Source organism: Acipenser ruthenus, unplaced genomic scaffold (assembly GCF_902713425.1).
Source record: "Acipenser ruthenus unplaced genomic scaffold, fAciRut3.2 maternal haplotype, whole genome shotgun sequence".
NCBI lineage: Eukaryota > Metazoa > Chordata > Actinopteri > Acipenseriformes > Acipenseridae > Acipenser > Acipenser ruthenus.
Genome location: NW_026707271.1, coordinates 373,023 through 495,464, shown reverse-complemented (window position 1 = coordinate 495,464; position 122,442 = coordinate 373,023). Strand labels below are relative to the sequence as shown.

General features: G+C 46.6%; 7 protein-coding genes across 17 annotated transcripts; 3 read left to right on the top strand and 4 right to left on the bottom strand.

Annotated features, from left to right (window-relative positions):
* Positions 1-879: 879 nt before the first annotated feature.
* On the top strand, positions 880-28,032 carry LOC117397678 (inhibitor of nuclear factor kappa-B kinase subunit beta; the record flags this gene model as incomplete). The annotated part of the gene is given in 21 exon segments (XM_059018613.1): positions 880-994; positions 1,797-1,891; positions 8,185-8,302; positions 8,819-8,888; positions 11,097-11,185; positions 12,070-12,159; positions 12,435-12,559; positions 14,022-14,129; positions 14,485-14,614; positions 14,956-15,150; positions 15,464-15,578; positions 16,167-16,290; positions 16,702-16,853; positions 17,282-17,343; positions 18,225-18,334; positions 18,874-18,923; positions 19,367-19,466; positions 25,688-25,835; positions 26,320-26,429; positions 26,726-26,825; positions 27,276-28,032. Coding segments are annotated over 21 exon segments (2,268 nt in total). The 3' UTR covers positions 27,348-28,032.
* A 5-nt stretch (positions 28,033-28,037) lies between these two features.
* Positions 28,038-39,964, bottom strand: LOC117397687 (voltage-dependent anion-selective channel protein 2). The gene is made up of 9 exons (XM_059018614.1): positions 39,848-39,964; positions 36,791-36,862; positions 35,894-35,943; positions 34,181-34,333; positions 33,516-33,568; positions 32,233-32,460; positions 31,796-31,946; positions 29,664-29,721; positions 28,038-28,649 (listed from the first exon to the last, which is right to left on the bottom strand). Exons 2-9 carry the CDS (start codon positions 36,855-36,857, stop codon positions 28,558-28,560), a joined length of 852 nt encoding a protein of 283 aa, XP_058874597.1. The 5' UTR covers positions 36,858-36,862; positions 39,848-39,964; the 3' UTR covers positions 28,038-28,557.
* Positions 39,965-40,669: 705 nt separating this feature from the next.
* Positions 40,670-48,292, top strand: LOC117397682 (enkurin domain-containing protein 1). Of its 4 annotated transcripts, none has more exons than XM_034919422.2 (9): positions 40,670-40,818; positions 41,567-41,666; positions 41,776-41,997; positions 42,758-42,930; positions 43,585-43,617; positions 44,399-44,536; positions 44,952-45,121; positions 45,707-45,843; positions 46,846-48,292. In XM_034919422.2, the coding sequence occupies exons 2-9, from the start codon at positions 41,582-41,584 to the stop codon at positions 47,004-47,006; spliced, it is 1,119 nt and encodes a 372-aa protein (XP_034775313.2). In that variant the 5' UTR covers positions 40,670-40,818; positions 41,567-41,581; the 3' UTR covers positions 47,007-48,292. The 4 variants fall into 4 exon arrangements, with proteins under 4 accessions (XP_034775313.2, XP_058874600.1, XP_058874598.1 ...); XM_059018617.1 differs by having other exon boundaries at positions 41,564-41,666; positions 43,588-43,617; XM_059018615.1 differs by having other exon boundaries at positions 41,564-41,666.
* A 168-nt stretch (positions 48,293-48,460) lies between these two features.
* LOC131725093 (DNA polymerase beta) lies at positions 48,461-67,554 on the top strand. 2 transcript variants are annotated; one of them, XM_059018619.1, is made up of 14 exons: positions 48,465-48,719; positions 49,639-49,696; positions 49,817-49,883; positions 50,500-50,574; positions 50,725-50,783; positions 51,498-51,547; positions 52,177-52,228; positions 53,085-53,139; positions 53,759-53,831; positions 54,120-54,190; positions 56,332-56,418; positions 66,028-66,092; positions 66,279-66,418; positions 67,387-67,554. In XM_059018619.1, exons 1-14 carry the CDS (start codon positions 48,659-48,661, stop codon positions 67,479-67,481), a joined length of 1,008 nt encoding a protein of 335 aa, XP_058874602.1. In that variant the 5' UTR covers positions 48,465-48,658; the 3' UTR covers positions 67,482-67,554. The 2 variants fall into 2 exon arrangements, with proteins under 2 accessions (XP_058874603.1, XP_058874602.1); XM_059018620.1 differs by lacking the exons at positions 66,028-66,092; positions 66,279-66,418; positions 67,387-67,554 and adding an exon at positions 58,260-59,293 and having other exon boundaries at positions 48,461-48,719.
* Positions 67,555-69,518: 1,964 nt separating this feature from the next.
* LOC117397689 (dickkopf-related protein 4-like) lies at positions 69,519-76,530 on the bottom strand. Of its 2 annotated transcripts, none has more exons than XM_033996475.3 (4): positions 76,125-76,530; positions 74,077-74,230; positions 72,913-73,032; positions 69,519-70,000 (listed from the first exon to the last, which is right to left on the bottom strand). In XM_033996475.3, the coding sequence occupies exons 1-4, from the start codon at positions 76,236-76,238 to the stop codon at positions 69,684-69,686; spliced, it is 705 nt and encodes a 234-aa protein (XP_033852366.3). In that variant the 5' UTR covers positions 76,239-76,530; the 3' UTR covers positions 69,519-69,683. The 2 variants fall into 2 exon arrangements, with proteins under 2 accessions (XP_033852366.3, XP_033852367.3); XM_033996476.3 differs by having other exon boundaries at positions 74,077-74,227.
* A 4,071-nt stretch (positions 76,531-80,601) lies between these two features.
* LOC117397679 (long-chain-fatty-acid--CoA ligase 1) lies at positions 80,602-95,980 on the bottom strand. Its single transcript, XM_033996451.3, has 21 exons — positions 95,873-95,980; positions 90,155-90,375; positions 89,666-89,780; positions 89,244-89,308; positions 88,874-88,975; positions 88,572-88,671; positions 87,867-88,045; positions 87,668-87,700; positions 87,327-87,378; positions 87,125-87,198; positions 86,955-87,032; positions 86,632-86,766; positions 86,415-86,549; positions 86,140-86,235; positions 85,849-85,921; positions 85,295-85,383; positions 84,392-84,508; positions 84,059-84,202; positions 83,620-83,721; positions 83,342-83,413; positions 80,602-83,211 (listed from the first exon to the last, which is right to left on the bottom strand). The coding sequence occupies exons 2-21, from the start codon at positions 90,365-90,367 to the stop codon at positions 83,071-83,073; spliced, it is 2,115 nt and encodes a 704-aa protein (XP_033852342.3). The 5' UTR covers positions 90,368-90,375; positions 95,873-95,980; the 3' UTR covers positions 80,602-83,070.
* Positions 95,981-96,589: 609 nt separating this feature from the next.
* Positions 96,590-117,523, bottom strand: LOC131725097 (cGMP-dependent protein kinase 1-like). 6 transcript variants are annotated; one of them, XM_059018622.1, is made up of 20 exons: positions 117,328-117,523; positions 115,788-116,043; positions 114,955-115,318; positions 114,421-114,587; positions 111,302-111,415; positions 107,074-107,179; positions 105,405-105,468; positions 105,198-105,275; positions 104,328-104,422; positions 104,068-104,133; positions 103,641-103,715; positions 102,255-102,351; positions 101,018-101,157; positions 100,664-100,753; positions 100,286-100,427; positions 100,006-100,169; positions 99,504-99,626; positions 98,791-98,853; positions 98,532-98,598; positions 96,590-98,329 (listed from the first exon to the last, which is right to left on the bottom strand). In XM_059018622.1, exons 3-20 carry the CDS (start codon positions 115,254-115,256, stop codon positions 98,231-98,233), a joined length of 2,052 nt encoding a protein of 683 aa, XP_058874605.1. In that variant the 5' UTR covers positions 115,257-115,318; positions 115,788-116,043; positions 117,328-117,523; the 3' UTR covers positions 96,590-98,230. The 6 variants fall into 6 exon arrangements, with proteins under 6 accessions (XP_058874605.1, XP_058874604.1, XP_058874606.1 ...); XM_059018621.1 differs by lacking the exon at positions 117,328-117,523 and having other exon boundaries at positions 115,788-116,094; XM_059018623.1 differs by lacking the exon at positions 117,328-117,523 and having other exon boundaries at positions 114,955-115,262; positions 115,788-116,094.
* Between the last annotated feature and the right edge of the window lie 4,919 nt (positions 117,524-122,442).

Genomic DNA, 122,442 nt, shown 5'->3' with positions numbered 1-122,442 from the left:
GTTATTAAGGTATTATTAATGTTCTAGGGGCACTTGGCCTGTTTCTTATTCAGGCTTGGATCTGCTCCAAACGGAATGATTGGCTTTGTATTTAAGGGGTGCAGTCTTTTGAATTTGTATCCCCCCCCCAGCCCCCCCCAGCTGCACTTGTAAACGTTGACCACAGCATACATGCCAACAGTCCCGATTTCCTAGCAAATATCCCGCGTCCCGATGCAAAGGAAGTCCCGATATTTACCCATAGCAAAAAAATAATTTATTCTGCACAGTAGAGTCAGTGAAAACCACCCGCTGTGCTCTTGTGCGGCTGACATCGGCTCATCACTAACTTACACAAAGGCAATTATGTCTATTTTTACTGTCATGGCGGTCGTGTCGTGTTGAGTTGGGGTGGGGGATACGTCTATTATATGGTAATGAGTGTTTTTTGCGTATGACTGTGAGCTTGATCACCCCGAGTGTGTCTAGGTAACAAGCTCAGGTGTGTCTTATTAAACTCCTAGTAAAACCAGGAATGGATCAAACCGCTGTGCGACGGGAGCCTTATTTCCATCCCTGTCTTGCATTATGAACAGCAGGTTTGTTTGTTTATTTAGCAGACGCCTTTATCCAAGGCTTACAGAGACTAGGGTGTGTGAACTATGCATCAGCTGCAGAGTCACTTACAACTACGTCTCACCCAAAAGACGGAGCACAAGGAGGTTAAGTGACTTGCTCAGGGTCACACAATGAGTGGCTGAGCTGAACCGGGGATCTCCTGGTTACAAGCCCTTTTCTTTAACCACTGGACCACACAGCCTCCTCCACAGGTATTGCAGACTGTGTGCGTGCTGTTTCTGTGTCCTCCCTGACTCCTCTCCCTGACCCCTGTGGTTTCAGCTCTGCCAGGATGAGCCGCCCTCCCTCCCAGCACATTCAGACCTGCGGCCCCTGGGAGATGAAGGAGCGCCTGGGGACCGGAGGCTTTGGGAACGTCATGCGGTGGCAGAACAAGGTAGGACGGGCCACCCAGGAATCGCACAGCAATCCCATTGCAGAACTAGAAGAACCTGAGACTATGCGTTTTGCATCACCCTCTATATAGAGTGAATTGATTGTGCTTCATAAAGTGGAATAAAGCCTGCTGAATAATGTGACGTTAAAGTATTGAATTGCACACCGCCTTGGAGTTTTCCACAGACTTAATGAAAAACTGACAACAATTGAAAAATGTGATATTTCCAAAATCTAACATGAAATGCTACTGTTCTTCTATTCTGGCTTCCGGTGGACTTTTTTGCGATATCAGATTTGTAGTTTATTTTGATTGCGTGATGTTAAATAAAATATCTCAATTATGTTCATATAGTTTTTAAAAAAAAACAACTATATGATATACAGTAAAAGAATTATATACATTTTTTTACTGTATATCATGTATGATGCATTTCTCTGTATTTACAGTATTATGGATTTTCTTGTTGTTACTGCATCTTGTAAAGCGCTTTGTAATGGTGGTCCACTATGAAAGGCGCTATATAAAATAAAGATTAATTGATATATATATAAAATTGTAGGTGATGCAAAACTTTTGGCCAGAATTTGATAATTCCCGAATCAGGTTAATTAGGCCAAGTTAAATTGTCCAGGTACAATATTCTGCATGCCTTTCAATCACAGGTTTTGTAGCCAGATAGTGAAATAAAGCAGTGTACAGAGGGAGCTCAGTATATGAGCTGCTGGATACTGCATCACCCCCATAGCGTGGCCACGGCCAGGTCTGATAAACTAACGGCCGCTGTTCCCATCGTTCCCAGGACACAGAGGAGCAGATCGCTATCAAGCAGTGTCGGCAGGAGCTGAGCCTTCGGAACCGCGAGAGGTGGTGCCTGGAGATCCAGATCATGAAGAAGTGAGTGAGCTCTAATTAAAGTGAAAGCATAGCACAGGGAGAGCATGGGAAAGCATGGGTAACACTGTGAAGCACAGGGAGAGCATGGGAAAGCATAGGCAAGCATTATAAAGCACAGAGAGGTGTGGTAAAGCATAGGGAAGCATTGTAAAGCACAGAGAGGTCTGGTAAAGCATAGGGAAGCATTGTAAAGCACAGAGAGGTCTGGTAAAGCATAGGGGAGCATTGTAAAGCACAGAGAGGTCTGGTAAAGCATAGGGAAGCATTGTAAAGCACAGAGAGGTATGGTAAAGCATAGGGGAGCATTGTAAAGCACAGAGAGGTCTGCATAGGGAAGCACAGAGAGGTATGGGAAAGCATATTAAAAAACATGGTAAACTAACAGCTATAAAAGTGTCTCATAGTAGAAGCTCTGTTTTTTTCATTGGTGTTATTAATATTATTGTTTTTGGTATGGCTTTATAAGAGCTCCCTGGTATTGAGTTTGGCTCTTCCAGCCAAAAAGCATCGAGCAGTAATTTCCACAGCTGGGAGGCGTGTGGGCGGCAGCGTGTGGGTGCAGGGTTATGGTTTGGGGGTTTGGGGTTTTGGAGACATGCTTTCTGGGGTCCTGCTGGGGCTGGGCTCCCCTGTGGTTCAGACAGCGTCTGAAAAGAGAATCGAATCAGAGAAAAAAAAACAACTAAAAGTAGAATTGCAGCGCTTTGAAGTTTCTATCCGGAGATCCAGCGCTGGGAGGGGTGTTCCCCAGCCAGGGATTACTTTTCCTTCTTTTATTTTTAGCATTTTATTTTCAAGGGTTGCCTTTCTTTTAAAGTATGATTTACAATCACATCAAAATACAGTTATTATTATTATTTATTTCTTTAGCAGGAGCCCTTATCCAGGACGACTTACAATTGTTACAAGATATCACATTATTTTTCACATACCATTATCCATTTATACAGTTGGGTTTTTACTAGAGCAATCTAGGTAAAGTACCTTGCCCAAGAGTACAGCAGCAGTGTCCCCCACCTGGGATTGAACCCATGACCCTCCGGTCAGGAGTCCAGAGCTCTGACCACTACTCCACACCGCAGCCAGGTCGACTGCTCCGAGCTCTTGGTCTGGAGTGTATTTTTGCACTAGAATTTCACTTGCTTTGTTGTGTTTTGATTGACTGGTTGTAAATCTGTTCTTAACGCCTGAAGCTGCGCAAGGAATCAAGCGCTTTGTTCTTCAAACGGTTTCTTCATAAAAATCCATTCGAGAGCAACTCGAGTATCACGAGGAGGGAACTGACAATTCGGACGAGCAGATCCACCCTGTCAGTACATTTTAAACCCCATTGTTTCATGCAAAACCTCATTGCAAAAATGAAGAAAGTTAGCATCATTTTATTTAGTGGGACACACATCTTCCTTGTATCTTAAGAACATAAGAAAGTTTCCAAACGAGAGGAGGCCATTCGGCCCATCTTGCTTGTTTGGTTGTTAGTAGCTTATTAATCCCAGAATCTCATCAAGCAGCTTCTTGAAGGATCCCAGGGTGTCAGCTTCAACAACATTACTGGGGAGTTGGTTCCAGACCCTCACAATTCTCTGTGTAAAAAAAGTGCCTCCTATTTTCTGTTCTGAATGCCCCTTTATCTAATCTCCATTTGTGACCCCTGGTCCTTGTTTCTTTTTTCAGGTCAAAAAAGTCCCCTGGGTCGACATTGTCTATGCCTTTTAGGATTTTGAATGCTTGAATCAGATCACCGTCTTCTTTGTTCAAGACTGAATAGATTCAATTCTTTTAGCCTGTCTGCATACGGCATGCCTTTTAAACCCGGGATAATTCTGGTCGCTCTTCTTTGCAGTCTTTCTAGAGCAGCAATATCCTTTTTGTAACGAGGTGACCAGAACTGAACACAATATTCTAGGTGAGGTCTTACTAATGCATTGTAAAGTTTTAACATTACTTCCCTTGATTTTAAAGGGTTATCCCTGTGAACACTGGAATGTCGTCACATTGAGATGCAGTGAAGAGCTGAACTTTGCAAAGTGTGTTCATACAATTGGACTGAGATTTGAAAGGACCGAAGTCTGCTTCTTAACCTTGATGAATGTTGACTTGTTGAATTTTCGCACTGCTGTTTACAGATGTCTGCCGCTGTAGAGCTGCACCTCCCCTTTTATCTGAGAATCGGGCAAGGCCACGCGCGTCAACTACCCCGTTCCTCGCCCTGCGCTGTGCTTGAAGGGTTTGTTCGTTGCGTTCTTGTTCTGCACAGTTGTTTTGGGACGTCGCTATCAATGTACACGGTGTTACAGTCCGTTCAAACAACGCAGTAGACAAAAGAAAAGAACAAAATAGAAAAGATTCAGAAACTACGTTCAGAGTGCGTGGGGCTTCAACCTAAAATCTTTCAAGTGACGTCCATAAATCTGTATCGTTTGTAAAGCTCTGGACAAAAGCAATGCATCCCTTTATAGAATGAACTCCTTGTGCTTCATGAAGTGGAACCTGCTGAATAATGTTTCATTAACATATTGAATCGCACACTGCTTTGTAGTTTTCCCATATTTATTTTATTTATTTATTTTCTTAGCAGACGCCCTTATCCAGGGCGACTTACAATTGTTACTGTGAATTATCAACAGCCCTGTCTGATTCGTATACTGTGAATTATCAACAGCCCTGTCTGATTCGTATACTGTGAATTATCAACAGCCCTGTCTGATTCGTATACTGTGAATTATCAACAGCCCTGTCTGATTCGTATACTGTGAATTATCAACAGCCCTGTCTGATTCGTATACTGTGAATTATCAACAGCCCTGTCTGATTCGTATAGGGTGTGTTGATTTGTTGTTTCTGTAAGTTAACGTAGACTCTGGTCATTCTTTTGGCACAGAGAAGATGATATACCCGAGTCAGTAACCGTACAGCAGTTATGAAACTGTATAATTAAACACACACACACGCACGCACGCACACGCACACACACGCACACGCACACGCACACGCACACATAAACAAACATACGTTTTCTTTTTTACTAGAAGTGTACGAGATGCAGTGAGTAACCTGTATGTTGTAGCATTGCAAAATGTCTTATGCATTGCATTGAGCAGGGGTTTCCAGGCGCGGGTACGCGTACCGCTGCTGGTACTTGTAAGGTCATAGGCGGTAGGCATGTTTTCGGTGTTTGAAATGGATGCATTTCTTACTTGTAAAACAAAAACGAATGAAGAACGCACAGCAAGTGCAAAGCGACAGAAAGTTATATCGAGTCTGCTTGGATAATGTTTGTGCGTGCTTATCATTGTTACTTATCATAGTTTAATCTTGAGGTTAATGTTTTTAGTGCTGTAAACATTTTAAACGGCACACATAAGTGCTGAGGTGGGAAATAAATGATAAGTGATAAACATTTACAGTGCACTATCATTTCTAATGACTTTTCCGAACAGAAAGCAAAGAGATTCTTAAATCCTGTCTTTTAATTCTGTGCATCCAGAGACACGTCATTCACTTTGAAGAACGAAGCCCTGTCTTAGTTAAAGCAGCAGTTTGTCAGTCCCAGACTGTTGTGAAAACGTATATATTAAGTAAACAAGACCAAAAATGTGTTATTCAGATTATTCTATCTTTTATTGTTATTATTATTATTTATTTCTTAGCAGACGCCCTTATCCAATTGTACAATTGTTACAAGATATCACATTATTGTTACATACAATTCCCCATTTATACAGTTGGGTTTTTACTGGAGCAATCTAGGTAAAGTACCTTGCTCAAAGGTACAGCAGCAGTGTCCCCCCACCTGGGATTGAACCCACGACCCTCCGGTCAAGAGTCCAGAGCCCTAACCACTACTCCACACTGCTGTCCATATACAGCACTTAACGAAAAACTGGCAAAAATTAAGAGACATTTCAAAATACTGTACCACTATTATGGCTTCCGATAGACTTTTCTGCGATATCATTTTGTAGTTTCTTTGATTACACAATGTTAAATAAAAGAGCTAAATTATGTATATATGTTTTTTTAATGTTATCTCAATCTTAAAATGATAGGTGATGCTAAACTTTTGTCTTTAGCTGTACTCTGCATTCCAGTGAAATAACTGCTGGTCCTGTGGGGTTACTATGGAGATCGTCATGTATTTTTGTTGCCAGTATTGATTAGCTGTTCTGTACAGGGAATAGTCTTCAGTTTCTGAAAATAAACGACTCCTCAGCTAAAACCACTCTGACGATTTCTTACCACCCTTGTGCAAACCTGCTGGGTGCAGAGTGGAGATGCAGGACGCTTTTCAGATGGGAGGCGTGTCGTTCTTGGCGCGCGATCCTGGGGCAGACAGACTGTGCTGCAAGCGCTTGGATGCTAGAGGGTTAAAACGCCAGCTCAGGCATTTAGACACATTTCCTCGCTCCAAATAAGTGAATTACTCACCGAGGCTTCGTTCTTTAATTATAAAATAATAAACAGTACAGTCATGCAACGTCTTTTAAAAATAAATGCAATTAAAGCAGCGTGTTTTGCATTGTGCCTGGCCCCTGTGTGTAATATTCCTCAGCTCCTGGTAAACAGTGTCATACAGTCTGTGTGGGAGGCTTCCTGAGACCAGAGACCAAACCACAGGCTGTGTGGGGCGGGAGAGACGAGGACAGGCTAGGAGTGTGGTGTGAGAGTCAGCAGAGGTCCGGCCGCAAATCAGAAACAGAAAAGCAATATACGTGCAGGGTGCGTGTGTCTTTCATTTTCCAGCACAGCCATCTTATTATAATGTGGGCTGCACTGCCTCGCGATAAAGAGCCTGGAATGTGTGTTAGTAGTGGGGCAGAGGAAGAAGAATAGCAACAGTTATTATGATTATTAATATGATTATTACAGTGTGCGCCGCTTTATCAGCCTCAGGAGAAGGATAAATATCCTGAATAAGCGGCTGCCCCAATTAAACGAGAGGCATTATTATTATTATTATTATTATTATTATTATTATTATTATTATTATTATTATTATTATTTAGCAGAGGCTATTATCCAAAGCGACTTACAGAGACTAGGGGGGTGAGCTCTGCTTCATCAACAACTGCTGCTGCTGCTGCAGAGTCACTTCCAATAGGACCTCGTTTGTTTTACGTCTCATCCGAAGGACGGAGCACAAGGAGGTTCAGTGACTTGCTCAGGGTCACACACACAGTGAGTCAGTGGCTGAGCCGGGATTTGAACCTCCTGGTATCCAGCCCCTTTCAATAGCCACTGGACCATCAAGTTCAATCATACAGGTACATTGCTGCCCAAGCAGGCTGACAGAGTCCTAGTGAGATCGCAGTAAAACCTGAACCGCTAAACCTGCTCTGCGGCGTGACTTTCCTGGCTGGAAGCTCACAGTTAAAGCTGGAATGCCTCCAGCTGCGCTGCACTGTGAGCGTCTTTACAAGCGTAGTTTCTTTTCATTACACCATGTTAAAGAAAAGATATCAATTATGTTCATGTCGCTTTTTATTTATTTATTTTCCTCAATCCTAGAGTTCTCTGCGATGCAAAGGTTTTGGCCGCAGCTGTAGATGATAGACGTTGTCAGCGCACAAGCAGCGCCGTTGTTTCCTGCAGGTTTGTGGGAAATCAAGGTCTTCCTTTGCCAAGGTCTGTGTGGAGGCTTTGATTGTGTTCTCTGCAGCGGCAGGATGGGTGGGGAGCCGGGGAGGGGGGGTGGGGGCAGGGGCAGGAGCAGGGGGGCGCACCCATCACCGCAGCGACACGTCGTCCCACAAAAACAGCTTTATAGGGACCTGTAAAACTGTTTGCATTCTTGGTATTAAGTCTGTGGCGATTAAAATTATTTTTTCTATTTTTGTTTTTTTGGTTTTAAACAAACTGCAAAATTGCGCAAGGATCAGCTTCATTGTTTTGTTTTTATTGCAGTCCTTGTTATTGTTCAGAGTGTTTTGAAGATATTTGTTCGACACTGAAGTGTAATTTGGAGAAGTGTAGCCACCCCCCCCAATTCAGGGATATTTTTAGAGTCCTGCAATGAACACAGCGATTGGGGGCTGATATTTATTTATCTGTTTATTTATTTGGACACACGATTGAGGATGCGTTACACCTCACACTTGTGTAGTGTGTGTGTGTGTGTGTGTGTGTGTACCAGTCTGTTGAGTTATGCTGTGTGTTTGTGTTGTGTGTGTGAGAGAGTGTGTTGCGTGTGTTTGTGAATGTGTTGTGTGCACAGTTGTTTTGTATTGTGTGTTGTGTTTGTGTGCACTGAGCCCCCCTCTCCTAACCTCCCTCCCCCCCCTCCCCCCCTCCAGGTTGAATCACGTCAACGTGGTGGCAGCGCGGGAGGTTCCCGAGGGGCTGCAGAAACTCAACACCAACGACCTGCCGCTGCTCGCCATGGAGTACTGCCAGGGGGGGGACCTGCGCAAGGTGAGGGGGGGCACTACCGGGGGGGCTTGCAAGGTGAAGGGGGGCACTGCGAGGAGGGGGGGCTGTGCAAGGTGAGGGGGGGCACTAACGGGGGGCTGCGTAAGGTGAGGGGGAGGCACTGCCGGGGGGGGGGCCTGGCAGTGTCCTTGGCCGTGACTCCCAGCCCAGTCCTGTGGAGCTGATCTGAAGAGAGAGATATCGCATTGCCTGTGTTGGGGTACAGTGAGGTCATCACAGCAGCACCGCCCTCCTCGCAGGGCCTGTGTTGGGGTACAGTGAGGTCATCACAGCAGTAATGTGCAAACTGCCCTTGATACTGTTGCAAAATGAGAAAAAAAATATTTTTAAATCAAAGTCTTTGGTATAATAATGAGCGATGGAACATATTTCTTTGTTCTCTCTCTCTCGCTCTCTCTCTCGCTCTCTCTCTCGCTCTCGCTCTCGCTCTCTCTCTCTCGCTCTCTCTCGCTCTCTCTCTCTCTCTCTCTCTCGCTCTCTCTCTCTCTCTCTCTCTAGTACCTGAACACTCTGGATAACTGCTGCGGGATGCGGGAGGGCTCGGTTCTGATCCTGCTCTCAGATATCGGTGAGTCCGTTTTGAGAAGAGGGATGGAGAACCAGGGAGGCAGGTGGAGGTTCTGTCATTAAACAGTATAAACAGAAACACCCGTCCGACAGTCTCCTAGCAGAGCAGTCATCCGGAAATCAGCTGAAGCATTTCCACACGCACGCCCTTTCACTTCCTCACAGAACACAGCAGCGTTGAGTAAAGTCAGAGCAGGAGAAAGGGTGGAGGGCTGGCAGATTACCCCTGAGGGGAAAAGGAGTCCCTGTCACTTCCACGTCCTTCCGCCTGTCCGTCAGAAATAACTCGTCAGGAACTGCTGTGGCGGTCGTGAGTCACCGTGACATCATCGTGACATCAGCGTGACTGCATCAGCAGCGAGGTGACTGCGCTGCTTTCTTCTACAGCAGCGGCCAGACGTTTTGCGTCGTCACTCATAGATTGAAGTGATTTTCCTTCGTAAAGTCGAATGAAACCTGCTGAATAATGTTACTCTAGCATGTTGACTTACACACCGCTTCGTAGTTTGAAAACATAACAAAAACTGACAAATGTGACGTTTCATTATCTAACATGAAATACTGTACTATTGTTATGGCTTCCAGTACACTTCTACAATATTTATTTATTTATTGCATTTTTATAGCGCTTTTTATACAAAAGTATCGCACAGCACTGTACAGTACAGAACAGAAAAAAAGAACAAACCGCAATGCATTTGAATAGCATGTCACGCATGCAGCTGCCACAGTCAGACCAATTCAATCACAGCATACACATCATAATACAAAAGCAGCCTTTTAAAAGTTGCATGAAAACCCACTGAGATAAGAAAGCCGTTTTATAAAAGTGTGTTTTCAGTCTTGAAACTGGACTCTTGACCGGAGGGTCGTGGGTTCAATCCCAGGTGGGGGGACACTGCTGCTGTACCCTTTACCTAGATTGCTCTAGTAAAAACCCAACTGTATAAATGGGCAATTGTATGTAAAAATAATGTGATATCTTGTAACAATTGTAAGTCGCCCTGGATAAGGACGTCTGCTAAGAAATACATAAATTAAGAATAATAATAATAATAATAATAATAATAATAATAATAATAATAATAATAATAATAAGAGTGCAGAATTCCTTAAACCCAGAGAGGGGGATGTGGAGTAAGGGAGTCTGGCCCGTCTAGGGATGGTTTCCTCAGGAAAGCTTGCAACCGTTTCCGTCCCCCCTGGGGGTGGGGATGAGGTCACAGCGAGCGTGCCCACCTGCCAGCTGTGCTAGCCCGGCCGTGTGAGTCACGGGTTCAAGGTCACAGGGAGACAGGCACTCAAACACATGCACACAGCACCAGTCCCATGAATTCTACATACGCACTTAAACACACATAGAGTATCGCACACACTTGATTAACAAGGAGTGGATGCTGCAAGAATTCAGATAGTTAGAGACACTGTTTGACCTGCAAAGTGTCCCATAGCTACAGCTACGACCAAAAGAGTTGAGACACTAAATACATATTGTGTAATCAAAATGATATCGCAAGAAAAGTCTACCAGAAGCCACAATAGCAGTGCAGTAGTATTTTATGTTAGATTTCGAAATGTCACATTTCTATAGGGTAAACTTTTGACCATAGCTGTAGACTCCCACACAGCCGCACAGGGCTGGTCTCTTCCCCAGCCTACCCAGGATTTGTCACGGGCAGCAAGCTTCTAAAAATCAACTCTGCTTGAAAATCTTAAGAGAAGGAAAGAAGGAATGTAACTGTGTGTCTCTCTCTCTCTCTCTCTTCCTCTCTCTTCCTCTCTCTTCCTCTCTTCCTCTCTCTTCCTCCGTTTTTCTCTCTTTTTCTTCCTCCGTCTCTCTCTTTTCCTCCCTCTCTCTTTCTTCCTCTCCCTCTCTATCCCTCTCTCTCTTCCTCCCTCTCTTTCTCTCTCCCTCCCTCCCTCTCTTCCTCCCTCTCTTCCTCTCTCTCTCCCTGCCTCCCTCTCCCTCTTTCTCTCTTCCTCCCTCTCTTCCTCCGTCTCTCTTTTTTCCTCCCTCTTTCTTCCTCCATCGCTCTCTTCTTCTCTCCCTCCCTCTCCCTCTCCCTTTCTTTCTCTCTCTCTCCCTCCCTCTCTCCCTCTCCCTCTCCCTTTCTTTCTCTCTCTCTCCCTCCCTCTCTCCCTCTCCCTCTCCCTTTCTTTCTCTCCCTCTCCCTTCCTCTCTCTCTCTCCCTCTCTCTCTCTCCGCCAGCCTCTGCGCTGCGCTATCTCCATGAGAACAGGATCATCCATCGCGACCTGAAGCCGGAGAACATCGTGCTGCAGCAGGGGGAGCAGCGGGTGAGTGAGCCGGGTTCGAGCTCCCGAGAGAGGCAGCGAACCCGGGAATTTAAGATTTAAAAGCCCCTGCTGTGTTGAAAATGCCCCCTCATTCCAGTCCAGTGCCCCAGTTTAAAGGACATGCGATGTGAACATCAGGGTTATTTAAGATTGAAAGGAATACTTCTGGTACAGAAAGTGTGATTTATAGCAGCGTTGTTTTGCCTTATCGTTACAGCGCAGTGGGAAACAGGGCTCTGCAAAATTATGCAGAAAATGTGAAAAAAAAACACATTGAGACTTGTAAAGCCACGTGACAAAACTTGAACTCCACAACGATCATGGTTTTAAACATGTCTCATGAACCTGCTGTTCAGTTCTGCTCCCTCCTAATGGGATTGTAGCTTTAAGGCTGTATAGTTTGGCCCGGGCAGTGCTGTTTCGAGCCCCTCTGGGACCATGCCTCCCCCCCAGTGCCATTTCAACTTCCCTCCCACCCTGTGCCAACTGTTATCAGGAGGCCCACACGGAATAACAAAACTGCTTCCTGGAAATCCCAGGTCACCGAACGCTCCCACGTAGTTTAAGACGTGTTTGATCGGTCGCCCCATTCCCTGCTGGGACCGGCCACGCCGCGCCGCTCCGTGATGCACCCCTGTTTCCAGCTCTGTGACCCACCCTCCCAAACTTACTCATCGCTGGAATATGTGACAATTTAGACAGTACCGACACGTAGTGATGCGTTTTCACATCTTAAATATTGATATTGCATTGTAACCCTGTACTGCCCTGTAACAGCAGTACTGCAAGTCGCCTTGGATAAAGGCATCTGCCAATAATAATAATGATCAGGCAGACTTTGCTGTAAAGTGCGTCTCTGACTCTGTGTCTCCCCATCATTGCAGCTGATCCACAAGATCATTGATCTGGGCTACGCCAAGGAGCTGGACCAGAGCAGCCTGTGCACCTCCTTTGTGGGAACCCTGCAGTACCTGGTGAGGCTCCAGCGCAGCCCTAACCCAAACCCGAACCCTTCACTGCACAGAGCCATTGGCCCCCTTGTTAAGAAAGGCTCCTGGCATCATTTTGGGTTCTTTTATCGGGCGGGGGTCATTTTTCCTCTCTTAAGTAAATATCTTTTGTAAGAATGAGGCCCCACAGTTGAATGGTAACAGCGATGGCACAGAGAGCGCAGTGATAACGCTAGTGCTCATTTCTTTGATTAATACTCCCGTTCACCCTCTTCCCCGTGGCTGTGTTTGCCCCCCAGGCTCCGGAGCTGCTGGAGCAGCGCAAGTACACGGTGACGGTGGATTACTGGAGCTTCGGCACGCTGGTGTTCGAGTGCATCACCGGCTTCAGACCCTTCCTACCCACCTGGCAGCCTGTGCCCTGGTACGAGCCCCTCGCCCCTCACAGCTCACCCCTCACCCCTCACAGCTCACCCCTCACAGCTCACCCCTCACCGCTCACAGCTCATCCCTCACCCCCCACCCCCCACCCCTCGCCCGTCACAAAACCCCCCTCCCCCCTCACCCCTCACCCCTCACAGCTCCCCTCTCATAAAACTCTGATTGCATAGCAGTTTCACCCTTTCCAGGTTTTACTGTGAGCTTGATTATTATTATTATTATTATTATTATTATTATTATTATTATTATTATTATTATTATTATTATTATTATTATTATTATTATTTATTTCTTAGCAGACACCCTTACTCAGGGCGACTTACAGTTGTATACAATAAATACAGATCAAGAATTACAGTACAATTAAGAGCAAGATACAAAATACAATGACTTCAGTCCTAATAAGAGCAAATACAAAACCCAGTATGATTTGATATCGGGGCAGCTCAAGAGCAGATAACAGTGTTGATAGTTACATCAGGGTTAGATATGAGTGTAAGTGTAATACAAGATACTACAGATTGGGTTCAGTGCAGGATTAAATACAGTACAATAGGGAGCAGATAACTGCAAGTTAAAGTGCATTAGAGGCAGAGTGCTATATTGTTCAGAAGGGGAGAGTTGAGTTTCACAGGTGTTGTCTGAAGAGGTGTGTCTTGAGGAGGCGCTGGAAGGTGGTCAGGGACTGGGCAGTCCTGACATCCATAGGAGAAGGCCACAGTGTGTATAGGTAACAAGCCAGAGAGTATCTTATCAAAACCAGGAATGGATCAAACTGCTATGCAATGGGAGTCTTAATCACAAAATGCAATAAAGGAAACAGCCCTTTCACTTCACCTCATTTAAACAGTGACAGTGAGGCGAGAGTTAAGTTCTCGGAGCCAGTTCCTGGGCACGGTCGGGCTGTGACCTTTTCAGAAGCCTGTGATTTGTTCCTTGCAGTCAGTCCCTCGTGGGCAGTTGTTCTTGGACGTGTCTGGCATGTTGTTGTAGTAAAGTGTGTTTGTGGAAGGACCCCAGGAGGAAAGCACAGCCTTCCAATCCTGGCTGTGTCGAGATTGCAATTCGATTACACTCTCCTTTTTCTATTCCGCTGCCCTCAATTTCATGAAGCTGGAACGCGGGGTCACCGGTTTACATATTGTTTTGAAAAGCTATTAGAAAAGGAAAAAAAAAACAACACTTGCTATCCATCACTATAAACTATCACTATAAACAGCTTTTTCCTGTTCCTTGCAAACCATTGAAAACACACACAATACAATACACTGGCTCTATTCCTGGTCCCATTAGAAGGAGTGTGTACGTGTGCGTGTGTGTGCGTGTGTGTGTGCGTGTGTGTGTGTGTGTGTGTGTGTGATGGTCTTGCCTCCAGTTGAGGTGTGAATGGCTCTAGTTCCAGCGAGGCTCCTAGTCTTTCATTACCGGGCTCCTGTCTTGGGCAGGCACACCAAGCTGAAGCAGAAACAGGAAGATGACATCGTGGTTTATGAAGACCTGAGTGGAGAGGTGAAGTTCTCCAAACACCTGCCCTACCCCAACAACCTCAACAGGTGGGTCCCCTTACCCCAGCATCCTGCCCTCCATACGGCGCAGGCTGTATCTCAGGAGCCTCTCTTCCAGCCGGGATGCAATCCTGGTCCAGGCATTCCTTATCGCAGGTTCTGGAGGGTTTTCCCAGTGTCCAGTCAGCTATATATATATTTTAAACGGCTTTCTGTAAAGTTAGCCTTCCTGTCATTTTATTTTGTTATGTTGAATTAGTTTCAAGTCCGGGATTATTATTATTATTATTATTATTATTATTATTATTATTATTATTATTATTATTATTATTGTGATTATTGTGGCGGTTGCTGTGCTATGTCGGGACCCCCTTGTAAACGAGCCCCCCCTCCCCTCCCCAAGGTTCCTCTTGGAGAAGATGGAGTGCTGGCTGCAGACCATGCTGAAGTGGAACCCCCAGAAGAGGGGCACAGACCCCACGTACGGACCCAACGGCTGCTTCAAAGCGTTGGACGACATCCTGGGACTGAAGGTGAGCTCACAGCCTCTGGGATGGGAATAAAGACTCCCGTTGCATAGCAGTTTGATCCATTCCTGGTTTCACTATGAGTTTAATAAGACACACACTTGAGCTTGTTACCTATATGGGGCTAATCGAGCTGGTACTAAAACCTGGAATGGGTGAAACTGCTCTGCAATAAGAGTCTTATTCCCATCCCTGCTGTCCATCCCAGCATGGAGGCGGGATGGAAGTAAGACTCCTTTTGCAGAGCACTTTCACCCATCCCAGGTTTGAATATGTGTAGATTAGCCCGCTGTGTATAGATAACAAGCTCAGGTTTGTCTTTTTAAACTCGACTTCTCTCCCGCTAGCTGGTTCACGTGCTCAACATGGTGAGCGCTGAGATCCACACCTTCCCCGTCACGGACCGGACCAGCGTGCCGGAGCTGCAGGAGCGAATCACCATCGAGACGCACATCGAACCGGCCAATCAGGAGCTGCTGCTGGAGGCGGGGCTGCCCCTCGACCCCCAGAAAGAGGCTGCGGAGTGCGCCGTCGACTACAAGGTGAGAGAATCCCCCCTGCTGAGCCATCTGTTAGCCAGTCACCCAGGGCTGGGATCAGGGGTCCCTTTGTAGAGCGGTCTGAGACGTTTCACTGTGAGCTTCGTTAGAGACACGTTCAGCCCATCCGAAGTAAAGTCGGGTCTTAAAGGATCCCAGTGATTCAGCATCAACAACTTGGCTTGGTAACCCTTGGTCTCGATGGCCCCTGTGTGGCCCCCCTGTGTCCCCGCTGTGTCTCAGTGGCCCCTGTGTGGCCCCCCTGTGTCTCAGTGACCCCTCTGTGTCTCAGTGGCCCCCGTGTTTCTCCTCACAGCTAATTGATGGCCGCCGGACGGACATGCCGCTGGTCTTCCTGTTCGACAGGAGCAAGAGCAGCTACGAGCCCCAGTTCAGCCAGCGGCCCATGCCGGACAACATCAAGTTCGTGCGTGAGTAAAGACAAAAAGAATGATAACATGAGACAAAATCTAACATGAAATCCTACTGTATTACTGTTATGGTTTCCGGTAGACATTTTTGCGATTTTTATAATTTTGTAGTTTTTTTTTTATTACACGATGTTAAAGAAAAGATCTAAATTATGTTCATAAAGTTTAAAGTTTTTTTTTTTTTTTAAATGAACAGTCAATTCTAAAATTCAAATTGTATCGGGTGATGCTTTTAGTCATAGCTGTGTGTGTGTGTGTGTGTGTGTGTGTGTGTGTGTGTGTGTGTGTGTGTGTCATTATTATTAAGTAGTCATTTAGCAGATGCTTTTAGCCAAAACTATGTGAACTCTGCTTCAACAACTGCTGCTGCTGCTGCAGAGTCACTTCCAATAGGATCTCGTTTGTTTTCTGTCTCATCCGAAGGACGGAGCACAAGGAGGTTCAGTGGCTTGCTCAGGGTCACACGCAGGGTTAGGGTCGGGGTTGGTGCTGGATCTCAGTCCCGGTGGTTCTGGGCGAGTCCAGCTTCCTAACAGCTTGATTGAACATCTCCACTGGGTTGTGCTTGTCTCGTTCTTGGTGCCGCAGAGACAGACCCGGAGAAGGTGCTGCCGTACAGCCCGCTGAGACGCACGTGGAGCCAGGCGTGGCACACCACCCGCACCCTGAAGGAGGACTGGCAGCGCGTCCAGCAGGGGCAGAAAGCAGCGCTGTAAGGGTCCTCACTGAGGCACACTGTACTTCATATACATGCATTACAGGGGTGGGAGGGAGACCCCACTGCAGAGCCCTTTCATCCATTCCTGGTTTCACTAGGAGTTTAATAATCAGACACACCTGAGCTTGTTACCTAGACACACTGGGGCTGATCAAGCTGGTAGTAAAACCTGGACTGGGTGACACTGCTGTGGAACAGGAGTCTTATAGCCATCCCTGCATTATATACAGATATATACATTTATATACATTATATATACTAACCTGCAGAGCCTGCCTCTCATTATTCTCTCCTTTCCTCCTCTCCTCTAACTCCTAACTCCTCTCCTCTAACTCCTCTCCTCTCCTCTCCTCTCCTCCCCTCTCCTCCCCTCCCCTCTCCTCTCCTCTCCTCTCCTCTCCTCAGTATGAGCCTCTTGCGTCACAATGGCACTCTGTCCAAGCAGAAGAACGAGATGATCTCCATGCAGCAGCGACTCAAGGCCAAGCTGGACTTCTTCAAGAGCAGCATCCAGCTGGACATGGAGAAGTACCTGGAGCAGAAGGGCAGCGGCATCGGTGAGTGAGAGGGGAAAGGAGGGGGGGAGGAAGGAAGAGGGGTAGGGGTGGAGGGAGAGGGAAAGATGGGAGAGAGGGAGATGGGGTGGTGATTGAGCTTGCAGAAGGGAGATGGAAACAAAAAAGCACTGTCCCATACTGATGAGACAACCTGCCGCAGCCAGGAAGGGCATTTCAAATACAAGGCAGCCAGGTTTGACTGCGAGCTGAGCTGAGCTGAGCTGCGGTGTTCGTTTCTACGGTTGTTACTTCTTAAGTTCATAGTAAAATGTGGAATGTCTCTGACTGCTATGAAGCGGGAGTCTTGTACCCGATCCGCACTGCCTGCTGGGAACGGCAATCGCGATGATCGTGCTTCAGTTATTTAGATTAGTCGGGCGTCGTTTCCAGTGTAAGGATATAGAAGTGTCTCCTTTCTCTCCCTGCAGCCTCTGAGAAGATGATTTCAGCCTGGAGGGAGATGCAGCAGGCAGCGCTGAGCTGTGGGCAGGTAGGGGCTCAGAACAGAGCACTCAGGATCCCAAACAAAGCACGTGCAACAAACTCCAGCTGCCTGTCCACCAACCAGCAGAGAGACACAAAAATAAAACATCCAAACTTTCAACATTTCACCCATCCTTCAAACACTCTCAAATAAAATCTTCAGAAAGAAATCCCCGGCAGTGAAGACGGTGCATCTGACACTAGTCCTCCAAACGAAACCCCTTCTCTAATGGTTACATGGCAAAGCTTGCAATGTGAAGCAGTTCAGTTCAGCCTCTGCTGTCTGTCCCTGCATCGCCCCTGTGGTGGCCACTGGCTGCAGATGCTTTTATCCAAAGTGAATTTGCAGAGACTAGGGGGGTGAACTCTGCTTCAACAACTGCTGCTGCTGCTGCTGCTGCAGAGTCACTTCCAATAGGAGCTCGTTTGTTTTACGTCTCATCCGAAGGACGGAGCACAAGGAGGTTCAGTGACTTGCTCAGGGTCACACACACACACACAGTGAGCTGGGATTTGAACCTCCTGGTATCAAGCCACTTTCTTTAAGCAGCAGAACCACACTGCATCTCCTGAGTGAAAGATATTCAGATGCAAGCTGCTGGGTGCTTCATGGTGTAGGCTGGATATGAGAGTAGAAGGGATCATATAGAGTCCAGGCTGCTATGTAGCAAGGCTAACAGAAAATACATTGTAACTGTATCTGAAACATCATCAAATACGGAATCAGGTGGCATATTTGAATTCTTTAATAAAATAGTTACATTTCTGCGCTAGTGAACCTCCTGGTAACAAGCCCCTTTAACCGCTGGACCACTCAGCTTTCTTGCACAGCAGTTCTGAATATGGGAGGGGGGTTTGGAGGAAGTCACGGCTGCTTTGTGATTGCAGACGGAGGAGGTGACTAACCTGGATGTCCAGATGATGGCGCTGCAGACCGACATTGTGGATCTGCAGAGGACTCCGCCGGGGTGGAAATACGGAGACGCGCTCGATGGGCTGTGAGTCCCGGGAGGGGAGGGGGAGGGGGGGGGTGAGTCCAGGGGGGGGGGGGAGGGGGGGCGTGGGGCTGCAGGAAACGAAGGGCAAATACGCTAACAGCATGGCTGCAGAAGTCATCCAGGTTTTCTAGGCATCATTAAATGATTAACTGACCAGGAAGGCGATTATATTAATTATTATTAATTAGTCATTTAGCAGACGCTTACAGAGACCAGGGGGGTGAACTCTGCTTCATCAACAACTGCTGCTGCTGCTGCTGCAGAGTCACTTCCAATAGGAGCTCGTTTGTTTTATGTCTTATCCGAAGGACAGAGCACAAGGAGGTTCAGTGACTTGCTCAGGGTCACACGCACACGGGGTCTGTGGCTGAGCTGGGATTTGAACCTCCTGGTATCAAGCCCCTTTCTTTAACCACTGGAGGACCGAGCCTATATGGGTTCAGCTCAGCAATTCAGGGTGAGGGGAGGAGAACTGGGGCTGCAGCCAGCAGGGTCTGGCTTGTTTCAGAAACCTGACTCTCTAACCCGTTCCCCCGCAGAGAGGCGAAATCCATGGAGCTGTACCGCAGACTGAGGGAGAAGCCTCGAGGTAAGAGCAGCACTTCACTGTGAACAGCGTGTCGGAGGAGCCCCTGAAGCAATGCTTACAGCACCTCCTGAAGGGGTAAAGCCAGCCTCTCTGTTCAGTGCTAGTTATTGCTGTGCTGTTTGCAATGCTTACAGCTCCTCCTGAAGGGGTAAAGCCAGCCTCTCTGTTCAGTGCTAGTTAGTGCTGTGCTGTTTGCAATGCTTATAGCGCCTCCTGAAGGGGTAAAGCCAGCCTCTCTGTTCAGTGCTAGTTAGTGCTGTGCTGTTTGCAATGCTTATAGCACCTCCTGAAGGGGTAAAGCCAGCCTCTCTGTTCAGTGCTAGTTAGTGCTGTGCTGTTTGCAATGCTTATAGCGCCTCCTGAAGGGGTAAAGCCAGCCTCTCTGTTCAGTGCTAGTTACTGCTGTGCTGTTTGCAATGCTTACAGCTCCTCTCCCTCCTCAGACCAGCGCAGCTCCGGTGACTGTCAGGACATTGTGCGCCTCGTGGTTCAGGCCGTGCAGATCTACGAGAAGAAGCTCAAGGATTTCTACACACACCTCAGGTAATGTGCGCTGTGCCGGGGCTGCGGTGGGACCAGCATGCACTGCAGGGGAGCTCCATTCAGCTTTGAATTACGGCTTTGCAGTTTTCCCAGGTACAGAAAAAAATGACAACAATGGAAAAATGTGGCATTTCGAAATCTAACATGAAATACTACCGTACTACTACTATGACTTCCTTCCGGTAGACTTTTGCGATCTCATTCTGTAGTTTAATTTGATTACACGATGTTAAATAAAAGATCTAAATTATGTTCATACAGTTTTTGTTAATTATGTCACAATCCTAAAATTCTAGACGATGCAAAACTTTTGGCCAGAGCTGTATTTGTACATCAATTAACTGCATATAGAAAAACAGTGAAGAAATCCTGCATATGAACAGTGACTGGCCAGCAGTGTACATGGCACTACAGTGTAAACCAGTGCTGTCCAATCACAGCCCTGGGGGGCCAATCCACTCCAGGTTTAACAGATGCAAGAGATCATGAACGACTTCAGGGGTTTATTTCAGTTAAACGATTCAGAACAGGGTTGGAACAAAGACCAGGACTGGAAAGGGGCCCATGTGTCCGCTCCCCTGATATAAACTGTAACGCCCACACCTGTGTTTGAGCTGAGTGTCTGTGATGACGGGGGGGTGAGTCCCTGAGCGCTGCTCTGCTGTCTCCCTGGCTGACTCCCCTCCCGCTCCCCTGATATAAACTGTAATGCCCACACCTGTGTTTGAGCTGAGTGTCTGTGATGACGGGGGGGGGGGGGGTGAGTCCCTGAGCGCTGCTCTGCTGTCTCCCTGGCTGACTCCCCTCCCGCTCCCCTGATATAAACTGTAACGCCCACACCTGTGTTTGAGCTGTCTGTGATGACGGGGGGGTGAGTCCCTGAGCGCTGCTCTGCTGTCTCCCTGGCTGACTCCCCTCCCGCTCCCCTGATATAAACTGTAACGCCCACACCTGTGTTTGAGCTGAGTGTCTGTGATGACGGGGGGGTGAGTCCCTGAGCGCTGCTCTGCTGTCTCCCTGGCTGACTCCCCTCCCGTTCCCCTGATATAAACTGTAATGCCCACACCTGTGTTTGAGCTGAGTGTCTGTGATGACGGGGGGGGTGAGTCCCTGAGCGCTGCTCTGCTGTCTCCCTGGCTGACTCCCCTCCCGTTCCCCTGATATAAACTGTAATGCCCACACCTGTGTTTGAACTGAGTGTCTGTGATGACGGGGGGGGTGAGTCCCTGAGCGCTGCTCCCTGCTGTCTCCCTGGCTGACTCCCCTCCCGCTCCCCTGATATAAACTGTAATGCCCACACCTGTGTTTGAGCTGTCTGTGATGACGGGGGGGTGAGTCCCTGAGCGCTGCTCTGCTGTCTCCCTGGCTGACTCCCCTCCCGTTCCCCTGATATAAACTGTAATGCCCTGTGGCGGAGTGTCCCGCCCCTATTTATTATTATTTGTATTTTTGTTTGCGGCGCGGGTAAAAGCGCCGCGTCTTTTGTTATTATATTTAAAAACCCCGTGAGGATGCATGGCTGATCAGCTACTGATTATTTAACTAGCTGACAGTCATGCATCCTTACCAAACGCGTGCAGACTCTGGCCGAGGGATAATAAGATAATTACCAACTAGTTAATCCCTCGGCCAGAGTATATAAACCAGCAGCACTCTGCACTCGGGGTTGAGAGTGTAGAGGAGAGTACGGGAGAACGGAGAGAGAAAATAACATTTAAAAAAACAATTGCTAAAACGTGCTGGATTAGCCAGCACGACACTTACTTGTTTGTTTGTTTATTCGTTTGGCCCTCGCGCCTTTTTGTTTTGTGTTTTTGTTTAATATTTTGTTTTGTTTATTAAATACGCTGAGTGCACTAACACTCAGCTTCAACTGCCCATCCACTGTTTGGTTTGAGTTACTTCCTGGTCCGTGACGTCATCCACATCACCACTGCGAGCCAGCCTGCCACATATGGTGTCCTGCGTGGGACAAACAACGCCTCCAACAGCCGGACCAGGATTGAAAAGTGCGTTTTTTTTTTTGTTTGTTCGTTTTTTTTTTCAAATTAAAAATGGGGAAAAGTAGCCGGAGGAGAAAGCAGCAGCAGCAGCAACAACAGCAGCAGGAGGCGCAGCAACATCAGCCTTACCTTGCCACACTGGATATCTGCCTCACCTGCCTGAAGGGTGAGGAGTGGTGCTTCGCGGTTGGTGAGGTTGGGCACGTGGCACCAGACCAACCCCCTCCATGGCAGGAGAAAGAGGAGCCAGAGCGTCCAGTGAGGGAGGACCTGCATCCTCCAAAGAGGACGAATGCACTCTCCTCTGAGGGAGTCTGGGACTGGCTGGTGGAGCCGGGGAGGGATTATGAGGAAGCCCTCCCTGCAGTGATCAACCTCCTGTGGGCAAGAGATGGGGAGCGCTGGGAGGCCTGGGAACAGCAACACCACCCAGCTTCCCTCCCAGACATCGCAGCCATGGTGTTCAACTACCTGGCTGCGGATATGGGAGAGACCCTGCTGCTGCCGTCTCCAGCGCCAGAGGGAGAGGAGCCATCGCTGCCGTCTCCAGCGCCAGAGGGAGAGGAGCCATCGCTGCCGTCTCCAGCGCCAGAGGGAGAGGAGCCATCGCTGCCGTCTCCAGCGCCAGAGGGAGAGGAGCCATCGCTGCCGTCTCCAGCGCCAGAGGGAGAGGAGCCATCGCTGCCGTCTCCAGCGCCAGAGGGAGAGGAGCCATCGCTGCCGTCTCCAGCGCCAGAGGGAGAGGAGCCATCGCTGCCGTCTCCAGCATCAGAGGGAGAGGAGCCATCGCTGCCGTCTCCAGCGCCAGAGGGAGAGGAGCCATCGCTGCCGTCTCCAGCGCCAGAGGGAGAGGAGCCATCGCTGCCGTCTCCAGCGCCAGAGGGAGAGGAGCCATCGCTGCCGTCTCCAGCGCCAGAGGGAGAGGAGCCATCGCTGCCGTCTCCAGCGCCAGAGGGAGAGGAGCCATCGCTGCCGTCTCCAGCATCAGAGGGAGAGGAGCCATCGCTACCGTCTCCAGCATCAGAGGGAGAGGAGCCATCGCTACCGTCTCCAGCATCAGAGGGAGAGGAGCCATCGCTGCCATCTCCAGCATCAGAGGGAGAGGAGCCATCGCTACCGTCTCCAGCATCAGAGGGAGAGGAGCCATCGCTACTGTCTCCACCAGCAGAGGGAGAATGCCTGCTGGTTTCGCCTCCACAGCCTGGGGAGGAGCCCGAACGTCCTACGCCCGAGTGGGAGGAGCCCGAACGTCCTACGCCCGAGTGGGAGGAGCCCGAACGTCCTACGCCCGAGTGGGAGGAGCCCGAACGTCCTACGCCCGAGTGGGAGGAGCCCGAACGTCCTACGCCCAAGAGGGGGGAGTCGGTGCGTCCACAGCCCAAGAGGGAGGAGTCGGTGCGTCCACAGCCCAAGAGGGAGGAGTCGGTGCGTCCACAGCCCAAAGAGGGGGGAGTCGGTGCGTCCATAGCCCAAGAGGTGGAAGTCTGCGCTTCCACAGCCGTAGGACCCAAGCTGCAGTCCCAAGAGCCAGAAGGGGAGGAGTTACAGGCTCAACCCCCTGAATTTTTCTGGGGGGGAGAAGGGCAGGATGCTGGTGTTCCCCAGCAGCCTCTATTTATGCTGCTGAAGGGAGCACGGCACACACCAGCCCAGCCGCCACAGCAGAGGGAGCCAGCACCGCCACAGCCTCCCTCTGAGTGGCCAGCATCCGCCCCATCGCCTCTGCCTCCACCACCACCAGGAGCAGAGCAGCAGGAGCTGCCTCTGTCTCCACCACCACCAGGAGCAGGGCAGCAGGAGCTGCTTCTGTCTCCACCATCACCAGGAGCAGAGCAGCAAGAGCTGCCTCTGCCTCCGCCACCTCCACCAGCAGAGGGTGAATGCCTGCTGGTTCCACATCCACCGTCGTGGGAGGACTGCTTGCCCCTCCCACCTCCACCAGCAGAGGGTGAATGCCTGCTGGTTCCGCCTCCACCGTCGTGGGAGGACTGCTTGCCCCTCCCACCTCCACCAGCAGAGGATGAATGCCTGCTGGTTCTGCCTCAACCGTCGTGGGAGGACTGCTTGCCCCTCCCACCTCCACCAGCAGAGGATGAATACCTGCTGGTTCCGCCTCAGCCGCCGTGGGAGGACTGCTTGCCACTCCCAGCTCCACCAGCAGAGGGTGAATACCTGCTGGTTCCGTCTCAGCCGCTGTGGGAGGACTGCTTTCCCCTCCCACCTCCACCAGCAGAGGGTGAATACCTGCTGGTTCCACATCCACCGTCATGGGAAGGACTGCTCCTGCCCTGCCTCGCACCACCCAGGGATGCCTGCCTCGCATCGCCTGGGGCTGCCTGTTCCACATCGCCTGGGGTCGCCAGGGATCCTGCTTCGCCTGGGGTCGCCAGGGATCCTGCTTCGCCTGGGGTCGCCAGGGATCCTGCTTCGCCTGGGGTCGCTAGGGATCCTGCTTCGCCTGGGGTCGCCAGGGATCCTGCTTTGCCTGGGGTCGCCAGGGATCCTGCTTCGCCTGGGGTCACTACACTGTGGTCGGAGCCCCACGGAGGGGAGCTGCCGGCCATGAAGAAAGGGGGGGAGGTCAGGAGACCAGCTCCCCCAGCCGCACTTTCGCGGCCGGAGATCATGTGGTCAGAGCCCCACGAAGGGGAGCTGCCAGCCATGGAAAAGGGGGGGGAGGTCAGGAGACCAGCTTCCCCAGCCGCACTTTCGCGGCAGGAAATACTGTGGCTGGAGCCCCGTGAAGGGCAGCTGTCAGCCATGAAGAAGGGGGGGGAGGTCAGGAGACCAGCTTCCCCCGCAGCAATTTCGCTGCAGGAGAAAGGGTGGCCAGAGCCCCACGGAGGGGAGCTGTCGGCCATGAAGAAGGGGGGGCAGGTCTGGAGACCACCCCCAAAAATTTTTTGGCCAGAGGAGCTGGCCGGTGCGCGGGCCATTGGAACACTACGGCTGTTTGGGTGGGAGGAGGACATCCCACCGTGGCCGCCACCTTTGGCCCGTTGCTGCCCCTGTTCCTGCGCCGGGACTGCTGACCGGGACTTTGGGGACTAAGGGGGGAGGTGGCCGAAAAGGCCATGTGTGCTGCGCACAAGGGGGGGCATGTGTGGCGGAGTGTCCCGCCCCTATTTATTATTATTTGTATTTTTGTTTGCGGCGCGGGTAAAAGCGCCGCGTCTTTTGTTATTATATTTAAAAACCCCGTGAGGATGCATGGCTGATCAGCTACTGATTATTTAACTAGCTGACAGTCATGCATCCTTACCAAACGCGTGCAGACTCTGGCCGAGGGATAATAAGATAATTACCAACTAGTTAATCCCTCGGCCAGAGTATATAAACCAGCAGCACTCTGCACTCGGGGTTGAGAGTGTAGAGGAGAGTACGGGAGAACGGAGAGAGAAAATAACATTTAAAAAAACAATTGCTAAAACGTGCTGGATTAGCCAGCACGACACTTACTTGTTTGTTTGTTTATTCGTTTGGCCCTCGCGCCTTTTTGTTTTGTGTTTTTGTTTAATATTTTGTTTTGTTTATTAAATACGCTGAGTGCACTAACACTCAGCTTCAACTGCCCATCCACTGTTTGGTTTGAGTTACTTCCTGGTCCGTGACGTCATCCACATCACCACTGCGAGCCAGCCTGCCACATGCCCACACCTGTGTTTGAGATGAGTGTCTGTGATGACGGGGGGGTGAGTCCCTGAGCGCTGCTCCCTGCTGTCTCCCTGGCTGACTCCCCTCCCGCTCCCCTGATATAAACTGTAATGCCCACACCTGTGTTTGAGCTGAGTGTCTGTGATGACGGGGGGGGGGTGAGTCCCTGAGCGCTGCTGTGCTGTCTCCCTGGCTGACTCCCCTCCCGCTCCCCTGATATAAACTGTAATGCCCACACCTGTGTTTGAGCTGAGTGTCTGTGATGACGGGGGGGTGAGTCCCTGAGCGCTGCTCTGCTGTCTCCCTGGCTGACTCCCCTCCCGCTCCCCTGATATAAACTGTAACGCCCACACCTGTGTTTGAGCTGAGTGTCTGTGATGACGGGGGGGTGAGTCCCTGAGCGCTGCTCTGCTGTCTCCCTGGCTGACTCCCCTCCTGCTCCCCTGATATAATCTGTAATGCCCACACCTGTGTTTGAGCTGAGTGTCTGTGATGACGGGGGGGTGAGTCCCTGAGTGCTGCTCTGCTGTCTCCCTGGCTGACTCCCCTCCTGCTCCCCTGCAGTAAGACGGTGGTGTGTCGGCAGAAGGTGATGGAGCTGCAGCCCCAGGTGGAGGGGCTGCTTCAGCAGATGAGCGTGAGTGAGAGGATGGTCCGGAGCCTGCAGGAGAGGAGGCAGAAGGAGCTCTGGAACCTGCTCAAGGTGGCCTGTGTGAGTCCTGGGGGGTGTGTGGGTGTCCTGGTGCGGTAGGGAGGGGGGAGGGGGGAGGGGGGAGTGTGAGTCCCGAGGGGTTGGAAGGGCCTGTGTCCTGGTGCAGCCCAGCCCAGCTCTGGACAAAAGCATTGCATCCCCCTATACAGTTATCTCATCCTGCTTCATAAAGTCGAATGAAACCTGCTGAATAATGTTACGTTAACATATTGAATTACACGCCGCTTTGTAGATTTCCAGATACTTAACAAAAAAAACTGACAAATTGAAAATTGTCAGAAATCTAACATGAAATACTACTGTGCTACTGTTATGGCTTCCGGTAGACTTTTGCAATATAATTTTGTAGTTTGTTAAATAAAAGATCTAACTTCTGTTCATATAGTGACCCTGCTCCAGGGTTGTAGTGGTTTCCTGTTTCTATTGTCTTGTTGCTGATGAGAATCTCACTCTCCCGATGATGATGATGATGCCTCTCTTTCAGAGTAAGGTGCGCAGCCCGTTGAGTGGCAGCCCTGAGGGGGGCGCTCCGTCCCAGCTCGTCTCTCCCGGGCGATCCCTGTCCAGGACACTGCCGGATGAGACCCGTTGCAGGTGAGCAGAACCGGGCTTCGGGACAACCCAACTGAACCCTTTAAAGTACAAGGGACATGCGTGTCTGTGTGTGTGTGTCCCACAAGTAATAAACAATGCTGACTTTTGTTGTTTTTTGCATGAAACATCAGGGTTTTACTGACAGGTTGTGAGTTGCTCTCACATGTATTTTTTAAGAAGCAACCTGTTTGAACAGCCTCTCGATTCCTTGTGCACCTCACTGGAGAGGAGAGGGAGAGAGGAGGTGGGCTGAGGGTATTAACCAGCCTGTTTGTTCCCTGCTGTGATCTCTGCAGCGACGACTCTCTCCTGGTGATCGAGGAGAGCAAGACCTTCGAGAGCCGGCTGCAGAGCCTGGTTCAGGAGACGCTGGAGGAGCATGAGCGGGACAGCAAGGTAGGTTCGGCTGTCCGGAGGGGGCTTCACAGGCCAGTGCCCTGTGCATTACCACACTACTTACATGCATGTTAAAACTAAACCACGGCAGCCTCCGAGGGACAAACGGAAAGGCGCTTGAACGCGAACGTAGCAGAATCCGTTATTGAGTTTTTTTATATGCTCCTTGCTGCTGTGGGGCAGCAGTGTGGAGTAGTGGTCAGGGCTCTGGACTCTCGACCGGAGGGTCGTGGGTTCAATCCCAGGTGGGAGGACACTGCTGCTGTACCCTTGAGCAAGGTACTTTACCTAGATTGCTCCAGTGAAAACCCAACGCATAAATGGGTAATTGTATGTAAAAATAATGTGATACCTTGTAACAATTGTAAGTCGCCCTGGATAAGGGCATCTGCTAAGAAATAAATAATAATAATAATAATAATAACTGAGTTGGGTGTCTGCGTATCACAGGTCCTGCAGCAATGGGACTGGCTCTACGAAGAGGGAGAGCTGTCCAGGCTCGAGTCACAGGAGAGTCTGTGAAGAACCGGAGCAGCACAGTGTACTGTACGTGGTCCCCTTTGCCTTGACTGATGAAAGCGCAGACCAGAGGTTGTAGGAGCGCAGAACATTTCCTGAGGCATGCAGCAGCACCGCCCTCTTGTGGAGAGAGTCCGGTACTGCAGCTTCCCTGCTTCTGGTTAAGAGGGCTGGTTGAACCCCAGCAATGCAATCATCCCATTGTTCCTACTGGTTAACACAGAGAAGTGGAGATTCCTGACAGATGCAATACAACGCTGTACATGTGCGTACAGTATTGCTCCTTTTATCTTGTAGGTTTTGCTGTGTGTTTGAAATGGGAGTCTGTTTCTGTTACAAGGTATTGCAGTAATTGTATATAAAACGTTTTTTTGCCCTGTAAATTAAAGTTTTGTGTTGAAGATTGTTAAACAGGATTAAATGCTGTCTGGATGTTATTAGGAAACAGCATCTCCTGAAACATTTCCCTGTTCAACCCACTCCGACCTTTGCCTCCCATGTAACCCCAGGATTACTGCTTCCATTCTTAAAAGGTCATGAAAACTTAATGCAACATGCATTCCTACATGAGAGAAGCTTACTGGCTTAGAGCAGGGGGCTGGGGGACCGGGGTGTTGCGCTTCACATACATTCCATTCCTGGTGCCGGGCTTGGCAAGGGAGACCAAAATAAAATATCCAAACACAAACTCGATTTTGTTTTCATTTCTTTAATTTCTTTTTTTAAATTCAAGTTCGGCGCTCCCATCATGACAGGTGTTTAAAAATTGTACAAAAAAAATTAAAATAAAATAAATTGACACACCGAGGTGTTCCGACATGCAGATGCAGAAATGTCAGTAAATAATAAATTTGGAGCGAGTCCTTCCCAATTAGAATGGAACGCCATGTACTGTTCTCTAGAAAACAGCAATAATTTAAAACAGCAACACTGAGCAGGTGGGCTGCAGTCGAGGCACGTCACAAACCCAAGCTTCCCTCCACAAGGCTTTAACACCAAGGAAAAGAAATAATATTTAAGAAAAAAAAGGAAACATTTCCACTTGCAGGATTTTGTTGGAGTAAGTTCCCCCAAAAAAAAAGTTGAAAAAAAATGAGCCTATTAGTGTGTGAGATTGAGGATGTTGCAGATTGAAAAATCGGTTGTGTGGGGGAGGGGGGAGTCAGGTCAGTCCCAACGCTTTCGGAAGGGGTAGACTGGCCCACGCCTCTCTTTATGCTTCAAGTTCGAACCCGAGACCGATCTTGTGACCTCCGGCGTTGAAGTTCTTTCCGTCCACCAGACCAGACAGAGTCAGCTTCACTCCTGTCACGGGTGAGAGGAGAAAAGAAATGATTTACTACACGAGCCGTTATTAAAATTGCCTGTTGTGCCCCACACCCAGACTGCAGTTACAGAAAAGCTGAGAATCAGGGTACTGCTGTAGCTGTGCTGGCTCCCGTCCGCTTCATACCCACTCTCGCTCACAGCACTGCACCAGCAACACCAAGCCAGAGAAGCAGATCCGATTCCCAGAGAGCAGGGACAGAAGAACTGAACCAACATCGTACAGAGCAATGGGAGGCAAGTGTCCCACGCACATGGAGACACACACACACAGTGGCAGCTAAGAAGCTAAAGCCTTTTGTCCAGCTTCACAAACCTTTAAGTATCAAATACATTTATTTTTTTAAAGTCACAACACACGCTGTATTTATTTATGTAAATTGATACATTACATTTGGCCTGAACTTTTGCGGTTAACAGAATTAGAGTAAGTCGTCTTAACAATACAGATAGATAGAGAAAATCCAAATAACAGGTAGATGATGCCAGTTAAAAATGCTTAAATTTACAAAGTCACCCGTCCTGAAATGAGGACAGTGGCATGTTAACGGGTTTTGCACTCTCAAGACCTTGTGTAGGAGCTCTGTGACCCGAGATCCCTTCTAAAGCTCTGGCCAAAAGTTTTGCATCACCTACAACTTTAGGTTTGAGACGCATTCAAATAAAAAAAAGCTAAAAAAGGAACAGAATTGTGATTTTATTTAGCATCATGTAATCAAAAGAAACTACAAAATTATAAAAACAGAAAAAAAAGTCGCCTACCAGAAGCCACAATAGCAGTAGAGTAGTATTTCAGGTTAGATTTTGAAATGTCAGTTTTTAACGCTAAGTATCTGGAGATCTACAAAGCAGTGTGTGATTCAGTATGTTAACATTATTCAGCAGGTTTCATTTGACTTCATGAAGCACATTCAGTTCATTGTGTTGGGGGGGGATGCTAAGCTTCAGGCCAGTGCTGTACATGCAGCGGAAGGCAGAGAGTTGGAAAGGTACCTGGCCGGAGGGTCTGGGTGTATCCTATTCCGATCAGGCTGGCGTTGTTCACTTTGGCCTGCAGGGAACACAGATATAACAAGACATTCAGGATGAGAAGATTCCAGAGGAGCACTTCCTCGTACAGAGAGAGAGACCCGAGTGGGGGAGGGGTACTCGCGGAGATGGCGGTGTCTGTGACCAGGAAGGGGAGGGTTACTCACGGAGATGGCTGTGTCTGTGACCGGGAAGGGGAGGGTTACTCACGGAGATGGCTGTGTCTGTGACCGGGAAGGGGAGGGTTACTCACGGAGATGGCTGTGTCTGTGACCGGGAAGGGGAGGGTTACTCACGGAGATGGCTGTGTCTGTGACCGGGAAGGGGAGGGTTACTCACGGAGATGGCTGTGTCTGTGACCGGGAAGGGGAGGGTTACTCACGGAGATGGCAGTGTCTGTGACCAGGAAGGGGAGGGTTACTCACGGAGATGGCTGTGTCTGTGACCAGGAAGGGGAGGGTTACTCACGGAGATGGCTGTGTCTGTGACCAGGAAGGGGAGGGTTACTCACGGAGATGGCAGTGTCTGTGACCAGGAAGGGGAGGGTTACTCACGGAGATGGCAGTGTCTGTGACCAGGAAGGGGAGGGTTACTCACGGAGATGGCAGTGTCTGTGACCGGGAAGGGGAGGGTTACTCACGGAGATGGCTGTGTCTGTGATCGGGAAGGGGAGGGTTACTCACGGAGATGGCTGTGTCTGTGACCGGGAAGGGGAGGGTTACTCACGGAGATGGCTGTGTCTGTGACCGGGAAGGGGAGGGTTACTCACGGAGATGGCTGTGTCTGTGACCGGGAAGGGGAGGGTTACTCACGGAGATGGCAGTGTCTGTGACCAGGAAGGGGAGGGTTACTCACGGAGATGGCTGTGTCTGTGACCAGGAAGGGGAGGGTTACTCACGGAGATGGCAGTGTCTGTGACCAGGAAGGGGAGGGTTACTCACGGAGATGGCAGTGTCTGTGACCAGGAAGGGGAGGGTTACTCACGGAGATGGCAGTGTCTGTGACCAGGAAGGGGAGGGTTACTCACGGAGATGGCAGTGTCTGTGACCAGGAAGGGGAGGGTTACTCACGGAGATGGCTGTGTCTGTGACCAGGAAGGGGAGGGTTACTCACGGAGATGGCTGTGTCTGTGACCAGGAAGGGGAGGGGTACTCACGGAGATGGCAGTGTCCGGGAGGGGGAGAGGGGTGGGGTACTCACGGAGATGGCTGTGTCTGTGACCGGGAAGGGGAGGGTTACTCACGGAGATGGCTGTGTCCGGGAGGGGGAGAGGGGTGGGGTACTCACGGAGATGGCTGTGTCTGTGACCGGGAAGGGGAGGGTTACTCACGGAGATGGCTGTGTCTGTGACCAGGAAGGGGAGGGTTACTCACGGAGATGGCTGTGTCTGTGACCAGGAAGGGGAGGGGTACTCACGGAGATGGCAGTGTCCGGGAGGGGGAGAGGGGTGGGGTACTCACGGAGATGGCTGTGTCTGTGACCGGGAAGGGGAAGGGTACTCACGGAGATGGCAGTGTCCGGGAGAGGGGTGGGGTACTCACGGAGATGGCTGTGTCTGTGACCAGGAAGGGGAGGGTTACTCACGGAGATGGCAGTGTCTGTGACCAGGAAGGGGAGGGTTACTCACGGAGATGGCTGTGTCTGTGACCAGGAAGGGGAGGGTTACTCACGGAGATGGCTGTGTCTGTGACCGGGAAGGGGAGGGTTACTCACGGAGATGGCAGTGTCTGTGACCAGGAAGGGGAGGGTTACTCACGGAGATGGCTGTGTCTGTGACCAGGAAGGGGAGGGTTACTCACGGAGATGGCAGTGTCTGTGACCAGGAAGGGGAGGGGTACTCACGGAGATGGCAGTGTCCGGGAGGGGGAGAGGGGTGGGGTACTCACGGAGATGGCTGTGTCTGTGACCGGGAAGGGGAGGGGTACTCACGGAGATGGCGGTGTCCGAGAGGGGGAGTGGGGAGGAGGACTCACAGAGATGGCGGTGTCCGGGAGGAGGAGGGGTACTCGCAGAGATGGCAGTGTCCAGGAGTGGGGAAGGAGGACTCATGGAGATGGCGGTGTCCAGGAGGGGGAGGGGAGGGGAGGGGTACTCACGGAGATGGCGGTGTCCGTGTCCAGCTGGTACTTGGCCGCGATGCCGAAGCGGGTGTTGTTGCTGCCCGCGGTCCAGGCCAGGTTCACCGCTGTCTCCAGCTTGTCGTTCACCTTCTGGTAGATGGAGCCGCCGAACTCCGTCCCGTCGTTGCTGTGAAAGCAGAGAGGAGAAAAAGCGTTTTATTATAATTATTGTTTATCCAAGGCGACTTACAGGTGTTGCAGGGCAAAACAAAAACAATACTTAAATACAGTGTAGTTTACAGTGAGTGCAAATACTACTAGAATACAATACGAGATAAGAAGTAACAATTTAGGATTAAGACAATTTGTATCTGCAACGATATGGTAGTAATGCAATGGTGCCAGGATGGTGCTTGGGCCGGGCACCTCTCTCCCGAGTGCCAGCAGGGGGCGGTGCGGCACGCTGTACTCACACGTTGGTGTGCAGCTGGAAGTCCCCTGCCTTGTAGCCCAGGGCGAAGTTGTTCTGGGCCAGCTTGGACTTGGCCGTGTCGAAGGCCACCTGGTAGCCGGCGAGCCAGCCCTCATAGCCGACAACAGCGGCGCCGTGGATCACAGGGCCGGCAAAGTCGAAATCCACATCGCAGCCCAGGTTGATGTAGTCACGCTTGTACCCAGTCTTCAGCTTACCACTCTTCTTACTGAGAGAGAGAGAGAGAGAGAGAGAACAAGACAATCTCTTAGGAATGACAGCAGGGGTGAAGCAAATCATTTTTTTTTTAGTCCTGAATAAAGAAAGTTTCTGTTGTTTAAAAGTACATTGAATAAATCATAAGAAAAAAAAAAAAGTGTATTACTTAGCTCTGATTTTAAACAGGATCTACAGAAGTCTATTGAAACACACACATTAAAAAGGAGACAGACGTGGGGCTCCCGAGTGGCGCATCTGGTAAAGGCACTCAGAGTGCAGTGCAGGATGCGCCCTATAGCCTGGAGGTCGCCGGTTCGAGTCCAGGCTATTCTATTGCAGCAGTGTGGAGTAGTGGTTAGGGCTCTGGACTCTGGACCGGAGGGTTGTGGGTTCAATCCCAGGTGTGGGACACTGCTGCTGTACCCTTGAGCAAGGTACTTTACCTAGATTGCTCCAGTAAAAACCCAACTGTATATATGGGTAATTGTATGTAAAATAATGTGATATCTGTATAATGTGAAATAATGTATAATGTGATATCTTGTAACAATTGTAAGTCGCCCTGGATAAGGGCGTCTGCTAAGAAATAAATAATAATAATAATAATAATAATAATATTGCCAACCGTGGACGGGAGCTCCCAGGGGGTGGCACACAATTGGCCGAGTGTCGCCCAGGGGGAGGGAGGGCTAGGTCGGCCAGGGTGTCCTCAGCTCACCGCGCACCAGCGCCCCCTGTGGACTGGCTGGGTGCCTGCGGGCTTGCCTGTAAGCTGCCCAGAGCTGCGTTGTCCTCCGACGCTGTAGCTCTGAGGCGGCTGCACGGTGAGTCTGCAGTGTGTAAAGAAGCGGGCGGCTGACGCACACGCTTCGGAGGACAGCGTGTGTTCGTCTTCACCCCTCCCGAGTCAGCACGGGGGTGGTAGCGGTGAGCTGAACCCAAAATAAATTGGACAGTCTAAATTGAGAGAAAATAAATTAAAAAAAAATAATTGGCGACCACTAAATTTAAAAAAAAACAAAAAAAAAAACACACGCCACACATTCACGGAGATGTTGTATTTACCCTGTGTTTGGTACAAATGAAGTGTCGAAGGTAAGCTTGAGTCCATTCGCCAACTGTGGAGAGAGAAACATGATTATATTATACACACATATAAATATAAATATATAAATTCAGTTATTCTATTTCATTCAGGGCTTTGCGTTCCCTTTAAATAATCTGTTTGAATTTCAGCTGCTCAGTTAATAAACGAAGCTCTTCATCTGCATCTCACTCGTGGGAATTTCATTCACAAACCTTCTTTGGAAATGTTACAGTTATTAATAAAAATAAAACAGTATTGCAAAACAGAGTCCGGGCTTACGGTTAATATTCTCGCTCTGTGACCACAACCTTCTTAAAGGGCAAGTGTTTTTAGCCCAAGGCTGCCTTGCTAAGCACCTTGGTAATCGTACAGGCTTCTGTTTTCCGCAGTGCTGTTAATTAATCAGGCACGACTTTTCATTTAAAGAAATGCTACAATTACATTTTCTGTAACCACATTTGTTTTGCATTTTCATTTTATTCTTAAATGACATCTGTTTTGAAAACTCTTTATAATATAATATGACTAATGAAGGTGGCATTATTATTATTATTATTATTTTTACACAGCTTCCAATGAGAGCGCTCCCATCACCACCACCTCTTTCTTAAAGGGGAAGCTCTTTGAGCCGCGGGAAGCCTACCTGGTCCTCCAGGGTGACCCCGGTGCTCAGGGTGTTGTCCGTGTTCCACTTCTGGTTGAAGGTCAGGCCCAGCTCCTTCATCTTGTACTTGGTCTCCAGACTCCCCGTCGCCTTGCCGGAGTCTGTGTTTGAGGAGCCAGAGGTGGAGAACTCCTGCAGGCGCACACGCAGAGAGGGTGAGGCACACGCACACGCACACAGGGTCAGGGGGACTCTTCACCCAATCTGCATCACTATCCCTGTTGCTCTGTTTCCTATCTACCGGTTTTTAAGAGTGGATTCTACACAGCGCAGTAAATCCCATGGTAGAGAAAACTGAAGCAAAACTGAGTACTGGCAAGAGACAAAGGGTTTCACTGGTTAAAGCCACGTTGCCAGACAGCTCGCTTGCTCTCACCTTACCCAAACAACCCCGAAGCGTTTCAGGTCTGTTTAGATCTAATCTTGGATTAGCACCGCTATGACTTTTTAATCGATCTCTTAATGTGTGAGGAAGCAGGGCTGAAGAGAGTCAAGGAAGAAGATAAAAAGACAAAACGGGCAAACCGACAGAGGTCCTTAAAGCATTCCAGAACCCACCAGCATTCCAGAACCCACCAGCATTCCAGAACACACCAGCATTCCAGAACCCACCAGCGCGGGGTTCCACCAGCACACGCTTTACTGAAACCATCAAAATAAATTGGTTCTGGGCAGACATTAAATATTGTCCTGATCTGTGAATAAAGAGATTTCGATTTTTTAAAACCTCCAATTTAGAAATACATAGTGTATATTTTGCAGGTCTTTGTACTAATATATCAATATAGTACAGCTGCTTAAAGCATGAAACAGACCCAGGCTAGGCAGCTGCAGAGTCACTGGTTTGTTTCACAGTGAGGGTTCTGCAATGCTTCAAAAGGACAGACTCTCTGCACAGCAGCCGTTACAAACACGTTCTTACCATCTGAAACCCCCCCAGTCCAAGAGAGGCAGAAGGAAAGAGAGGAGAAAGCAAGGGTTAGGAGTGCAGTGTTCAACCACCATTCAAACAGAGGGACTCGTTATCAAACAGAGCAGGGACAACACGGGGTGCAGAGACTCGCTGTGCACAAAGGAGTCAGGAGACCCACCTCACTGCAAAACATCATTCTCCAGTTAAATTCATCATCGCCTGAAACTCAATGCTGTGCAGAGGGACTACCGCTGCGGCCAAACGTTTTGTATCGCCTAGAATTTTAGAATTGAGACGCAATTAAAGAAAAAAAAACTATATTAACATAATTTATCTTCTATTTATCATGTGATCAAAGAAACTAGACAATGATAAAAAAAAGTGTCTTCTGGAAGTCATAATAGTAGTACACAGTAGTATTTCATGTTCGATTTTAAAATGTCACATTTTTCATTTTAAGTATCTGGGAAAACTACAAAGCGGTGTGTAATTCAATATGTTAACATTGTTCAGCAAGTTTCACTGGACTTCGCTGGATTTCATTCTACAGGGTGATGCAAAGCTTTTGGCCAGAGCTGTATGTTGGAAATGACACGCAACCTTCATGCGAGTGACTGCGAGGGTGGGAGCTGGGGTTACCCTGCAGCGATGCTTACAGGGGGGTCCCCAGCCCTACAGGTCACACCCTACGAAGCTTCTGTTCTGGAGAGGGTCAGGAGTCCCCAGCTCCACGCTCTCCGGAGGCATCGCGCTTCACTTTCTCTGACAGCGATACTCACCACTCCGCTCTGAGACTTGGTCTTCAAGTCTAACTTCACGACCCCGAAGCCTGGAAAAAAAAACACACACAAGAGCGACGTGGAAGCATCTCTGTAGACAGCCTTAACGGTGAAGTCACACGCATGTTATTCAGGTAGGAGCCAATTACCCCTCTAAAGATACACAGAGCACACCATGGGGGTGTGGAGGGGGGGGGGGATTTAATATCATGCGTTTTCTTTTCCCATGCCGAGCGCTTTGGGATGCTCTGCAGGAAAGGCTCCATGCAGACCAGGCTCTGCTCGATTCACTGGGAGAATAACATTTCAGGGAGTGTTCTCAGACACAATGTTCCCAGACAGATGATATCCAGCTGTCTGGTTTCAGGGCGCTGCGCGTCACACCAGGCAGGGAGACTTGGGGTTTGATACAGCACCCTCAAACTAGGTCTCCCGGGGTCTCCTGGAAGCAGGTTTCAAGCCGCTGCTCCTGAAAGCTTCATGCTGCCTCACCTTTAGTGCCTCTCAACACACACACTCCCACTCCCCTTGGTGCTTATAACCCTCGTTATGACCTTCAGTAACAGAGGCCCTGTAGATATGGTTGCTGTTGCTACGCTGGGCTAAGCAGAGTCGAGTCTCAATACTGATCTAGAGGGGCTGACCCTGCTCTGGGCTAAGCAGAGTCTCAAGGGACTTTGAAATTGTAATGAGCGAGTTTCCTTACAGCACAAGGTCAGCCGTGACATTCACAGACAGGCAGGTAGGATTCGTCATGAGACTGTTCCTTAAAAACGACCAACACATCCAAACACAGCACAAGACCCCTGCAATACAGTGGAACAGTAGAACCCCCTTTGACTGAAATGGAGTCTGCCCCCCCCCTCCTCCACTCCACTCCCACCTCTTGCTACTCACCATAGCCCTTGCTGAAGATATCCTTGGCTGACTTGCCCAAGTCGGAGTACGATGGTGGAACTGCCATTGTGTCTGTGAAGAGAGCAGAGGAGAGGTGCAAGGGATTATGGGGGATGCATCCCAGGGCAGATACACAGCTCTGCAGACTGAAAGGGCTGAAGCAAATCCAGCTTGTACTGGGATTCCAATTTCAACACAGAATCTGTATCCAACTATACTGGACGTGCCACGCTGCGTTCGTAACGGCCGATCAGTTCAGCAGATGCGTGTAATAAATTATATCCTGATGTAGCTATCACTGACACTTATCTGCTCCGCAGCAGTGTGGAGTAGTGGTTAGGGCTCTGGACTCTTGACCGGAGGGTCGTGGGTTCAATCCCTGGTGGGGGGACACTGCTGCTGTACCCTTGAGCAAGGTACTTTACTTAGATTGCTCCAGTAAAAACCCAACTGTATAAATGGGTAATTGTATGTAAAAAATAATGTGATATCTTGTAACAATGTAAATCGCCCTGGATAAGGGCGTCTACTAAGAAATAAACAGGAGGAATGAATTTCTCCCACGTGCATCATTTAGAAATCTCATCTCTCGGTGCAGTTGAGCGATCCTGACCACATGGGCTCCGTCAGTCTTCATCCCTACTACAGTCTCCTTCCTTCAGCCAGCATCCATCACTTTCACCAGCACGCCACTGCCAGCCAATTGCACGGCCCCACCAACAGTGCCAGCCAATCACAACCCAGCTCCATCACATCAGGCTTGCACTGCAAACCCAGGCAGCCAATCCAAAGGAGGTTCCAGAGCAACGGGCACTCCAGAGAGGCTGACTGTTTTCTTTTACTGATTTTCAGAAGGTCACACGGATGGCTCAGGAATGAAGGGACGTGAAGGTGCGGGCTCTGTGAGTGTGGGAGAGTGAGATGAGTGACTGAGGGAGTGAGTGAGGTTTGCAGCACTGCAGTGAAAACGCACCGCCTGTGCAGAGAGAAGCTGAATCACAGCTTCCATTCACGCATCCTCACTCTCCTTATCAAGCACCTAATCCACAGCAAAGCACTGCCCTAGGGAGGCTGCAAACCGAAACCTTGCACCTCAGACGAATGAAATACAAAATGCTTCCGGGCAGGTTCTGCGTTCTTTAGACACGCATGGGTTTACTGGAAATAATACACAAGCACGCTGTTTTATATGGCACGTTTCCTGAGACAGTTTTTTATACACATCTGGTCTTGAAAAACTCAGCATCCTGACTGCGGAATAGATTAACAACTTCCCTTTGCATCGTGTACCATGCGGTATAAACACACCCCATGCGTGTAAACTGCACTGGATGAACCGAGCAGCGCGGTGCACAGCAGGACCGGCAGTCAGCGCCCAAATACATGCTTGGATTAGATGAAACAACACGGCACAGCCGCTTCCAACCCCCGTGCATCCGCATCCGTGTAGCAGAAGCGCACCTCGCACTGTAGCGGCAAGTTACACCATCATTTTAAACGAATGCCCTGGAAGTTCATCTTCACTGTAGTACTCCGCTCGCAGCAGCCCGCACTGAAGGGAATGAAAGGACACACCCACACGGGGCTCAAGCAGTCGACCCGCACCACCTCTCCCGAGTGTGTCCCTGCAGCCATTCCTAGCCTTGATAACTAGGGAGGCTCCCAGGAGGATCGGAGAAGGTGAATCACTGCGACTCCGCCCTCGTGTGTCAGACCGGGTTGGGCGTACTTTGAATCCCAGCGTGATCTCTTGAAGGACAGGTTCAGATGCGCGCAGGGCTGGCATGAGCAGCACAAACACCCGTGTCTCATGAAACCAAAGCCGCGTCGCTGTGATATCTTTAGTGCGCAGAGAACTTGAAACGGGGTCCACGTGACCCCGCCCCCCAAACCCACCCACGTTACAATCGGCTCTGGGAAAAAAAATGACACAGTCGTGCAGTCTATTCAACAGGACTGGCTATCGGTTCACCATTCCCGGCTATTGTTGGGCCCGAGTCTCCTATCAGGTAATCATGGGGGGGGGGGGGCACACGCACAACGACCACTTTATATACAATAGCAATACATTTTCAAAATGCAGTGCCTTAATGCAATGTTTTTTTTTTAAAAGCACAGTAAATGACCCTCCCACCCCCCCTCCTCCGGTTCCTTGGATCGCACACGGAAGCACAGCTGCTGTCTCCAATTGGAAAATCCCCCAGCTTATGATAACACTTATTATTATTATAAATATGACCCGTCCTGCTGGATTTCAGCTTCTAGACAATCCTGTAATTAAACGCGACTGTTCCGGTTACCCGTCTGAATGTCATTCTGCGGGATTTCACGCGCGACGCTGCGAGGGGTTTGAGGATGGCGACTCCGCACGTCTCGCAGCTTCTCGTCCCTTCGGCAATGACGCTTTCACTTTCCCCGCACGCCGCGGCTGCTATTACAGCGTTACATTGTAATTACACACGCCGCGATCGCTACAATGTAAAAGGTAGCGGAGAACGTCGACCACGCTACACGATACATAATGACACGCTACACAGCTCCGAGGCAATGGAGCACAACACGGAGCTGGAGCCTCGCACGATCTCCGCTCTTAATTTGTGGAAGAGGGTTTGCATTATTCTGAATTGGATAGAACAGCACGCAGGGTCGAACCCACGCGAAATATTTTTACATCACCAGCCCACACCACACAGCTCGAGTCAAAATAATAAAACAAAGAGACAACGAGCCTGTCGAAACAGAAAAACAGTCCTTCTTGTATGACAAACCTGTCAGGCCACCAATGACCTTAACTGCACAGAAATGCTACACCCCAAAAACACCCTTGAGACGCTCCCTACCCCTCGTCTGCCGTTCCTTTACTCCGCATTCCCCAAGTAGAAAAACCAACCGCGCATATTTGCTCAGGCCTTTCCACTCGCTCCCCCGTGGCAGACAGCTTGCAATCCCTTTTACTGGCGCATACCTTTACTTATCCTGCTACATTTCATAAATAAAAAAGCATGCAGTTGTATTCAGTCCGGTCCCTGGCTAACTCCCCTTCTAAGCCGTCCTTACCGGTGTTTTGCTCGCTCGGTGTCCGGCTCCGGTCTCGGCGCTGAGTCTCCGGGAGGGCAGATTGAAGGAGAAATGCACCCAACGCGCAAAGTAACTTCTAATACGCATGCGCAACCCGTGCTTCACTGTCATTGGGCACGCCCGTAATTGACTGCACCCCTCAAAAGAGAGATATTATATATATATATATGGACTGAAGAACATTAAATAATCTTGTATTTATTTTATTAGCGTTTTAATTTAACACATACGGAACTGAAATTCAGAATACTGTACAATAATTTCTCTAGCATAATCACGGCCAACGCGAAATCCTGCGACACTATCACCCTTCATTTAAATGTGCTTTATTTTGCTCTTATCTGCCCCCTATTTTACTGCATTTAATCCTGTACTTCAGAATACTGTAATCTGCCAAGTGTTTTAACCTGTAGTATTTTGTATTTAATCATATCCTGATGTAACTATCACTATTATCTGCTGTATTATTGAATTGTGGTTTGTCACACTTGAACAAAAGTTATTGTATTTCTTGCTCTTATTGTATTACTTGTATTGTAACACTTAATGTATTTGCTTACGATTGTAAGTCGCCCTGGATAAGGGCGTCTGCTAAGAAATAAATAATAATAATAATAATAATAATAGTGACATGTAATAATTATATCACGTTTGTATGGTGCGAATAAAGCAGTACGCCACTCGTTTACACTGATTTGACTTAAGAAACACAATAATTTAATCATTCAAATATATATTTTGGAAATGTCAAAGCCCTTTAGAAAGCGTGTCACAGAAGCAGGGGTTGCTCTGTGACGCGTTTCACACGATCAGTAAAGTAGTGGTCTACGTCACCAGAGCGGCGGGTTGCCATGGTGGTTGGTGGCGTGCTTAGGGAAACTGCGTAGGAAACGTCATCGATTTTCGTGTCTGTGGCCGGCAGTTGGGTTCACGGAATACAGGCGGTTAAGGTAGAACATTTTATTTATTTATTTATTTATTTATTTATTGATTTATTATTATTTACAACGTTTTAAATTACTTTTAAATCCTGTGTTTCTCTGTAAAGTGTTGTAAGTGAAGACCTGGACCGCACGGGGACGAGGCCACGAGAGCATGCTCTCGCGTTTATTTATTTATATTTCTATATTATATATTTTTTTGAATGTATTCACAATGCGTGTTTAGTTAAACAGTATTGTCACCACAGCTGTTTGGCATTTAAAAACCGAGTTTTAATTAAATGCGTTCATTCTAGCACAGGAAGCGGGGTATATCAGGTGCTAGTGACAGTTTGGAAGTGACGCGCCTGCCATTATAAATCATTGTTTATAATTGAGATCACGCTGTCCTGAGAGGTTACTGAATGCCTGGATGTATTTGGCATCGAAAACACTTTACAAAACTGTAAGAACACGGTAGCAGTTTGATGCTCGGGAGCCAGGAGTGCAGCCTAGCAAAGCAGATCGAGTCTGCAACACGCTCGATATTGTAAAATAATAATAATAATAATAACAATAATAATAATAATAATAATAATAATAATAATAATAATAGTCTTGCAAGGAAGAGACAAACCACAAAGTGAATCAGCTTCTTATTCTTGCCTTTTTGTTTTGCCTTAATCTCTATTGTATCGCTGTTTATTATTATTATTATTATTATTATTATTATTATTATTATTTCACTATATTAAATGCAATCTCAACCGCACAGCAGCAGAGGCCAGTAAAGATGTCTGAAGGGGCTTCTAAGATCTCTGGACCCATCCCGCCAGACCCATCGCTGTTCCCGGAGTGTTACAGACGGCCCATGTCTGGTGAGGCTCGCTGGAACCACACCAGTGCTAGCGGTAACAGCAAAGCATTTCTAACAGAGATATATAGAGGATATCACTGCATCGGTGGCTCTGCCTTCTCTCCCTGCAGCTCGAGGCAGGCTGGAGGGACATTCTCTGAAGCTGGATTTCCTCTCCGGGCCCCTGGCCCCGGACCCCACTCTGTACCCCACCTGCTACAGCGCCCGGCCGGGGCCCCCTCCCCGCGTGCGCCCCAATGCCACGGAGATCCTGGAAAGAGGTCAGCGGGGCACCGTGGGGAGACTGCTGCAGCTCCAGGGGGTCTCCCTGCGACTCGACCCCCCACCACCAAGTAAACACACACTCTCTCTATCATCTCCACCAAGTAAACACACACTCTATCATCTCCACCAAGTAAACACACACTCTCTCTATCATCTCCATCAAGTAAACACACACTCTATCATCTCCACCAAGTAAACACACACTCTCTCTATCATCTCCATCAAGTAAACACACTCTCTATCATCTCCATCAAGTAAACACACACTCTCTCTATCATCTCCACCAAGTAAACACACACTCTCTCTATCATATCCACCAAGTAAACACACACTCTGTCTATCATCTCCACCAAGTAAACACCCACTCTCTCTATCATCTCCACCAAGTAAACACCCACTCTATCATATCCAAGTAAACACACACTCTCTCTATCATCTCCACCAAGTAAACACCCACTCTCTCTATCATCTCCACCAAGTAAACACACACTATCATCTCCATCAAGTAAACACACACTCTCTCTATCATCTCCACCAAGTAAACACCCACTCTCTCTATCATCTCCAAGTAAACACTGACACATGCAATCACCTCCATCAGAAGTCAGGGCTGGTTTTAAAAGCCTCCATGTCAGGTGACTGTTACTACTGTTGTAATGTTCCAGCAAAACCCATCTTTTAGAATCCATCCCAAATCCCTCATATTTATTTTTTTTAAAGCTTCTTATCATTAACGCATGCCTTGTGAATAGGGCCCCACGTGTTAAAGATTATTTTAAACACTGTCCAATGGCTGACATGTTTGAAGCGTCTGTCTGGCTTGAACAGAGAAGGAGCCTCGGAACCACGAGAAGGAGAACGTGCGGCGCCTGCGTGAGATCCAGCGCCGGTGCCGGGAGAAGGAGCAGGAGCGCGAGGGCGCCCGACCCAAACCCGTGAAGGCGCTGTGGAAGTCTCAGAAGTACGAGGGAGTGCAGTCCAAAGTCATGGCCCAGCTGCAGGTAGGACTCGCACAAAGCCCTCATGCTGTAGTCTCGGTTTTGCAGGTGATACATTACGCACAACAGGACTGCAGTGTGAAAGAGCAGGGCCTCGATATTCTCAGGAAATCTATTTTCTTGATATAAATAGGGCAGTGATTCAACACAGACCCTGGGAGGATTTTGTATTTGCAGCCGACACCAGGGTAGGGTTTAAAATCAGCCGCACACAAGCCTGCCACTCCCGGCATGAGTTCATTTACTCGTTGCAACGGGGAACAAAACGATCTCCACGTGATTTTCTGCATTATGGGCAAATGCAAAAAGGTCTGTATTCAGTGAATGCTTTAGCATTGATGTGTGGACAGTGTCCATCACTCCCAGTGTATTGGTGTGTGGACAGTGTCCATCACTCTCAGTGTATTGGTGTGTGGACAGTGTCCATCACTCTCAGTGTATTGGTGTGTGGACAGTGGCCATCACTCTCAGTGTATTGGTGTGTGGACAGTGTCCATCACTCTCAGTGTATTGGTGTGTGGACAGTGTCCATCACTCTCAGTGTATTGGTGTGTGGACAGTGTCCATCACTCTCAGTGTATTGGTGTGTGGACAGTGTCCATCACTCTCAGTGTATTGGTGTGTGGACAGTGATTGCTTTCCTTTGCTTTATTTCAGCAGTTTCAGGCAGACACCCCCCCCTTTGATGAGGTCAGTAGGTGTGATTTATTAAACATAAAACTCAGGAGACAAAGAGCACAGCTAAATCTGGGAAGCATTTCCACGTGGTGGGATGTAGGCACGTGCACGAGCGTGCAGGGGTTACAATGTGTGTGTGTGCGTGAGTTCACGTGTGATTGCACGCGTGCACCTGTGTCATGCATGTGAGTGCACGGCTCTGCCCAAACGTTTTGCATCTCTTAAAAAATTTAGGATTGCGAGATCATTTATTTGTTTTGTTTAAACTATATGAACATAATTTAGATATTTTATTTAACATCATGTGATCAAAGAAACTACAAAATGATTTCGCAAAAAAGTCTACCGGAAGCCATAATAGTAGTACAGTAGCATTTCATTTTTTGAATGAAATTATTTTTTCAATTGTTGTCAGTTTTTTGTTAAGTGTATGGAAAACTACAGAGCGATGTGCAATTCAATATGTTAACGTAACATTGTTCAGCAGGTTTCACTCGACTTTATGAAGCACAATGAGTTCATTCTCTAGGGGGGTGCAGTGCTTTTGGCCACAGCTGCATGTGCCTGGCTGTGTGTGCGTGTGCGTGCGTGTGTGTGTGCGTGTGCGTGTGCATGGAGTGTACTGTAAATCAGAAGCTGCTTGGATTCAATATAACGTCCAGCAGCCCGACTGACGAAGCCCGTTTCTGCTTTGGGCTGAAGACCTGCATGCTCTTGGAGGGGTGGAGGCCCGGGAGGGTTTGTGTTGGACCGAGGCAGTCATCCCTCGGGCCGTTCTGTTTGCTTTGTTTAGGAGATGTCTCCCCCCAGGAAGCCGGAGTGTCAGAATTACCTGAAGGCGCACTCCCTCTGCGGATCAGGGGTGCAGCCCAAGCGCTCTCCGTCCCCGAGCCCCCCCAAATCCAGGGGCGATGGCAGCCCCACGGCAGAGGTGAGAGCGGGAAGGGCAACAGGACTGGAGATAGAAACGAGGGGGAACTACCAATACCCCTACCGAAAACACAAATTTTAGGATTGAGACATCAAAAAAAAAAAAAAAAAACCAACTATATGAGCATTATTTAGATCTTTTATTCAACATCATGTAATCAAAGAAACTACAAAATGACATCGCAAAAGTCTACCGGAAGCCATAATAGTAGTACAGTAGTATTTCTAAAATGTCACATTTTTCAGTTTTTCATTAAGTATCTGGAAAACTCCAAAGCGGTGTGCAATTCAATATGTTAACGTCACATTATCCAGCAGGTTTCATTCGACTTTATGAAGCTGTACGTATATCTATTAATAATCTTTGTGTTCATCTCAAATGAAACATTCACAATCCCCCTGCTCTGGCGTTACAGATCCAGGTGAAAGGAACAAACATCGACTTCGTGAGCCACAACGCGCGGAACGCCAGGCAGGCCGCGCCACGGCGCTCTAAATCCCTGCAGTCTCTGTCCGAGGTGCTGGAGCACAAGAGGAGGGAGCAGCAGGAATACGACTCCAACCAGAAGGGACGCGTCCCACAGTAGTGAGCAGCAAGACCACTGTCTGTCTCTGTCAGGGCTCTGGGGATCTGAGGGCTCACGCTGAGACCAAGGCACCCTGCCATTCTAACCGGCCCCCAACAAACACCCCACTTCATTATTATTATTATTATTATTATTAATATTATTATTATTATTATTATTATTATTTTATTTGGCAGACGTCTTTATCCAAGGCGACTTACAGGTGTTACAGGGCAGTACAAGCTTATAGTGCAAAAACAGCATTTAAATACAGTGTAGTTTACAGTGAGTGCAAATACTACTAGAATACAATACGAGATAAGAAGTAACAAGTTAGGATAAAGACAATTTGTATCTACAGTGATATTATAATAGTGCAACGTGGTGCTTAGATCCGGCGAGTCTAGTGTACAGTAGCAGGGGCAGATCAAGAGGTCTACAAGTGCAGTCTCAACAGGTGGAGACTGCACTTGTAGATCTCTTGATCTGCCCCTGCAAGCCATTGACTTTTTAAATGAATCTACAAGCCATTGACTTTTTAAATGAAGAAGCTCACGTGCCACCTCTCACCCACCTCTCACCCACCGTCCCCCACCCCCCCCCAGCCTACAGGAGCGGAGGGCTGAGTGGCAGCAGCAGGAAGAGGAGCGCCGGAGGAACCAGCCCGACCCGGCCATGCCTCCCGGACACACCAGGATGCCTGAGAGCGAGCGGCAGGGGACTCTCAACTCCCTCAAAACAAGTAGGTCCCCAGCCTGCCCCGCTTCACCGCTCCCCAGCCTGCCCTGCTTCACAGCTCCCCAGCCTGCCCTGCTTCACCGCTCCCCAGCCTGCCCTGCTTCACCGCTCCCCAGCCTGCCCCGCTTCACAGCTCCCCGGCCTGCCCTGCTTCACAGCTCCCCGGCCTGCCCTGCTTCACCGCTCCCCAGCCTGCCCTGCTTCACAGCTCCCCAGCCTGCCCCGCTTCACCGCTCCCCAGCCTGCCCCGCTTCACAGCTCCCCAGCCTGCCCTGCTTCACCGCTCCCCAGCCTGCCCTGCTTCACCGCTCCCCAGCCTGCCCCGCTTCACAGCTCCCCAGCCTGCCCCGCTTCACAGCTCCCCAGCCTGCCCTGCTTCACCGCTCCCCAGCCTGCCCTGCTTCACCGCTCCCCAGCCTGCCCCGCTTCACAGCTCCCCAGCCTGCCCCGCTTCACAGCTCCCCAGCCTGCCCTGCTTCACAGCTCCCCGGCCTGCCCCGCTTCACAGCTCCCCAGCCTGCCCCGCTTCACAGCTCCCCAGCCTGCCCTGCTTCACAGCTCCCCAGCCTGCCCCGCTTCACCGCTCCCCAGCCTGCCCCGCTTCACAGCTCCCCAGCCTGCCCTGCTTCACCGCTCCCCAGCCTGCCCTGCTTCACCGCTCCCCAGCCTGCCCCGCTTCACAGCTCCCCAGCCTGCCCCGCTTCACAGCTCCCCAGCCTGCCCTGCTTCACAGCTCCCCGGCCTGCCCCGCTTCACAGCTCCCCAGCCTGCCCCGCTTCACAGCTCCCCAGCCTGCCCCGCTTCACAGCTCCCCAGCCTGCCCCGCTTCACAGTCCAGACCCAATGAGAAACTAGCATCGTCTATGGTTGCTAAGGAATAAATACGAAATGAATTAAACATGTCGACTGGCACCAGAATGTAATGTTGCTGGTGCTGTGTGAGGTGCCCTGGTGCTAGAATGTGCCCCCTGGCTGAACCCTCCCCCCCTGTCCTCTCTCTCCACAGCCCAGCAGGACCTGGTCCGGCAGCTGCTCCGGCTGCCTGTGAGAGCGGACACCCTGAGTGTACAAACGCGCCGCGCCGAGCTGGACAGCAAGCTCTCCGAGGTGGAGGAAGCCATCAAGATATTCTCTCGACCCAAAGTCTTCGTGAAGGTCGACTCCTGAACCTGACAGGGGACCGCGGGCAGCTGTGCTGCAGTGCATCTGAGACTGAGTCTGTCCTCAGAACCAGATCAATTCTATTAACTGCTGCAGCGTGCCTGAGACCGAGTCTGTCCTCAGAACCAGATCAATTCTATTAACTGAGACCGAGTCTGTCCTCAGAACCAGATCAATTCTATTAACTCCTGCAGCGCGTCTGAGACCGAGTCTGTCCTCAGAACCAGATCAATTCTATTAACTCCTGCAGCGTGCCTGAGACCGAGTCTGTCCTCAGAACCAGATCAAGTCTATTAACTACTGCAGCGTCTGCAGAGCACTGGGCAACTCTGGGCAGCTCTGTAGAAAGGTGTAGCATCACCTAGAATTTTAGGATTGTGACATCATTTAAAAACAAAAAAAAAACTATCTGAACATAATTTAGATCTTTTATTTAACATCATGTAATCAAAGAAACTACAAAATGATATCGCAAAAGTCTACCGGAAGCCATTAGCATTTCATGTTAGATTTTGAAAAGTCACATTTTTTAATTTGTCAGGTTTTCGTTTAGTATCTGGAAAACTACAAAGCGGTGTGTAGTTCAATATGTTAGCGTGACGTTATTCAGCAGACTTCATTTGAACTTTACAAAGTAAAATGGTTTAATTCTATAGGGGGATGCAATACTTTTGGGCAGAGCTGTAGTATCAAAGATCAGTGTTTTTAAGAACGTTTTGGCAAACAAAAAAAATTAAAAATTTGGGGAGAATCTTACTTCATAAATCTTTCTAAGAAACACTGAACTCATCAATAATTGTATATAATTGTGTTGAACCAGGATGGTCGTCCTTTATCAGCAGTACCCTAACAGCTGGGATGAGTTATTAGACCAGCACTGTATTAATCCCAGCACACTTTAACTGGTCAGCTAATGATTTCTATTCATATGTATTCATTACCTTCTCTGCTCTGTGTTTGTTGGGCCTGTATTCAGTTACTAGTTTTGTTGGCAAAGACTGTGGTTTTACAAAAAAAATTGTTTAGACTTCAATTTTTGGTATTGCTGTAAATATGAGATCATAGATGTATTTAATGTTATTAATATCTATCTATCTATCTATCTATCTATCTGTCTATCTATCTATCTATCTATCTATCTATATACTGTCACAGTTATGCAGTTTTTATCTGGTTCAGTATACACTGTATAATTAGACACGTAAATAATCAGCATAGTATTTTTTTTTACTGTGCTGTGAATGTATTATTTAAAATGTACAGTAATAATAAAAGATTAGGTTTTGATTAAAGTCCATGCCTCTGTAACTCAATGCCGTAAAGTTTTACACAGACTCAACAGTCGGGGTTAAGTGGTTTATTTTACTCAGTAACTGTCAGTCTCTGAATGCTGCAGTCCTCGATCACTGCTCTAAAATGTCTGCCCGTGTTTCAACGTGTGCTGTGACACGACCTGTGAAACCCCTCTATACACAGACTAGCCGTGCGTCACAATGTGCGCGATGATGCAATCACGCAGTGCGTCGGGTTGAGCTCCACCCCCTGCAGTACAGCGACTGATTAGGTATTGTGTGCGGGTCGTTTCTAATTTGGTTCCGTGCTGGAAATACTGTGTGTTTTTTAATATTTATATAAAAAAATACACGACACAGGGCAAGATGAGCAAGCGAAAAGCCCCGCAGGAGAGTCCGAACGAAGGCATTACTGATTTTCTGACAGGTAAATACTCGGCACCCCGCTGGTCTTGTGGGCCAGTGATTACAGTATACAGCAGTGCTGCTTGCAAGATCTGTGTGCATATCAAATATGTGCTGGTGTGCAATAAATAAATACCCAGGGGGGCAGTTTCTTTACTGGTTCGTTATGTTTGATGTGACGCTGCAAAACGCGTTCCACCGCGCGATGCATTCAAATGCAAACACATGCAGCTGCAGATGTTTGATTTATTTTTGTCTCCAGCCGACTCCTGCACTAGTAGTGCTAGGATAGATAGTGATTGCCATGGCTTTGTATGATTGCATTTCTCGCATGTGCGAGATCGCTTTCAGCCACTATCCGGTGTAAAAGCAAAATACAGAAGGTCTGTTAGATTTTGGTGTGCGTGTTTTTTTTTTTAATTGTCCAATGTGAATCTGTTTTAACAACGTTCATATTTTAAAGACAAAACGACAGTAAATGGTAAGAAGGACCTGTGTTCAGAATGAAATACGACCGATTTGCTTTTAAGTGGTCTGTTTGGGATTAGCACACTGCAGATCGTGTACGTCACCATTGCTTCCTGATTTTAAATAGCCAGGGCTGCTGCTTTGATTGGTGGAAGGTAGTTGGCCAATCAGGAATGACATTGGCGCGCTTTAAATGTATTTGTATTATTTTGCTAGCAAATGAAATGCAAGTTATTATAAAAGGCATCACAATATACCCTCTCTGATAGTATATGGTTAGTGCAGTTATATTATTATTATTATTATTATTATTATTATTATTATTATTATTATTATTCATGCATGGCTCAAGTGCATTTCTAATATATTCCAGTAGTAATTGCATTCTGAACTATGGTCCTTTTATCTGTGACGTTGAGACCCGCTGATCAGACTGATGGAACAAACTCTGGAATTGCTTTTTCTTTCTCCAGAGTTGGCCAATTACGAGCGGAATGTGAACCGAGCGATCCACAAGTACAACGCGTACAGGTAGGCATGCGCATTCCTGAGACACGGGTTGAAAAACCAACACTCCTGTCATAAGGACGGGTTAGCTGAGACTTCAGGGCTTCGTGTTTAAAGACCCCTCTGTCGCGCTTCTCCTCCCAGGAAAGCTGCGTCCGTTATCTCCAAGTACCCGGACAAGATAAAGAACGGAAACGAAGCGAAGAAGCTGGTGAGTATTGAGTGGGGGGGCTGGGGGGGGAGTCCGGGGGGGGGGGGGAAATCCTGGCTGCTTTCACCTGGATCTGTAACGCCAGAGCGGAGGGATTGTGAATGTTTCATTCAAGATGAACACAAAGATTATTAATAGATATACGTACAGCTATGGCCAGAAGTTTTGCATCGTCCTTTAGAATTAACACATTGTGCTTCATGATGTCGATTGAAACCTGCTGAATAATGTGACGTTAACATATTGAATTACACACCAGCGCTTTGGAGTCTTCCATAAAATTGAAAACTGTGATGTTTGGAAATCTAACATGAAATACTGTATTACTATTCCAGTATCCTTTTTTTTTTTGGCGATATCATTTTGTAGTTACTTTTGATTACATGATATTAAATAAAAAAATCTAAATGATGTTCATATAGTGTTTTGTTTTTAAATGAAGTCTCAATGCTAAAATTCTAGGTGATGCAACACTGTTGTCCAGAGCTGTACAGTTAAGTACTGTACACATGCATGTTGCACTAATTCATAAACTGTGATGCTGTGCTCCCTGTGAAGGCTTTATTCATCATTCAGACATTAGTAACTCCTGTAACAACTGGATATTTCCCCCCAGGATGGTGTTGGTGCGAAGATAGCAGAGAAGATTGATGAGTTTCTGTCCACCGGGAAGCTCCGGAAAATCGAGAAGGTGAGTGCCTGACGGGTGAACTGCAGTCATTACGCTGCTGTGGGTTGTGGCTTGAAGTTTTACTGCAGAGGTGTGATTTCATAATTGTGATCCTCGACACCCGCAGGAATGCACGAGGTGTGAGCGTCTGTGTGGTTTGCTTCTCCCCAGATCCGCAGTGATGACACCAGCTCTTCAATCAACTTCCTCACCAGAGTGACAGGCATTGGGTGAGGAGACGGCCGTCCTGGACAAAACGCTCCCTTAGTGAGACGAGGTCCAGTCATGTCTCTGTGCCTGCAGGTTCAGAGGTCACACAGAGTCGCTGCTACAGTAGAACCTCAGAGTTTCCGAACGCCTGGGGAATGGAGTCTGTTCGTGCCTGGAGCTCTGTGTCCACACCCTCAATCTGAATAATACAAGGATACAGCAGGGCAGTGCAGTACTCACATGGTTATGGTTCTGAAGCCTTTGAAACAGTACTGTAAGTGGAAAAAAGGCTGCATTGAAGTTAGCATTGAAACTGAAGCACAAACACTCAGCCATGCAGTCTCCTTTGGCTTGGGGTGGGGGGACCCTGTGCTTTGTTAAACTCAAATGCTCCTCGTAGAATTGCCTGTACTTGCTTTGAAAGCTGCCTCACCTTTCTGGATGCATGTGTTGGCACAGTAGTTTCGCCTCCTCCTCCGTGAGCAGCACGCCTCTTGCACTGTGGTTGCTTAGGTTGAAAGTGGGATGACCGGTAGAGCGGTCAGTTCGGTGTTCAGAGCTCCGGGGTTCTGCTGTATTTCAGTTTTAAGAACAGCGACACGTCTAACAAGGTAGTAGTAATAATATGAAGACAGGGACAGGTGGCTTCCCTCATCCTGACCTGTAATCCCTGGGAAGTGTTTGACAGTGTTTGAAACGGCGCTCTGCCCCTCTCTACCCCTCTCTGCCCCCAGGCCCGCTGCAGCACGGAAGTTTGTGGAGGAGGGAGTGAAGACCCTGGATGGTAGGGTCACAGCCTCGCGGTGTATTCAGTGTGTGTGTGTCTGTGTCTGTGTGTCTGTCTGTGTATCTGTGTGTGTCTCTCTGTGTGTCTGTGTGTGTCTGTCTGTCTGTATCTGTGTGTGTCTGTCTGTCTATCTGTGTGTGTGCGCGTCTGTCTGTCTGTGTTTGTGTGTGTCTGTCTGTCTTTGTCTGTCTCTGTGTCTGTGTGTCTATCTGTCTGTGTGTGTGTGTGTCTGTCTGTCTGTGTATCTGTGTGTGTGTCAGTCTGTGTCTGTCTTTGTGTGTCTCTCTGTCTGTGTGTGTCTATCTGTCTGTCTGTGTGTGTGTCTGTCTGTGTCTGTCTTTGTGTGTCTCTGTCTGTGTCTGTGTGTCTATCTGTCTGTGTGTGTGTGTGTCTGTCTGTGTATCTGTGTGTGTGTGTGTGTCTGTGTGTCTCTCTGTCTGTGTCTGTGTATCTGTGTGTGTGTGTGTGTGTGTGTGTGTCTGTCTGTTTGTGTATCTGTGTGTGTGTCTGCCTGTCTGTCTGTCTGTCTGTCTGTCTGTCTGTCTGCCAGCATGCTGTCAGTGTAACGCTGTGCTCGTGGGAGTGAGGATTTTTTTTTTTTTTCTCATTTCTTTTTGAAACATTAGATCTGAAGAAGATTGAACACAAGCTCAACCATCATCAGCAGATTGGCCTCAAGTAAGTCGTTTTGTTTCATTTCTTAAATGTTTGTCTCGCAGATCTAATCCTTCCCTCAGTCCCTGAATTTGAAACGGATGTTGGAATTGCTTGAAAAATCGCAACAGTTAAATAGATACAGGCACCGAGGAGAGTGAGAGCTGAGCTTCCTCTTGAGAAAACCATCTTATTTAAAACAAGCACTTCCTCTTAAATGTTCCCTAAAGCCCCAGTCTTGTCCAAATTAACTTCCAGTGCATTACTGCCGCTGGCCAGCAGGTGGAGCCATACCCCAATATATTCTTATTCAGTCTTTTGTTCCGGGTGATTTCATCTGCTGTATATAGGGAACACTTTGAAGAGAAGATTGACACTTTTAAAACGTTCAGCGTCTGCTCCATTAAATATTGATCTTGCAGGTTTATGTATTTGAATTTATAAAATACAGTATTTATAGAATGTTCTCAATTTAGTGGCACAGTATTTATGGAACAGAGATAAAAAAAAACAAAGAAAAAACATTTAAACAAGCCCTCAAATACAGCGTGTGAATGTTTAACTTGAAATAAACACAAAGATGATTAGTAGATATATGTACAGCTCTGTCCAAAAGCATTGCACCCCCCCTGTAGAATGAACTCTCTGTGCTTCATGAAGTGGAGTGAAAGCTGCTGAATAATGTGACGTTCACATATTGAATTGCACACGGCTCTGGAGTTAATTAACTAAAAACTGACAAAAATTGAAAAATGTGACATTTCCAAATCTAGCAAGAAATACTACTGTACTGCTATTACAGCTTGTGGTAGATTACATGATGTTAAATAAAAGATCTAGATTATGTTCATATATATATATAAACTTTTTAAACTTTCAGGTACTTTGAGGATTTTGAAAAGAGGATCCCCAGAGCTGAGATGCTGAAGATGCAGGTGAGTCTCTCCCCCCCCCCCCCCCCCCTCACTGGAATTCTCTTTCAGTACATCTACACAGCCCCCCCCCCCCTCACCAGAATTCTCTTTCAGTACATCTACACAGCGCCCCCTCCCTCACTGGAATTCTCTTTCAGTACATCTACACAGCGCCCCCTCCCTCACTGGAATTCTCTTTCAGTACATCTACACAGCGCCCCCTCCCTCACTGGAATTCTCTTTCAGTACATCTACACAGCGCCCCCTCCCTCACTGGAATTCTCTTTCAGTACATCTACACAGCGCCCCCTCCCTCACTGGAATTCTCTTTCAGTACATCTACACAGCCCCCCCCCCCTCACTGGATAATTCTCTCATTTGGCCACTAGGTGGGGATATTTAAACATCTCATTATAAATACATATGAAACATTGGCCATGTTTTTTCTTTTTCTTGTCCAGACCGTTCTTTGTCAGAGCAGGGTTAGATTGGGGTCAATTCCAGTTCTTGTTTTGACTTCACGAAAGCAAAATGAGTTCATTGTATAGAGTGATGCAAAGCCTTTGACTGGAGCTGTGCAGGTGAGTGCAGCTCCCCATTGTCCTGCAGGGGGCTCATGCTGCTCCTGGTGTGTTTGCAGGACCTCATTCTGAGCGAGCTGGAGACGCTGGATCCAGAGTACATCGGCACCGTCTGCGGGAGCTTCAGGAGAGGTCAGGTCTGCACAAACACAGCGATGCGTTTTATACAGCGTTTCCAGGGCTAGGACTTGTTTGAGCACTCATAGAATTAGGAAATACAACATTGTGATGCAGTGTGTGTGCGTGCGTGCGTCTGTCTGTATCTCTGTGTGTCTGTCTGTAGTGTGTCTGTCTGTCTGTATTGTCTGTCTATCTGTCTGTCTGTCTGTATTGTATTGTGTGTGTGTGTGTGTGTCTGTATTGTGTGTGTGTTGTGTCCTGTGAACTCAGTTGAACCCGTATCGTGTTGGTTTAATGCAGGTGCAGAGTCAAGTGGTGATATTGATATTCTTCTCACCCATCCCAACTTCACCTCGGAGTCGACTAAACAGGTGTGTGTTCCAGTGTAATGCAGGGTTGTTATAAACAGGTGTGTGTTCCTGTGTAATGCAGGGTTGTTATAAACAGGTGTGTGTTCCTGTGTAATGCAGGGTTGTTATAAACAGGTGTGTGTTCCTGTGTAATGCAGGGTTGTTATAAACAGGTGTGTGTGTTCCAGTGTAATGCAGGGTTGTTATAAACAGGTGTGTGTTCCTGTGTAATGCAGGGTTGTTATAAACAGGTCTGTGTTCCTGTGTAATGCAGGGTTTTTATAAACAGGTCTGTGCTGTGCTGTTCAGGGAGAGTAAGCCACACACTACTCTCTTCCTGTCAGTTCTTCTTTGTTGTTTAGACCTAATTGAAATTGTTGAAAGCCAGCCAGCGTCCCCGAGGCTGAATGGATGCAGATAGAACGCTAATCCTCTTCCAGTCCGTCTCCCTGTCCTGTGTGAGGCGAGCCCGGCCCGTCCTGTTGGGAAAGGGGCGTTCATGCCGGGGTGTGCTGACTCTGCTGGCCCACGTTCCTGCCTGGATCACTGACCCTGATGAACACGATGAAAAGCAGACCCTGAGGTTCCAGGGAAGCAATCCTGAGTGCGATCCAGTAACCGCGGCTCAGTGCTGAGCTTGTCTGAGCGCTGTGTTTGTAACGAGGGGTCAGTAAGAGGTGTGAGCCCTGCCTTCAAAGCCAGGCGTCCCGTCAACCCTTTCAGTGGAGGAAGGACTGCAGAGATTGTGCTATAGAAATAACTCCCAAGTGGGGACGCGCTGCTGTAGTTTTGTCACAGGATTCCTGCACGAAGACCGACCATAGAGGCTGGTTCTGGAAAGGCTGGTTCTGGGGACGCTCACACTGGTCACATGACTGCCTCGGGGACGCTCACACTGGTCACATGACTGCCTCGGGGACGCTCACACTGGTCGCATGACTGCCTCGGGGACGCTCACACTGGTCGCATGACTGCCTCGGGGACGCTCACACTGGTCACATGACTGCCTCGGGGACGCTCACACTGGTCGCATGACTGCCTCGGGGACGCTCACACTGGTCGCATGACTGCCTCAGGGACGCTCACACTGGTCACATGACTGCCTCGGGGACGCTCACACTGGTCACATGACTGCCTCGGGGACGCTCACACTGGTCACATGACTGCCTCGGGGACGCTCACACTGGTCGCATGACTGCCTCAGGGACGCTCACACTGGTCACATGACTGCCTCGGGGACGCTCACACTGGTCACATGACTGCCTCGGGGACGCTCACACTGGTCGCATGACTGCCTCGGGGACGCTCACACTGGTCGCATGACTGCCTCGGGGACGCTCACACTGGTCACATGACTGCCTCGGGGACGCTCACACTGGTCGCATGACTGCCTCAGGGACGCTCACACTGGTCACATGACTGCCTCGGGGACGCTCACACTGGTCACATGACTGCCTCGGGGACGCTCACACTGGTCGCATGACTGCCTCGGGGACGCTCACACTGGTCGCATGACTGCCTCGGGGACGCTCACACTGGTCGCATGACTGCCTCGGGGACGCTCACACTGGTCGCATGACTGCCTCGGGGACGCTCACACTGGTCGCATGACTCACTCGGGGACGCTCACACTGGTCACATGACTGCCTCGGGGACGCTCACACTGGTCACATGACTGCCTCGGGGACGCACACACTGGTCGCATGACTGCCTCGGGGACGCTCACACTGGTCGCATGACTGCCTCGGGGACGCTCACACTGGTCACATGACTGCCTCGGGGACGCTCACACTGGTCACATGACTGCCTCGGGGACGCACACACTGGTCGCATGACTGCCTCGGGGACGCTCACACTGGTCGCATGACTGCCTCGGGGACGCTCACACTGGTCACATGACTGCCTCGGGGACGCTCACACTGGTCACATGACTGCCTCGGGGACGCTCACACTGGTCACATGACTGCCTCGGGGACGCACACACTGGTCGCATGACTGCCTCGGGGACGCTCACACTGGTCGCATGACTGCCTCGGGGACGCTCACACTGGTCACATGACTGCCTCGGGGACGCTCACACTGGTCACATGACTGCCTCGGGGACGCTCGCTCGATTGTGGTGAACCAGCCCTAACCTCCCAGGGCTGCTTGTTGTTTTCCAGCCCAAGCTGCTGCATGCGGTCGTGGATCACCTGCAAGGGACCGGCTTCATCACTGACACTCTGTCCAAGGGGGAGGCCAAGTTCATGGTGAGTACCAGAGTCAGATAATAATGAATGAGTCCTGCTGTGTAACATTACAATGCACAGGCTATAGGAATGAATGAGTCCTGCTGTGTATCATTACAATGCACAGGCTATAGGAATGAATGAGTCCTGCTGTGTATCATTACAATGCACAGGCTATAGGAATGAATGAGTCCTGCTGTGTATCATTACAATGCACAGGCTATAGGAATGAATGAGTCCTGCTGTGTATCATTACAATGCACAGGCTATAGGAATGAATGAGCCCTGCTGTGTATCATTACAATGCACAGGCTATAGGAATGAATGAGCCCTGCTGTGTATCATTACAATGCACAGGCTATAGGAATGAATGAGCCCTGCTGTGTATCATTACAATGCACAGGCTATAGGAATGAATGAGCCCTGCTGTGTATCATTACAATGCACAGGCTATAGGAATGAATGAGCCCTGCTGTGTAACATTACAATGCACAGGCTATAGGAATGAATGAGTCCTGCTGTGTATCATTACAATGCACAGGCTATAGGAATGAATGAGTCCTGCTGTGTATCATTACAATGCACAGGCTATAGGAATGAATGAGTCCTGCTGTGTATCATTACAATGCACAGGCTATAGGAATGAATGAGTCCTGCTGTGTATCATTACAATGCACAGGCTATAGGAATGAATGAGTCCTGCTGTGTATCATTACAATGCACAGGCTATAGGAATGAATGAGCCCTGCTGTGTATCATTACAATGCACAGGCTATAGGAATGAATGAGTCCTGCTCCGTATCATTACAATGCACAGGCTATAGGAATGAATGAGCCCTGCTGTGTATCATTACAATGCACAGGCTATAGGAATGAATGAGTCCTGCTCCGTATCATTACAATGCACAGGCTATAGGAATGAATGAGCCCTGCTGTGTATCATTACAATGCACAGGCTATAGGAATGAATGAGCCCTGCTGTGTAACATTACAATGCACAGGCTATAGGAATGAATGAGTCCTGCTGTGTATCATTACAATGCACAGGCTATAGGAATGAATGAGCCCTGCTCCGTATCATTACAATGCACAGGCTATAGGAATAGGTCTACACGGTGTTCTGAAGGCTTTGAGCTCCCGAGTTTACAGCTGCAGCCAAAAGTTTTGTATTACCTAGAATTCTAGGATTGAAACATCATTAAAAAAAAACAAAAAAACTATATGAACATAATTTTAGATATTTTATTTAACATCATGTAATCAAAGAAACTAGCGAGAGTACGGGGGGGGTGTCGTTCCGTTGTTTTTGAGAAGTGGCTCGTTTGGTGTGAACGTGTTATACTGCAGCACCTTGACTTGTTTTCTAGAGTCATGGTGAAGAGGACCAATCCGGGCTCTCTATAAACGTTCATTAAAGTGCTTTTTTTTTTTTTTTTTTTTTTCCTTTTCTAGTCAATAAAACCAAACACTTGTTTGTTTAAAGGAAGCGATGAGATCGCGAGCTGTGTGTTCAGAAACACAGGCTTTGCTTGTGTGATTCAGGGAAAGAGATATCTGGGTTAACCACACGCAAAGGCCTCCAGGTATATTTCCACGGTTTTGAGTTTCTATGTAAAGTCAAGTTTTGCCAGAATTAAAAAAAAAAATAATAATAATAAAATCAGGCAGCGTCTTTGGTGTGGCTTTGGGAAGACACTCGCCTTTTGTCTGATTATGTGGCTGCTTATATATAATCAGAGGAACTGGAGGCCCTTCCTATCCTTTATTTTAAAAGGGAATTCATGTCAATTGAATGTTATCGGGTTTCACGTCTACGCTGGATTCTGCCTGCACAAGTCACAATAATGCAGCTTTATTTTCAGGACCCCCATTATAGAGGTAAGATACCTCTGATTAAACTAATAGACCTGAGCCCTGAAGGCATGAGAGGGGCAAGGGGGAGCAACAGCTGCTGTGCTGAATCCAAATAAGAGAGTCCTTCCCTTCCACCACATCCTTCAATATGAATCGCAGCCCAGCAAGCCAGACATGGCCCAGAAGCTGTGTGCTATACCCTGGAGAAGCACAGAGTCCCCAAGAAGGAACGGCAGCTCACCCCACCATTGCTGTTCAGTTAAGGATGAAGACGTTGCTTTAGGAAAATGAAACAGCGACGTCTTTGAACAGAACTGCATGCATAGCTCGCTGTCAGTAAACGCTGGATGCAGATTCATTTTTATGGTGGGAGAGTGTTTAAGGGACACGTTTAGAAGCAGCTGGCTCCAGTATTGGTCAAACACATGTAATGCTTCCTAATTGCAGGGTTCTTAAACGCAGCCCATGTGTTTCGCTCTCGCTCCCTCTCTCTCGACCAGCACTGCTGACAAGTTTCATTGTCTGTAAATGTAACGGCAGCAGCAGCTTCGTCCACAGGCAGTCCTGGCCAGGCTTCGTTTAGAACGAGGCTCAGTGAAATGGCTAGGTTATGGGTGAAGGTAGTAATTTTTGTTGACGTTTTAAGTATAGCTTGTTAATGATTGATATACTGTCCTCCTGTGCTAGCAGTGGGAACTGGAAAACCAGCCGCAGTAACTTTAGGGATCAGCTTGCAATAATACCCCTCAGTCACAGAGTTCCCCTTTTATTTTGAAGTCCCGCCCCATCGAAGGCCCTGTCAGCTTGTAATTCTGTTTGCGTGTCGTAACCCTGCGGTTCTGTATCGCTTTCCTGTCTCTGGATCATCTCGCGGCGCTTGTGACGTGGACCAGTGTTTACTCCGAGAAGGATTACAATATTGAGGTGAAGAAGCCATTGTAAAAACATACAGAATTACCCAACCCTGGCTCTAATTATAGACACGACTTTTCTAATGCATTCAAGTCTTTTTGACATCTCATATGTGCAGGTACTGCTAAGCTTTAGAATTATTATTATTATTATTATTTATTTCTTAGCAGACGCCCTTATCCAGGGCGACTTACAATGGTTACAAGATATCACATTATTTTTACATACAATTACCCATTTATACAGTTGGGTTTTTAATGGAGCAATCTAGGTAAAGTACCTTGCTCAAGGGTACAGCAGCAGTGTCCCCCACCTGGGATTGAACCCACGATCCTCCGGTCAAGAGTCCAGAGCCCTAACCACTACTCCACACTGCTGCCCCAGAATCCACGGTAACTCCCTCATTTCCATGTATATCTATTGATGTGCTTGTGATGTCATTCACTGTGTAGTTGTTGATGTAATGAGCGACTGATCCTTTCTGTTTAACCCTTCTGGCATCGTGGTATTGAGTCTGTTCATATTGTCCTTTTTTCTTCTGTATTGTACGTTATCTCATTTTGCTTCTTCTGAAGCTACCATTTGTGGGTCGTTCATGTTGCTCATTTTTTGTACAGTTGAACTATTGGTTCATTTACTTTATTTCTTGTGTTTGATAGCTTCTGTATTCTTTTATGTGATGACGTACCGGTCTCTCTCCTACCTATTTTATTTTGTTACAATTTTGGCTAAATATTCCATTAACTAGTTCTGCATGACGGGTACAAATACACAACTGTGGACAAAAGATTTGCATCACCTAAAATTCTAGGATTTTTTTTTTTAATGATTAAATAATTTAGATCTTTTATTTAACATCATGTAGACACTATAAAACGATATCACAGAAGTCTCCAGGAAGCTATAATAGTAGTATATCATATATCATCACTATATAATAGTACTATTTAATGTTAGATTTTGAAATGTCGCATTTTTAAATTATACAGTTTTTCTCTTAAGTATATGGAAAACTACAAAGTGGTGTGTAATTCAATATGTTAACTTAACATTATTCAGCAGGTTTCATTCGAGTTAATTCTACAGGGTGATGCAATGCTGTATATATTTCTCTATTAATAGGGCTCTTGGCTGCCAGTCTGCCAGTCTCTCCCCACCCCGAGGCTTTCTAACACTTTGAAACACGCACCTCTGTGATCAGCTCCCTCTCTGTGTGTGGTGTGCTCTGCATTGCTAGATAGTTTTATCATTATTCTGTAGCAGTTTATTTTGCGAATGGGACGTTGACTGTCTCTTAAAGCACTGTGAGAATGACTGGGATGTCGCTGGCTATATTGCGGCTGCAGTTCTTAACAGACTGGGCTCAGTCGTGTGTGAATCGAGCTGCTGTGCTGGGAAGGGTCCTGTGCAACTGGAGCTTCTGTTTTTCACATGAGATAAACCAGAGGCCTGTCTTGCAGATGTTTCTGATCCCTCCACACTTACTTAAAAGGTGCACAGCAAGCGCATCCCCGCTGTTACAGCTGCTGTCCGAAACACAGGCAGGACAGTCTGTTCTGGAAAGAGACAGCGTGCTGCAGTCAATATCCTTTCCAAACGTACAGCTGTGGCTAAAGGTTTTGCAGCCCCCTATAGAATTAACTAATGTTGCTTTGGAAAGTTGAGTGAAACCTGCTGAATAATGTTAACATATTGAATTGCACACCGCTTTGGAGTCTTCCATACACTTAATGAAAAACTGACAAACTGAAAAATGTGACATTTCGAAATCTAACATGAAATACTACTGTGCAACTATAATGGCTTCCGGTAGACTTTTTCTTGCGATTATCATTTTGTAGTTTCTTTGATTACAAGATGTTAAATAAAAGATCTAAATTATGTTCCTATAGTTGTCTTATTTTTTTTTTTTTTAATTGTCTCAATTCTACAATTTCGAGGTGATGCAAAACATTTGCCCAGAGCGATACAGAGCCAATAAGTTGTCGAGGATCATTGAGTTCTGTCTGTGGAATCAGACAGCGGTGAAACACTTTCAGAGGGAGGAGGTTAAGAAAGAGAAGCGACTCCTACAGTCGGGTGCTCGTTTCCTCTGGGAGCTGTCGGGAATCTCCGGAGCGTGTTTGGGATTAGGAGGCGAGCGCTGCGCCCCAGTTTGGGATTGAAGCCACCCCTCTGTTGTGTGCGGGAGCCTGCAGCAGTTAACCAGCTGGGAACCGAAAACAGTCATTATCCTTCCTGTGTCAGATTGATTCCAGGATGAAAGGCTCCACCTTGCCCTGTGGTGATCTGGGGATTAGCAGCGACCCTCCCCTGGGTGCTTTGGTCTTGCGAGCATCGCGGCTCTCAATCCACCCATTCTCCGTCACTACAGACCTATGATCTGCGAAGGATGTGGGTCCTTCACACTCTGCATGAAATAGGAGAGAACTCTGAAAACTGTAGAGGACCGGATACCCTGTGTTCTTTTAAAAGAAAAGAAAAAACGACTTACACAGGATGTAATTCAGATACATCGCATATATGTCTTCTTGAGAAATCACCCCCTAATTATGTCATTATAATAGATCACAAGACCAATAGATTCCTCCAAACTCAGCCAATTATTCCCCATGCAGTTCGCTCCAGGAAAGAGTGTTTCGGGACCTGGAGGTCTCATTATTCATGCAATCAGACTGGATCCAGGGCTCTCTATCTCTAATAGGGGAGCAGAGCCTCAGGGAGGGAGTGTTTGCATGTGGCCAGCATTAGTAAGCACAGAGTGTGCTTGGGTTGCAGGCTTGACTGCCCACCTGTGTCCAGTCAGGCAGAATGAACACTGGAGTACCAATCTGTCACAAATCATTTGCAAATTATCTTTTACAAAATGCGTTTTGATATGTTCTGATTTAGTTACAGATGCACAACAGATTTATTTTTGGTTTTGTTTTGCTGTTTTTTTTATTTTATTTATTTAATTCCACGCAAGTTTGACAAACGCACGCAATTGGGTCTCGGATTCTGTAATGTTGTACTGGTCCCAGGGCGTGGGCGCGGACGTCATGGCGGGGGCAGATGTTTGGCAGCTGTGGGACAATACTAATCCATGTCTTAGTTAGCAGTGCCAGGCTGTGGAGGGTCCTCATTTTAAGATGAAGAGAAGAAAAAAATAATAAGGCATGAATTGGATGTTGTTCAGCCATTCTTAAAATAAGACATTGATTGAAAATACAGACAGATGTTTCCAGGTCCCTTTACTCTCATGCGATCGTACCCGCGGCTGGAGCCGTACATTTCTGATGCTCTGCCCTGTAAAGCTGCTCTGTGGGGAAAACCATTGAACCCCAACGAGGGTCCAGAAACTGGACATGCTTCTGGGGAGAATATTTTGGCTCCAGCTGTGAAGGATGAGCTGTTGCATTGAAAGCTTTGTAGATCTCTGAGATTTTTGAAGCTAACTGGCATCCCTGCTTCCCTGCCTGCATAATTGCTTGCCTTATTAATTTGTTTACTTCATGCTTGGAAGATCGTTTTTTATTTTTTTTTTAATTGCTGTCAGCTCAGTGGAACATTCTTGTAAGCGGAGTGTTTCTGGTCTATTTGATTCCCTTCACAAACACTCTTTAAATGCTCCGCTCTTGGGATCACCGTCGTCGGCACTGGGAGGTGAAACGTGTTCAGATGTGAATGTGTGTGAAAACGAACACGTGGTTTCTTGCACCTCCTTTTGAATTCTCCAGATAGGACACCTGCAGTACACTCTACAGCTCTGGCCAAACGTTTTGCATCAGGAACTCATTCCGCTTCATAAAGTCGAATGAAACCCTCTGGATAATGCGACGTTAACATATTGAATTGCACACCGCTCTGTAGTTTTCCATGTACTTAACTAAAAACTGACAAATCTAACATGAAATCTAATATGAAATACTGTACTACTAGTAAGGCTTCCGGCAGACTTTTGCAATGTCATTTTGTAGTTTCTTTGATTACATGATGTTAAATAAAATATCTAAATTATGTTCATATTTCTATTTTAAATGATGTCTCAGTCCTAAAATTCCAGCTGATGCAGAACTTTTGGCCAGAGCTGTAATAGGATTACCTTTGGATTCACCTGTTTCTGTTACCGGTTTGACTTGCAGGCTGATAGAGAGCTCTGAGGGATAAATCACTAGCAGAACATTCTGCGCACCTGCCAATTACTTGTGTGCCAATTTGGAGTCGCAGCAAACCAGTAATTTCCTCAGCCTTTAATAGATATTTCTTTTTAATGCCGTGATTTATTGTTGCCCTGCTTTGAAAGTCCCTGTTGAGAAAGGCTTGTAAGGACTCCAGCAGGAGCAGCTGATTTGAATCATGATCCTGCAGAGAAAACCAAACACAGAAAGGAACCCTGATCATCCAGCAAGCTAATCAAACCAACAGAAATATCACCAGAAAAAGCACCAGCGTGCGGACCTGAGCACCCTGTCCGAGAAGCAGAGAGTGGACAGACAGGTCAGAGCTGGACAGCACGAAGAATGGATGTTACCCATTGGACAGCACTAAGAGTGGGGGTTACCCATTGGACTGTACTAAGAGTGGGGGTTACCCATTGGACTGTACTAAGAGTGGGGGTTTCCGATTGGACTGTACTAAGTGTGGGGGTTACCGATTGGACTGTACTAAGTGTGGGGGTTACCCATTGGACTGTACTAAGAGTGGGGGTTACCCATTGGACTGTACTAAGAGTGGGGGTTACCCATTGGACTGTACTAAGAATGGGGGTTACCCATTGGACAGCACTAAGAATGGGGGTTACCCATTGGACTGTACTAAGAGTGGGGGTTTCCGATTGGACTGTACTAAGTGTGGGGGTTACCTATTCTAACAGTGAGCACCACATTCCATGCTGTGAGTTTTTGCTGATTAACGCTGAATTCTTCTTATTGACCAACACAAGTATCACGTGTGAACGCAACACAGTATCAAGAAGCTCAGACCATTTCACACACTCAGCACAGCCACCTGCCAGGGGACTGCTGAACAGTCCCAGCCGTTTCTCTGGCTTCACTCACCTTATAGAATCTTTCCAGTCGAAGCCTCCTGTTAGGCTTTGGCTAAAGGAGAGCCCAGGTTATGAATAATACAAATTCTGATGATTTTATATTCGCTGGGGTCCAGGGCTTTGGAGCCACTCTGTTCAGCTTCCAGGCAAACTCTTCAGCTGAGACTATAGGAACATAATTTACATATTTTATTTAACATCATGTAATCATAGAATTTATATTTCAAAAGTCTCCTGGAAGCCGTAATATTAGTACAGTTGTATTTCATGTAAGATTTTGAAATGTCAGTTTTTCCAATGTTTGTCAGTTTTTACATGAAGTATCTAGAAGACTACTAAGCGGTGTGTAATTCAATATGTTAGCGTCACATTATTCAGCAGGATGTGAACAGCTCCTAATGCTGCGCACTGGGTTTCTGTTGAAGGTAATTGGATGGTAGAGAAGGTAAGCAATAGTAAAGCACAGCCACACTCCACCAATTACCAGAATCTGAATTTCCAAATTATGGGACGGCTCCCACTGATCTGCCTGTTTTGCTTTTGCAAATCCCGGTAATTCACTCGTTGTGATTTGTTGCTATCACAATGCTTTACTCATGAAGACACAATGACATCACAATGCTTTACTCATGAAGACACAATGACATCACAATGCTTTACTCATGAAGACACAATGACATCACAATGCTTTACTCATGAAGACACAATGACATCACAATGCTTTACTCGTGAAGACACAATGACATCACAATGCTTTACTCGTGAAGACACAATGACATCACAATGCTTTACTCGTGAAGACACAATGACATCACAATGCTTTACTCATGAAGACACAATGACATCACAATGCTTTTTTCCTGAAGACACAATGACACAAGCTGTGTGTTCACGAGCTGACTCCGTACAACAGCAGCGATCTCTATAGCCACCTTCAGGAAATAATGTTAACTATGCCTGCTCTTACTGTTAGACTCAAAAGACAACACTTTGATTGCTAACTTACTGTCTGGATTTGTGTTGAACCCATTTTTACCCAGGTTCCCATCATGAAACAAATAGAGGTTTGTTCATTTTGCCTTCTCTTTGCGAATCAATGGTACATTGCTGTAAACTGTGCTGAGGTTGAACCAAATCATTTCCTGAAATGTCCCAATTACTGAAAGTATCAAAACCTCAAACCACAGGAATTCTAATATCTCCAGTTATTATCTAACCACCCGAAAATAAAACCCATGAAATAAACAGAAAAACGGTTTCGGCAGCCTGCTGTCGGCCCCAGCCTGCCTCGTCCCTGTTCTCTAGCACAGCCTGCCTCGTCCCTGCTCTCCAGCCTGCCTGCCTCGTCCCTGCGCTCCAGCCCAGCCTGCCTCGTCCCTGCTCTCCAGCCCAGCCTGCCTGCCTCATCCCTGCTCTCCAGCCCAGCCTGCCTGCCTCGTCCCTGCTCTCCAGCCCTGCCTGCCTGCCTCGTCCCTGCGCTCCAGCCCAGCCTGCCTCGTCCCTGCTCTCCAGCCCAGCCTGCCTCGTCGCTGCTCTCCAGCCCTGCTGAGGCTCAGACAATGAGTCCAGTGTGTGCTGCCACACCGCAAACCTTCATCTCTAATGTAGAGTCCTGCATGCTGAGGCCGTGGGCTTGTCTGCTCATCTGCCTTTGAAGACAGCGGTCTGGTAGGAATTAACCCTGCTCATGCAACCGAGCATGAAATCGCGTTTCAGTGTAATAATGATTCTCAATTAAAGAGTTCCTACAAAATCTGACCAAAGCAGTACTGGATGTGAAAAAACAAAAATCTAACGTATATATTCAAGCCAGCTGATCATCTCTCTTTCTCCAGGGGGTGTGCAAGCTGCCAGATGATGATGAGGGCTCGGATTGCCTCCACCGCAGGATTGATATTAGGTACAGGGTGTCGGCTTGCTCATTTTTCTGTAGTGTTTAACCCAGTGTTTTACATCACAGGGGTATTAGAAATGGTACAAACGATTACATTAAATATTGAATGTATTTATTTTTTGCAAGAAATGCATCTACTCGGGCTGCTTGTAGAATGGCGTTTGTAATTCTAATGTGTTTGTGCTCTTTCAGATTGATCCCCAAGGATCAGTATTACTGCGGCGTTCTGTACTTCACTGGCAGCGACATCTTCAACAAGAACATGCGGACCCACGCCTTGGAGAAGGGCTTCACTCTGAACGAGTACACCATCCGCCCGCTGGGGGTCACCGGTCAGTGCAGGGGCCCAGGGCGCTTCATTTTTAAGAAGCATTTTTCAAAAAAAAAACTCTGACATAGAAACAGGAACAGTTGCTTGTGTATCATGACCTCTACATACATCCCTGTTTCATCAGGCTCAATATCTTAAATCAGGTTGAGCATGCCTGCACCCACATTGCAAACCAGTCTGAAAGCTGCCAGCTCATGGTTGTGATTAGGGTGGCAGGCAGCGCTGGCCCAGCCCAGCAGAGTAGAGCAGTGTGCAGCCCGGTATTAATTATCAGGAGCTGGCAGGGAGTAGAATTAAGGGGCTCCATGGTGCCAGCCCTATAAACTCACAATAAGGGCAATTAGACTGGTTTTACCTGGGGAAAATGGACTTTCCTGTAATAGCTAAAGGAGCTTTTTAAAAGAGCGCATGTTTGTGGCTCCTGCGCTTGGTTTATGGTGTCACGGGAGGCTTTTATCTGGGGCTCTAATGGCTGGCAGACTCTTTATAACGAATCTAGGAAATGGAAAATTGCAGAGAGGGCAGCTGGCATTCCCAGTCATTACAGCATTCTTCATCCCCGGGATAATGACAGGTAGGAAATCATGGGAAATAATGATTTGAAAAGTTTCCAATGGTGTTTTAAAGCTGTCGTCTCGAGGGACCAGTGAAAATAACTCCTCTCTTGCCCAGTACTGGAGATAAAAAGACCGGAGTGTCACTGCTGTGTTCGGGAGTGTTACGAGAAAGGATTTATTTTTTTATTTCTAGATAGCAATTCTTATTGTGCCTTTGACAGCTATGGCCAAAGATGTAGCATTACCCTCTAGAATGAACTGATTCGGCTTCATGAAGTCGAATGAAAGCTGCTGAATAATAATGTGACTAACATATTGAATTCCACTCTGCTTTGGAGTTTCCCACACACTTAACGATGTTCAGAGCGGGTCGTGCAGTGCAGGGTTCATCTGCTCTCCTTTGTGACGACAGGTGTGGCAGGCGAGCCTCTCCCAGTGGACAGCGAGCAGGACATCTTCGAGTACATCGAGTGGCGATACCGTGAGCCTAAAGACCGCAGCGAGTGATCGTCCAGCAGCGTCCAGCCACCACTGACCAAGAAACAAAGTGGGGTGTGGGAGGATTGCATTGCTGGGGGGGGTAGAGTGTGTGGGGGGGGGGTAGTGTGGGGGGTACAGAGTGTGAGGGGGGTGAGGGGGGTGAGGGGGGGGTTTGGGTGTGTGGGGTTTAGGCTTAGCATCAAGAGTGTTGATTTCTGCACAACTCAAATTTCTCTTGAACAATAATCCATCGTACTCGTCTCTAATTAAAGCCTTAGGAAGTTCTTGATATTTTATCATTTTTAAATGTTAATAAGCAGTCTGTGGTGCTGCCTTCTGGTTACGAGTCTTCGAGCAGTGTGGGAGCGCCAGGTACTATGCGGTATATACACACAGGCCCCCTGCTGGCTGATTACTGTAATTACACTGCTGTTGTAGAAGAGTTACATTGCGTTTTCATTATCACCCAGCTGAGATTGAGTTATATTAACATGAATTACAAAGCCATGTGACTCCCAGCCTAACCATTGAATCAAGATTGCTGAACTTATTTATTTAACACGTTAGACCAGGAAGAAAGAAAGGGCAGTGATGATTTAGGAGCCCTTCTCGTGCTCAGAGCTGGCCTCTTTCCTCTCAGCCATGTCTCTGTTCTTCTCCACGCTGAGTAAGATACAGGCAGGAAGACTGTGTTAGTCGAGGGGGAACCCCAATAAAAGGCCATCACCACACAGCGCGTTTGTGTCATTGTTTTATTGAAAAATAAGAATTTAAATACAAATGTACACATTAAAAACCACCTTGATCTGTGAAAAGGGAAGGGCCCGGGTACGAAGGGTTGGGCAATTTGAAAACTTCACGTCAAAGTGACTCGGACTGCAGTTACGTCATCAGAAGCCATTCAAGGCTATTTGTTTTCCTGTTGCTTTAATCAGCAACATCTTTACTCCATTGTTGCTGTTTTATGTTTATTTCAATATTAAAAAAGGCACATTTTAAAACGTGTAAAGTGGTTAATAGTGTTACAATGACAGCGTCTGTTTTCTATGTAGTGTTACTTGACATTCTGAAGCCAGGAAAGGTAAGGTTGTAATAATAGAATGCGAGGCTCCCTTCAGCTCTGTCTACCATGCCAGCCTGATTCTCCATCACAGCGCTTTTCAACTGGGCGGTTCAGCAGCTGCTGTGAATCAGGAGCCATTTCAACTGGGGGGGGGGGGGGGGGGGGGGGGGGGGGGGGGGGCAGCCGAGAAACAGGAGCCCGGTCCGACGGAAACAGGGCTGCAGTGAACGCTGCCTGTCTGGAATGGTGCATTTTCACACACTGTACAAGAGAGAGTGGTGAAGCCACGGTCCCTGCCTGTGGTGCTGAACAGACCACGCCCCCTCCTGGAGTAAGAGTAGGTTCACTCGGTGCTGCTGGGAATGTTTGAAGCAGATCCGCAGGACAGCACTGAGTGGGGGAAACACGAGTACAGAGCAGAGGCCAAGACTCACAAAAAATCAAGTGTGTCCACGGTGGGCGCTGTGCAGCATACTATGTCTTCTAGACAGAAATGTGACTAGCTGAACAGCACCAGCCTTTGGAAATGCAGCTTGTATGTCAGTCATTAAAAGCCATTTGGTACAATCGCCTATCTACTGTTGAAAAATATAAAAGGTACTGAAATATTATTATTATCTTAGCAGACGCCCTTATCCAGAGCGACTTACAATTGTTATAATTATATCACATTATTTTTTTTACATACAATTACCCATTTATACAGTTGGGTTTTTACTGGAGCAATCTAGGTAAAGCACCTTGCTGAAGGGTACAGCAGCAGCGTCCTCCACCTGGGATTGAACCCACGACCCTCCGGTCAAGAGGCCAGAGCCCTAACCACTACTCCATGCTGCTGTCTACCAAAACACATCACAGTGAACCAAGAAACCAGGAATCCTGTGCACTCAAAATTGAAATCTAGTGCTACAAGTCATGGATTTTAAAAAGATACACACACACAATTTTATTATATATATATATATATATATATATATATATATATATATATATATATATATATATATATGAGTGAGAAAAAAAGTGACAATTGTGAAATAAAATAATAAAAAAAACACATTCCACTTTAAAATAAGTGTTTGTTCCTGATTTTGAAAACAGTAACTTCAGGAATCCACGGCCTCAAGTTCATACAGGTGGTTTGTCCCCGGTCTTAATCCCGCTGCTCAGTGCTGTCGCTTCCTGTTTGGCCTCTTGGCGCCGCTGTTGTCCTGTCCTGCGGGCCCCTCTAGGGGGCGCTGGCAGACCCGCAGACGGGACTTGCGGCTCTCCTCACCCTTGTTTTGGGGGCGACAGGTGAGCCCGGCTGTGCAGTCGCAGCGTTGGAAGAGCTCGCGACCCATGGGGGTCTCCTTGCGCCCCCGTTTTGAACACACCTCCCCCTCCTGTGGCATGGGCTTGCAGATCTTCTCCCAGAAGTGACGAGCGCAGCACAAGCCAACTGCGCAGTCCGAGGAGCGCAAACAAGACTCCCCCTCCAGCCCTGCAACACAGAGAGGGGAGGATTAAACACAGCGAGGTTAAACACTGTCCTGAGGGGGCTCCCGAGTGGCGCATCCAGTAGAGGTGCTCCGCGTGGAGTGCAGGAAGCACCCTATAGCCTGGAGGTCACCGGTTCGAGTCCAGGCTATTCCGGGGGGGGGGGGGTCTTAGGCTGTCCTGAAACACAGAGAGGGCAGGGTTCAACAGACAGGTCAGAGGCATCCACAGTGAGGTTAAAGACTGTCCTGAAACACAGAGAGGGCAGGGTTCAACAGACAGGTCAGAGGCATCCACAGTGAGGTTAAAGACTGTCCTAAAACACAGAGAGGGCAGGGTTCAACAGAGACAGCTCAGAGACGTCGACAGCGAGGTTAAAGACTGTCCTAAAACACAGAGAGGGCAGGGTTCAATACTGTCCTGAAACACAGAGAGGGCTGGGTTCAACAGAGACAGGTCAGAGGCGTCCTCAGTGAGGTTAAAGACTGTCCTAAAACACAGAGAGGGCAGGGTTCAACAGAGACAGCTCAGAGACGTCGACAGCGAGGTTAAAGACTGTCCTAAAACACAGAGAGGGCAGGGTTCAATACTGTCCTGAAACACAGAGAGGGCTGGGTTCAACAGAGACAGGTCAGAGGCGTCCTCAGTGAGGTTAAAGACTGTCCTGAAACACAGAGAGGGCAGGGTTCAACAGAGACAGGTCAGAGGCGTCCTCAGTGAGGTTAAAGACTGTCCTGAAACACAGAGAGGGCAGGGTTCAACAGAGACAGGTCAGAGGCGTCCTCAGTGAGGTTAAAGACTGTCCTGAAACACAGAGAGGGCAGGGTTCAACAGAGACAGGTCAGAGGCATCCACAGTGAGGTTAAAGACTGTCCTGGCTGGGGCTGGACTGCCTGTGAGCAGCAGCAGAATGAGATCAGTGTCAGAGTTTGAAACTTGAATCTCATGACACCGTTTTCCATTGGAATGCAAAGGCTACAGAATTGCTTAAACATGCTTCTTTTAATACAGGAGTGCACTCCAGTGCTCACAGCTAAGCTACTGGTTGAACACGGGTCCAGTCCCTTCTAGGCTGCAGCCCTGTGCTGTTACTGATGAGCTTCAGCTGCTTACATTGGTCCCTGTAATCAAGGCAGTTACAGGAAGAAGAAAAACAGCTCATTTAATATGTACTCTTGTTAAACTGACACCTCATAAGTTTTGTGGTGGTGTTTAATTTACAAGGAGACGGCGACAGCCAGGTAGTTGAAAGGGGTCTCTGTGCAGCACTGTTACTGCTCCCTGGGGCTGCATGTTTTTAGGTGGTTGGTTCCTCCCCAAACATGTTATTTCAAGCGAGGAAATTATAGGTCTGGGGGCGATTGGCTCAGAAAAGGGTTGCTTTAGAAACCATTATGGTCTGCCTCAGGGACCACAGCCATTTTTGCGGTTTTATCTGCGAGCAGCCACAAGAATCTGGGTCTTCAGTCTTTTAGCGGTTCGTACTGGATGCTGTCAGAGTGCCATAGGCTCAGTCAGGGGGGGGCGTGAAGTAAGAACACACAAGAACGCTGTTGAGCAGCGGCACAGAGCATGCATACTGCCTTCAGAAAACATGTGAGCTACTAATGCAACTCAGCAGAATACCTGCTGCGTGAAATATTAGCATTTAGAGCCTTATCGATGACGACCGTGGCGATGAACAAACCCTTCACTCATTTAAAACATGCTTTAAATCACGATCAAGTGCAAGCAATACACAATAAATCATAATGATTGATCGATTCAGCAGTCCCGCTGGTTCACGTGGTTTAGAAATTAAACAAATCTCGGTTCATCTATATAATCACGCAGCGCGCCTCGCCAGAGATCTGTCCGCTGTGGAGCTGGATGGAGGTTCGATTGCTGGATCAAAGGAGTCTCTGAATGTGTATGAAGCACGTTCGCAGGCTCTGGTCAGATAGTTCATCCCGGAGCGATGCATGCTGGTCAGCGTGGGACAGCGCACTCTACAGATGCAATTTTGATACAGGTATCAGATTTTGACCAGGTAGTAGATTTTGACAAGGTTGCAAAATCTGATTAAAAGTAGCAAAAGTTGACGTAAAATCGGAGATCAGTGGCTACTTGTGTCCTACATTCGATGTGCTTTTAAGAACAGGCCTATAAATCCGAAATCAGACATTGAGGTATCTGTGCTGCTGCAGTAATTGCACGTCACATAAGACCGGTTTCCCGAAGGGCAAAAGTGCATCACTGGACCGCCTGGCCGAGAGGGACACTGCTGCGCCCTCTGCTGGCTGCGGTCTGGATTGGAGGAGAATAATCTAAACAGCATTACAGAATCCAGGGCAACAATGACGGAGCTGCACTTACCTGTGTATCTCATTTAATAAAACAATTGAAAAAGAAATTCATTTTGTGTTTTATTTCTAAAACACTAAGCGTACAACCAAGTTCATACTTGCTCTAAAGAATCACCGGAGGAAGAAAAACACGATGCGCGTAATTAACTGGTAGGTATGCGAATAGCTCATACACTCAGTATTAAATCAAAATCTGTTTTGACATTCCTAAATTCAGCACTGACCAAAATAAGAACCTTGTGCTGCAAAAACAAATATGTAAAAAAAAAAAAACGGTAACCCTCCCGGCTCCAGAACCACAAACTGCAGACTGTAATTACCAGCCAATTACGATCCCATCTCCCTGCTAACAATATACCTTCCTGGCTGCTCAGCACATTTCTCGCATGTCGGCTCGGTTTGGCGGCTGGCGGTTTGTGTCCAATGATATCGTTGTCTTCCAGAGCAGAGCGCCACAGGCAGGGGTTTATTTCTCAGTGTTTGTTTTTCCCTCCCGCTTTGTCCCGGATTCGCACTGTCGCCGCTTGTCAGTGCGGGGGGGGGGGGGGGGGGGGGGGGGGTCAGGCCTTACCTTTGATGTTGGGCTGCTTTTTGGGTTTGGTTTCCAGGATATGGTGTCCGCTTTTCCCACGCGTCACGGGCGAGACCAGCCCGGTCGTCACGCCACCCTCGTCAGGCTGCGCGCACACGTCTGGAACAAACCACGAGAATAAAACAAAACGCTCGCAATGCTAAACTACAGCTGTGGCCAAAGGTTTTGCATCACCCTAAATGAACTCATTTTGCTTCATAAAGTCGAATGAAACCCACAGAATAATGTGACGCTAACATATTGAATTGCATTCCGCTTTATAGTTTTTCCATATACTTAACCAAAAACTGACAAATTAAGAATGTAACATTTCTAAATCGAACATTAAATAGTGTACTGCTGTAAAGCTTCCGGTAGACTTTTGCGATATCAGTTTGTACTTTCTTTTGATTGCATTGTGTTAAATAAAATATCAAAATGATGTTCACATAGCCTGTTTATTTTTAATCATATCTGGACAGGGCTGTAGATTCTGCATTCGCTTTTTGGTGCTCTAATGGTGATGCATTTGTGGTGATACAGTGAGAAAATCTATGGGAACATGCAATGCTTTCTGCAGGCATGCGTCTGTCTGCGTCTGGACATGTGAAGGTTGTCTTTCTTTCTGCTGTCCCTAAAGGGTGAAGAGCGCAGAGCTGCCGCGATGAAAATCTGTGAGTTTCACACCTTATGCTCCTGTAGGAAGAACCGTGAAGACAGGTGTCAGCCTTGCAAAGCCTTGATTCCTGCCAGCCAGGTAGTATCAGCCAAACTTTATAACTGCAGACATAGTAGTCTACCGTGTCGTTACATTTATATTTATGTGTGTGTGTGTGTGTGTGTGTGTGTGTGTGTTTCCAGTAACTAAAGTCCTTGACAAAAATTATATGTTGATAAAGTATATAAACGGTATGCAAGTTAAGGCTTGTTTGAAAATGTTAACATATTAATAACACATGCAAATACAAAGTTGCTAAAAATGAGTACAGATTGCATTAGAATATAATAGATTGCACCCGGCAGGAAGCCCCCACCTCGGCATCACAATACTGCATATGACAAATTCCGGCTTGTGAGGCTGGATTTAGAAAATAATAATATAGATGGCTGGCTAAGCATTGTATCCTACGTGATAAGGCAGTGGGCATTAGCCCCGCCCCCTACCGTTGATGCAGAGAGTCCCTGGACAGCACGTAGCGTTGCGCGGGCAGCGCCGGCGGAGCGGCCGGCACGCGGCACAAACAGACTCTCCGGCGCGTGTGTTCTGGCAGAACTTCGTGGACTCGCAGTCGCTGTCCGTCATGCAGCGGTCCAGCTGCTGTAGAATAAGACTGGTTTAGAATCAGAACATCGGAACCACAAGCCCTGAACCTCGGGGCATGGAAACAGAACATGCAAAAACTATCACTGCAAGTACTAAACGATAGTGAGGCTGGTATCCAAATAAAACCAGAACACCTGAAGGATAAGTCAGCTTAGACTCCTATCAGGGAAGCACGCGGCTCCAGATCCCGCAGCGAGCGCGACTGAAACCTTCAGATGAGACTCGCGGTGCTGCATGGATGAGCACACCGTCAATCACTGCCATCAGGGACACCTCGTGCGGAGGGAGGGGGCACGAAAGCGCTTTGTTTCCCCCAACATGAAGTCCCGAGGGGAGTCTGAAATTTCAGAACCCTTGCTTTCCAAATGTCTTGGTAATCTGAACATAGAAATCAACCGCTTTGCAAAAACAGAAACAAAGGTTTGCATTTTAATAAGCGGTGACTGGCAGATGCGGCGCCACCCTGCTATCGCGTTACTGCCGCGCTCGAGTGTCTGAGTGGGAGGTTTGGTTTGTGTTTCTGGGAAGGCGATGGTGTCGGTGTTAAATGCGATACCTGGCCTGACAGTTACAATTGCAGGAATGCAAACCAAGAATAGAAGATTGTCTTTCCGGGATACCACGAGATGTATTAAATAGGCAGGATTGAGTGTGTGTGCGCGCATGCGCATGCGTGGCTAATGCACCTTGTGTTACCTTTCATTTTAAAATGTTATTAAGCCTCGGAGACCCGTTCTGCCGAGTACAGCCCGTCTCACTGCGCCTGAACTGCACTGAACCCTTTACTAACCTCAGCCTGGCTCAGCGCGTCGGACCGGGAGTCTGCGCTACACGGGTAGTGCGGGTTTAAGATCTTTCGGAGAAGTCGGATGCTGACACGGCGTGATATGACGTCTCGAGTCCCACAGCATTTCAACCGATCTGGAGTACTGCGCCCGTGTGGAGTTACTCACAGAGATCGATTATTTCCAGTTTTTAAACTTGCGAGAAGTGGTTACATTTTATTTATTTATTTTTTTTAATATAGAAGATTCGTTTTGACACATAATAAACTGTGTAGAAAGGTTTCACGAAGACCAGACCTAATGGTATTCATCATACTTTAAAAGGAAAATCTCGAAAGAACACGTTTTAAAAAAAAAAAGTTTTTGAAGTGGTCTGATTCGGGTAGCTTATGATGAATGCCATATAATAGACTATGGAACTAAATATATATGGAGATTGTGTCACATGAAGATTAGCGATACCGTTTAATTATCTTTTTTTGCGAGCATTAGATAGATAGATAGATAGATAGATAGATAGATAGATAGATAGTACAGTATGCTATCAGACACATGATTATTTTCACTCTACGCAATATCAGAGCGGCCGGAAAACCCCGTGTTGATGAAACCGCGGTCGTTCTGCATAAAAGTTATAACATTATGGTTTGAATGAGCCGGTGAGGGGGAGTTTGTGAACCCGCTTTATAGAACACGAACACAGCAGACAGTTCTTTTAACCTTTTACCAGCTTTACTCGGGGGCAGGTGTACTTTATTTCAAAGAATATTATTTATAATTACTAATACTATTCATAATTACTGTGGCAATTTTAAGGGACCTTCGATAATGTGTGTAAAATGCCGGTATACTGCATGCTGGACAGTACAGATTATTATGAATGCGATTCTAGTAGCGCCTCATCTCTTGTTAAATATATTTGGGTTAAAAACTAAAACTGACGACTTCAAACCTCTCTCGATAACAAATGTCGTCACAGATCTGATGTGTTTGTAAAAGAAGAGTAAGAAACGTCAGCGGTAGCTACCACGACAGGCGTCCTCCTCCCCAGGTAACCCACGTGATTCTAGACCTGACCCCCAGCGTTCTGTCCCGGGTCTTACCGTCTCGGTCCTCAGGTCCACCTCAGCAGATCCCCGGATGGTGTTGTAATCCAGGACGAGAGAATGGACACAAGAGCACAGGACGGACAGCAGCAACACCCCCCCCAACCCCATCTTTAAAACACAAAACCAAAAAAAAAACAAAGTATAAGGTGCTCTATTTTTTAAAAAAAGAACCCGTTGATACGATTAAACGATTTTAGATGAATGATAATACTTGTTTTTTATTTTCTAAAATATGTATTCCTCTCTCTCTGAAACGTCGTTTCTACTTCAAAGCGAAGAACGGTCCTCCAGCTGGGAAGACAAGCCTGTTTGTTACAGTCTGTTCTCAAGGACTCGTATTTATACCCCAGACCTTACGACTCCATCCCCTCCTTCTTCTGACGTCGAGACCCCCCCCCCCCCCCCCGACACGGAGCCCGCGCAGCCTTCACACGAAGTGCAATCATTTACCGTCTATACATTCCTCCTAACCCACTGATAAAGTACCACAGCCCGGTCCGGTGAATCGGGGTCGCTCCTCGGACTGATTCTCTCATCATCTTCTTTGAAGAGGGATGCAGGCAGAGTTCAAAATCTGGTGAACATCTCTCGAGGATGTGTGAGGCTGGGAGCCGACTGTCCTAATGGCCTGCCTCCCCTCGAACCGCACGCCGCGGTACGGATACTCGCGTAGCAGCACTGCGCCTGCGCTGGAATCCGCCCTGCAGCGCAATCTCCACAGTCACTTTGCTATTTCTGCACCGAACCTGCCAAAGCAGATTAATAACAGCGCAATACAATCAGGAGCCCCGGGGGCGCACAGCACAGGAGGAGATGCTGTAGAGATGCATACAATACTAAAAGAGATCCATGTAAAGACCCTGAAGGGAAGCGCCACCCTGCACTCAAATAACACCGCTCTGTTACTTTCCACGCCTTACCTCCTTTACCTGCTCCAGGTACGTGCAAAATCCTCCTGACGACCGCAAGCTCTGCAGCCTTTATCTAACCACAGAGCACCAATTCATGACTTCTACTGTAAACCCCATTTCAATCATGTTAACAGTAAACCCTATGGGACAGTCTCTTTATTCTGACATGTAGACCCTAATCAGAAAGATTGGGTGCTAAATTAATACAATACTGATGGCACCTGTACAGATACCATTGCGTCATTAAAACATTGTGACGTCACCCTTGGAGTTCTTTTTTTTTTCTGGGACCATGTGCAACAAGAATAAACATTCATGATTAAAACCTGCGATGCATCGCACCCAAGTTAGCTACAGCTAATTTACATGGATAGTCCCACAAACTAACTACAAATACAATGATAACAATAAAATTCAATAAAAAAATACTAAAATAAAAATACAATTAGAAATAACAATGAAAAACAATAAAAGCAAGTCGGCAAATGGAGAGGGGGGCTAGACATGGTCAGGAAGCTGGTCCTGTTGCAACCATTTTCTCAGTTCTGTTAAAAAGCTCTGCTAGTCTGATGTGTTTTTCATGAAGTTTGATAGCTCATTCCAGAGCATGCACCCTTGATTGAGAAAGCAGTGCAAACTCAGTGCGACGGCGAGACACTATCCAGTCTCCTCTAGTGCTTGATCGAGTGACTCGAACAGCTTTTACCGAGTAGGGCTGAACAAATTCCCTTAGGGGCGGAGGGGCCAGTTTATGTGAGACTTAAAAATCAGACATGCATTAGATTGATCAATACTGCTTATGTTCTCACTAGAAGTGGCTGCGTGGCTGAAGAGAAGGGGAGTGCGGACAGATAGATTGTTGATTAACGAATCCACAGAAAACTGTCGATCCAACAAAACCAGTCAGAGCAATTGGACAGAAAAGCGGAAAATCATTTCAACAATTACTTAATTTTAGCATTAGACACTTTACACGTAACACTTGGAAAAAGGCTTGCGATTTCAGTTCAGCATTGCATTTTGTTTGCAAAACGTGGAAAAAAAAGAATCTAATTACCAAATGCACAGTGCATTGGATCTCATTATCGCACAAGAATCAATTAGGAAGGCATTTTAAGTAACATAATAAACTCAAAGTGTTGAATCGGTAAGAACATAAATCTACAGCTCCTCCTGCCTAACGGCGCTCGAAATAGAGATTTCTTTTTTCAACTCTTATTTGTTTATCCCTTACTTTTAAACACGGGCAGTTCCAACAACCGAAAGTTCCTTTCGACTTAATCCTAAAGCAAAACACAGCGAGGAAAGGAGTGATTATCCACACCCGTTAACGAGGAAGGCGAATCACCACGTTAACAAGGGGAATGCATTCAGTCAGACCAGACTCGGGCTTGCTTATCTGAGCTCTGAGAGAATCGCAGTTTATAACTCCCTCATGTGATCAGTAAAGACCCCCCCCCCCCCCCCGTACCCCCCCGTACCCCCCCGTATGTACCTAATGTAAAGGTGCAGAATGCGATCTTCAATATAACAGAGTCTCTGGCAGCGATCCAGGGAGCTGTGGCGCACACTCGACCGCGTTTAAAGACAGAACCAATTATCCCTCTTTGTTGTTAAACATGAAACATTACAGAAAGCGGTTCCTCTTTTAAATTACAGGTACAAGCGTTACATCCGATTGCGCTCTGAGCTGTCTTTTAATGCAGTCTAATGATTTACAACTTCAATCATAGACCGCTGGATTAAAAGAAGCCTCCGCTTCACCCACTCAATAGGAAATGTTATTTAGGGGCTTAATCGTGTTTATACAACACCGGTCACAAGAAGACATATCCCGAGCTCGACTTCATTAGCAGGGCTCTGGCGAGAGATCAGAAGAGCGCACGGCAGGAAGATGAAACGCAACATCTTCAAACACCAGAGCGAACACGGGAACGTTTCCATTAAACAAGACGCGCCCCCTGCGTGTGCAGCGTCCACCCAGGATATGCTTTTTTTAAGTTTTCTTCTAATAAATCTACCGTATTATTCTCAATTTCGATCTCCAATTTTCTTCACCTGTAAAACAAACTTCAAATGCCAGGAAATACGAATGGGCCGGCGGCCAGCGTCATCTTGGGAACCGGAATTTGAAAGGTTTCTTCAGTTACCCAACAGGTCTTAAAAAGCAGACACGTTTTTACCGAAAATCGATTCATTATATATATATATATATATATAAAGTATTGCTGCAAGAACCCTAGTGTAACTGATTGCGTGTGCCCAGATGAATTCTGAAGAGGGATCCCTCGTGTGGCCAGACTGCAGTAGTGCAAGTGGAGTTCACCTGGAACGAAGTGAAACACTAAGGGTCAGATGTACGAAGATGGGATTCGTCGCAGTGCGCATTTTCATTATGCCAATTCACAAAGTGCACATTTTGTTGTACGTAGTAAGAAAACATATGTTAATGAAGAGAGCCGAAAAATATTAATTTAAATATTATTTGCGTCATCTTAGCGAAATCTTTAGCGAGAGGTGATATATTAGTTTGTCGACATTAGGAGGTGTCGGGTTTAAAAACAGTAACATCTCGCACATATATTTACAGTTCTCGATGTATTTTAAATATAAATCATTGCGCTGAAACAACACTAATGTGTTTTGGGTACGCTACACATTACATTATGTACAGATATAAATCTGTACAGTAGACCTACAGTAAAATCAAATAAATAAATATCTAGCGCACTTTATTGTACATTAGCCTACTGCTAACACAAAATAAATCACGCTGCTGCATTGTACACATTGGCAAAATATTATTTTGAATTGAAACTAAAGTTTTTATTATTATTATTATTATTATTATTATTATTAAACTTGGTATACTTAGTAGCCTAGACAATTAACACACAATAGATCCTGGTCCTCTACAGACACTCGGAAGGAGCTGGAGGGGTTAGCGGCACGTGTGTGCAGTCTGTTGCTCCCAACACGCTGGGGAAGCCAGAAAGGTCACAGGCATTTGTTTTCACGGCTTGTAAGCACACCCCGACTTTAAAATTAGGTACTTTGGTGTTCGTCTAAAAAAGGCATTGAGCACAACTGGCAACACACGAGACAAAACGTAAAGGGAAATGCCAGCAACAATTTTGACTGTTTAAAACGTGTTTTCAGAAGTCCTTAAATGGATGCAATTGTAGTACATCCCATTACAGTATTTTTGAACCCTCATCTCCATCTTGTTTTTGTGAATTACATATTCATTTATGGCTAAATCGCAGATAAGAACTGTGGCTGCAAAGCATTCGTTAAAATGATGCTAACAGCGTTTCGTTTGTTTAGTAACTTTCACGCTTGTGAGGGTCTGGAACCAACTCCCCAGTAATGTTGTTGAAGCTGACACCCTGGGATCCTTCAAGAAGCTGCTTGATGAGATTCTGGGATCAATAAGCTACTAACAACCAAACGAGCAAGATGGGCTGAATGGGGCCTCCTCTCGTTTGTAAACTTTCTTATGTTCTTATGTTCTTAACATCGACACAGTACAGATACAAAACAAGATGCTTAAGAAAACATTTTCCAGTTTTGCATTTTTTTACTTCTGTAATTCACAAGAGACAAAACAGTGAAAAGAAGCGATACAACATTTTCAACAAAAACAGCAATTGCTCATGATACAGCACACGTGATACAGCACACACAGACCCGACACTGAAATTACAACCGAGACGCTGTCGTGGTGCTCGGAGAGAAACCCAATAGCATAGCACTCCTAAATATGTAGAATCGCTTCTTTTGTTACACATGATTATTTGTTATTGATTAAAACCTTCATCCACCCTCTACCCGATACCTCGACAGTGGCAGCCTATTGCATTAGCGCGCTCCAGATCCCAGCCCTCCACTGAGCCACAGCCCACGGAAACCCTTTCCTAAGATCCTCTAGCGGGATTCCTACATACAGAAATACTACATTCCTGTCGTTTCATAAATATCACAATATACACAACAATTCAATTCATAATTAATACAAGCTGGCATGTCTTCTACAACACGCTCGCTGAATTTAGTCAAGGCTATGCCGTTAACGTCACAGCAGCAATTCCTACCGTTAAAAGTAGTATACTATATTAACAATGGACCAATTGTAGCGATTTTCAGCAGTGAGTTTTGCCACACACCGAGACGACGTCGATTCAGCACGTTTCACAGTTGACCTGTTAATGGGACAACACTGCCCCCTTGTGGTCAGACTTTTGCAATGCAAGTTTTATTTTCTAGGTTTCCTCGGAATTGCAGTCAACCACCATCTATAACAGGGCTTCTCAACCCCGGTCCTGTCTGCTGGTTTTCATTCCAGCTCAATTACTTAACTAGACCCTTAATTGTACTGACAATGTGCTTAAACCTTTTTACTTGTGTTCAGCTCTTAAACAGTTGAAGATTTCAAGTTAGCTATAGCATTTTATAAATAACTTGAAATGCAAATGTTTAAGAGCGGAAAACAAGAGAAAATGTTTAATTAAGCAAATTATCAGTTAAATCAAGAGTCTAGTTAAGTAATTGAGAGCCTGGCTAGAATGAAAAGCAGCAGACACAGGGGGTCCGGGGTTTGAGAAGCTCTGCTTCAGACCATTAAAAAACAAAACACTATGATCAAAAAGTATTGCCTCCCATTTAAACGAACAAACAAACATACAGATCGGCATTTATGAGACGATACTCAGAACAGGATAGAAATGTATGAGGTGTGTGAATATCTAGCGGTGCCCCTGTGCGTGTGTGTAGGGGTCCCCGTGTGTGTGTGTGTAAGAGTCTCTGTGCATGTGTGTAGGTGTCTCTGTGCGTGTGTGTAGGGGTCCCTGTGTGTGTAAGAGTCTCTGTGCAGGTGTCCCTGTGTGTGTGTGTGTGTGTGTGTGTGTGTGTGTGTAAGAGCCTCTGTGCGTGTGTGTAGGGGCCTCTGTGCGTGTGTGTGTGTGTAAGAGTCTCTGTGCGTGTGTGTGTGTAAGAGTCTCTGTGTGTGTAGGTGTCTCTCTGCAGATGTATTTACTAATCTATATGGTATTAACTGGTAAACAGATGTGTAATTGAAAATGATCAGAGGGCTAGGTCCCTGCCACATGTAAACAGTTAATCTCCTCGTTCATAGTAATAACAACTCAAGGGGCTCCAGGACAATTTGGAGGAGCATCCTAATTCCTGTGCCCTGTCCAGTGCTCCGACACCCACAATGTAATTCAGTCCTAATACAGGTGCCCTGGCAGTGCAGTGTGTTAAGAACAGGGGGCTGCTATCAGCACTTCACTGAAATACCACGATCATGAATCAGCTCTCAGGAGCCGTCACGATGGGCTTCAGCTCAGACTCAGGACAGCTGCAGCTCAAAGGCACACCCGGTCTCACTGCAGATGGGTCCCCTGCGTCGCAGAACTTTTTTTAAGACTGAATTGGTCCACAGAAATGACTTTGAACTTGAACTCAAGGAAGTCTGAACACTAACAGAGCCCGGGCAGTACCAAGAATACAGGCTACGTAATGATACAACACAAGCAGACGTTTCTAAACACAGAGACGGGAGGGTCATGCAAGTACATTAGTGAACATACAATTCCATTGCACAAGAACATATTAGAAAAAAAGAAACCGTGTTTAGTTCAGATCTGTTCTGCTAAAAAACCCTGGTTGGTTGGAAATGGGATCGCAAATTTCTCAAAGTACCAAGGTGAGCCACCTTCAGAGGAGCCTACACAACTTTCATACAAGTGACCACCCTTCCCTGATAAAGAAAGAGTCCCGGAGCTTTATAAATTCAAAAGGGGCTTCAAGTTAAATAAGAGGCAGCTCACTGTTTTCCCAGCAAGGGGCGCTGTGGATCACAGTTCTAGGTCTTCAGGTTTCCACTCGTCGGTCTCTCCCTTTCCTATTTTGCTGGTTTCTAGTGCAGTCCAGGCTGTGCAGCTTCTCTATTTTCCTGAATCTGCTGCAGCCGCCCCTCCCGTCCCCAGTCCTGCCCTGCCCCACCCACCGTCTGCTCCCAGGCTGGGTTAAAAGGCAGACTCGGAGTACAGCCTGCTGATCTGACCCTGGAACCGCTTCCGGATGTCGGCCCGTCTGGCTTTCATGGTCGGGGTGAGGAGCCCGTTGCAGATGCTGAACATTTCTGGATGAACGTAAAGATCTTTCACCTGGAGGGGAGGGGAGGGGAGGGGATGACGACATTTAAAATCAGCCTCAACTTAGTCCAGATTCCAAGCTGAGCTACACAACGCAGCTCTCAAATTAAAAGCGCTAATGATGACAGAGGGTTCACTCTACCTGTTCGAAGGACTTGAGCCCGGCTTCCTTCCCGAGTCTTGTCAGGTCTTCCAGGATTGCCTTCTTCACCTCCTGCAGTGGATGAGGAAGGAAACTCATTAGCACAGTGATACAGGCACAGTATGCTGCTGTGGTATCACACACTCCTCATTGCATTGTGAGGTGAGATCCAATAGAGAAAGCAGAGAAAGAGAGATTGCGGTTCAGAGAAGCATTGCATTCAATCTGAACACAAGCGTGGAAACCACTGCCTGGAGTGGCTGTAGTTTTATAGTTACCTGATTCCTGCAGAGCTCATCGTACGATCCCACAATTCCCTTTTCCTGGGCCCAGCCAGTAAACACTTCTGGGTCGGGAACAACTATTCCGATAAGATGAGACTGAGAAACAGGATGAAATAGGATCAGGTTACCCTGAATTATCCAGAGTATCGAAATGCTTACTCACAGCTTGCAACACATTCTTCTCCGTAACATGAAAGAAATTGTATCTGTAGTATCAAAGCTAGAAATAAATCAGCTCAGAACGGCAATTAAAAAATTAGGGAACAACTAAAGTGAATCCATCCAAGTTTATTCTATTTTTAGTAAATTTGAAATCAGATCTCCATGTGCAATATTGGTCAAAGCACAGATCAGCCTCCCTTCACAACCCAACGTTACATTTCCTTTCATTCTCAGGAGAGCATTAAAGGGGCAGTGCTTTGGCCCGCGCTACCTGCAGACTGTCTCCGTGCACAAACACCTGCAGCAGGGCCGCGCTGCGCAGGTACACGTTCTCGATCTTCTCGGGGGCGATGTACTCGCCCTGCGACAGCTTGAACATGTGCTTCTTCCGGTCGATGATCTTCAGGGCTCCGTTCTGCAGGAGACGGGGCAATTAAACAAACAGGCACGTCAGAAACATGCAGCTACTGAAACGTTTTGCATCACCCTATAGAATGAACTAAATTCTGCTGAATAATGTTACGTTAACATATTGAATTACATACCGGATCAGCCCCGATAATGACTCGTGACTGCAGTTTGAATACATAAAAGCATGTCTCACCGGTAACCATTTCCCCACGTCCCCCGTGTGCAGCCAGCCCTGTGAGTCCAGCGCCTCGGACGTCTTCTCTGCATCCTTCAGATAGCCCTGAAACACGCTGGGCCCTTTAATACAGATCTGCAAACACAGAGGCAGAGGCAGGAAAGAGGGAGCAATAAGCACGTGTATCCGTTTCATTCTGTGACGACGTCTGGCTGCGTTTAATTAAATCAATCACATTTTAATCTACTGAAGAAGGAACACACTCGGAAGCATGTTCATAGAGACAAGATAAGATACAAAAATGATAGTAAATTCATCCCTTATTAGAACTCAGAACTCAGAATTCAGAACTCAGAACTCAGAACACAAAACTCAGAATAAAACTCAAAAAAGTAACTCAAATGAAAACTTGTCTGCAGATATTTATCATTCTGTATCACAAGACATTTTAATTCAGAAAACATTCACAGCCAACCAAGTGTACAGAGGACTGAGAGAGAGGAGGGACGTTCTGTATTAGAAGCTAATCTAAAGCATGTTCCTTTAAACCATTCTCTGAAATAAGCAAAAAGCAACATTTTGTAATGTCGTCAAATAAAACAGGCTTGGGGAATCGCAGAAATACTAATGTCATGGTCTCTCTTGTTTTAATGAAATTCATATCAATCCCTGCTTCTAAGACTTGCAATACTGCCAGCGATTAGTCCAATCGCAATGACCAATAAACCTACCTTAGAACTAACACTATTTAAAATTATGTTTCATGTGTACGGTAAAGCAATGTAAAACTTTAAATGTCCATCTCAGACCTTTATGGATCAATAACCTGGGCTGCAGAGGAAGGCTAATTTGTATCCCTGATATCCACGCTGGACAAGAGTGGCCCAGGCTGGAGCCCCACTGAGCATCTGCCCCTCTCACCTCCCCCTCTCCGTTTGATGCCAGGTAGTTCATCTCCTCGATATCCACCACTTTCACCAAGGCACAGGGCAGCGGGGCGCCGACGTGACCTGAGAGTCAAAGCACAGATCAGTATGGAGAGTAGAGTCTATACATACACACACACACACACACACGAGACACACACACACGAGACACACGAGACAGACACACACGAGACACACACAAATGAGACACGAGACACACACACATGAGACACGAGACACACACACATGAGACACACACACACATGACATAGACACCTAACACAGACATGCGCACACACAAACAAACAAAAAAAAGGAGACACACACACACACACAAACAGAGGCAGACATGCACACACACACACACACACACACGCCCAGAGACAGACACACAGCATGCACTCTGAAAATAGTGGTTCCTCATTCTCATCCTGTACTGCTTTCAGTGCCCTTAAAATAGCACAGACTGGACAGAGTAAAAAATCTAGAGAATATGCAGAGAGACTTGCGCTCTCATGCATCGCGTTTCTGTGCCGGGTGTGTCCTTACCTGCAGTCCAGTCTCCTGGCATGGAGAAGGTGCAGCCGGCAGTGCACTCAGTCTGCCCATAACCTTCGAATATCTGCAGGGAGGAGGAGACAAACCACACAGGGACTGGGGTGAGGCACCGCTGGAGTTCTTTAGCAAGTAAGAATGTGTGTGTGTGAGGGAGATATATATATATATATTATATATAAAAAATAAATAAATGAGCTTACACTTCTCACCTCAGAACCTGCCTGCAACTCACAAGGCTAATAATATTGCAAATGAAATCACCCACATTCTCTGTGGTCTTACCAAGCAGCCCAGCACAGCCCGGAGGAAGGTGAGCACGCTGGGGGAGATGGGTGCCGACGCGGTTAATATAAACCTCAGGTTTCCACCCAGACTGGCCTGGAAAAGAGCAGACCATCGGGAAAGGGAGTTACACATTGCAGTTAACACTAGCCGGGTTCTTCTCCAGATGGAGCCGTCTCGCTGGGCTCCGTCTGAAAGTCAGACGCTGGTGCTCCTCACAGTTCTGGGGTTGGCACACGTGCTGCACACTGAGGTCTGAGAGTCCGAAGCCTCACCTGGATCCTGTTGAAGAGCAGCAGGTCCCAGAAGCTGTTGTTCCTCACAATGCCGCTGCTCAGCTCTGCCTGCTTCCATCGTACAGCATACTGCAGGACAGCCCTCCTCAGAGGGGAGGTGACGCTTCCCAGGATCTGACAGCGAGACGACAGGACAGTGAGCCATGACTCTGCATGGCTTAGAGACAGAGAAAAAGACAAGAATAAAAAACCAAACCTTGTCATAGATCCTGTTGAGAAGCCGAGGCACCACGGGGAAGAAGGTTGGCTTGAGGGTCTTGATGTCGTCCATGAGAAGCTGGATATCGCCCTGATAGAACCCGACTCGGGCGCCGTGGCAGAACATGGAGACCTGCCATGAAGAGTAGAGCGGCACTGATCAGAACCCAGGAGCAGCCGGGAACATTCCCGCCCGGACACCGAGACTCAAACCATCAGTGAGGAGAGGAGTTAGTCTTGAAGGACCGAGCAAAGCGCCCTGGCATTGCTCTACAGGCTGGAAAAGGCATTGTGTGACGTGTAGGAATGCAGGGCTCCTACCTGGATCATCCTTTCAAACATGTGAGCGAGCGGCAGGTATGAAATGGTGACGTCTTCCTGGCGGATCACAAATGAACCCTGAGAGAGTAACACAAACAAAGCGCTGGAGTCACTCGGGGGTCACTCAGGGGGCTGGGCGGGTTCAAGAACTCCCAGGAACGCACACCCACCTCCAGGATCTTGATCACAGACGAGGTGTTGGACGCGATGTTCCCGTGAGTGATCATCGCCCCTTTGGGTTTGCCTGTCAGAAGGGAGAGACAGACCTCATTACCTTCCTCTCGATCACACACACACACGCCTCTCGCTGCCTTGGGGGATTCATGCCCATACTGCATGTTGGAGGATTCACTCAGAATGTAGAAAACGTACCTGTGGTTCCACTGGTAAAGCACACCACAGCTAGATCCTCGGGCCGTGGGGGCTGGAAACAAAATCAGGCTTTAATTTCCATTTAAAGAAGCAGCCATAAAAACTATTCAAAGGGAAACTGCAAATCTGATAAATCTGCGCTCCGCCTCCCGCCCCCCCATGAGCGAAGAACAAGCCAATCATAGCTGCCCCACCAATAAAGGGATTGAGATTATTTTCACTGCCCGTCGTCATCCTCTAAATCACTTTATGTTTCAGTGAAGTTGTACATTCAATACAATAGGAGGATCAGCACATTCAAGCAGTGCAGAAATTATACAGGATCTTGCAGAAACACTTACGACCGGGGCTTTGTGATTCTGACGACCTTGTTCCTAAGAAAAAGAAAGAAAGGAGACAAATAAGGACTTATGAAAGATTTTTAAAAAGTGAGGACCTGTACATGTGTGTGTGTGAGAGAGAGAGAGATACACACACACACAAAGACAAATACAGTACACACTCCAGCAGACACCGTGCGTGTGTATCAGTCAGACCTACCATGATGTCACGGAACTGCAGTATCTCCACCCCGCAGTTCCTCCCCCTCTCCAGCAGGGCGGCATCGCACGAGTTCATGAGGATGATGGTTTTGAGGCCGGGGGTCAGAGACTGCTCCACATTGGTCAGCAGAGTCCCCGCCTTCTCAGGCTTGTCACAGATCACCATGGAGATCTCCGCTAGAAACAGAACATGTGAAACCAGGACAGACAGACAGGCAGACAGACAGACAGACATCCTTTCTGAATCATAGAACACTTGTAGGCGAAGTCTTCTCAGATTTAAATACTAGTAAATAAAATTCATTAAAAAAAAAAACTCTCTTCCAAATAATAGATGCCTAAGAGACTATTACAAGCCAAACTGAAGCTACAATGGAGCCAAAGTCCCTTATGATTTCTGATCTACGTTATACAATGTCTGAAGATTCCTGTATAGTACCAGACATATGCTGTGAATTTCTCATATTTGCTTTTTTTCTTTTCCCAGCGGCAACATCGCTGAAATCCACGTCTTTGTTGTGTTTTTTTCATTACAAAATGTATTCCAGTTACATAAGCACAGGATAATGACTCCAGACAATCTCTCTTTTCCAGAGTGCCTGTACAATGCATGTTCAGTTCATTGGTTTCTATGGGAGATGCTGAATGAATGAGGAGGTGAAGGACTGCACACAAAACCTGGAGCTCCTTTCCAGTCACTCACCGATATTGAGAATGTGCACCATCGCCTCTTCACCCAGAGTGTCATACAGAGGGACCACAGTCATGGAGTAAGTGTAACAGGCCAGCTCAGCAACCACCCACTGAGACGAGACACAGGGCAACGAGAGGAGAGATTAGACATGGGACAAATATTTCATCATGTTTGCAAAAAGGCTGTGGGCTGACTGGTCTCTCTAAACAGTGTGCTAGCTGTTTCATAATAATGCATGGTTTGAAAACAGCTCTCATTAGTTATGTGAGCAGCAGCTTGCACTGAGACTGGGGAAGGTTACAGTTTGGTACCTCGGGTCGGTTCTGTGCGAAGACCCCGATGAACTGGTCTGGAGAAGGCAGACAGCCTCGGTGCAGGAGGCCCGAGCCCAAAAACTCAGCCTGGTCCGAAACCTGAACACAAGAACCAACCAATCACACAACACTGACAGCATGAATGTCACAGGGGGTGAAACACAGCTCATGACAGCACCAAGGACTGCCAATTCTGAATCCCCACTGCAAGACCCCTTGTAGGCAAAGTCTATTCAGCTCCGCCACAGTAAACCACAAACATACTGAATTAAGGATATTTTATCTTCCCTTCTAAAGCCATGTTCTTAAACTATTTCTCCAGATTGTTTTGACTGACGGCCGTACTGGGGCAGGGAGGTGCTCTTACCTCTTTGTAGGAGATCCACTCGTAGGGACCTTTGGGTTTCCTGAACCCGAGGCAGGGTCCTTCACCTGGAGACACAAAGATAGACATTAAACTGTAGGGCAGGAGACTCCGTGACTGCCAGGCTTGAAAGAGTTACTGTTCCCACATTGTCTGGAGATGGAGCTGTTTCATCTGTCAAGGGCAGCATCAAATAACACTAAAGGCCTGAAACTTCCAACATTCAGTTCATTTCTTTCCAGCGGGAATGTCCTGGATTCCTAATTATTTCCACATTCTGCACTTCTTTTAATGGATGTTGAGTCCAATGTGACGGAAACTCTTGCCACGGAGTGTGAATGGGCCCCGTCTGCACTGCTTCCTCTGAAGAGAGCCCACCCGGCTCTACAAACACCAGCACACATGTCTGTAGAAATCTGCCCAACCTGAGATCTGCAGCCCCCTCTGGAACATCTCGTAGGCCGTCTTCGTGTCCTTGTAGTAAAAGTCCAACAGAGTCTCATCCTTCAGAAGAGCCGACCTCCGGCAGCTGGGGTCTCCCTTCAGCACAGACAAAACAACACAAGGATTGAGTGACACTGCACCGCTGAGTAACCGTGGAGTTCAACCATTCCCAAACCCTCCCCCAATCGTGCCCCAAACAAACAGAATGTCCCACTCACCTCCCCTCCACAGATATCCAGGCTGCTCTCTCCCACTCCCCTCCACAGATCAGGCTGTTCCCTCCCCCCTTCTGCACAGATCAATGTTGTTCCCTCCCCACCCCCCCACATTCCTGCACAGACTGGCTGTTCCCTCCCCACTGTTGCACAGATCAGCCTGTTGTCTCTCCACCCCCCACACTCCTGCACAGATCAGGCCACTCCCCCCACACCCCTGCACAGAGAGGCTGTTCCCACCTCACTCCCCCTCACCTGCACTGGTACAGACTGATGCTCCAGGTCGCATGGTGCCCGGATGGGCCGTGGTCGCGTGGCCAGCCAGTAAGCAGTGAGAGTGGCGAAGGCACCCAGCCCGATCAGAGACGATGTGGACAGGCTGTGGACGTACTTTCGGATCTCCTCGAAGTCTGGGAATCGCAGGCTGCCCTGGGCCCCCAGACTCTTCAGCAACTCCTGGATCTGCATGCTGCTGACTGGGGAATAGAATAACAGCGATTACATGGACAGCACTGAACAAGAAGAACTCCAGCCACCTAGTGTCCAGACATGCTGCAGTCCGAGGAGTCCGACATCCCAATCATGGAGCAAGTCACGCTACATATACTGCTTTGATACAAAATCTCAGTTCTGGCTACGCATCCCATTTAAGCAACTTGCGTGGTGCTACATTGAGCCTCAGCCCTGTCCATCCACCAGCATGATCAGAGAACAAGAGCTGTGGCCACTGTTCATGGAGTACCCGGCCAATTCAATTGGGAGGGACTGCACTGCCTCCACACCGACACCTAGCTTGCTCCCGACGAACTGCAACTATTGTAGGGGAAGGGGCGGGCAGTTGGAGGGAGAGAGAAAGCTACTGGCTGAGAAAAAACTGGTGTTCTGGACCAAGCAATCAAACGCTTGCGGTCATCAGCTGGCAAATAAGCAAAAGCAAGTTTGTGAAGCGCTGGTACCCGCAGAGGCAGGGCTTTGTCCTCAGATCTGAGAATTGTTTGTCTTCAGGAAGAAGGCAAACAAGCTGCTGTCAATGAGAGGGCAGATCCCCATCAATAAAACCACTGGTGTTCAGCCTGGACTGGCAAGAGAGGGCTTTCTTTGTTACGCTGCAGGAGGCTTAATGAACAGCCGATACTCTCAGGAAGGTTCTCACAGCGTCACCATTCAGCAGGATTGCAGCTTGTTCCAAACACATACTGCGCACAATTCACCAACACATCCTTTCCCCTTGTGACCAACCACAGTCACACTTCACCACCGTGACCAGAAAAAAAGCATATGTCAGGATGGGGAAGTCATTTTGTCAAGAATACCTCTCATTTACAGTTGCTTTATATAATTTTAAAAAGCTCTTTAATCCAACTACTGACTTTACTAGAAGATCTGAAGGGATCACAATCCATTCAAATATTTATATGCTCTATTGTGTAACACTGTGCCCTGTAATAACCCCAGAAAGCACGTTCCAGAGTGGGATTCAGGCCACAGCGCGCACTTGCTTCCTTTTCAGCATGATCTATCCTTTCCCATTTATCATTCTGCAGCCCTGAATAGGGCTCTGTCTCTTTAAATGGGTTGTGGTAAAAAGGCAGTGTGATCCCAGGCTCCTGAAATCCCAGCCCTGAATGAGTTCCAGGCCCTTTCATTCCCTGCAATTACTCCCAAGTCTCTCCGCGGCACAGCCTGACCTCTCACCCACTTCCCAAAGGGGGCCAGGCAGCCGGGACAATGGGGTGCGGAGCCGCCAGCTCAAAAGAAAGGAGGGAGAGGGATGAAAAGAGGATGATGCAATACCCTAGAACTTGTACTCTGGTGACACGACCACATGAATCTTTGAAGAAAAGCCTTTGCAAGCTGAAGCTCAGTTTATACACATGGACTGCTCAATATCACTTACACAGACAACTACAGCCTGTTCAGAAAGGGCTATGGAAAAACACAGACAGATGCAGATATACAGTGAAACACACACACAGATATTCAGCTATACAGTGCAGGTGGATCTGCACTGTCACAGGTGGAAAAGGGACGACCTGATTGGTCCTGAACACAGGAGAATTTTGACATTAAGCGATTGACGAATTCCTCATAAATAAGAGCAGAAAAGCTTTGACTCCAGAAGTGAGCATCAGGTGGACAGGAGATCGTGTCAGACCATGGTTTTAAACATCATCAGGTAAATGCCATTAAAACGGAACACTTTCAAAATGCAGCAACAAGAACAAACAATATTACAAATCTAGTTCCATTATCAGCTTTATTTTCGCTGTGCACAAAAGTACAAGCTGAATAAGTAAAGGTGTTTGGCTCGAGTGCTGAGGAATCTCTCATTGGTTCTTTTGTAGTACAAATGTGATTCATGCTGCACCCCACCCAAAAAACAAAACAATACAAAACAAACAGGTTTTAAGAGATGCTGGAAGAGTCTTTCTGGCCATAGCAGAGCAGCCCCTCAGTGTGCTGGTAAAGATTAGTGTTTCAATGCCTTCCGCCCCGTCCCTCTCTCTGGTGGAATGCACCGTCTGCAAAATTGAAGCAGCACACAGCTGAATCCCTGCACCCCCTAAACACACAGCAAGGACCCCACTGCCTCTGCACCCCTAAACACACACTGACACAGCAAGGACCCCACTGCCTCTGCACCCCTAAACACACAGTGACACAGCAAGGACCCCACTGCCTCTGCACCCCCTAAACACACAGTGACACAGCAAGGACCCCACTGCCGCTGCACCCCCTAAACACACACAGTGACACAGCAAGGAGCCCACTGCCTCTGCACCCCCTAAACACACACTGACACAGCAAGGACCCCACTGCTCTCCTGAGGACTAAGGGGCCTCGCTTACACAGAAAGCACGGGGTGCAAAGGTATTGCAGTTAAAGTGATTTGAAAGTATTACTGTTGCAAACTGGTCACGTGACTTCAGAGCGACCCTGTTTGAGACCAAACCAACACCTCTCAATAACAGCTTAGCAACGACTCTGCACAGTCTTGCAACCTAGTAATGGAAGTATATGTACATGATAATCTCAGCATCAGTAGAAATGATCCGAACAGAGGGAGGAGGCGTGTGTATGTGACACTCTGCTCTGTCTCGACAGCTTCGTTTGCACGGACTTGAAACACAGGCGACAGAGAATTAGCCAAGAGAACATTCCTCTCTGCTAATTCATACTAAACAGGCTGCACAGTGCACACACACGATGCAGAACAGCTACAGAAAACGCTTTCTAAAAAACAAGACAAGTCTGTTTCTTTTTGTGATAGCAAACATGTAAGATATGAATTACCAAAGGTACAGTATAAGATCAGTGCATGGTTGTCTGTTTAAATTTATTTCTCTTTACAGAACATGTATCTAAAACCATGAAGACGTGTGCAATAGCAGAGCAGCTAGTGTTACTCCAAGGAGACAGTGTTTTTGTGCTTGCAACGATCACTAGCATTCTCTACAAATAATGCACTGCAATACAGATCCACACTTTCCCTTTAATCCCTCAGTACACACGTGACTAGTAGGACCGTTTTCTTTCCAGACACAGCAATTATAAAACAGGGCTGCACTGCAGTCCAACCCACATAACCTCAGGACACAGGCTTCTGTGAAGAAATCCAAACATACCTCACAGAGAACTGAGACCCCAACCATTCCAAAATACAAACATACCTCACAGAGAACTGAGACCCCAACCACTCCAAAATACAAACATACCTCACAGAGAACTGAGACCCCAACCATTCCAAAATACAAACATACCTCACAGAGAACTGAGACCCCAACCATTCCAAAATACAAACATACCTCACAGAGAACTGAGACCCCAACCATTCCAAAATACAAACATACCTCACAGAGAACTGAGACCCCAACCATTCCAAAATACAAACATACCTCACAGAGAACTGAGACCCCAACCATTCCAAAATACAAACATACCTCACAGAGAACTGAGACCCCAACCATTCCAAAATACAAACATACCTCACAGAGAACTGAGACCCCAACCATTCCGAAATACAAACATACCTCACAGAGAACTGAGACCCCAACCATTCTCAAATACAAACGGTCCGTTTGGTAAACGCACAGAGTCTGGTTCGCTTGCAAAACGTCAAGTGTGAACAACTGCTGGACTCGGTCCTTTTGCACACAGGAACCGAGCTACACAAGGTAACCGGACTCGGAAGTCAACATTTTGCACAGTTTAGTTTGCATTCTGAGGAAGCAAGTAGAGCAGAACATCAGATTACCACCCCCAGGTCATTCTCATCAAGGTACACATTCTCCTTGGTTTGGTATCAGACCACGTGACCCACCTGAAATTGTATTAGACTTCAGTCAGTGTAACCTCAGAGCGATTGAAGAGAGGAATGCAAACCTGTTGACAGACTCTCGACAAGCTAATACAAATACACGAGCTCCAAACCGCATTCAAACTCAGCCCTGCTCAAAGCTTCCATTCTTTGTTAAATCAAGCTGGGGAGAGAGTTTCTGTTCCCTAATGTGGTGAATCTCTAAAGGGCTGGTATTGAAACGTCATTAGTTTGGTATTAATAGTTTAGTATTTTTTTCACTGTTCATTTAAGTAAATTATTATAATATTTACATGAAATCAGTTCAAAAGAAGCCCCCAAAACGTGTGAATGTGATTAAAAGGTTACACAGATAGCCAGTCAAGGGAATAACCGACTGGCTGAAAACAGAGAACTGACAAACATTTCAGCAACACGGACATGAGCGCACATTCAGTGAACAGCAGCAACAGTAAAAGCACCACTTGATGTTAAATCATTCAATTGTAAATCTCTCCGAGTAGGACCTTTAAAAACAACAGCTTTATCAGAGCATTACGTTTTTCAGCAGTCATCACAACTCAAAGCAGCTGCAGGTTTACTTGTTAATTGGGACCCTCCCGTGATTGCTGTGGGGAGCGCACCCCGGCTCGTGCCGCACTAATGAACAGTGTCTGTTCTGCACACGGAGTAGGCTTGTCAGAAACGTACATTGCGTGTACTTGTAACACGGGGCTAACACAACACTTACTTTCACAAAGTAAAGCAAGTATGTCAAAATATTCACTGCTGGTGAATCCTCCTAGTCCGCTTGCATCTCTAAACTCGGCAGAGTCCAGCATAGGATTAATAGTCTTATTATGAACAGCACGACATTTCTATTTTTTATTTGTTTATTTAGCAGACGCCTTTATCCAAGGCGACTTACAGAGACTAGGGTGTGTGAACTATGCATCAGCTGCAGAGTCACTTACAACTACGTCTCACCCGAAAGACGGAGCACAAGGAGGTTAAGTGACTTGCTCAGGGTCACACAATGAGTCAGTGGCGGAGGTGGGATTTGAACCGGGGACCTCCTGGTTACAAGCCCTTTTCTTTAACCACCGGACATCACACACTCCTCCCTTTCAGATATAAAATAAATGTGTGCAATTGAGCAAGCACTCAAGACACGGTACACGAGAGAGAGAGAGAGAGAGAGAGAGAGAGAGAGAGAGAGAGAGAGAGAGAGAGAGAGAGAGAGAGAGAGAGAGAGAGAGAGAGAGAGAGAGAGAGAGAGAGAGAGAGAGAGAGAACACCAATACACATATTTACAAAGGAATGTTACAAACCTGTGGGGAAAGCGCGGAGCAAACACGTTTAATTACCGAAACACCGCATTACTTATTCAGGAGGCTATTTATTTTGCACACTGACCACGTTTTGGTTTGTCATAAAACGGGCTACTTATGTCATTGAAGCCATAATTACTCCGCATAAACATTCGCTTTGAGTTCGCCACAACAATAACCCAAACCCCGCAGGTCTTAGTTAGGGGTATCATTACATGCATTGTTATTTTTTATAGACGCAGTATACAATAAGTTTAATTGTATGTAATCGACAATGCATTACAGTTCTGTTGTGTGTGCCTCTAATTGTTTCGTCGTGAAAGTAAAGAAGAGAAAACAACTTACCTGACTGACAATAAAACACCGTGCACGAGCTGCTGCCGCCGCTCCAAACTTTGCAAAGAACTTTACCAGAAAAAAAAAAAAACAAAAACCTGTGGAGCAGTGAACGCCTGGCGTCCCCGCTACGTCACCTAAGAATAGACCGCCCCCTTGTGACGTCGACGTCCTAACTCGAGCGAGATGCTGAAGTACTGCTGATTCCCAATTTTGTTTAGGAAAGAACAGAAGACAGAATCAGTTTGGAGTTCCATTAATACGTCTTCTCTCCCACACATAGCCATAGGTTAGGATACTGTTTGCGCTGCACAGTTAGACATTTACTTAAGAGCACGGAAGAAGGCAGCAACTACCAGTGCGCATTTATGGAATAAAAAACACCTAACACTCCCCGCGCGTGTTGTGTCTCGGTGTAAGAGCTGTAACAGAGCCAGCAACGTGTGAAATACAAATACAGACAGCTACTGAACCTGGATTAATAGACTCTGCACAACCAACAGCGAGAAGTGGCTCGCCTGAATTAAACACAGTTCTGCTAATACAGAAATCAAGTCAGTCGTTCATCAAGATGAACCGCTGCCAAATAATCTGTTTGCTCGCATAATTTCTTTATGTATTTATTTTCTGTTAACAAAGTTCCCAGACAGCTGTAGAAGGATTGGGTGTGCATACGAACCTCTCCTCCTTCAATTCGCAATTGTACTGGGCACACAGCCCCCCCTGGTGGCTTAAATCTGTAATTGTGTTCTTTTATTTTCTGCTTCGATCGATCTAATGTGTTAAAGGTGTCGTTCCTAGGCTTTAATCAGATCATACAGCCTTTATTACCATTGCCAGGTAGAGTACTCCTGCAATTGCAATGCAATCTCACCATGCTCACAGTTACACAAAGTAATCACAATGGTCTCCAGTGATTTTACTGATGTGCGCCTGTACAGACATTCCACATCAAACATCAATCCTGTTTAACACCAGACTAGTTTAAAATGGCACAAGAGAGCAATCGAGACTCGAACACACAGTGTTTGAAAGATCAGTATCAATGCATGTACCTTTAAAATATATTTACTTTAAACCACAGTGCCCCACATTTCAAGCAGCTTACAAACAAGCTAATTATAATTCACAGCATGGGACACATTTTAATTCATGTAAAAGTAAATTGGCTTAAAATAATGGTCACAAAACTAGTAGCAAACACTGAGGCACACCTTTGAAGTTTGTAACATTAACAGTTTCATTTCATATTCAAAGCAAAGGTGCAATGTGCACTGAATTGAAGACTCTCTTCCTTACAGGTTCTGGCTTCAAGTCTTTCTCTCTTATTAGAAAACTGAAAAATAAGACCTCATTGTAATAATAACAAGAATACCCATAAAAATAAATAAAACAATCAAATAATGCTCAATAGTAAAAATAGTAAAATATGCCATAGACGAGAGAATATCATTTTAGATAACTGGATACACCACAGTATAAAAATGTGGTTTTAATCGAGATTTAAAAACATCAACGGAGGGAGCTTCCCTTACAGTACTGGACAGCTCATTTGAGGGAGCTTTCCTTACAGTACTGGACAGATCATTCGAGGGAGTTTCCTTTACAGTACTGGGCAGCTCATTTGAGGGAGTTTCCTTTACAGTACTGGGCAGCTCATTTGAGGGAGCTTCCTTTACAGTACTGGGCAGCTCATTTGAGGGAGCTTCCTTTACAGTACTGGGTAGATCATTTGAGGGAGTTTCCTTTACAGTACTGGACAGATCATTTGAGGGAGTTTCCTTTACAGTACTGGGCAGATCATTCGAGGGAGCTTCCTTTACAGTACTGGACAGATCATTTGAGGGAGCTTCCTTTACAGTACTGGGCAGCTCATTTGAGGGAGTTTCCTTTACAGTACTGGGCAGATCATTCGAGGGAGCTTCCTTTACAGTACTGGACAGATCATTTGAGGGAGCTTCCTTTACAGTACTGGACAGATCATTTGAGGGAGCTTCCTTTACAGTACTGGACAGATCATTTGAGGGAGCTTCCTTTACAGTACTGGGCAGATCATTTGAGGGAGCTTCCCTTACAGTACTGGGCAGCTCATTCCAGAATTTCAGTGCAATAGAGCAGAAGCATCTACCACCCGAGTTGTTTTTCTTCTGAATAATGGTTATATATCAGTGATTGTTTCCCACATTCTTCCGATAGCCAATCGGACAGCATCCTACTTTCTGTGACCCACATCCCTGCCCGATTCCTGCTAGCAAATCAGAAGTCAGGAACTGACTGGTCTCCTGGGTGCTTGCTGGCCAATCAGAATTCAGCTTCATGCTTTGTGTGCACTATGTCCACTCTCCTGCGTTGGTTTGCACTGGCCAATCAAAATTCTGCGTCCCAGCCCGAGTCCTCGTCAGGGGGCGGGTCCTCGCTGTCCTCAGGGAAGCAGTCGAAATTGCTTGTATCAAGAGGGCTGCTGACCTGCACAAGAAACAAGATTAAACAGGGGCAGGCTGCAGCTGCACTGAGCACTGCACTGTACTGCAAACTGATGGCAAGCCAGTAAAGCATTCACAATGAGGACACAGGGGTACCCTGACAGCACTCCCACTCTCTCGACTCATAACTGCATATCACATGATCTAACACTGCTAATGAGACATAAAGAGCTGAGGGTCCTTACACTCGGGATGATGGGGGGCGTCAGCGTGCCCTTTCTCATCCCCTCCCAGTTAAACCCTTCAAACCACCTGAAAGAGAGCAGACAGCAGAACAGATGCTTGTGTGATGTCAGTATTGTTAGATCTTACTGTCATTTATCATATCATATATATACTGTCATATTTGCACGCTTGCATCTCTATCACTGTTGTGCTAAAAACTCAATGAAGTTGTTTTAACTAGAAGGGCACAGCGCTGTGGCTGCTGATGCACGTCCATACTTGTGTTTCTGGATGTCCTTGACTCCATTCTTCTGGTTCCCCAGCCTCTCAGAGGGGTTATCCCTGTGAATCAAACACAGACATGGGCACCGTGACACACTCACCTGCATTCTTTTAACTAGCAGGAAAGAACCTTGCACAAAACCAGCCTTGTTTATTTGTTCCAAAGTTTAAAAGAACGTTGTTTTACTAATCCAAGGTAAGAAAACGTTCTCACAAAACCCTCAGCAGATACTCAGAATGTAAATGTAAGGGTCCCGTACCTATTCTGTTCCTTGCTAGTTTAAAAATATGAACTGTGTGTTTTCCTAAACTAAATGTGACTTTGCAAGGAAGCAGAATCTTAGGCGATTATCACAGCAGAAAACTCCATGCTTTACATTGCTGGAGTTGTGGGATAAAGAGCTATCTATGAGATTTGATAAAGCATCCAGTGCAATGTCCATGTCCTGTCCCAGTGTCTGCTGTCTCTATGAGATTTGATAAAGCATCCAGTGCAATGTCCATGTCCTGTCCCAGTGTCTGCTGTCTCTATGAGATTTGATAAAGCATCCAGTGCAATGTCCATGTCCTGTCCCAGTGTCTGCTGTCTCTATGAGATTTGATAAAGCATCCAGTGCAATGTCCATGTCCTGTCCCAGTGTCTGCTGTCTCTATGAGATTTGATAAAGCATCCAGTGCAATGTCCATGTCCTGTCCCAGTGTCTGCTCACCTGCACAGTCTCTTGATGAGATTCGCTGCGTTCTTTGTGATTTTCTTTGGAAACTCCACCATGTCGATCCCGCGGAGGATGATATTGTAAGTTTTCATTGGGTCCGACTCTGAAAAAGGAGGACTGACGGGAACAAGACAAGCAGGTTTTTTAAAGTTGTGCACATAAATGTCCCACGGAGCAGGAGAAGTGTGGGCTGACTGTCTCTGCCTTCACAGGAATCTCATACTGCAGACACAATTCAGTTACACAGGGAGTGCCAATAGTGCAGACATTACACACCCTTGAAGGGTCCCTGGTGCACTGCTTGTAAATCTGCCTGTCTAACACTATGAATTTACTTTAAACCAGTTTTTATAATGTTTTACTTACAGTAGATGTCATTTTAAAAGGCTCAGAAGCCACTGCAGTTTCTTTACTATCCATTGCAGTTTTGTCACACCTCTTGCATGTTAACTTAAACCCAATGACACAGATTCCCACACACCCAGCCTCCTCTCACCTGCCGCTTAGCAGCTCGTACATCAAGATGCCCAGGGACCAGTAATCCGCCGAGATGTCGTGGCCCTTGTTTAGGATGATTTCAGGGGCCACGTACTCTGGAGTGCCGCAGAAAGTCCACGTTTTCTTTCCATAACCAATCTTCTTTGCAAAGCCAAAGTCAACCTACAGAAGCACAAAGATGGTTGTCAAGTCATTTGTAGAAAGCCTTTTTCTGTCCGGCTTTAAACACTGCTAGTATAAATTTGAAATAACGAAACATTGAAAAGGTTCCTCTTTACTAGTTTGGCACAGCCCCTTTGGTCCAGGATGATATTTTCTGGTTTCAGATCCCGGTAGATGATACTGCGACAGTGCAGGTAGGATAACGCCTCAACCACACAAGCCGTGTAGAAGCGTGTCGTTGCGTCATCAAACGATCCCCTGAAACAGATAGGGATGAAAACACTGCCCTGGATCATTCAGAAACTCATGCACGACGGAGTACTGTGAGACAGCTGAAGATAAATGGTTGCTAAAGTGATCTGAAACTACTTTTAAAACTCAGAGCAGCACAGCAATGTGAGGTCACTCAACAGTGCAGTCTACACTCAAACCAGTTTATCAATAATAATAATAATAATAATAATAATAATAATAATAATAGGCAGAGACAGTACCTGTCCCTCAGGATGGTCCACAGCTCGCCCCCCAGACACGCCTCCATCAGCATGTAAAGGTACTTCCTGTCTCGAAAGGTGCGGTACAGCCTGGAGATAGTAAAGGTGTTGAATTCCATGGGGTTAGAAGCTCCCTCTCCTCACTTCACAATTAATACTGAACACGATTCTTCTAGTCATATGCATGGGATCTGTCCATGAATTTTTTTCCCAGCTATAATTCATCAATCCACAATGTTTTAAACAGTTCTTACTACTATCCCAAACTCAATATTAAGGAAATCAAATCCCTGGGAGTTGATTATAATAAAGGATCTGTAAAAGCCTGGGCACAGTGAAGGGGCCGGTTCTGACCTGACAATGAAGCCGCAGTGCGTCTCCTGCATGATGTGCTTCTCTGACAGGATGTGGCCCTGCTGCCTGGTGTCCAGGATGTGCTGCTTCTTTAGGATCTTCATGGCGAAGGTCTGGGACTCATCGCTCTTCAGCTGCACCTGAAAGAAAGTAACCTTATACAACTTTTTTTCATTTAAAACACATTTTCATTGTATTACATGTAAATACTGTTCAGAAACATCAAGCGTTCACATCCAGCGGTGTTTGAAAAAATGCAGCTGTGTCGGCGTGGAATCATCGAGACGAGGCTGAAGTTGGCTTCTTATTTGTTTGTTTCTTATTCAAAATTTGATCTGCTCCAAACTGAATGATTGGCTTTGTATTTAAGGGGTTAAATCACGTTGGGCTGCTAATTTCTCTGTGGATATTTATAGAGGGGCAGATCCTAAACAATATTTATTTATTGCTCAGCCCAACGCTGGTTTCAGGGTCATAACAGCTGGTGAACATGGCACACATGCCAACGTATGTGTTATAGTTGAATAAGTAACAGTGTATTTAAGGGGTTAAAAGTCGTTGTCGAGCTGTGCTACAGGATTTAACATAGGCTTCAGATTTTTTCTGGTTTTATTCTGAAATGTGTTTAGCACACCCATCTACAGTTTAATTTTCTGTCAGATTCATTCAGTCGTTCATAATAACTTAAAACTGAGAATTCTACCTGTTGTAAAAGGCTGGATCGCTACTTATAAAGGCTTATAATGTATATAGAGGTGTGCAAGTGTGTGTGTAGATATATGTTTGCATGTATATGTGTGTGTGGCTGTTTGTTCAGGGGTAGGGGGCCTGCAAGTGTATGCTTGCCTATGGCCCAGTGATGGGTTAATACAGACCTGAGCAGAGTATAAATAAACCTGAACATATTTGCAGTTGTGATATGACACTGACATCTGCACTGGCAATCTTACACAGACACATGCTGAAGCTGTTAGTGTCAACATCATATGAAACATATATATTGAAGAGGACCATGTATTTCTACTCCTAATGTCTGCATTAAACTGTAGGGAAGCATCATCAGACAAGACTGGTATAGCAGCAACAAAGATAAAGAACACGGTGCAGTGTGCCGTTGTTAGGCGCTGGCTTTGTAGCATTATCAAGGTCTATTAATTAGCTGCCTGTTTTTCCTTTCACACCAAACCGCACTGCAGCTGCAGATGTTGATAAAGCGGCCCCCTTGTGGCAATCTTACCAGTTCAACTCGTCCAAAGCCCCCGACCCCGAGCGTGTTGACAATCTGGAAATCAGAGAAATCCAGGCTGGAGAAGAAAGCTGCTTCTGCCTCGAACCTGGAATGAGAAACGAGTGGTGGAGAAGCCCCAGTGTGCAGAGGTGTGGGAGTGGAGGAGAAGCCCCAGTGTGCAGAGGTGTGGGAGTGGAGGAGAGGCTCCAGTGTGCAGAGGTGTGGGAGTGGAGGAGAGGCCCCAGTGTGCAGAGGTGTGGGAGTGGAGGAGAGGCCCCAGTGTGCAGAGGTGTGGGAGTGGAGGAGAGGCCCCAGTGTGCAGAGGTGTGGGAGTGGAGGAGAGGCTCCAGTGTGCAGAGGTGTGGGAGTGGAGGAGAGGCCCCAGTGTGCAGAGGTGTGGGAGTGGAGGAGAGGCCCCAGTGTGCAGAGGTGTGGGAGTGGAGGAGAGGCTCCAGTGTGCAGAGGTGTGGGAGTGGAGGAGAGGCCCCAGTGTGCAGAGGTGTGGGAGTGGAGGAGAGGCCCCAGTGTGCAGAGGTGTGGGAGTGGAGGAGAGGCCCCAGTGTGCAGAGGTGTGGGAGTGGTGGAGAAGCCCCAGTGTGCAGAGGTGTGGGAGTGGAGGAGAGGCCCCAGTGTGCAGAGGTGTGGGAGTGGAGGAGAGGCCCCAGTGTGCAGAGGTGTGGGAGTGGAGGAGAGGCCCCAGTGTGCAGAGGTGTGGGAGTGGTGGAGAGGCCCCAGTGTGCAGAGGTGTGGGAGTGGAGGAGAGGCCCCAGTGTGCAGAGGTGTGGGAGTGGAGGAGAGGCCCCAGTGTGCAGAGGTGTGGGAGTGGAGGAGAGGCCCCAGTGTGCAGAGGTGTGGGAGTGGAGGAGAGGCCCCAGTGTGCAGAGGTGTGGGAGTGGAGGAGAGGCCCCAGTGTGCAGAGGTGTGGGAGTGGAGGAGAGGCCCCAGTGTGCAGAGGTGTGGGAGTGGAGGAGAGGCTCCAGTGTGCAGAGGTGTGGGAGTGGAGGAGAGGCCCCAGTGTGCAGAGGTGTGGGAGTGGAGGAGAGGCCCCAGTGTGCAGAGGTGTGGGAGTGGAGGAGAGGCTCCAGTGTGCAGAGGTGTGGGAGTGGAGGAGAGGCTCCAGTGTGCAGAGGTGTGGGAGTGGAGGAGAGGCCCCAGTGTGCAGAAGTGTGGGAGTGGAGGAGAGGCCCCAGTGTGCAGCTATCTAACTGAGAAACAAACATCTATTTGATGTGAAATTGATGTGAAAAAAAGAACTTCAGACAAGAGAACAGCTGCCTCTTGTACTATCCAGCCATCCCCTCTGCCTTGCTCAACAGACTTTCTTTTAGAAGCAACTTTCCAGTTATCGTGAACTTCGTGTTGCTGTGCAGTAAAAATGCAATCAGTTCCACTCACTTGGCTTTTGCCTCAGCGCTCTCATAAACTCGGCTGTTGACATCTTCCAGACCACCAATCAGCTGCTTGAATGACCTGGAAAACGGGAAGAGACATTTCTCACTGAGACACACCTGCACAGTCCTCCAATTCTGGTAAACCACCGCTGTCTGTCATTGACCCCACTGCCAGTCAGTGACCCCACTGCCAGTCATTGACCCCACTGCCAGTCATTGACCCCACTGCCAGTCATTGACCCCACTGCCTGTCATTGACCCCACTGCCTGTCATTGACCCCACTGCCTGTCATTGACCCCACTGCCTGTCATTGACCCCACTGCCTGTCATTGATCTCACTGCCTGTCATTGACCTCACTGCCTGTCATTGACCCCACTGCATGGTATAATTTCCCATTGATCTGTCCTCAATCACACCCGCTCTACTCACTCTCTGTCGATCACCAGACACGTCACGTCATCTGCAGCAACAACGCTTGCTGTTCTCACGTCCTCTCTTAAAAAAAACAACAAATAAGTAAACTAGTTGGAAGTTAATTACATGTCTACTGGTTTTCAAAGCTACTTAGGGATGGGGAAGGTAGCAGATATTTAGAAGAGATTAGCAGATGTTAATTAAATTGCATATCATATTGCTCTAACACTCTTTACCCATAGACGAGCCCTTTAGGGTTGGTGCTGGCTCCTTACCCCTTGAGTGCCTGCTCTCCAAACCAGTCCCCCCGGGACAGAGTACAGAGAAACACAGGCTCCTCATTGGCCAGTTTCTGCTGTGTGACGCTCACCTGCAGGGAGGCACATTAGAAACAGAAACTTGAGCAACAGTGTTCTCCTCCAACAATGAGGAAAACAATGGATAGAGTATGCATGCAACTAAATAGCACTTTAGTCACAACGGAAGTTGTGATGTAACACCACGAAAGGTAAAGGGATACAGACTGGTCCTATGTGCAACTTGAGACTGAATTATTTCTGGTCTGCAAGCTAATACACTGATCACCAGAATCAGAAGCACTGTAATCTAAAGGAATCACTTTATCCACATTAATGTGACTCTGTGGAGAACAATCCTTTGCATGCGGTTAGTCTGTGAGGAAGCTTCTACAGTAATAAAATATTAAATTTCCTTTCCTCCAGGGAGCCTCTACATGCTCACAGTAAAATAAAACAGGAAATGAGAGCCAGGGATCAGAGAATACTAATCTAGTGAGGGACTGCTCTGCCCATCTTAGATTTGATAAGAAGATACAGAGAGACATTCGTTCAAGGAGTTTGTTAAATTCCTATTGAGCAAGGTACTTTACCTAGATTGCTCCAGTAAAAACCCCAACTGTATAAATGGGTAATTGTATGTAAAAATAATGTGATATCTGTATAATGTGAAATAATGTATAATGTATAATGTGATATCTTGTAACAATTGTAAGTCACCCTGGATAAGGGCGTCTGCTAAGAAATAAATAATAATAATAATAATTTGCTACTGAGCTCCGGGATTCAGCTCCAGCACTCATGAGGTGTGGTTCGAGGCTGCAGGGGTAAAACCCTCGTCTTCCTCACCTTCCCCTTGCTGATGATGAAGAACGTGTCACCACTGGCTCCCTGCCTGATGATGTAATCTCCCTCGTCATAATGAGTCTTCAAGCATGAAAATCACAAAGAAAAAAATAAAACAAAGAGCCTCCCAAAGACACGCTGTGTGTGAAACATTATTTATAAATGCTAGATGCCAGAAGGGATGGTATGGAGGATCAGAAAATAGATTACCTCTTCCAAGACATCAGCCAGTTTACTCAGAACATCCTCCTGCAGCTCCTGAAGTGAGGGGACACTGTCGGAGAGGCAATGCAAGACACAGTGGTTTCAGCACATATATATTGGGGACTGGTCTGCTGTAAAAAGGGATTTTTTCATACGCGTTCAATATCTTTCATGCATTTTGCAATGCACACCTGTTCTGCCTTGCCACATTTCAAACAACAGCTTCACTCAGTGTGATCAGAGTAAGTAAGATAGGCAGAGAGAGAGAGGGAAGAGAGGATTGTACCCACAGTAGGGTTAACAGTAAGCAATGCTCTCAGCAGGAATCCCACCTGGGATAGAAAACATTATGAAAATGTGGCTGGCATAAACATGAACGATCATTTAACGGAAGACCTTTTCCTCATGAAGGCTACCCAATCGAAATGTCAAGCTGTTATTTTCTAGACAAAGCTTCAATACAACTCTTTATAGCACTTCTGAGTGAGATATGTATCCTATTTACTGTGTGTAAAATAGGTGCATTGATCCTGCCCCTTGGGAAGAAGCAGCTCAAGCCTGCTTTACATAAACTATGATCTGTATAGATCACCATGATAACGAGCTGTCAGATCTGTGAATATGGAGCCGAGGGGGAGGGTGGGGGTGCCAGCCTCAGCATTGAAAACCCGTCTACAGCATGGACATCATCTCTAATCACACTTACACAAAGCATGCATCACTTTAAATACAGAGGATCTCAAATAGAAAATCTTCTCAAGTTTAATGTTGAAAAATGCAAGGCTTGCCTGACCTGGCAATATATTTGCTATTGAATTAATGAGCAGATTTCTGAATGATCTGCTCCTAAGAGAGAAAATTGCAATAGCTGATGAACAGGTAGTGCCACAAGACATCAGTTTGTGCAGATACTTCTAGGGTCGTGGACGACAGTAAGAAAGCACTTACAGACACACAGCCTCTGAGATTTTAAACAGCATACAAATACAGTGATTGCGTTTTGTGTGTGTTCATCCGCAGACTGCAGTACAAAATAAAAAAAGAGAACAAGCTGAAACAAAAACCTGGAGAGTTGGTAGCGGGGTTGAAAATGACTCCAATCAATGGTAAACAAGAACACTTTAAAAGGGAAGTACACTCCCAGTATATGAGGGCTCTGGGTAATAAACACATTCAAAGTAGTGGGATAGAGGGCAGCAGTGTGTAGTGGTTAGGGCTCTGGACTCCTGACCGGAGGGTCGTGGGTTCAATCCCAGGTGGGGGACACTGCTGCTGTACCCTTGAGCAAGGTACTTTACCTAGATTGCTCCAGTAAAAACCCAACTGTATAAATAGGTAATTGTATGTAAAAATAATGTGATATCTTGTAACAATTGTAAGTAATAAATAATAATACAGTGTGTTCCCTGCTTTAACTTATTTGACTTATCTGTGTCACTGTGATTTGGAAGAACGATGAGATTCAAGGTATTAAAATATATATATATATATATATAAATATTTTTTTCTCGCCTTCACTGTTAAAAGTGGGGGGGCAGGGCCTCCCCCCCTGTTTATAAAGTGAGTGGGCAGGGCCCCCCTGTTTAAAAAGTGAGAGGGCAGTGGCCCACCCATCGCCTATGTCCTGGACCGATGCAGTCCTCTTGAATGAAAGGAAGGGCAGCGCGGGACTCACCTCCGCAGGAACTCCATGTGCTCTGCATGCTTAATGAGGCCAGTCTTCATCATGATGGTCTGGAAGCACTGCCGGTCGATCGCCCACAGCTTGGTGTGAGTCAGGGCTATGGGGGGAGAGAGAGGGACAGGGAGACAGCAGGTTATAGGTGTGGTTAGCCATCACTGTGAAACCAAATGCTTAACAAGAACATCTTGCAACAGATTTAAAACACATCTTTGTGTTTATTTGTGTTGCTTTAGAAATAAACTTGATAATAGAAGACATGTGCTTATAACTTAGATATTCCCCTTGGCTAGCGGAGAGCCGCCCTCACGGAGGTGAAACTGAACCACTCAGAGAGCAAACTCAAGGCTTGGGGTTTAAATAGGGGATTAGCAGATGTTATTGGTAGGAGGGAAATAGGGGGAGGACCCCTCGTTCATGCCCCTGAATAACACACAAGTTTACAATAAACACACCACGTCATTGAAAAATAATATGCTAGTGTCAGAGGAGTAAAACCTGAGTTTGAGTGAGAATCATTTTTAACCCTCACAGAGCCCACTCCCCTCGTGTAGCTGCAGTGATCAGGGACCCTGCACTGTTCTGACACTTTGATTTCATTTATTAGAGTCTCTGGAAGCAAAGATGCTGGGATGAAAGGTATCGAGAGATTCCCTGACAGCACAGCCCAGGCTCTCTGAATGCGCTAATCCTGCAAAGGCGTTCTGACAGCACAGCCCAGGCTCTTTGAATGCTGTAATCCTGCAGGAAGGGGATGTGTTTAATCTCCTCAATCACTGCACTCGAGCTGCTGGTTAAGCATAGCTGTCACTCAGACTCATCTCCAGCTTCTTAAATGATTAACATAATCTCTCAAAACAAGGACCGTAAGGGGCTTGAGCTGCACAACTTTGTTACTTGGACTTCCAGATCATGTAGGAGTGAACCAGGCCTAAATGACAATTCTCAGTACTAGTAGAGATCAATCGAGCCACACAGAGAGAGCAGAAGCAGAGTGTCAGATTAAAGTGGACCTGTTTCTATTGGCCACCTGCTGCCCTCCCTGCTCATCAGTCTTCTACATTGGAATACTGACTCCATTGATCCATATAATAAATTGGATGGAAGTGCACATGGTTTTCTCTGCCCATGTCCTTATAGTGCTATAGCAGCAACCCCACTCCTCTTACCCCAGCCGCTGTCTCTCCAACCCAGCATCAATATCAGCAGACAACTCACCCCGCTGCTAAACTATTGAATTTCTGCTCTGCTGTCTGCTAGTCCCAGTGCCTTTGGGAGGCCTGAATGTGTCATATTCATTCAGGGGAGGAAAGGAGAGAGAGGCTCGCTGGAATCAACAATCAAACACACCAGCTCAGACTCGGTGAAAGAGTGTAAGCGTTCTGCGCTCTGCTCTACTTTAACTGATGTGCCATTAGTATTGCTCTGATAGTTATGCAATGCAGGGACTCACACAATAAACAGCATTCAAAAGCCTCTTCTTCACATTCAGAAGTAGTCACTTATGAAGCTGAATTTATTTCAACTGCCCGCTGAACCCCTGCCTGCTGTGTTTGTCATGGCTGGGATATCATTATCGTGATGCATTGCTTCAGCATTGCTGTTCTCTCAGTGCAGTTCTGTAAAGCACCTTCAGGATGAAGCGATTATGAAAGCAGTACAGCACCTCAGGGTTGCTTAGAACTCCCAAGGCAATTTGAGAGCCCTTATACGCACTGTATGAGAGCAGCATCAAAGCTGAAGCACACAACCTATGCTGCTCCGTTCATTTGCCTTGATATTCACTTATTTGCGAACTAGAGCCAGCTGCCTCTCCTGAATTGGCCTGTGCAGCGTCTGATCTTGCTGTTTATTTCATGTCAATGCAGTTAATAGATGCTGTTACAAGAACAAGGCAACGGCTTGACTCAGCCCGGCTGCTTCCATGTGTCACGTCTCTCAGAACACTGTTGAAAATGAGATGGTTTCTTCTCACTGATTCTCTGCTGCAGAAATGTTTTTCAATTAATAATGGAATACATTGCCTGGCTTGGGCATGCAGTATTAACAGTTTGCTTGGAAAATGAAACGGACTGGGTTCTGATTAGAACATTCTTTTGGGGATATGCTGAAGGAATCCTAATGAGAGCAACAAGGGTCCTTGTAAACTGTTTGGACTGGAGGCACCAACATGAATTCATGAAGCCTTGAATAGAAAAACAAGCAGCTGTTAATACATGTTATCTATAGAAACATTAAAAGCCTAACATGGTGATTAATGTCACTTCTCAAATATGAACGTCACTAGCAAAGTACCTTTTTAATTCATGTAAAGAAATGTCTATTTTTGAATATTCTGTTATATTATCTCAGGTCAAATCGTGTATAAGGCAGTGGCACTATAACTGGAGATTTCAATTGCCATAGTGAATGAGGGTTAATGCAAGTCACTGCACATTAAAACCACTTGGATAATAAAAGACTTGAAAAAGGACAGTTATCAGGGGTACACCCACACAGGACAACATCCGCAATGATGGCTATCTCCTTCAGAATAATTTCATGGGATGATTTTTTTTTTGTAAAACCATTTTGCAGTGGCAGGTGTTGGTGCATGTGAGGTATTATATAAGCCCATTAACCAGGAGCACAGGTGCAGGGAATGCAGGCGCGAGGGAGGTAAGAACAGCAGCTGACCTGAAGTGGGGGTGAGACAATGGGCTTCAAACTCTGCCTGTCCCTAGAAAGCCCTGCTAGTGACTCGAATTGTGGCCAGCAGCACTACTGTAAAACCAGGCGTGTTTTGCAGCTTGTTAGTTTCAACCACAAAGCCTATTCCATATGCTACTGTTTCCCTGCTTCTGATGAGCGTGGGTTTGAATGTGCAGTTAAGGAGTTTGAACCTTTCAGTGGTTTTTTACAAGCTGCTTGAACAGGACTGCAGGGCAGACAGCAGCAGCAATCTGCATCGAGCGAAAGGGAGAGTTCTGAGGCAGCCTGCTGCTGCAAACACAAGCGCATTTAACTCTTCACCTCCTGCTCCACCTCACTCTCAATATTACAGATTTGCTGAAAAGTTTGGGCAGTGTGGAGAGCTTGGAAAAGGTCAGATCTTGGGTACTGTTATTAAATTGCTACCCACAGCTACTCAAACCTGTTTTGGGGATTTGAGAAATGCAGTGAAACAGCTGACCCTGTTCTGTCTCATGCTGTATTGTAACTGTGACTATACATATATACAAGTGGATCTTCAATAGAACAGCTCACAGGACTGCAGGAAAGGTGTTAAGGGAAGACACTGGCTTATTGTATGTTGGAGGCAGTAAATTCACAATAGTACTGCAGGCTACCTACCTGTGTATGCTATTGCAGTTGGAACCCATATATTTTTTTTTATTGCAGTTTATTGTATTAATACTGCCTAGTTATTTCAGTATATTTTTGTAAGAGAAGCAATTGTGTCAATGATCCTGCACTGTAGAGAGTTAGACCTGGATCACAGCAGATGCTTCAGAGTTTAAGAGTTAAAGAGGTAGCAGACATACAGAAATGTTTTTCTCTCCATTCTCTTTGAAGTTTTCCTACCCCGCTCAACCACCCCCTCTGTATGTGTCCACACTGTGCACCAGCTCATTAGATTCAATGTGCAGTCTTCTCAGTTAGAGATAATCTGCTCTCTCCCGCTGGAGATCCAGCCTTTGATATCAGCTCAGAGCCACCTGAGAGAGGCTGCTTGAGGAATGGAGAATCCTGAAGCAGCCAGGAAAGGAATGAATCTACCAGGGTGTTTACAAGCTTCTAAATTATTACTGTAAAGAATCTCAACACTATTCACATCTGACATTCTCAAAAGGGGCTCTTTTCCCTGAATCATTGCACTTTCTATTTAGTCCAAACACTTTCATAGTATGTTGCTCTGGGAAACATGCTGGGACCTGCATCATTAAATAACCAGCATGGTACTAGCCTTTAAACCGCAGCCTTGCACATTGCTATTAAAAATACTGGTATCCACACCCTTATTTGCTGTTTAAACATTAACCAAATTGCTGCTGAACATTTTGTCTGCATAGTATTCATAATTTGGTTGTTACATAATAAGCCACCTAATATAAAAAAGGTATACAGTGAAGTTACACTATAATTGCATGTTAAATCCCTATAATTAGTGGCATCCTAGCAACAGCAGACTGTGATTTCAATCTGCTGTGGTGCACACAAAGCCTCTTGCTCCTCTCCTTACCTTTCACTGTGGCTGTCCGCGTGCAGTTGTAGAGAATGGCCAGCTCTCCAAACACCTTGCCAGGCCCCATTGTGCACAGCTTCAGCCCATCCTTGGTCACCTCCACCTTCCCCTCTCAAACCAGACAGCAGAGAAAGAGAACTTTAGAAATGCTAAAAAAACAAAACGTATCCAATTACAAACGTTTCGACTACAGCTGTGGCCACAAGTTTTTGTATCACCCTATAGAATGAACTAATTTTGTTTCTTAAAGTTGAATGAAACCTCTTGAATAATGTTACGTTAAAATATTTAATTACACGCCGCTTAACGAAAAACTGACAAAAATGGAAAAACGTGACATTTCGAAATCTAACATGAAATACTACTGTACTACTATTATGGCTTCCGGTAGACTTTTGCAATATCATTTTGTAGTTTATTTGATTACATGATGTTAAAAAAAGATCTAAATTATGTTCATATAGTTTTTTTTATTATGTTCTTAAATCCTAGGTGATGCAACACTTTTGTCAATAGCTGTAGAAGTCTTTTTCAATTGAAGACAGCAAAGGCATCAATGTATTACTTCTTTTAGTATTTCTAAACCCTAACCCTTTGACATGTTATCCTCCATGCAGTATAGAGCACACTACTGTAGTGGGGCAGCAGTGTGGAGTAGTGGTTAGGGCTCTGGACTCTTGACCGGAGGGTTGTGGGTTCAATCCTCAGTGGGGGACACTGCTGTTGTACCCTTGAGCAAGGTACTTTACCTAGATTGCTCCAGTAAAAACCCAACTGTATAAATGGGTAATTGTATGTAAAAATAATATGATATCTGTATAATGTGAAATAATGTATAATGTGATATCTTGTAACAATTGTAAGTCGCCCTGGATAAGGGCGTCTGCTAAGAAATGAATAATAATAATAATAATGGATTTTAATAACCTTGTTATATTGTCATCTCCACCAGTTTGTTGCCTGTCCCACGGTTGGTGGTATAAAGAGGGAGTTCTGAAATCAACTGAATTGAAATCAGTTCACATAATTTAAATCTCTGAAATATCTCGATTGCTTTAACAAAATACAAAGCCGAGTCCTGGTTATCCTGGAGTGTAGAGTGTGTGTTTTCATGCGAAGCACTCTTCATATCAACTGAATTTCTGTCAATAAAATGCAAGGCGACTGCAAGCCACAGGCAATGCATTAATTCAGAAATGAATTGAGAGGCCCTTTATTATTCAGAGCATGTACTCCAATAGCCAAGCTTTGTCATGTTTTTCTCTAAATGAAAAGCATTCAGCCCAGGACAGCATGGGAATAAACAATGTAGCGAAGTTGAAATCACTGCGGATTTGCAGGGCTCAGGTTTCAGTCAAATGACCAATAAGAATCCCATTGGAATTTATTAAGAGGTTTCAGTTGAACTGTACAGTAGTCAGCTGTTCTGAGAACATCACACTTTGATGAATACTCCAGCCTTTACCGGAGCACATTACTCCCACAGATAACTCATGGGTTTAATCAATGCCAGGATTGCTCCATTGACAAAACCTTAACATTTGCTTTTCCCGTAAAGCCACAAAGCACTTGGTTTTCTTCCATTAAACAATGCGGAGCACTAAAAACCATTCATTTCACATGTGATCTGTTTTACTGAATACCTTCAGACAATAACTAAAAGTGTGCTGTCTCGGTGCAGCGGACACTTCTACAGTCACATGACCTCAATATAGCAGCCCTGTTAGGCCAGCGGTCAGTTTCACGGTCAGTAACAGATTTAGTCTGAAGGGTTTATATAACCCTGCAAATACAAAGGGTTTGACACAGTGGCAGAAGAGGGTTCGTTTTACCTGGAGAATCACAGGATACACCTGTGTAACAAGTGATTGAGGTCTCGGGTCTTTTTTATCCAGAAACCAAACAAAATCACATGACCCCAATATGGCAGCCACCTTAGGTCACATGTTGAAGTGAAGGATGCCATAAGATTCCTACAACACTTGAAAATGTTGAAATTGGCAGCTTGGATGGTTTCTGAGATGTTAGCGGTAGTAGGTGTGACGGTGGTGAGTTGACAAACTCATACTAACTCCTCTTACAGGCAGCACGACTTGCAAAGTAATTATCCAATGCTTCAATTGTGCATTTCATTCAAAAATCAGGTCAGGGACAGGTGACAAAAACAATTGCTGTTTCTCTTTCAAATGCTTCTGAAAAGATAGAACTGCAGATGAAAAGGGAGAAAGTAATAGAGAATCAGGGAGCATCAGGGACAGCTGTAAGTGACAATCCAAATCAGACTGCTTTTAGAAAACAATGGGAGTGTCGAGGACAGGCAGCCACTGGCCTTGAGAACATGAAGCTCTGAATTGTGCAATGTGCGGATGACAGATCTAACAGCAGATTCCTATTGAATGCACCATCTCTCAGCTTCTAACTGGGCCAATGATTAAAAGCCTGTTTGACCCAAACAATGGATTTCCTTAAGAACAGTCTTGCATATTCAGCAGACTTCAGTTTATGTCTGTGTGCACATCGGTGTATCTATGTGTGTTGAGATGTGTGCATATGTGGGCTTGTGTATTATCGTGCGTGTGAATAAAGGAACGTTGCATTAAATAACCAGACAAGAAAGTCAATATCAATTTGCCGTTCTCTAGCATTAATAGCTTTTCTTGTTACTTTTTTTTATAACAATTTAACTAACAATGAATTAACAGGTAAATGAATGACCAGGTAGGAATGCGATTCTGAGCATCCCTCTTTGTGGAAGAAGAAGCAAAGAAATCCCCATGTGAAGCTCCAGTGTAGAGACTGCTACAACCATCAGCAGTGCAGTTAGACTGCAGTTTAACTACTGAACTGCAACTGCAATTACCACTACAGCATCGCTTTCACTGGCCCCTGACCGCAAACTCCTAGCAATACCATGACCCTGTAGCTTTCTGACTGCCCCTTGGTCCAACCTTTCCAATAGCCAGTCCCCTCTAATGAGGCACTTTTTTATGAAACATACAAGATTGGGTGTATTCCTTTAATTCCCTCAAGTGCAACCTCCTCCAATCGATGTGTGCATTCTATTTGTATTTGAAAGCATACGCAGGCTGTTCTGCCCTGTGGTGCAGTGGTTCTACCTTCCATGACGTACACAAGCGAGCTGACATCGCCCTCCTTGATGATGCAGCTGCCCTTGCTGTACTCCACCGGGTACATGCAATCCACAATCTCCAGGATCTGAGACAGCTCCAGGTTCTTCATGAAGTCGTTCTCCAGGATCGCGCCTTTAATCAGCAGCCGGGACCTGAGAGACCAGGAAGACTGATGAGAACACAGCCGTAACTGAACCCATTCGCTGCGCGTTTCTGTTTGTGCTGCTTTCATTTCGCAAGCGTCACTTCAGACCTTTTACACATTTTTTTTTCTCACAGCTACAAGTAAGTTATTACACTGATTAAGGCCCCAGCTGAAAAGTCTGTGCACTGGGCTTAGATTATTATACGTTTTAACAATAATTCATTTAATGTTATTATACCTTGCTGGCTATCTTTGTATTGCCCTGTAATCCCTGCGGGGAAACACAACCCCCTCTGCTGAACTACATCTGACCTGAAATGATTGGGATTTCTCCTGGCGAGAACCCCCAGTAACACAGCACGCTGGCATCTTACTGTTCGCTCTTGGAGTAGCAGGCGAGTGTCACGTGGCTGATGTCCTGAATGTCAAGCGCAGTGGGCTCTGCTGAAATGGCCTGGCGCTTGGTCCTCTGCTGCTCCTGCAGCTCTGGTTGGCCTGGCGGGGACGCGGCTGGCTGCACCACTGCCCGGTACTTGTCCAGCTCCGTCTGCAATTTCTGGATCAGCTCATCCTTCTGGTCCAGCTCCAACTCCAGCTCATCAATCAGAGCATCACGCTGCCTCAACTCCTCAATCTTCTCCTGGAGTGCGTACTGAAGATCCCGTAGAGTCCCCATCCTCACCTGCCAGAGACACAGCACTGCTCAATACCTCCCCGTGCTCTGGGGTCTGTGCAGTGCTGTTTAACACATATTATATTATTGAACACATCTCAAGAATTACAATAGGCTTGACAGCTACTGGCCACACAAATGCAAAAAACCCCCCAGATTGACGAATCCAGGTTTCTAAGGAATCCACTTTTTTATGTGTTCTCTTTCACGCATGTGCAATATTCAGTTGAATCTGCAAATATAAACATTTGAAGACCAAAGGGTTGAGCCGGAGAATGTTTTAATTGCAAAAAGTGACTAAGACCTTAGATTATAAAAATGATAGTATGGAAAACCCAAAAGATTAGGCTAGTTCATAATTCTTAAATAATACGTATCTGAACCTATACTGTAATAAATGCATGACTGTGCATAATTTTACATTTTTTTTTACCATTTATTATATATTTAATTTTAGGTTTAATTATCTACAGTTGAAAACCCACAACATGCACTTGTAATACACAGCATGCAATATAACATCGTGCATCTTACAATTTAGACTTCTGATGATCATGAGAGTTGCCAGGAATAGAAATCCATCGATGTTTTATTCCAGGCTTCTGAATTGAAGTTGACACAGACACGTATTAATACACATCATGTATCACGGTGTTGAAAGAACGGAGTTCAGGGATCCCGCGGCTCTGGTTTCTCATCAGATTCAAACCATGCAGTTTCTTCGGTCCAGGCTGCCGTGTGTCACTCTGCTTGCTCGTCAAATCGTGTTAAACAGCCACAGCTGCGCTGCCTGCTCAACAAACGGCACATTTCAACTAGAATACGCTGCAAGAGTACACGCAGGTGAATTTAAATGATCAGCTGTGGTCACGTCTTTTCAGTGTGAGCTAAACAGAATTTATATCAGGTTCGCTTCAAGGCGTTCACTGCCGTCCTCATACCGAGTTTATTTAATTTTTATTTCACAAACAAACCAGCTTGTGAACTTATTCAGACACAGAAAAATGAGAAACACAAATCATTGATTGATCATTAAATGGATTTTAACCACCAAATGTTACATGTTAACCTAACATTTTCAGTTTATAATGCTGCATATCAGTAAATAACAAAAGCATTTCCGATTTCACAATGATAAAATATATGCAATTTTTTCAATATTACAAAACACACAGTTGTAATCTATGTCAATTTCAAATCTAGCCAAGGTGTTTTTTGCAGACTACACCCTATGAACAATTTTATAAGATATTTCTTCAACCTTTTTGGTGAGACACATTTTTAAACCCCTTACCCCTGGTACACGGATATACAAAATACAAGTGGAACGACAGCACTGAAATGCTAAAATATATTAAAACTATATAAAAAATGTAATACGAGGTTGTATCTTAAAAAACCCTTAACCATTTAAAAGAGGTACACTGTTATACAAAGTAATTGTGTAAGGCACAATTGATGTAAGATTATTCCTTACCAATGCTGCCACACCATGGCGATTAAGTGGAACTGCTATCAACTTCACATCCTAAACATTAAAAAGCTATTGTGTTAAAATGGTTACATTTTTCCTGCACTTGTTAAATAATTCCGTGACAGTCTGAGGATCTTTAGAAGTTAAAGACTGAGAGTTAGTTTATAATTGTGTGTGGGTTTGTGTCCCTTGACAGGTCTTTGCGTATTAAGCTGTAGTTTTAGTGTATAATGCTCATCCCCTCACTGCCTATATTGAGTCTGTGTGTTTGTATCCCTGGGTCAGTGTGGCACAGCCTGCCTGCTGTTATGAACAAACACTTCAGCCCTGCCGACACTGCTATACACACACACACACTATCCACACTGCTATACACACACACACACACACAATCCACACTGCTATACACACACACACACACACACAATCCACACTGCTATACACACACTGCTATATAGTAAATAAACTTTGGTTGCCAACACACACACACACAATACCAACTGCATGACAGACACACACACATACAAAATATTAGCTGAAGCACAGACACTCACCCAATACTAACTGCAGCACAGACACGCATACAGCACACAGACTCACAGGTGTAGACCAGCATGTAGTTGTGACTCTGTGTCTCTCCCTCTGCCTCTCTCACAGGATCACGAGCGGAGGCTGCGCTTGTTGAGCCTGGATGATATGGAGCGGCTGGCGACCCGCATGCTTCACCCTGAGGCTGTGGAGTGCATGGAGCTGTCCTTCCTGGACTGAGGAATACTGCTGCTGCCCTCTCCACCTCTCCCCTCTCTTTGTGTAAAAGAATAGAAGTACACCACCGATGTTTACCAAACCACACCCACTGAGCAAGGGATTGAGCAGCTCCAGATCCTAACCATGCTCCAGTCCGGGGTTTACCAAACCACACCCACTGAGCAAGGGATTGAGCAGCTCCAGATCCTAACCATGCTCCAGTCCGGGGTTTACCAAACCACACCCACTGAGCAAGGGATTGAGCAGCTCCAGATCCTAACCATGCTCCAGTCCGGGGTTTACCAAACCACACGCACTGAGCAAAGGATTGAGCAGCTCCAGATCCTAACCATGCTCCAGTCCGGGGTTTACCAAACCACACCCACTGAGCAAGGGATTGAGCAGCTCCAGATCCTAACCATGCTCCAGTCCGGGGTTTACCAAACCACACCCACTGAGCAAGGGAACTAGCCCACTGCACCACCTGTCTGCTTGTGACACTCTAGTATTTCACAGAAGCCCTTATATCACCCTCTTTATATTATTATTTTTATGCTTAGACCACTGACCCCTTGTCCTGTTACGTAAACATGTGTCTCTCAAAATGGGTAAAGTGTTTGAAAATGAAAAGGAAACACCTGCCCAACATGGGTTTGAACCTGCTACCCAGGGAATCACGGGGCCCTGCTCTACCAACAGAGCTATCCAGCTGACTGGTGTTGCTGTTGTTTGAAACACATTATTACATTGTGTGGTGAGGACCTGGGGGCTAAGAAGTGATTCTCAGCTTTGTTTCATTTGTGATGAACTGGACTCAAAGCCAAACCTTATAAACAGTTAAGTTTAACAATATTTTTGAAATCGATGGATTAACACTTGCGCTTTACATGTGACTTGAACCAACAACCGTGGAAGTTAGAGTCCAGTGCTCTACCAACTAAGCCAGCCAGAGAGCTGCTTTTTCCTTCTGTCAAATGACCTCCAGTACATTAACTAATGATTTGTACAAAATGCAGATGATTGGAAATATCCAATAAAAGAGTCACTTCTATCAATCTGCAGCTTGGATTTGATCCCAGTCTCTCAAGGTAAAGAGCATTTAGGCACAGGGACCGCCCCCACTGCACCACCTAGCAGCTGTCCTTGATGTTAGGTTTACATTGCCTACAAGGCAAATTAACCAACTTGAATAAAAAAACACTACCGTGAGCAGGGTTTGAACCACCAGCCTTGGAAATCAGGGCCCTGTACTCTACCAACTGAGCCATTCTGCCTGCTGTACCACTGCACTCATTTGTGACTTGAACTGGCCTAATGATCTGTACAACAGAGGTGATTACTGCCTTGAAAATATCCAATAAAAGAGTCACTTCTGTTGTATCTGACAGATTCAAACAAACAGACTCTGTGGAGAAACAAAACAAGCACACAACACAAGGCTTTAAACACAATTCTGGTATTCATTTATCATTTCTCTTAATCAAAGGACATCAGTAATGCTGTGCCATTGCATTGTGGGTCTTGTTTCAAACTCAGTTCACATGTCCTGTGAGCTGGCTTTGAACCCAGACCTCCAAGGGGAAAGGCAGGAAGAGCTAGTGAACCAGCCCACTGCACCACCTAACTGCTTGTGACAGACTAGCACTCTAACCTGGTATATGAGATTCACTTCCCTTGTCAGACTGCACACACACACACACACACACACACACACACACACACACACACACACACACACACACACACACACACACACACACACACACACACACACACACACACACGCCACTGAAGAGAGGAGGGATTATCAAACCCAACCCTATTATACAGTAGCTCCATAAGCTAAATTAAACAATATTTCTGAGTAAGTCGCCCTGGATAAGGGCATCTGCTAAGAAATAAATAATAAATAGACCCCCCCCCCCCCCCCAGGTGAGGTGATTAATTCAGCGTGGCTTTGTTAAGCAGGTTACAATGGGCAAAGCAGGCAGTGAACTTTATGAAGACAGGCAGAACGAAGCTCTCGCTATTCCTTATCCAATGCTGCCATCGTGTGGCCATTTAGTAGAACTGTTGATTTTAATAAAGATAATTTTCTTTAATTTATAAAAAAAAAGTTTTATCTTAACACAGCTCAGTTGCCCATTGTAATGACTCGGATTAACCTTACCACTGTGCAAAAACAAAGACATTTCCGATACATTCTTAAAATAATAATAATAATCACAATAAATAAAACACAAAAAATAATGACAATGTACAGGAAATAGACTTTATATCACAGTGCGGAGCTGTGACAAGATGAAGGAAGCTTGAGGTTGTTCAGTCTAAAGCACTTCCAGTTGTAGATAAAATAAATCAATCTCACGCCAGGCTGAGAACAGAGCTGCTTTTGTTTTGTTTAATTCCTTGTTTGCTGGTAAAGCAAAAGCTCACAGCCAGACAAGTACAGCAGCAGACTTCATTAAAACACACACAATAACCGGTACAGTACATGCTGTAGTTACGGACTCTAGAGCTGTGTGTTTAAGATGCAGTGATTTGCGGTTCCAAACCCCCATAAGAGGCTGTGTGCTCCAGTGGGCAAAGAAAAGGGCTTGCAGGGAAATAAGCATCACACAGGCTTTCATTTTTTAATTGTTATTTGTCAAATAGCGAGTTAGAGATCATGTACATTTTCTTTACTTGTTTTTTTTAAAACAACTTCACTGTCAAAAAGCACATTTTCCAACACAGATTCTCAAATAAATAAAGTCCATCATTATTGCAGGGAAGACTGCAAGACAAACTTGCAGGTCCTCTTCAAAGATTAACAAATGGCTAAAACACACAAATCCATTGTCCCAGCCCCAAACAAACTTCTGCAGCAGTGACATACCGACGAATAAATCTGATCTATTAATTGATATAAATTATACCTACAAAATGAATTAAATTATTTTTCATTAACATATCTGATCAACTTATTTCCTAGCCTAGGCTCGGTTACATTAGAAACAATGGAACCTCCCCTTTAAATTCTAGAGCTTGATCAACTTATTTCCTGGGACAACGGCAACAGCAGACTCCAAACTGGGCTCTCATCTCATGCATCGATTCAACAATACGTAATCGCAGCTCGGGGAATTTAAGGGCAGAGGATGGATAAATGGATTGATTGTTGCTCCACTACTCCTCACTGTCTGCTACAGCACTGCGCACACTGGATACATGAGGATACAAGTACAGACAATAACTGACAATGTTGATGAACCTGTGCAAGCTGTGACTGCAGGTTACTGTAGTCATGAATTAACCAGCTGACACTCGCAATGCAAGATGAGCACGTCCACACTGTCAGCTACATGTGAACTAACATGCTGAACTACATAAAGAAATGCTCCAGCCAGCATCCCATTCGTCATGAGAAGCTAGTCCTGATTCTCAGATACAAACGCCCTCACACAATGTCGAGGGCAGACAGGCAGACTCTGCAGGACACTGTCCCTTAAAAGCAGCTCCAGGGCTCAGAGTCACAGGAGCGAGCCACACTGACCCTGACACTCACCACTACAAGTCACATCTCCTCAAGAAAGAACCAGAATTGAAACGACTTCTCTTAAGTTCTGGATGTCACTCAGGCACACAGCCGCACACTCCAGGAATCTGTCAAAGACAACAATAACGACCAATCTGTAACAACTCGCTCTTAGCACAAAACTAATCCCAACGGCAGGATTACCTCCCTGTATCAAATCTACCCAAATTATTAACAAGGGCAAGGGCGAAGCGACAGTGCATCAAGGACGCGAGATCCCCCAATAAATACACTATAGAAACACGGGATAACCTTAAACATTTATTGGCTAAAATAATTGAAACTGTTCAACAAAACAAGATGGAAAAGAAGTTCCGAGCAAAAAAACAAAACATAAACAAGCCAGCAAAATATCCACTGCGAGAACAAAGTAACAAAATAAAACAAAAAAACAAAACAGTCCCGCAACAAAAATAAAAAAACAACGATCACCAAACTCCTGGGTACCCGCTTGCTTGAAGATCCTCTCGGAAGACGATGACCAGTAATCCACAAAAACTATGAACATGCACTTGAAAAACCAACACCGTCAGCAACGTGGTGCATTACAAGCCGGCTCCAGGCTTTAGCGATCGTGGGCAGCAAAGGTGAACAACACCGGCTAAACAGCCTGAAACTGGAACAAAGCACTTGCTGATAAAAAAAAACAAATCAACTTCCAACAAGAACGACAGTCGAAGGTAAACAGGATCGCTCTACCATGGCAAACCACCCCGGGAAAAAGAACGCCACGGACTTTTCAAAAACAAGGAATAAAGTCCCTAAACAGGAACTAAGGAGACGTTACAGCGTGAACTTGATTGGTCCTGTGAAGAGCAGGGCAGGGCTGGCGCTATTAATTGAATAATTTTTTTTTTTTTTTTTACATGGTGGTGGCGTGAACTTGATTGGTCCTGTGCAGAGCAGGGCAGGGCTGGCGCTATTAATTGAATAATTTTTTGTTTTTTTTTTTTACGTGGTGGTGGCGTGAACTTGATTGGTCCTGTGCAGAGCAGGGCAGGGCTGGCGCTATTAATTGAATAATTTTTTTTTTTTTTTTTTTTACGTGGTGGTGGCGTGAACTTGATTGGTCCTGTGCAGAGGAGGGCAGGGCTGGCGCTATTACTTGAATAATTTTTTTTTATTATTTTTTTTTTACGTGGTGGTGGCGTGAACTTGATTGGTCCTGTGCAGAGCAGGGCAGGGCTGGCGCTATTAATTGAATAATTTTTTTTTTTTTTTTTACGTGGTGGTGGCGTGAACTTGATTGGTCCTGTGCAGAGGAGGGCAGGGCTGGCGCTATTACTTGAATAATTTTTTTTTTTTTTTTTTTTTTACGTGGTGGTGGCGTGAACTTGATTGGTCCTGTGCAGAGCAGGGCAAGGCTGGCGCTATTAATAGAATAATTATTT

Bases quoted from the DNA above. Each gene is read 5' to 3' on its own strand.
- LOC117397679 (XM_033996451.3), bottom strand. From the start codon at position 90,367: ATGCAGATCCAGGAGTTGCTGAAGAGTCTGGGGGCCCAGGGCAGCCTG. The intron at 88,672-88,873 runs GTACCAAACTGT...GTCTCGTCTCAG, and splicing joins TCGCACAGAACCGACCCGAG to TGGGTGGTTGCTGAGCTGGC. The intron at 88,046-88,571 runs GTGAGTGACTGG...TTCTGTTTCTAG, and splicing joins GGTGCACATTCTCAATATCG to CGGAGATCTCCATGGTGATC.
- LOC117397682 (XM_034919422.2), top strand. From the start codon at position 41,582: ATGTCTGAAGGGGCTTCTAAGATCTCTGGACCCATCCCGCCAGACCCA. The intron at 42,931-43,584 runs GTAGGACTCGCA...GCTTTATTTCAG, and splicing joins AAGTCATGGCCCAGCTGCAG to CAGTTTCAGGCAGACACCCC. The intron at 44,537-44,951 runs GTGAGAGCGGGA...CTGGCGTTACAG, and splicing joins ATGGCAGCCCCACGGCAGAG to ATCCAGGTGAAAGGAACAAA.
- LOC131725097 (XM_059018622.1), bottom strand. From the start codon at position 115,256: ATGGGGACTCTACGGGATCTTCAGTACGCACTCCAGGAGAAGATTGAG. The intron at 104,134-104,327 runs GTAAGGAGCCAG...GTTTTTTTTAAG, and splicing joins GGAGAGCAGGCACTCAAGGG to AGAGGACGTGAGAACAGCAA. The intron at 99,627-100,005 runs GTGAGAGGAGGC...TGTTCCCGTCAG, and splicing joins TACGAGCTGCTAAGCGGCAG to TCCTCCTTTTTCAGAGTCGG.
- LOC117397687 (XM_059018614.1), bottom strand. From the start codon at position 36,857: ATGGCAGTTCCACCATCGTACTCCGACTTGGGCAAGTCAGCCAAGGAT. The intron at 34,334-35,893 runs GTGAGTATCGCT...GTGCGCCTGCAG, and splicing joins CCAAGTCTCAGAGCGGAGTG to GAGTTCTCCACCTCTGGCTC. The intron at 28,650-29,663 runs GTACCTTTCCAA...CACCCGTGACAG, and splicing joins CACCCAGACCCTCCGGCCAG to GAGTGAAGCTGACTCTGTCT.
- LOC131725093 (XM_059018619.1), top strand. From the start codon at position 48,659: ATGAGCAAGCGAAAAGCCCCGCAGGAGAGTCCGAACGAAGGCATTACT. The intron at 66,093-66,278 runs GTACAGGGTGTC...GTGCTCTTTCAG, and splicing joins CACCGCAGGATTGATATTAG to ATTGATCCCCAAGGATCAGT. The intron at 66,419-67,386 runs GTCAGTGCAGGG...TTGTGACGACAG, and splicing joins CCGCCCGCTGGGGGTCACCG to GTGTGGCAGGCGAGCCTCTC.
- LOC117397689 (XM_033996475.3), bottom strand. From the start codon at position 76,238: ATGGGGTTGGGGGGGGTGTTGCTGCTGTCCGTCCTGTGCTCTTGTGTC. The intron at 74,231-76,124 runs GTAAGACCCGGG...CTTATTCTACAG, and splicing joins TGGACCTGAGGACCGAGACG to CAGCTGGACCGCTGCATGAC. The intron at 70,001-72,912 runs GTAAGGCCTGAC...TCTGTGTTGCAG, and splicing joins AAAGCAGCCCAACATCAAAG to GGCTGGAGGGGGAGTCTTGT.